The following is a 144,179-nucleotide window of genomic DNA, read 5'->3' on the forward strand; positions in this document are numbered from 1 at the left end:
ATGGGTGCTGTGCTTCTTTAAAATGGGCAGCTACATGGTTTCTTAGGTCTCCATTTCTAATGTTGCTCCGATGTCTGGATATTTCAGTGTTCAGTGCTCTAGACTTTTTCCTACATAAGTCCACACAGGAATTTTAAAAGGTAAATGATATTTTTGGTGGAGAGTGTAATTGTCCCTTTGATTTTCCTAGTCTTCCTTGTCATTGGATGTATAAGTTTTACATTGATAAGTAAAATTACATCATGTACATGACCCATAGATATAGTTTCCTGGTGAAGGGTCTAAAAATGTACCACTTCTGGATGGACTCAGATCAGACTTTTGTTCACATTTGTCTGAAGTTTGGTGGACATTTTTACACTACTTGAGGAGGCTCCTTGAACCCATTTTGTAGTGTGTGCACTGCAGGCTTTATCTCTTGTCTCACTTTCTATGTTCACTGCAGTAGCCTTGCACCAGTGATGTGTGTATACCAATACCTTTTAGGTTAAGTGTCTTGTCCAAGGACAGAACATCAACACAGCATTCATCTGAAGGAGCTGGAATTGCACCGTCAACCTTTGGATCAGTGGACAAACACTCCATCAACTGAGCTACTGTCGTCCATAGCCTTATAAGACAAAAACAAACAAAAACACTATGACACCAAAACAAAGCTCAGTAGGAAGATTCAAACTTATAAAATAAAAGTATAAAAGACATCGACCACACAATTCATGCTGATGTCACGGAAGGAAAGTGTGTCTTAAAGGGCCTGTACTCAATTTCTTTTCTATGTATCTGAGCAAATTTTTCTTGCCTCAGTACAGATATATTGTATAAGCTGCTCTTGAGATCAAAATATGTCCACTATGTACCGCCTGTATCTAATGCTAAAGTGTTTTATTGTTCGAGTATCAGGTGTATCAGCACGGTTATGATGCTAGTTATTGTTAGCACAATCCGCTGGATAATTAGAAGACATTAAGTAAGTGAGGAATAACTTTGGACCACTGCAATCCATTTAAAACTAACAACATTTTAAGTCAGTAAAATCAGCTACAGCACCTTTAAGACTATGGGAGAGGGACTGGGATGCTGGAATTTATGTTATTGTTGTTTCTCCTTGCATTTCTGTGAGCCAGATAAGGTCATATGCAAATTAGCTTCACAATAATGGTGCATACCTTCAGTGTCCAGACTGTTGTGCCCTCTGCTGTGGATCCTGTACAAAGGAGAAGGCCATCAAAAAATAATGAAGAGACTCACAAATCTCCCTGTCTCATTTGTGTACCTGTTTTTGTGAGCGGTGCAACTAACCAGGTTACCCCCACGCACAACCACAGCGGGGTGGTCCCTCCTGCTGTGAGATTGACTGGGGCAAATAGTGTCAGATACTGGAGTCATTACCAGAATATGGGTTGTACATGTTTCCTATATTGATATGTTGCAGCTGAGGGTGTGAAGCTAACTGAAAGTGCTACTCCGTTACAAGCTCTGCTACTCTAGTTAGGCTTAATCTGGGTTTTGTTTTAACACAATATGACCATAAAGAGCTGACTTGACTCTCAAGACCAAGGGCGTAGGTTTGGTCTCAGCTTTGGTGGGGACATTATCACCTAACCCTCCCGTCCCATATGTTTAATGAATTCTTTCCGAAAACACACAGAGTCTGGGCAGGTCCAAAATAAGTGAGAGGTGGTTTCATTTTACAGTTCGCAAAATGTACAGTTTGTGTCCATTGTGATTCTTTACTGGATAACAGCGATGTAGAAGTTTGTAGCAGATTTACATTTTTTTGTTGGTGATGAGATATTTCTGATGTAATGTCCATACATTTTTCCATGGAATATTGTCACCACAGTCCGGCTGCTAACAGTGCACGAGAAGGGCTCGATTTGGAAGGTGCACTTGTGGTGATAGTCGCTCTTTTTCCACGGCGACTCATTATAAGGCAAGTTTAACTGAAGATGAAGCCAAGTAAGTTCCTTTTGAAACGTTTTTCATAGTTTGGTGCGCAGCGTCTTCAATCACGCCTGCTCAAGCCACCATCTTCAGATCCTGGCCTTGTCCTGCCGCTTCTCCATTCCATGCTCCTGGCACCACTAATGACATCACTCTGTTGCAGCCAATGAAACAGCGGCATGAGTAACCTTGTCGTCATATCACTGAATACGTCTCAGAAAGTCTAATAAACAAAATGTGAACTAAAATGTGTTAAAATAAGACTATTGAGTTTGGAAAAATACTGGAATACATTCATATTTTTGTTTATTAAAATAAAATGGAAAATATTGGTAGGGACTAGTTTGTCTTTCCCAAATGTTGGTTGTGACATGTCCCCACCGTGCCAATGCAAAACTACGTCCTTACTCAAGACTCTCACACATAAAATTACAATCACAAGTCACTCTCTCCTTTATGTCGACAATCAAACATCTAAACAGGACTATACACACTCATATTGATCACAGACTCCTGAAAATGTGTTTAAATCCATTTTGTATTTTTGTTTGCAGACTATAATTAAGGTAAGTGCTGCACATTCAGCCAGTAGAGATAAATGTGGAACACTCCCAGAGTTATGTCACTGCAAAGTATAACAAATACCCCTCTTACTTCCCTCTGCTCTATCACGATGATGGTTCATGTAGGTGTTTTCACTATTACTCAACAATAGAAGTGAGGGCATTGACGTGGAGATAACTGCTCTTCCTATTGTGTAGCTCAGAGGAGGATTTGATTGCCTGCAGTATTGTGTTTCATTAAACTGGGGAAGTTCTTTGTGTAAATGTTCCCTTGAAAGTGTCTGCTGTTATGACAGGTTAGACTACTCATTTCACAAGAATGGTTTTTTTTTTTCTTTTTTTTTTTCTGATTTTATTTCCTGGTTAGACACGCAGATATGATATAAAGGTAGTTACCTAGCAACCATTATGTCAACAATGGCCAAAACATGTTCAAATGATTAGACTAATACAAAATGAAATAAACTGAAACACCTTTATTTTGTTTTATTTTGTTAAAGGTGCACTGTGTAATTTCTAAGGTGGAGGGTCCGCTACTTGCTTGTTCTCATGGAAATGTTATTCCTTCGCCTGGAATGTTCCACCTTAGGGCATTAAATATATCTCACTTGCCTTTGTTCAACTACAGGTGTTTTATAGCTCAAATATATCTTAAAAGCATGATTATTTTACCATGTGCAGGCTTGCTTCTCCATAGATCTGACCAGTTAACCTGCCTCTGTTGCTGATTCCCAAGTTTATTTATGTACTGTGGAATAATCAAGGCAAATGGAAGTTGGAAGTTTTCTTGTTGGTGACAAAGGAAGGCTAGAGGTCCTATTCCATTTTTTAACTCAGCTACTGTCTACTAATTTACACTTTACTTTTCAATGTTTTAATACTTTTCAACTTTTTAATCTGTCTAAAACTGTTATACATATTTACCACAGTTATAAACCCACCAAACCTAATCAGAAAAACACAAAAAACCTGCCACATGCATACACTGAAAAACTGTCTGCTGCCTGAAATAGCCACACACAGGGTTGGACTATTGTGTGGAATAGATAGACCAGCCACCAGTCTCTCTTTACTCTGCACCAGGACCCCCCAGTCCGCTTTGGAAACTGAGCCAGCTCCTCCTTGTTGTCTTGTGTTGGCAGATCGAGAAATACTGGTGCCAAATTAAACAGGTCTCCATCTCCTTTCAGTCCAATTAAAGGCCCACAGCAGCAAACACACAGCCAGCGCCAGAAGTCTTTTGTTGAAAATACCTTGTCAGCTAATATGGAAACAAGCGCCATTTAGTGTGAGGAGAGAAACAGAGGAAACAGAGAGTGGAGGTTTAGGTTTGTTTCTAAATTCTGTGCTGCTGAGTTCATATTTCCACACACAATATGTTTCCATGCTTTGCAGGGACATTAACTTTACTGTACTTGCATTTCCTGGAGTGAGTGGCATCATGAATTTAAAAGGGAAAGTCCAGAATTTTGGACATAGAACCTCATTTATGGGAATAATGTTTGAAATAAAACTAAATTTGCATCACATGAATTGTTGCATGTTGAGGGACTATTTTAACCGGCAGCAGTGGAATTTTACTTTGCCGGTAAGATAGGTGCTAGATGATATCAGTCCACCACTGCCAAGCTTTCTATCAGGAAGTGCAACTTGCCTCACCCTTTCTCTAAGGGAGCGTCCAGCCACCCTGCGGATGAAACTCATTATGTCCGCTTGTATCCGTGATCTCGTCCTTTGGGTCATTCCATAGGTGAGGGTGGGAACGTAGACTGACCATACGACCATACTGACCATATGAGATAGGGTGAGGAGCTCAGTCACACGGGAGGAGCTCGGAGTAGAGCCGCTGCTACTCCATGTTGAGAAGAGCCAGCTGAGGTGGCTCGGACATCTGTTCCGGTTGGCTCCTGAACGCCTTCCTCGGGAGGTGTTCCGGGCACGTCCCACCGGGAGGAGGCCCCGGGGCAGACCTAAGACACGTGGGAGGGACTATGTCTCTCGGCTGGCCTGGGAATGTCTTGTGATCCCCCTGGAAGTGCTGGAGGAAGTGTGTGTGGAGAGGGAAGTCTGAGAGGCCCTTCTAAGACTGCTGCCCCCGCGACCCGACCCTGGATAAGATGAAGAAAATGGAATAGAATGGAATGGAGTGCCACTCACTGCTGCACAAATCCTTCAAATGCAAGGTTGATTTTACTTCTAAAATGATTCTATCCACACAGACATTTACATCAACAGTCTGGCGTAATAATAGATTTGCTTCGGGTGCTTTGTGGAGTGGGTAAGACTGTTTTTAGTGGCAGGCTAACTATGACCATTGACATGCACTAGCCTAGCACCAGCAACCTCTGCAAATACAAGGACTGGATGGAATATTTATAAAAGTGTCTCCACATGTCTCCAACACGCTGGCTAACAAGGAAATGAGGTCCTATGTCCAAAATTCCAGACTGTCCCTTTAGAAGTTCTGTACCTAATTTTTACTGTCTTTAAAAAGTGGCAAAAAAGAGAGTTAAAGGTATTCTGCACATGCTTTTCACAATTCTCTGAGACCAGAGAGGAGTTTTGCTGTGATAATAAAACTAACAACAACTAGCATGTTAACTCACTCTTCCTGATTATCAAACAATAAAATGCTTTCTAATTAGATTTATTACACAGCAGACTTATGTTGACTTAAGCTTATACAATACATCTGTACTGGGGAAAGAGAAGTTTTGCTCAGATACATGAGAAAAAACAGCTACATGGCCTTTAACATCTAAAATTATGTTTATTAAAATGTTAAAGAATAAATAATTGTTTTGCTTCTCAAAAGTGAGGCTGCAAAGTGTCACCATGAACATGCTAAAAACAACCACTCATATCAAATGAAAACAACTTTTTATTATTCTATCCAGTTCAAAAATGAACGTAGAAAGTAGAGATATCTGCCCTTAAATGTGCTGAAGTAAAAGTAAAATGTATTCACTTCAAAATGTACTTTAAGAACAGATAGCTAAAATATTTACTTGAGTACAGTACATTTACATTTGTCTTGTTACTTTCCACCGCAGCATCTTTAAACTCATAAAGTATGACGTTCGAGTCAAAAACAAACTTAAATTCCCCTTGTCTCACTGAGGGACATCTGCCTGGGAGACATGTTGGAAATGTCATCTTCAAAAGTGTACACATTTTTCATCTCAGAGAGGAGAGCGAACAGATGCAGAGGAAATGAGCACACTTTTTCAGACTGTTTAGCTTGTTGCATTTTTGTTGTATGTGTGTATGTGTGTGTGTGTGTGTGTGTGTGTGTGTGTGTGTGTGTTTTGTAGGGCTCTTTGTTTGGGAGCTTTGGGGAAATTTGTCTTTGTTCTTTCAGACGAAGATCTTTTTCACTCATATGTCATAGTGGCAGACAGATTAGCTTTTGCAGCAGGTGTTGTTTATCACTGTCTATTGTCTCAGAATTGGTGAAAAAAAACACTTGGACTCATATTTTTTATTTTATTTTCTTATTATTATTTTGACACTGCATTATGCCATTCATTCACTCCTCATTTACACTTTACACAACAGTCACATAATAAACTGGTGTGGTGTATCTTGCCCAACGACCCAAAGACATTATGCTCTGGCTTCGAACAAGCAGCTGGAAATTCTTTGTGAAATGTTCCCTTGAATGTGCTGCTTATATTTTGAAAAATTAACTTGAAAAATTGAGCCTTTAACATGTTATAACCGCGGTCCCTCATCATTAGCCTACTCAAAATGATGCAATGATTCTTATGTTTGAGGAATTTTGTATTGTTCTGTTTTTTTAAGCTTCCTAACTGCTCAGAATATTTAGTTTTTCACCTGCCCCCTATCTCCGCCCACATCTCTGGTCTTGTTTGAATAATTAAAGACTCGTAGTGACACATGAAGGGTCAAGACAACCTTTACCATTGTAATCACAAGAATACATTTAAGTCTTCAAACTTTAAATCAGTGGTCCACAACCTTTTTTGTGCCACAAACTGGTTTTATATCACGTGGCATGGTTAAGTCCTGGCTAAATCTTATTCTAGTCCTGTTTTAGACCTGTTTTTAGATTCTGGTTTAGTGGCACGGCCCGCGACATACGGGAAGAGGGACAGTCCGTGTGACCTAAGCGGGGACAGTCTGCTCGATTTACCGGAGGAGTGGGACGGGGGGGCTGATGGTCCACGCGATAATCTGCACGAGGAGGGACGGTCCATGTGGTGTATGATAAGGGGGGCACGGTCTGCGTGATGTATGGGAGGGGGGATGGTCCGCTCGACTTACAGGAGGAGGGATGGTCCGTGCGGCGTATGCGGGGTGGCGGTCGGACGATCCATGCGGAGTACAGGAGGGAGGGGATGGTCCACGCGGTGTATGGGGGGGGCAGTCGGACGAGCCACGCGGTGTATAGAGGGGGGAGGTTGGATGATCTACGCAGTGTATGGGAGGAGGGGGCTGGTCCACGCGCCGTATGGGGGGGGTTGCACTTTCACAGCCCAGTACCAAATGACCCACGGCCCGGGGGCTAGGGACCCCTGCTTTAAATCACTTGGACAGTAGCATGCTGTTCTGTATCCCTTTTATATCCCCTGCAGCATGTTGAAATATTTGTGAACCTTGTTTTACGATTCTTCCATTAATTAATCACAATGTGGTTTATTTATTTTGGCTCATGCTGGCAAACTCAGTGAAATAAATAAATCAATAAATAATGAATAGTTTTTTGGGAACAGATTTTTTCTTTTTAAAAAAAAAATAAACTAGAGATATTGAAATGAAAGATAACAACATATTTGAAATACAAATGTGCTGAATACCTGAAAGCTATTTGCCCACAATATTTTAACCTGGTTCAACAAACTGAACCTTTCATAGTTTCAAGGCCAGAATTTTTCAAAATTTTTCCCCGTCGCATCATTTCATTGAGTTATTGTGTTTCAAGCATATTTCTCTAAATGACTGTCCCCCACATGTCTAGACTTGCATAAATGGGTGTTAATGATGTTGTATGGAGTGAGTTGGTTGGCAGACTAGAGCATCTTCTTCAATGTCCACGTAATCCTGCCTGCCTGTCATTAAAGGTCCTATATTATGCAAAACTGATTACTGAGAGCCTTTAGTCATGTTATAATATTTTCAGCTCCTCAAAAACATACCTGGAGTTATGTTTTGTTTCATTCACACATGTCTGAGTAACACGTTGTCATTAGTCTGTCTACATCTGAGAGCTCAAAATGCTCTTTTCCACCTTGTGATGTCATGCAGTGGCAGTTTTCAGGTTAACAGCTACCTTTTGCATTTGTTCAGTAGAGACTGTCAATTCCAGGTCTGAAATCATCCAAATGATTCTAGTGAAGATGTATGGAGTAGGGCTGCAAACCGCAAAATGAATCACCACGGTACTAAGAGGCCCACAGTGGTGCATGTTGGGCCTCCGCCATCGCCGCACGTGACCAACATGAGAGCTGGAGAGATGGCAGCGGCACATGTTTCAAAGCCAAACCACTTTTGAAACCACACCCAAGAGAGTTTGAGCATACAACGAACTCATACGCTATCACCAGGAGGATCCCATCGACTCCAGTGCAGACCCACTTGCACGGTGGCTAGACAACCAAGGTAGATTTCCTCTCCAAAGTCGCCTACAAATACATGTGCATCTGCGCAATAAGAGTTTTCAGTGCCGCTGGAAATATTGTAACTCCACTCCAATCATCTTTCAAAACTCAAAATGTAAATATGCTCGTTTTTCTCACACGCAACAAGGACACTGGGGGGTAGGAGAGGTGGGGGGTATCACCGCAGGAAAAATTCCCTAACCCAGCCCTAGTATGGAGTTTAACTACACAGTGGAGCACCTCCTGTAATGCCACATGACATAACAAGGTGGAACAGAGTGTTTTCAGAATTCAGCCTAAATATGCAAGGTCTCCGTGTTAAAAATGTGTGAATAAAAGAGAACACAACTCCAGATATGTTTTATGATGAGGTAACCACATTATGACATAGGTAAGAAAATAGCATAATATGGGCCCTTTAAGAGAGCCTTACAAATCACTGGTAAAAGCTGATCTTCAAAATAACCCCATAAAAACTAATTAGACATAATAATAAAATGGGTTACCGTGTTCAGCATGGTGGAAACATATTCTATTGTGCACATGGATTTTAAAGGGTCCATAATTACGCCATTTTCTGATCTGTTATAATGTTTCCTCATCAAAAATATTCCTGAAGTTGTGTTTTGTTTCATTCACACATGTTTAACACACAAACCCTGCATATTTAGACTGAGTTCTTCTCTCAAATGGAAATCTCGTGATGTCAGGAAGTGCTTCACTGTGTTTTGTAACTCCATACACCGTCACTACAATCATTTGGATGATTTCTTCCCCCATAAGTCTGGACGTATATAAATGGTTCTTAATGATGTTGTATGTAGTGAGTCAGTTGGCAGATAGAGCCTCTTCTGTCTTTTGTATCCGCAGTAGAAATGTTCACGTAATCCTGCATTAGTCGTAAACTTTTATCACCGCTGAAAAACAACAGCTATAAATATGTCCTTGCGTTGAGTGATGGCCTCCCTGTGTGGGACTCATAGTAAAAAAAAATATCACGTAATAAACTTTAATGTCGTTTCAATTCTTTGTTCTGACTTTGTGATGAACAGTTTTCATTTCAAATGCAATAAGTGAAAGTTGTCCATAAAAAATATCTAACAACTGCTGTTATATGCCAATTAAATCAAATGCGCTTTTAAAAACACGAGCGTTCAAATCCACACAGGCTTACAAATGCCAGAAGGATTAAAGTGCTTTTTGTGCAGGCGCGAAGAAAATGTTAATTAAATTGTTTTGAAATATTTTGATTTGAAACATTTATTTAATTTAAAATACTAATTAAATCTGAAAAATAATTCTGAAAGTTTTTAATGGCTGTAAAAATGCAAGTGGTCAAATCTTTGGAGAGCAATCAAGTTAAACTGAGCCCAGAAAAGTATTTTATATTATTATGAAACAAAAAGGCTGAGTGTAAATCATTTAAATATTGAACTTCATGTACCAGATTTTTTTCCATGTGTTTAAACAAATTTAGTACAGATATATTGTGTTTGAAGGTTTTAATGTCAAAATTATTTCACTGTGTTCTGTATTCATCTGATCCTCTATAACGCGCTTTATTGTTCGATAATCAAGCCGTGCACATAAGCATGCTAGTTGTTATGAGCTTTTTCGTGACAGCAACTGGTCTGGCCCCTGAAAGTTGTGGAAAACACTTATAAACTCATTACAGTGAATGATTATAATCAGAGGTGGGACCAAGTCTTTGTTTTGCAAGTCTCAAGTAAGTCTCAAGTCTTTGACCTCAAGTCAGAGTCAAGACCCAAGTCAAATATAGGCAAGTCCAAGTCGAGTCCCGAGTCACTGACCCATAAGTCCAAGTCAAGTCCAAGTCAAGTCCAAGTTGTCTGCTTTGAGCTTCAAGTCATTTCAAGTCATTTTTAAGATAAACTGTTCTTAAAAAAAATCATAATATATTTATATACGAGTAATTATAGAGTATATAAGAGTTGTATAAATTAATTTAGTAAATTTTTCCTTTTTAAATGTCTTGACAAGATCTTAGTGTGAATCATTATGGTCAGAATAGAAAGAATTCAGATTTAAAAGTGCTTCTCAAGTCTTCTCAAGTCCGAGACAAGTCCCAAGTCACTGACCTTTAAGTCCAAGTCGAGTCCCAAATCTTAGTCCATTTTATCAAGTCAAGTCTCAAGTCCTAAAAATAGTGACTCAAGTCTGACTCGAGTCCAAGTCACAACTTGCATGTCCCCACCTCTGATTACGATGTTCAGAGTGCATGAAGTAAGTGAGGAAAAACTGCACTGCGCTGTCACTGCAAACCGTTTAAATTTAACTCTGTTTTTCGCTTTTTAAGAATCAGGTACAGCACCTTTAAATATTGAAATTTAGCTTGACTTGAGTACTAATAAGAAAACCAAATATATAAAAAAAAATCTAAGGCCAAATTAAGACCAACACTGAGCAAAATTAAATCAGCAGGTTTTCTTTTAACCAACTGAACACATCCATGCCACATTTTCACCTGATCTATTTAACCATCTTGCAGAATGACATGATTAATGATAATGATTTTCTTGTCACTCTCATAAAAGTTAAAATTCAACAAATTTTCATCATCTTTGTTTCACGATGGCATGTTAGTGTTCAATAAAGCTGTCATTTTAACATTTATTTGCCACCGACAGAGCTATTCCAGGACTGTTTTTGACACTTTGAGAATAACAAAATAACTCTGCATTTTCATCATAATACTTGGCAGTGCACACACAGCAGGTTAAAGTTGCTGCACGGTGTCTAACCACAAGCCCTATTGTGTTATCACCTTAATCAAGACAAATGCATTTTTAATGACTGCTCTTAGCTCAAAGCTGCAAAAGCATCAAATTATGCTAACTAAGTGAAAAATGCTAATGGCCTGGCTGCATCTTTGAGTTAGAGGCAAGAGCCAAACTACAGATTTGAATTGAGTTTTCCCAACAGTGAAATATTTAACCTGCATTAGTACACTGTTTATGTAATTAACTTTTAAAATAGGATTGGCCAAAGACATTATAAAGCACTTCACAGGTGGCTGTAGCTTGTTTGGTGAGAGGAACACGCCAGCACTACTTCAGTAATGGCTGCTCTCATTGGCTGCATGTATCTCCTCTCTCTCCTTCTTCTTCTTCTCCTGAGGCACCAATTTACCTGAGCTGCACCTGCGGAGAGCCCTGCAAAAACCAGACACCATTTTAGACAGGGCCAAAAGAGCTACTGGAAATCTGTACGAGAGGTTACACTTTAAATGTATGGTTCATGTTTTGTAATCATTATTTTTTACTCGGATATATCTGGGCTACTAAATGAACAAACAGTGTATTAAGAATTGATTAAGGCTTAGTAATTACTTAAAGTGTTTTTTCTGTGTAATAATAATAATACATTTTATCTGAGACAACTTTCAAGACACTCAAGCTCACCATGCAACAATTCAAAATACAAAAAACAGTAGAGAAAACAGTAAAGAGTAAAGGAATAAGTTTGTCTTAACAAGTGAGTTTTTAGCAGAGATTTAAACTGGTCTGTGGTGGCTACGTGAGCAGGTGGGGTGTGGAGAAGGTCTTGGGGAGAGGAGCGGAGCTGTCGAGAAGCAGTGAAGGGTCTGAGGAGGTCACAGAGGTAGACCGGAGCAAGGTTATGAAGAGCTTTGTACGTGAGCAGGAGAGTTTTAACGTGAATTCAGGGAGGCAATGGAGATGGTGAAGGACTGGGGTGGTGTGAGCTATAGATGGGTTTGGTATCTACATTTGTTTATTAAAGGGACAATGCATATTAAAAGACAAGATAATTCAAAAAAACAAAACATGAAAACAGGATTGTAGCCAAAGCTAAGATTCAGGTTATGATTTGTGTGGATGAAGTTGAGCACAATTCGTTTTACCTCAGTACTGATATATTGCATAGGGAATAAAAGGTAGGAGTGAGTTTTGAAGACATTTAAATAAATACATTAACTCCTAATTCTAACTCGACTGAAAATAAATCTGACTCTTCATAAACCATTTGTTCATTTTAAGTCTGTGTCTCTGCTTTATTAAGGCTAATTAAAGGGACAGTCCAGAATTTTGGACATAGGACCTCATTTCCTAGTTTGCTAGTTAGAGTGTTGGAGACATGTGGAGACACTTTCTTTAAATATTCCATCCAGCCCTTGTATTTACAGAGGTCGCTGGTGCTAGGCTAGTGCATGTCAATGGCCATAGTTATCCTGCCACTAAAAACAGTCTTACTCACTCCACAAAGCACCCGAAGCAAATCTATTATTACGCCAGACTGTCCACGTGAATGTCTGTGTTGATAGAATAATTTTAGAAGTAAAACAAACCTTGCATTTGAAGGATTTGTCTGAGCAGCAGCGAGTTGTACTTCCTGATAGAAATCTTGGCAGCGGCGGACTGATATGACCTAGCGCCTGTCTTACCGGCAAAGTAAACTTCCGCTGCTGCTGAGAAAATAGTCCCTCAACATGTGACGATTCATGCGACGCAAGGTTAGTTGTATTTCAAACATTACAGTATTCTATCAACACAGACATTCACATCGACAGTCTGGCATAATAATAGATTTGCTTCGGGTGGTTTGTGGCGTGGGTAAGTTTTTAGTGGCAGGATAACTATGGCCATTGACATGCACTAACCTAGCACCAGCGACCTCTGCAAATACAAGGACTGGATGGAATATTTAAAAAAGTGTCTCCACACGTCTCCAGCACTCTGGCTCACTAAGAAATGAGACCCTATGTCCAAAAATTCTGCACTGCCCTTTAAGGTGTAGTTATTAAAAAGTGGTAAAGAGACTACTGCCAGAATATCCATAAATTCAAGTTGTTATACAAACATATGGTCTGGTCACAGTATATAGAGAGTGGGTCATAATATTAGAACAATAATTTTTTCTTAGTGCTGGTTTATGTTTGTTGTTTCCTTATCATTGCTGCTATGTACCGTCGATTACATTGTCCCGTATCCTTAACCTTACCATTGTTGGTTTGCTTATATTATTCTACCAAGCTACAACAGTGACTCTTTGTCCGCACTTGTAAGCAGTTTATATTGTTTAATGCAAAATGTCTGAAAATGCAAAAGATAGCTCATTGTGTTAGATTAGAAGAGCGGGGGTGGGATTAAATAAGTTTTCTTCTTCCCACTCCTTTTTAGGACAAATTTTTTGTTGTGGTTATTTTCATTTCTATTATGATTTCACTTATGTTACATGTTCCATTGTATAAGAATGTAAATCTTTACTTGCCCAAAATAAATGCAATAAATACAACAAATACAATAAATACAATACTGTGTAGACGACTGATCACTGTAGACCACATTGCCTATTGTGATGAAAGCCAGTGGTATTCATGGTGTACTTCATTGTTTACATTGATTGTTTACTGCACAATAAGCCTGTATTATAAAGATGCTGGTGTGAGGGTCGGGCGTATATTGCCTGTATTGTAATGACATCGCCAATGCATTGTTACAGAGCCTTAAATGAGAAAACAGTTAAACTCCCAGTGGGCCAGAATCCACATTGTATTAGTCATTGATGGATGACACACACTGAAAAATCCCATTGTTCCTGAACGTTACACAAATTAGCTGAGCGCGTAACCTGCTCCCTGCTTATGTCACCATTCACTCACACAGAGATTAACGGCTAATATCGTCTGTTTGAAGAAGAGAGTCTTAAGTAGCTCCCAATTTTATGAGAGTTTAAATACTTTGACTTTCACGGGCTGAGTTTTGAATCTATGTCTTTGGTTTTGATCTGCGCAGAGTACAGTGTGTGTCCCAGGGCTTTCTTTCCTCATAATTTCAAGGACACTCTGAACATGTCTGTGATGTTGTTTTGTGAAAATTGAGTCTTAAAAAGGTTCGCCTAAATCCAAGAAATAAAAGGATTTTCGAATTGCGACGAGTAAAAACATGGGAATACAGATTTTGAAAGGAAAGTTTAAATTCCTTGCAGTAACATCCCATTATAACCAAGCTCAACAAATGTAGGTTAACAAGTGGGCCCAGGTGATTAGACGGTTTACCTGTTGTGGAAAAAGGAGATAAGTGACAGAAGAAGAGAAAGGGCGTGACCCCAGTGTATGGGATATTAGGATGGGTTCAAGGGTTAGAGGTCAATACAGAGGGGTTAATGAGGGCAGGCAGTGATACAATACTGTGGGTTTAATGTAAATTACTACAAGGGTCAGAAGTAGATTACATAACTATATGCATAAGACTTTCTCTGTATGAAAGAAAGCAGTGAGATGTAAAATATGCACACGAATTCCAAGACACAAACACAAACATGAGTTCTCCATCCTGTTGATTTTTGGAATTTATGCTTTTGTTTTTATACCTGCATATTTCTAAATGTGTGTTTATATTTTTTTCCTTTAAGGCCACCATACTTCTTCTCTTGAGCCCATATTACTCTATTTTGATCTGTGTTATAATGTTTCCTCTTCATTAACATACTTGGAGTTGTGTTTTATAGGGGTGTGCAAAAATATTTATATATCGTATGGTTTAATGTGATGATACAATATCGATATCGTGGGCTGCTGTATCGACATATCACCAAGTGTATTTTTTTGGGATATTTTACTAAATTATTTTGTTACAGTGCTATCGTTTTGAGGAAGGAAACTCTTTTATGAGACACATTTCATGTTTTGATGATTAAAATGGGTGTTTTTTATATTAATTTTACACAAGAAGCTGTTTAACAAAGACTTATAGTATCACAGCCATGATTTGGCCTTTATTTTTTTATTGAACCATATTGATTCGTTTTGAAATATGTGCACTGTATCGAGATATGTATCGTATTGTGGCGTGTGTATCGAGATATGTATCGTATCAGTAATTTCTTAATGATACCCAGCCCTAGTGTTTTGTTTCATTCACACATGTTTAACACAGAAAACCTGCATATTTAGGATGACTTCTTCTCTCAAACTGAAAACCTGTTCCACCTTGTGATGTCATGTGGTAAAACAGGAAGTGCTCCAATGAGTTTTTAAACTCCATTCACCTTATCTACAATAATTTGGATAATTTCAGCCCTGAAATGTGTGTCCAATTTCCAGTAATCAAAAGGCAAAAGATAGCTGTTAAATTGAAAACTACTGCTTCATGACATCACAAGTTGGAACACAGCATTTTGAGCTTTAGAGATTTAGACAGACTAATAATCCAAAACATGTGTGATAGGGCCTTTAAGGAATACTACTTCATGACTGCTGCTTTGGACCTCTCAAATGCGGATCTGTATCTCTGAAGAAAACAAATTAATTTCATGCCTGGTTGATTACTGATCAAACACAATTTCGTGAACAGAAAATGAAGCAGAAAAAACCCGCCTTGAGAATATTTGCTGCCCTTTGACCTTTGGAACGACCACAATCACAGCTATGTCTCACCAACAATAATGAGCAATTATAGGAGCTGGTAATTGTAGGAAGGAGGAGAGAGATGGATGACTGGTTGGCCTGCCTGTCATTAAGAGATCCTCAAAAATCACTGGTAAAAGCTGTTGAAAATAATCCTCAAAATAACCTCACGTAAACTAATTAGACACACTCCACAAGCATTAATAATATCAAAGTGAGTTACAGTGCTCAGCATGGTGGAAACATATTCTATTGTGCACAAGGATTTTAAAGAGCGTATATTACCCTATTTTCTGATCTAATTATAATGTTGTTTCCTAATCAAAAACATACCTGGAGTTGTGTTTTGTTCCATCCACACATTTCATTCACACTCTGTTCCACCTTGTGATGTCATGTGGTAACAGAGGAAGTGCTCCACTGTGTTTTTAAATCTTCAGTATAATCATTTGGATGATTTCTATTCTGGAATTGCCAATCTCTACTGAACTTAACGTAGCTATTAATTTGAAAACTACCATTACATGATATCACAAGGCGAAACTGAGCATTTTGAGCATTGGAGATGACAGAGTAATAAACAAAGATTACTCAAACATGTGTGAATAAAACAAAACACAACTCCAGGTATGTTTTTGATGAGGTAACAGCATTATAAGATAACTTAAAGCTCACAAGAATTCATTTTGTATAATATAGAACCTAAAATATATTGATTTGTGAATTCTTGTTCTTGTCATAACATCAGAAACTGAAACTACTTTCCTGATTTCTTTCATGATCATGCAGTGGCCTCATTTGCACACACAGAGCTGACCTTAAGTCTGATAGAAGTACTGGACTCATGTGTGAATGACAAGTCCACATATAACAAAACCAGACTTTCCAACAATAACAAGACACGCAATTATCTCCCTTACAGACCAATCAGACACAGTGTGCCCCAGTGAAGGCGACTGTAATCAATCTGTGATGCTGCTGGTAATGAGAGACATATTTCTGTGAGAGTGGAATAATCAGCCACAGGACCAGGGTCAGCAGGTCCCTCTACAAGGAAAGAGCCACAAACACGCGTCTGTATGCAGCTCAGTCACGTTGACATCCTCAAATCCAAAACATTTTACTTGTGCACTGTGAGTCAATGTGCAATGTGTTCACTTTATTCACTATGTTAATTTTAGATTTACAAATGGGATGTGCACAACAGTTTTATAGAAATACTGTGAATGGCACTTTGAGGTTCCACCACATGCTTGCTGCCATCACCTGCTTGTCTCCACGGAGATAGTTTAATGGCATACTGCTGAACATTCCAGGTAACACAACATCTGCACGAAGATAAGCTGATGAAAAAATCTCTATTGAAGTTCCATAGTGCTAGCCTGATTCATCAGCCGGTTTCACTTCATGGAAACCATCTGACCTCACAGCATTAGGATTAATTTGCTCAATGGTAGGTGCGTATTTTGTTTTATTTAACCAACTGCTGCTATTTGGTAGTGACGTATGTAATGCACCAAATCCCATAAGAAGAAGCACAATAATGTCTTTCCCCTTGATAAAATTCACCAAACATTCTCTTTGTTCTAGCTTTAAATTCTCGATCTTGGGAATCGTTGCCAACACAGAATGTACGACTTCGTCTACATCCATCTCGATCGCTTTGTTTACTGTTGTATTGTACCACAAAAGGGATCTAGACAGGTGCTTGAGTTTGACATCATGGCTTCACAGCTCTTCGCTTCCAGGGTTCTTGCAAACAGTTTAGTGCACAGGTGTCAAACATAAGGCCCGGGTGCCAGATCCGGCCCCCCAAGACCTTTAATGTGGCAATTGGGTGATTTTCTACTAAAATATTTTAATTATATTTTCTATTAAAATATTGGTAATTTTCTGCTGTGCTTAGCATAGCAGCGTCTCCAGTGTCTCTGTACGTGGCCCCTCCCACCAGAGCAGCACAAATGAAGACTTGTCTCTTTCCAAACGCTCTTAAAGGACGATCGTTTTGACTGTTGACCGTGACACCCTCATCAACAAAATGTCCAAAATGAGAAAAGTGGAGCCGAGTGCAGGATTTTCCAAGAAAAAATGACTTATTCCTATTTGCATACAAGTTCATGTTAAAACATTGTGTTGAAATTAAATTTTTCTTAAAGTTTCAGATTGTTCATAATATTATAATATTATAATAAGAAAGAGTTCATCAATTAAAAAAGATGTCTGTAATAGATTTGCGTTTCTCTGCACAAATATTTGAACTTATTGTTATTTTTGGGGTTTATATGCCATGAGTTTTCTGATCCGGCCCCTTTGGGATCAAAGTAGGTTGGATACGGCCCCCGGACCAAAATGAGTCTGACACCCCTGGTTTAGTGTATTCCCATTCCTGACCTAGTCGCTGGAGAGAAATGAAATTGAGTGGTGGCACTAGGTGGCACCAGCCTGGCTAACACAGTGCACCTTTATGTCAAATATATTTTTGTATCCAACTATCTTGCCACCTATCTGGTTTCAAATGAAATAAAGAAGTGGATTGTGATCTCCCAAAGGATGCACACTGAAGACAGTATAGATGCTTAAATCCGTTCAACTGGCCCGTCTTGATGTGGAGGAGCAGCAACTCTATTCCAAGCTCCTCTTACTCCAAGTTTTATGAAAGAGCACCCAACTACTGCAACCTGTCCAACTGTTCATGACACAAAACTTCATGTGCAACTACAGGCTTTTTAAAACATACTACTGTATTTATTTGAATGCTTTTTGTCTCCCTTGTAGCACCTCTCCCTAAACAGTCTGAAGGTCACTAAGTGCTGGTGGATTGTTTTGAAGGGGTCTAATACATTCTGTCATAATTACTAGGATTAATAAATGGACTAAATTTCCAACTACAGCTAACATTATGGTGCAAAAAGCTCAGCTTTTAAGGCAAGCTGGAGGGGAAAACAGTTGTAAAATTATTCACCGGAATACATTAGAGAGATGTGTTGATAAAATCAGTGCTGTGGCGCTCTCATTATTCAGCCCACTACTGCCTTTTGAAGTGTGTTTCTCACTGCATGGACCAGGCCACTGCAGCTAATGCACTGAGTAATTATAAGAATAGACTATATACAGTATGTACAATGGGATTTTACATGCTTTTGTTAAATGGTAGTCTTATTGAGATGTAAATTTTCCACATCTTTAAGCAAATATGCAAATGATTAGAGTTATGGTGCTGTCAGCATTTTCATTATATGTGAATAAATTATCAGATTTTTTATTTTTTTTTTCCCCTCACTAATGACCAATAATATCACATACTCTGCTAAAAGAAGTTGACGACAGAGACAACAGCAGTCATCTCAGCTCATCCTTTCTGTTAATACCCTCACCTGCCACAGCCCGGATCAGTTACAAAAACATTGACTGCATATGTATATTAAGTGTGTATTGTGAAAGTTGAAGACATACATTTCTCTTTGCAGGCTTTGCGATTTCATAAATATAACAATTTATATGCAGACAAACTTGAACTGAATTATGAACTAAAATTACACAAATTAATTACATATTAAGTGTCGCATTCTACTATGTATTTATTTATCCAACTGAACCACATTTAACAATATCTTACACTTAGAATACTTTTAGTGAAGAATTCTGCTTTCTAGTTGTTTTTTTATTTTGTTTTTTAATATTATCATTTATGCCTGCGTTAAGGTTGCCAGGAATGCTCCACACTATGGCATTAAAACTTATCTATAAAATATTTATTCACTTACATGCGTTTTTACTGCTCAACAGTCTTGTTTCTTCAGATCTGACCCATAACTTGACCAGGTGGCTTTGTTGTCTCCATGGAGATAGAAAAGTTAAACACTGTGGAACATTCAGGCAAAGCGATAAAATACTTATTACGAAGACAAGCAGGTAGTGGACCCACCAGAAAAGTTCCTTTAATGAAGGAGACCAATCTAAATATGATTGATTACAGAGCTGTATGTGTAGGTGTACTTTAGCACTGAGTGCTTGTGTGGGAGCTTAACTTGCTTCTCTGTGGTTTTCTTGTTTTTCATTTAAATCCTATTTGTAATTTTATTGATCGCGGCACTCTCATTATTCACCCAAATGGAATTGCATTATTTAATGTTTCTCATAATAATCTATTGCCTGCTTGTTATTTAAGCCCCGCGGTGTCTTGCAGGGGGAGATAATGGAGCCTGTTTTCTTTGGCTGTTGTATTTCAGATCAGGCTGCAGCCAATCGCACGTAATTAGAAATGAATGGAATTTTACGTCCTAACTTAAAAGCCCCAACTTTTATGACACCAATTAGAGAAATAAATTGGGGTCTAAGTGGAAAAGTAAGACCAAAGAAAGCGCTGAAGTCTGGAAAGTGAACCACAAAACATGCTAAATAATACATCCAATCCATTACTATGCGTCGGCTTTTATGAGAGAAAATTCAATATCTGTTTTGTAGACTTTCTTAGCTTTGAAATGGTAATTGTTGTATCAAAACTTAGAACTCATCTTTTCTTTTGGTTTTAAAGAGTTGACAAATCAAAAAGATACTTCACAGTGTACAGTTTGATAATGGTTTGATAATGATTTACTTTTTTAATCCAAGTTTGTAACTCTTTATAAAATTCACTGTGTTAGTAATTCCTAACTGGTTTGTCAAGACTGTAGAAGTTGGCATCACATTTGGCAGAGCTGGTAATGGAAAGATCCTATATTACTCAAATTTGACTGTGGATAAGCTTGAAGCCATGTCAAAATGTTGTTACCTCATCAAAACATATAGACATTCATTATTATTAGCAACACAGTGAAGCACTTCCTGGATTACCACATGACATCTCAAGGCAGAACAGTGTTTTCCATTTGAGAAAAAAAATTTTTCTGTTAAACTTGTGTGATTAAAGTAAAACACAAAACTTTTACGCTTGTTTTTAATTAGGAAACAACATTATAACATAGATCAGAAAATAGCAATAGGCTTAATAATTGTACCCTTGGGCAACTCCAGAAGTATAGTTTGTAACCGTTTGAGGAGTAATGCATCAATCCAAATGAAAATCTTATTTGAAAACATTTGAAAAGTACTGTTGCTTATTTTCGGGCTTTTCAATAAGCCAGTGCATAGTTTGAAACAGGTAACATTTAGTGACAGTAATGGGAAGAATACTTTGAAAATGTATTTAGTTAAAGAATACTGAAAACCTAAATCAAGAGTACTGTATTCTGATTCTGAATATTTTTACATTTAGTTGTTTTTAAACTATAGTGTAAAAACATGACATTATAATTACAGCTTTGTTTGTGCTGCACTGTTTGTTTTGCATTCATTTATTTACAAATTAATTTAAATTACTTAGAGATGAAAAATCACACATGCACTCACCTCAATGTCATGTATTCTTTTTAATTTAGTAAAGTAACTGTATTCTGAATACCACCAAATTTGTATTCTGGTACAGTTACCCAAAATTAGTATTGAGAATATGTATTTTTGGGACATGTTGTTATGGTTCATGTTTTGTAGTCGTTGTTTTTTTTTTTTTTTTTTGTGTATCTTTTTCCTGTAGTATTGTATGCCCTTGCTGTTATTGTGACATTTGTCCTGTCTGCTTCTAGTTTTGAGTTTTACTTCCTGCTTGTTGACTGTTTGCTCTGCCCTAACATGTTACAAGTGTATCTGTGTGCATGTATTCTCCTCTGCTCTTTGTTGGTTTGTTGTTTTTGTCAGTATCAGGTCTGTTGTAGTTTATATTTTTACATTTTGGTATTTGGTTTCTTCTGATTTTTGGTTCTGTTACATTAAACTGTAGTGCAGTCCTGCATTTTGGGTCCTCTCCTGTTCTTCATGTCACGTGTATTTGTGTATTATTTCTCAACTTTCTTCACTGAAAGCCATACTTGCACATAACATTTGGACATTTTTGCATAAACTCCAACAATTACTGATCTATTGAAAACCGTACATAGACACGGAATATATTTCACAATACGACATTGACACTGCAAAACTAACTCTCCTCTGAAATGTTTGGAGGTCATCCAAGTGTTCAGATGACCTCAGTGACCCCTGGTTTACGACCTGCCACACCACGGAGCGGACACAAAGGCCAGCGCTAAGAGACATAAATCCATATTAGGCAGTGTGCGGTGGATAATTGGACTATCCTTTACAATTTATTACAGGGAGGTTACATTTTGAAGTTGGCAGCTGCTACATGGCCAGGATAAATTGCTTTTTCATTGGACATTTGTTAACAAGGGCACACTATTATCCCAATATGTACCGCCATACTTGCTTGCTAGCTCAGTTTTCCCAGTACATATAATCAATTCCACGGAACCTGACACATCTCAGAGTGTTGACAGATAGAGTTTGTAGGTACATTGCTAGCTGGTGTCTGTCTTGTTTTTTATGGTTGGTGGAATAATTGTCATGCATTGGGAGCAGAGGAGCATGGCGACCTCAGATATACAGCATTCTCGCCATAGACCAAAGCCATATATAGTGAAGTGAATGGGGTCCTGACAGAGCCACATCCATTTGTCTTGGAGCAGCTCAAGTCAAGCCTGTCGTATGATCAGTGGCCTTTCTGTCACTCTCACCCCTTAACCCTGATGTTTCAGTGCTATGCTTTTTCATTTTAACTTTGCACCACTTACACACATATAACAGAAAGCTTTGTTTGTCTTGGGCTTTTAATTGAAGTGAAATTGGCTAACTGGTATAAAAAAAAAACAACTTGATTTTCTAGAGCTTAAGAATAGACAGCAGCTCAGTTGGTGTGTTGAGTGTTTGTCCACTGATCCGAAAGTTGGCGGTTCAAATCGAATCCGGCTCGACATAAACATCATTGGTTGAACGGCCAGATCCACTGACCCACAGGATGACGGTGAGATTCCAGCCGCCACAGATGAATGCTGTTGTTGTGTCCTCGGGAAAGGCACTTAACCCACCTCTCCCCCAGTGTCTGCTTACACTTGTGTTGAATGAGTAGTTCTTTCATGTAAAACAATTTGTGTGCCTTGAAGGTGGAAGTAGTATTGAGGATTTGCGTGTGATCTGCCAGTCATGTGACTTAATGTTTTGGCGGCCATGCTGGAGGTCAGGTTTGGGGTTGATCCAGAAGGTGTTATTCAGTTACTACAGTATAATCATGGCTACTTCAAACAGCGCAAATTACATAAAACTGTGCAAAATTTCCAGCTCATTAGATCAGCTGTCATTAGAAAGATGTAATGCTAAAGTCATTCTCCTGGGCTGTGGAACAGATCCCTATCTAATTCCAACAGGCCACTTTGTCAGTCTACTCAACACTCGCTCTGTGCCCAACCTCCAATATCCAGATATTTATAACTTCTTATTTCATTCTACATCGTCCTACACCAACCAAGAACTGAGAAGTTACAAGGGGTTAGAGGCTTATAAATATTTTGTAGTGTGTAGTGTACTGTTTCTGTAAGTAGAATGGGGGTCAAAATCAGAACAGTACCTACCCCAGGTGGTGGAAATTGAGGGGGAGATTCGATGCGACAGTGAGGACCGCACAGCGTGTCCTTCTTATTTCATCGTGCACAAATACTACACATTGGTCCAGATCGTTTGACAAAAGAGTGCAAAAGAGTAGCAAAAGAAAGATAACTCTTGATAGATCTTGATTGCAGATGACGGTACTGATCTATTGTTTGACATCTGAGGGACCAACATGACTTTTACTTCATTTGGAGCAGTGCGCAACTTTTCTGGTGGTTGCTTGTAACAATGGAGATGCTAATGCTTTGCCTGTAATGTTCCACGGAATCACACTGGACTTTTCTATCAAGCATGTTTTCAATACAGATGTTTTTATCACTCAAAAATACCCTGAAAAACATGTGTTCTTGCAGTAAGAGCCTCTTCACATCTCTGACCCTAACCTAACCTTTTTGCCGCACCTGTTTGTCTCCATGGGGATAAGTAGTTTCATGCCATACTGTGAAACATTCTGCACAAAGCAAAAACATCTCCATGGAAACAGATTGATAGGTAGACCCTTCACCAGAAAAGTTACAGAGTGCACTTTTGAGTACAAATGCACTTCCTCCACTGGTCCACATAGCCATGCCTTGTGAACATTATTAGACTGTAATTTCATTGAGGTATGATTATATCTGGCATGTCTCTGGCTCTTAAGGGCTCTTGGTCGTTTCACCTCATGTACTAAAAGCTCTGAGTGGTCCTGGTCGCTCTGCTCTCCAAAACACTCGATGTCACACGCACACTCTAAGTAGATATTAGCATAAAACCAAACATAGATTTCTGGGTCAAGTAACCATAGGAAATAAAAAGCAGTCACATATTCCCTGGAATGGTTCTTTATGTAAAAAGTACTTTATGTAACTTTTTCTGGTGGGGGGTCTATCACCTTCCTGACTCCATGAAGGTGTTGTTGCTTTGCCTGGTATGTTTCACAGAGATTTAACTTCAAAATTTGTATAGGTGAATTTACAGGTGTTTTTATTGCTCGAAAATAGAGCAAATACAGCATTCTTACTGTAAATGTAGAGTCCTCTCCACTGATCTCGCCTGTAACTTGGCCTTTTGGCATCATGTGCTTGTCAGAAACATTTTAGCTGATCAGAAATAATGCACAAAAAACACTCCCTTCAATATTTAACAACAACAAAAAAAGGCAAAAAAAGAAAGAAAGATAAAAATAAAATAAAACCCTAACAGATCTAACACAAAATTCTCACATCAGTTCCGTCCAAAATGTCCAAGAAAGGCATCCACACATCTGAGCAAAAATGATAGTTTACCCCTGTAGTCTCTGGTCAGATTGATGGTGCAGTACAATACTATGAAATGTTCTGTGGAAAACAATAGTTGGTTCTGATCCTCCACCAGAAAGGTTACATAGTGCACCTTTAACTTTTGATCTGTGCAATTGTTTTAATTGCAGCTGCAGTATTACTCACACAAGTGTCTCTCTTTCTTCTATTCTCATCTTGAGTTGAGACGCACATGAAAGTCAGAGGATCAAAATCAATCAAAAAGCAATTTTGCCTTGATGTAATATTTGGTATTAGCTGAGGTGAAGAGGCACATTCACGCATACACCACACAACATCTGCACCATGGAAATCTAATATGATGCCTGAGATGCCTCCAGCGCCACATCTTGATTTTCTATGCTCAGCTATACACACAAGATATTGAAAAAAAATTATAGAAAAAAAAAGCAACAATAAAAGTGATAGTTGATAAGAAAGGTATAGGATCACAAACAAAGTCTCTGTAGCACTTTCATCTCAAACTTAAAATGGTCTCCACGAAATATAGCTTAAAAGATTATGCATACTCTGGTCCGTTTCCTTTTAACTCTTGACTCTTGGTTGACTTTTTTGACCCCTGGATCTACGGAACAGGTACCCCCTTCTGCGATTAAACCTCTTAAGTATTCTGATCTTTCTGACTGAAGAGGACCCCCCGATGAGACACCGAGTGACCCCAAAACGCCCCCATACCCTTTGGCTAAGACTTGACACTGACAGTCAACAAAGTGGAAGAGGAACAAATTGAAGTTGACATGTCAAATCACTTCAAAGTCGCCTCAGACAGATGTGTGCGTCCTATTTAAGTGGCTGTAGCTACATTTTACAGATGTATTGTAAAGGCTGGTCTTGGGGTCAAAATGAAATCACTGTCTGCATATAATTATAGTCTTTTATCCTTTGCAAATATGGAAGTGTGCTGTTAGCATGCTAGTTTTTTAAGCTTTACCAAAAGACATATATTATGCAATTTTCTGATCTGTTATCATGTTGTTTTCTCATCAAAAACATATTTGGAGTTGTGTTTCATTCAAGCATGTTTAACAAACAACCGTGCATATTTATATTTAATTTATTCTCTCAAATTTAAAACACTCTGTTACACCTTGTGATGTCATGTGGTAATACGGGAAATGCTCCACTGTGTTTTTAAAGTCCTTACACCTACTCTAGTATCATTTGGACAGTCACAACCCTGGAATTGCCAATCTCTACAGAACTATGACAGCACAAGGTGGAACAGAGCATTTTGAGCTTTGGAGATGCAGCCTGACTTATAGTAAAGGGTTACTAAAATATGTGTGAATGAAACGAAACTCAACTCCAGGTATGTTTTTGAGGAGGTAACAACATTATAAAGTGACTTGAAGCTTGCAAGAGTCAATTTTATGTAATATAGGACATTTAAGTTCAGGTACCGCACCTTTTAATATAAGTTTTTGTAGGATTTCTAGTCATGTATTCATAATTCACTTCGAAATATCATAATTATCATATATCACTATATCCTTATACAGCTATAAAAATACACAATATGGTCTACTTAAAGTTAAACTCATTTTGCCCGATAGATCTGAAAAATGCTTGTTGCTTTGTTTTGGTTTAAATTTTCCAGACACAATAATCTGAACTCTTACAATTTAATTTGTGACAACATAGATCTTGCTTAAAAGCCCAAAGGTATTTTCTGCTCAAAATATCACTGCTGTTTCTATCCAATTTCTCACTCATTCATGCACCCAATAACTTGATTATTTTGACCATCAACAAGGTTTTGAAAGAAATCTGCAGCTTTTAAGATACAGTACTTTGTGAGCATAAGTTGACAGTAAAAAGATAAAATGGCCCAAAATACATGTTTTGCAGCTCTGCCCTGTTCTTAAATTGATGTGGTAGCTCTACTAAGTCTTTCTTAAGTTATTTTTTACTCTCAGCACTTCTTATTTTCAGCAGAGCCCTGGAGTGAACACAAAAAGCCGCATTTTGTATATTTTTCTTCGTTCTCAGCACGATACACAATCTCCACGTGTTTGACAGGGGCTTTTTGTCATGTCGAGAGCACAACTTCTCCCAGACCAAATCAAACCAAATGATCTGGCCTGTTTTTGTGGACACAGCAAAAGAGTGAGGAGAAAGTAATGGCTTGCTCCACTCCACACATATTGCTACACACATCATTACATGGGGCTATTTCAGTGACAGATCTCAGCTTAGTGCTCCTCTGTCATCACCACTCATTTTACTGGGTTGCTATGACGACTGCTGCACGAGACCAGACTGGAGATGGAGGTAAAATAAACAATATAAATAAACTCAGCCCGCCAAATCTTGCTATTTTTATATGTGCAAGATTTGAGATAAATATATTAAATTCAGAAAAAAAAATATACCCAGATATCCTCTCTCCTGAAGAGGATGGGTTCACACTCTGGAAGTGTATAGTGCATAACTGTTGGTTTATGAATATATTGAATGTGATTGTAATTTGGAGGGGTAGTATTGAAAAAAACAACAAAAAAACAACAAAAAAAAAAACAAAACACTGAAAATCGGCTACAAAATGAATACTAATGTTGAAAATAGATACTTATTTGAGCAGGTATTGAAACAGTTACATTCACAGAACAGAAGTGAACCTTTCCTGAATAGCTTTAGAATGATTTTGAGCTGTATTAAGCTGTACTGAGCTGTACAGTCTAGTATATGCCCTTATGACCTCTACAGAACCTACCTGGACTACTGAAGGATTACACAGATTTAAGGCCACATGATAATATATAAGAAAGTACTATGTAATGTTCAAAATGACATTCTATTGTCTAAAGACAGAGTTTTTTTTTTTTTAAATTAAACAGTATTGAGTCAAGTTTATTTTTAATATCGAACCCGAGTTTGAAACACTAGGGGGTAGTACATTCTTTTTTCTGCCTTCTCTTTTTGTTACCAGATTAGTTTAAGTTCTTATTGTGATCAACTCACAATAAGAATTTGATAAATAAATACATAGATGATTAGATCAATAATACCGCAACATTCCAAGCAAGCAATAACATCCAGCAGGTGGCAAAATCCCCATCAGAAAAGTTGCACAATGCACCTTTAAAAAAGCACAGTTTAATGATAGTTTCTTTGATTCTTAATTGAAATGCATATTTGACCTCGCCAGACAAATTATGCTATTATAATGCATTAGCAGAAAATCAAACTTTTACTTTTACTCCCCAAACTGACATGAATACTTTTACTAAAGCAGAGTAGTGACAGAGCACAGTGAGAGTGGAAGTCTGTGGCCATCAAACGCTCCGGACAGCATTATGACTTTGACCACTGCAATGTCCCAATAAAAAGTTGCTCTCTGACCCTGTGTGCTGCTCCTTCTTCCAAGGCGACTATAAAAAAAATAAAATGCTTCGATATTAGACCATAAACAATATACAAGGCTGGTGTTTCAGAAAACAAGACATTTTAAACGATGCACATAAACACACAGCTCTGTCCTTGTCAAATGTTAAGACTTTTTTTTTTTTTCTTGGCCTCTCCATAATAAGCAAGTCAAGATATAGAGCTTATGCTGCTTAATTAACAATATACCAATGTTTCATATTTTTCTTGAATTTCTAAAATAAACATTTGATTATTACATATTGAAACCCACTGATAAAATACAATCCAAGTGTAAACCACACTGGTAATGTATGAAAATTTCACAATTGGAAATTGTAATTAAGAAAGAGACAATACTTCTTTAAAATTAATAAACAACTTTCAAATACAATAAATCAATCATCTAACTTTGGTAATTTAATATTGAGGTAAATTGTCTTTTCCCCCCTTTTGTTTCTTTTATGTTGTCTGTAACATCAAGGGCCAAAGTTTGCTTGCTAAGCCACTTTTTCTTATACAGGCGTCATGGGAACTGTAAGGGGCCAAGACTGGGATCAGGTGGGTTCCCACAACACAGGCCATCAATCCATCATATTTATTTGTAACAGTATAAAATGCTACACATTCTGAACTTTACACAGGCTGTATTTGTGTATTTGTGTAAGCACCATGATGATTGTTGACCTCATTTGTGCTACCAAAAGTACCGTAGAATGGATAAGTAATACACAATGTCATCCATTTATCTTTTGTTTGCTTTTCAACTAAAACTAAACATCAGTACACAACTGACTGCATTGAAAATGGTAAGTCAGATAATACTGCATATTTTCACAACAGCCCATTGCTAATACCTCAAAGCCTGTGAGGTCCTCTGTGATTACAGGACTCAAACGACTAAATGACTGTATTTTGGTGGAGCTGAAATCCCCCACTGACCCTGTATAGATCTGGGCAGTATAGATCTGAGTGGCCCACGATTCACCAAATTACTGTATATTCTACATTGTGCTCTATATTGAGTTTATTGACTGTTAGCACCAAATGCTGCCGGTCCCCTGCCACTGCCTCAGCCACAAAGGGCCTATAGTCAATACAGTGTTTATTTACAACACAGACTTAGACCCCTGGTGCCGTTAAGCCCTTGTACTGTAACAGACATGAAGAGACAAGAGGGATGTGTGTCTTCAAGGCAGGAAAACGACTATAAGGGGAATATGTGCAGCGATGTTACCATAAAATATTATGTGTTAAATTTGAATTTGCTTTAAATGTTGTTTATAACTTTCTGGATCGCACATACCAGCGATGATGCAGTTATGGTATTTGCCTTATTAATAGTGTGTGTACAATAGCTGTAGCCTACATACTTGGCAAATATAAACAAATACTCAAAGATATCAAGGCCATTCTTTTTGTCTTGTGTATGCTCTTCCTAAAACAAAACAAAACAAAAATCAGACACATTAATCTCATCATCCATCTATTCTTCTGTACAAACTGCTCAAAAATTGGATTCTGAGAGTGTGTGAGAACCAAAAAAAACCAAACAAAAAAACAAAAACATAATTGCAATATCTTTTTTTGTTGTCTAATATCTTTATTTGCTTTTATGCTGAATGAACTGAATGAAGCCTAACGACAAGACTTCATGAAGAATTTGGCCACGCTCTCAAAGAATCGTCTCAATCTATTCCTCTTCTTCCATGGGCCATTGCTTACTGGGTGTCTGCTGGGGGTGTCAACAGTGGGGCTCTTATCCGCAACACTGGAGATCTCAGATTTGCACTCTCTACTTCACAAATAGTTTCCTTTTTACTGAAGACCGCAGGTTCAATTAGGTCATCTAAATTTGGTCCAAAAATGTCTTGGATAATATCTGGCTCACAAATTTTGAGTTTGATTGTGGTCTCCATTTGTGAGTCTCTGGGCTCTGGTCCTAGATCTCCGGAATCAAGACCTCTGTCTTGACTATCTGAACTTCAGTTTCTGGAATTCCATCCATTGTGTCTTGAATCTGGACCTTCATCTCTAGAATCAGGACTTCAGTCTCTGGAATCTAGACCTCGGTCCCGTCCCATCATCACCAGAAACTTTGTATCAGGAATGTGGACTTCAGTCTCTGGAATGTTGACTTTGATCTCTGAAATCTGGACCTTAGTCTCTGAAATCCCATCCATCGTATCTTGAGTCTGGATTTTGGTACCTAGAGAGGCAGAGGCACTCTGATTTGTGGTGTATTTATTGACCAGGATAATATCTGCTTCACAAATTTCAAATCCGATTGTGCTCTCTTTTAGTGACTCTGGATTCTGATCATCCATCTCTGGAATCTCGACTTTGGTTTCTATATTTTGGATCAAGATCTCTTGGTCTCAGCTGATGAATGGAGTTCGCGGGTTCTTCACAACAGGTCTCATTTGGCCTGAATACCACAGTTTCATTGAAGTCATTTACTCCAAAAGTAATCATGATCATTTCTGCTTCACAAATTTCTGTCTTGATGATGACCTGTGTTTCTGACACAGACTCTCTCTTCATTACGCTGAGAGTCCCGAGTTGGAGTGTTCCCATCCTGTTGTTCACTGGTCACCTCATCAGTCTTCTCTGGTAGTCTCATTTGACATGACATGTAAAGCACCACTGTTGTCCTTCTGGGCCTCTCCCTTTTCCTGGGCTAGTTCAGGATTTGACTCTGGTGTAGTCAGTGTAGACAGCATCTCTGAAGCCAGCAGCGTTAAGTCCTCTTGGTCCGACTGGCAGTTTTCGACATCCTGGAACTCAGAGGCTTTAGTTGGATCGTTTTATTTATCCTTGGCTGGATGCGTTTTAGGGACAGTTACATCCTCTAGAACCGGCAGAGCTCCAGGAGGTTTCATCTCTTCAAACTGAGTTTGACAGGCATGCTGTCATTTCAAAAGCAGGTTGCAGCACCTCCAGCATTTTGGCAGCAGCATTCTTCTGTAGAGGTTTCCCACACTGACCCGCATAGTGAACAGCCAACCCCAAGGCAAACGACTGGACTCCAAAGGTTGTCCTAAATATATTTGATCCTATGTGCCTGCACCAGCTCTGACAGGTAGGAGCAGGAATCCGTGCTGTTTTTGAACATGTTTACCCGTCCCTGTTCATCCTTGGGACAGGGCATGTGTTCCAGGAGTGCAATGCTATTGGCTTTCTTTTGCTGAGATTTAGCCTGATGGTTTTGAGGCAGAGGCAAGTTCTTCAGAGGCTGCAGGACCTGCATAGCCGCCATTTCTCTGTCCTCCTTTTTCTTGTGACTGCGACCCCAGGCATTGAGGTGAACCTGTATTTTCATGAGAATGCTCAGTTTGTTCTTCCTTGCAAGCTCATACAACTTGATGTGGTCATCCTTGTACGTATCCATTGTGGCAGCGAAGTTGTTGTATAGTTGTTTTCTTCACAAAGCAGACTATACTGTAGAGCTATAGAGTTTATTCAGTACATTACAGCGCTTGTGGATAAGTGTTTCCACTTCAAAAAACAGAGCAGAAATGAAGTAGAACTGCTTGCAATGCGTAACTATTCACAGTATAGAATTTCAGAGGTATTAAAGGGCTGTTTGTAAATAAACAACAACAAACACCATTCCATGAAACACTAAGTATGTCGGCCTGTTGTTACCATTAAGTATATAACATGTTTACATAATGATATTTATATGGTATATATGGCTGTATATATGGAACATTTGGCTAGCCAATGTTGCCCAAAGTTACGTCAATTCGAACACACCTTAACACACAAATGAATGGTGAAGTTAATCCCCATATTAAAGTATATAAAATGTTTATTTCATGATAATTATTCCATTTATCTGGTCTGCTTACCAGTAGCATGTAAAAGAGGAGGTTTAGTGGTCAGTAGGGGACATATTTACTAAGCCAGTTCCTTTTAGCTGAAGAAAAGTGTGTCTAGGCTCGCTTAACTTGACAATTCATTCCAGTCAACTTAGCTTCCCATTCTTCTATTGCATTAAGACCGCACTGACAAAATCATACCAATTGCCTCAAGTTGGACACCTTTGAACACTAAAGATGCCTCATGTCAGTCTCTTGAAGCCTAGACGGGCGTCCCCCATAGACTTTGCATATAAACCTAACGCCCTTGTCGATGGCTATTACTGTTGAGTCTACTGACAAAATAGAGAGACTTCAGAGCTTAACTTCGGATAAAAGGTTACATAACTGAAGGTGAAAAGCTTGTTATATTGAGGTCTACTTACACCTCAAACCACCACAAATTACCCCAGATCAATCAACAACCAAAGAACAAAAATATATAGTGTCCAATTACATCCAGAGACAAGATTTAAGTGTCTTTGTCATTACGACTATGTAGCATTGTTCTGCCCATTAGCACCCCTGTAGTGGGCCATAAAACACCCTTTTTGAAGTGCAACCTCCAGATGGACCCTTTGTCTACGTCCCAACCACACCTTATGTTGACAGATTTATACAAGCGTCCATACTCCTCAGACATAAGCACCAGACAATGGACAGTTCTTTATCTGTGTGACGGGCCATATAGCTTCTCCCCTGCCCCAAATCAGGATTATACAGGAGGGGGTCAGAGTTGGCAGGACCCTGGAAGGAAGTCACCCGGTACGTGACATCACAGCACCCACCCTGAGCTCAGTGGGGTGTGACTTATCTGCTGTTCCCCAATCACAGCACCCCTTCACTTGCACTGCTTGGTCAGAATGTTGGGACAGATTAAGGGCACATTAATTCACAACAGGGAAGGTTTTAAAAAGACAAACCGCTGATAAAATCGAAAGGAATTGGCCAAGCGGACTTTGCATGCAAATAATAAAAGGAAAATCTGTGAACCTGAAAAATGTGGTACATTTTTCTGTGACAGTGAGGTCTTTTTCTTTTCTTTTTAAAAATAAATTAGATTCTTTATGGGAATAATACAAATTACAATATGGGCTTTTTTTGTTTGAAAATCCTGTTGAAAATTTTATATAATGTATTGTATTTTTAGAATTACTATTAGAACTTTTTTTTTTCCTTTACATTAGCCCAACATACCTTAATGGCAATTTGTCAAAACCAAGATTACAGTTACCATACATGAAGTAAGTTGTAGAAAAAGTAGAAATAGGTATGTGATGTCTTCGATTGACAGGTCTCATTTTATAAACTCTTACTACCGTTCATTGTCTATGCTGCATTAAGCCAGCTTCAACTACCATTTGACTCTGAGGCAAAAAGGGAATACTATGATAGGTTAAATTCCCCCAAGTCTTCTCCCAGTGGATCTTAATATTTTATAAAGCAAAACTTCTTGAATTTGCATTGGTAAGCATTCCTCCAACTATGCCAAAATATGCCAAATCGAAAAACAGATCAGAAATAAATACAGGAAATGTTTGATGATGAAAAGATAAACTATGCGAAGATTGCCCTTAAAGAAAGAAGCAAATAAATCAGGCTACCCTGGGCATTTTCTCAAATAAACACTACAGGAAATATATTGTCTTGATTTTTTTAATCAGTTAAACAAGTTGGAGATATTAAAATCAACGAAATTGCAAGCATATGTTACACAGTGCTTCCCATAAATCTTGTTCAGAGTATGGTGGCACAATTATTTTTATTGGCATAACTTAATCTTATTCAGTTTGTGGTGTATATGTTACTGTCTTGATTTTTAAGCACTAATTTTTGACCAGTGTAGTCGCTTTTATAAGTCTATAATAATACAATGACAACAAAGCCTAATTTTGTCATGCCAACATAGTCCAGGCTGTTTTTAGACTAGGGGAGAATTTTAGAGACTGAGGGACCACCATAGTCTCCTGTATTAATGGGAATAAAATTGAATTTATTTTTTATACAACAAACACCGTGAAATTGCTCATTTAATTACTGTGAAACTGCTGTTACTATGAGTAACTCTGTAATTGCTAAGTGATTTGGTTATAGAGGGCCTGTACCAGACTTTGTATTGTAAGCAACTGCTGAGGTCAAAATGTGTCTGCTGGGTGCTATCTGAATCTAGTTAGAAACCATTTTATTGTCCGATAATCAGGAAGTGTGTGGTTAACATGCCAATTGTTAGCTTTATCGTGGGCAAAACTCCTCTCAGGTCTTTGAGAGTTGTAACAAAAAAAGCTTATAAACACATTGTGGTGACTAATTAAAATGATCAAAATACATAAGATTGGGCCATTGTCAGCCCAATAGTCCGACAGCCCATTCGTTCGACCATACACAGTAGAGATGCATGGATGACTTGTAACGTGCTGAGGATAAACTGATCTTAAATATGGATGGATAATAAGTGTAGATGGAATTCTTGTTTGTTTAGAGACACACCGGAGCGTGGAGCCACAAACACCAGAACAAGAAAATCTACGCTGTGTCATTAGCGGATTATAAATATATACACACCACAGTCGCCAAGCCGATCGCCAGGACTCCGCCAGGACTGAACCAGGACTGAACTTACACCATCATGCCACAACCACCAAGCCGATCGCCAGGACTCCACCAGGACTAAACCAGGACTAAACCAGGACTAAACTAGAACTGAATTTACACCGTGTCATTAGTGGATTATAAATATATACACGCCTCAACCGCCGAGCCGATCGCCAGGACTCCACAAGGACTAAACCAGGACTCCACCAGGACTGAACTTACACCGTGTCATGTGTGTATCTGACAAGGCATAGACTTTCCTGTTCTGGTGTTTGTGGCTCTAAACCAGGGGTGTCAAACTCATTTTAGTCCCGGGGCCGTATCCAACCTACTTTGATCCCAAAGGGGCCGGATCAGAAAACTCATGGCATGTATACTCCGAAAATAGCAATAAGTTCAAATATTCGTGCAGAGAAACGCAAATGTATCACAGAAATCTTTTTTAATTGATGAGCTCTTTCTTTTACAAAATATTATAATATTATGAACAACCTGAAACTTTAAGAAAAACATACTGTTTTAACATTAACTTGTATGCAAATAGGAATAAGTCAATTTTTCTTGGAAAATCCTGCACTCTGCATCCACTTTTCTCATTTTTGACATTTTGCTGATGAGGGTGTCATGGTCAACAGTCAAAGCGATCATTGTTTAAGAGCATTTGAAAAGAGGCATGTCTTCACTTGTGCCTACTCTGGTGGGAGGTGGCCATGCACAAAGGCACTGCTATGCTAAGCGGCACAGAAAATTACCAATATTTAAAAAAATCAGTTGAGGGCCGGATCTGGCCCCAGGGCCGTATGTTTGACACCCCTGCTCTAAACTAACAAGAATTCCACCCACACTCCGAATTTATGAACCGTTTAGCATCAGCACATTACAAGTCATTCCTCATCTCTACTGTGTATGGTCGGACCAATAAGCTGACCCAGTAGTGATGTGGACAAATTGGTTTAAGTGTGGGAACAAGTAAGCTAAAACGTGGGAACGAATTACATATTGTGGGAACGAAATAGTAATTTCAGGCCATGATTTAATATCTTTATTCGCGCATGTCATCAGGCGGGCTTCCGAGAAAAGCCAAAATCTAGACAGAACATTAAACCCCGAATGACACAGTTCAGATATAAGTTTCACATCTTTACCACTATTTCCTATCAGGTTTACGTCAATGTGCGATACTCCTGTGGTGTATCTTCACAGCATGAGGCCAGTGCTCTGTGAAGCATGGCAGCTCTCCTCATCCCCAAAGCCATAGAGATGATGAGCCTCTGTGCCCGGATCTGAAGTTGGGGTTAAGTCTGTGCCTGCAGTGGTGAGAGTGTGTTTGAGAGAGACAGAGACAGAGGGAGAGTGACTGGCCTCCTGCCCTCTGTAATCCACTTAAGCACCTGCACAATGAGGAAACAGCTGGCCTGATCCTCCTTTGGCCAAATGGTGAGCACAGCTTTTGGAAAAGAGAAACACAATAAATTTTGCAGAACTGAGCATGAGTGGGCAAGAGTTTTGAAGTAGAAATGGCACATGAAATCGATTTGCGCTTTCATGAGAACAAAATTCACCTGCAGGAATGAAGTGACTTATACCATAAAAAAATGAAATGAAAACATGTTGAACCTTAATCAAATCCTGTAATGGAGAGTAATTCTCAACATAAGCACTTTGTAATAACCTTGTAATTATTATCTTGCAAAAATATGTATTGGTTAGTGTATTCATAAGCCTTAACACAAAAATAGAGCAAAATAGTTTAAAACAGCAGTTCTCAAATGAGCTCCTTCAGATGGAAAGCAGATTCTTCGCTATTTTTCAAGTGACCACTCATAAGTGAATTTTTATTTTTGTCCTTCTTTGGATTAGTCCTGCTCTAAATGGAACAGACCTGGTTTAGACCTGATCTGATAGCACTTAGAAGGCCAAATATTTTCTTAATGGGGGTACTTGGAATGAAAAGTTTGAGAACTGATATAAAAGACTTGGATCATTTAGTATTACTGAGGCAAAGAGCATTCGGCAATTCCTGTACTTTAAGCAATTGCAATACAGTGTCCAAGGACTAGGGATGTAACAATAACTGAAATATTGTGATATCGTATCGTCAAAATTCTCACAGCAATATCGTGGACCATCACAATATATCGAATTACAAGTCTCTTTGCTAAAATTAAGAGTTGTGGTGCAGCAATAGCTAAAAAAAAGACAGAGGGAACTACAGTACATAGACCATGATCCTTTGCTCCAGTTCAGTGTAGACTAGAGACCGGCACACCTGCGGGACCCGACGCAAAACACATTTTGAAAGCTTATTGCGGGCATGGGCGGAAGCGGGATTGCACAGTGCTGGAGCGGGCGGGCAGGATGATAAACTGCAGTCCCGTAAACTAAATGTGAGTATAAAGTAAAAGATACAAATGGCTATCATGCATAATTTGTGCTGGATATTTGATTTGGCATTAATAAAAACAGCCTAAATTTGCATATGTGGTCTAATCTCATGCACATTTTAGACAATTCCTTTCCACTTCTTTGTGTTTGATAGAGCTTACGAAAGGGAACGTCCCCATCCTGTGGGACTTGTGGGTGGGAGCGAGACAAAATATTGCAGATGCGTGCGGGAGCAGGACTGAAAATTACAATTCTTTGTGGGAGCGGGCGGGAGCGGGACTGAAAATTCTGTCCCCCGCAGACCTCTAGTGTAGACTACATAAAGAAATAATTGTTCTAAGAATTTTAAAATCTCAGTTCTTTGGAATAAGTGTTGTCAAGGCATTTTAAGAGGAAAATCAAATGAACAGTTTTGTTTGCCTCCACAAAATATTGCAATAAATATCGTACCGTGAGATGTATATGATTAAAATATTGTACCGAGAGATTTGGATATTGTCACATCCCTAATTGTGAGCCCCCCCACCATATCGTGAGCTTTCCCACAATATCGCAATAAATATTGTACCGTGAGGTTCATACCGTGACGATATCGTATCGTGAGACTTGGATATTGTCACACCCCTATCAGGGACCCATCCAGATCTTTTACTTTGTTTATGATCAGGAGTTCAGTCTCCTACGCTTTTCCTATTCTGTCATGGACCGAGATTTTTGTATAATATTACACACCTTCTAAACATTTCTGTGTACTTGTCATACTGCATTAGGGGGGCAGTACTTTTCACCTTCTGTCCATGCCGGTTACTGTTGTCCCAGTCTCTCCCTGGGGCGCAGCTCGTGACAGTTCTCCTGGCCCCTGTGCTCCATCCATCCTCATGGTTCAATACTGGCACAGATGTGGGAGAAAGTTTAAGAGGCCCACTTGTGCCATTAGTCCAGGGAGCAGCGGGGGGACCCTTCTCTAATCAGTTTTATGGGAGCTGTGTATTGGGTTAACACAACAGGGTCAGGACCAAAGCCCGGTGGTCCTTGCCCGGTTTAAACGCGTGTGTGTGTTGGGTTGTCACCCCGAGGCCATGTGACTGAAATGTGTCTCTTCCTTTTTGTGGCGTTTATTGGCAAAACATTTGTTGGAAAGTGTGCGACTCAGCTGTGACACAGATTAACTGGTGATTGGACAACCGTATGGGGTTAATGTAATGGGGCCACCGACACTGTTTTAACCCAATTCTGAAAATTCGCTGGGGCAAATAAAGTTATTTAGGGCAAAAACAGAATTAGAAAGTGTTTATACGTGCTTATTGGTGGTCATGCATTTTGATTTTATCTGTAATTATGAAAGTTGTTAACAGATATAACACATCATTCACTACCAATATTTTCTTTTTCAATATTGCCAACATTTTTATTCATCTTTGCCATGGACTGTACATCTAAAAATGGACATAGCTAACCCGCTAGCTGCCATGTTCCAAATAGGAAGTGTTCATGGGGGCTCTTCTAGCTCCATCGACTCTGGCTCAAATTAAATTTACTTTGGAAAATTGTCACTTTTCTCTCTGTAACTGCTGCAGTAAGCCTCGTCATTTTGGTCTTAAAATGTTAATATTAAATGATCTACATGATCCTGGTGATTTTATTTCACTATTTTATACATGAATAAATTCCAGTTCCTAATATGGACCTGGCTCCAAATTTGACTGCTAGCATTGTGAGCTTCATTAGACTGGAGCCGAACACACTTCCTTATTGCACTTCTGTATATAATCTATAGTCTTTAAATGTAGTTACATCTATCCACTAATAAATGCACTTTTAATCAGCATTTTGCAGTTGTCCTTGAAAATGACAGCCTGATTCCTCAGCCGGTTTCACTTCATGGAAACCGTCTGACCTCACAGCATTAGAATTTAGAAATACTTTTTTATTTAACCAATCACTGCTATTTGGTCATGACATGGGCTAACGGGGCTTACTTGTATATTACACTTTTCCCAAATCCCATAGGAAGAAAGGCAATAATGTCTTTCCCCTTAATAAAATTCACCGAACATTCTCTTTGTTCCAACTTTAAATCCTCGATCTCGGGAATTGTTGTCAACACAGAATGTATGGCTTCGTCTACATCCATCTTGACCCGCTTTGTTTACTGTTGTGCTGTACCACAAAAAGGGACCCAGACAAGCACTTCACAACTCTTCGCTGATTGGCCGGTGCGTGGTCTACAACTTTCGGGGTTCTTGCAAACCGTCTAGTGTATTCCTATTCCTGACCTAGTCGCTGGAGAGAAATGAAACTGAGCAGAGGCAATAGGTGGCACCAGCCTAGCTAGCAAATGATGTCTGGTAAAAAAAAAAAAAAGAAAGAAGTCCTGGCTACAGAGAGGACCCCATTGTCTATGTTTTTAGTGTTAGGGGAAAATGAAGCACCTGGAAGAAACGTACACACAAACACAAGGAGAACATGCAAACTCCACTCATAAAGGCTGCACCCAACTCAGATAATAGACCTTTTAACTATGAGGCTAAATTGCCATTGCCATGTCCCCACGCTTCCTGTTAGAAAAATCTAATGAAAAATCAACTGTAAGTGAATCAGCATTCCCTATAATAGGCTATATCTTAGGCTTATGTCTGCTGTAACCATAGTAACAGGATTTGTACACGGTTAACGTTTTATGAGCTCTCATTGTTTTACTGATAATCCCCCAATCCCATTAACTTAAAATGATTCTGGTTTGTGTAAACATGTTGTAAACAAGGACAGGTGCAAATTGAAATGAGAGTAGCTCGGGGCAGAGGTGGCGTGACCCTGAGCGACCCCTGTGCGGAGGTCAGCTGGTCAGACGCCACGCCGACTGCATCTTATCAAGTGAAGCCTTGTCATGGTCTCATATTCCCCCTGGTCATACTGTGTGATGGTGGCGAGTTTCAGCTTGTATTGAATGGTTAGCTCGAGCAAGTATCAAGAACATAGCCCCCCAGGTGACTGTTTGGCAATGGGCAAAAAGAAAGTGCCGCAATCTGTTTTTGTAAATGTCTTTTTTTCAGTGGAGCACGGAGAAAACGTGTTAAAAGGCTGATTCAACACTGATTACTAGCTATAATGACCGCTTTGGAGCCTTTGATGTTGGATTCTGAATGGGTTTCTCGTCTCGTGGTGAGTGCATTTTCATTTGAAGAACTGTTCAAAAAGGCCACAGCAGCGGTGGAAACCATAAAGTGCACAGTTTCCACAACAACTTACTTACATTAATGAATACATTAAGCTTGGTATTATTCAGCGTGGAACTGCATTTCTACATCTTTCTTTTGTAATGTCTTCTGTAAAGTTGAAAAAAGTTGTGCTTCAAAACAAAAAAACAATACAATTATCTATATACCTTTACCTCTATTATGCTATTTTTTAATCTATGTTATAATTTTCTTAACTTATCAAAAATTCACACATGTTTAAAATAAAAACCCTGCATATTTAGACTTCTTAAGTTCTTCTCTCTAACAGAAAGCACTCCGTTCCACCTTGTGATGTCATTTGGTAATACAGGAAGTGCCCCACTGTGTTTTTAAACTCCATACACCTTCACTAGAGTAATTTTGGATGACTTTAGCTCTGGAATTGCCCATTTCAGCTGACCTAAAGGTAAAAAGTTGGCCAGTAATTTGAAAACTACCACTACAAGACATCTCAAAGTAGAACAGATCATTTTGAGCTTTGGAGATGACAATGACACTGACAAATAAAAATGGCAATGGCAAATAAAATACCCCATATGAAACAGTTACAGTTAAAAGTTAGTGCATCTTTAATATCATACTGAAAATTGTTGTCTGTGTTTTGTTGAATAACCCTGAATGTAGGTCACATTGCAAAAAAAAAAAAAAAAAAAAAGAAGAAAAAGAAAAAAATATGAATAATATTTTCTAGTCCTAATAAAATGCAGTAATTCAAGGGATTTCTTCACACGCGCCACTTGTTTGTGCCATTTGAAATGTCTAATTTGGTAGTTTTATTTTGCTCTTTTGTACCATTATGAACGCTGGATCTGAAGGTTGGCCTCCTGTGAAGTAATTAGACAGTAATGAATAGTTACAATGTAATTACTGTGACAAAAATGAGAGGAAAAAAAAAAAAAGGACGCTGCTTTTCAATTACCATCACACGCTCTCATTTCCCCTCGGCCTTTAGCTCAGGCTGTAATTGTATTTTCACTCAGATGAATAGTACAGTGTGTTAAATTATGTATGGACCATAGTGTGATATACATAGGGAGAATATGGCTGCCCCCCAGGCTCTGCTCTCACCATTGACTTTGAGCTGCAATAGATCGGGGAACTCCGCTGTTTTGTTTTATTGATCCATCCTTTCTCTCTCTGAAGGTTGTTAGAGGACAACTTTTATCACATCAGCCCAACAGGTGGTGCCTTCAAAGCCTGCGCGGAAGTAAATTGGAGTAATATTGACCCGAGAATTACCTCATAGGAGTCCCATTATTTTAGATCTATACAAATGGTAATGTTTTGACAACCGACCATTTTGTGAATTAAACAAGAAAGATATTATAAAAGGTGCAATATTACACAAAATTTACTCTCATGAGCTTTAAGTTCTGCTAGAAAATTGTTACCTCATCAAAAGGTTCTTAGGAGGAAACTTACCATAGTGGGCATGATAAAGAAAAATAAACCTAAGCTGCCTGCTGAAATCTCACAGGTGAAAGGCAGGGCTTCACTTTCCTCAAGATATACTTTTACAGACACCACCAGTGTTGTCTTCTGTTGTCCAAAGAAAATACTGAGTGTGGTACTTTTGTCTACTCTTCAAAAAGATGCAGCCGTGTCATCAGGAAAGCCCACAGTTATCCTTGACTATAACAAAAACAAAGGCGGATTGGACAACCTGGACAAGCTGACTGTCACCTGTACTTGCCAGCGAATGACCAGAAGATGGCCATGGTTGTGTTCAACAACATGGTTGATGTGTCTGCATATAATGCATTAGTGCTGTGGACCCACATCGACCAAGGGTGGAACTCAAACAAAAAATACAAGCAGAGAATTTTTCTTGAGGACCTGGGAAATTCAGGGTGCATGCTGAGCAAAGAGAGAGGGTGTCCTGAGATCCAAAAGGCCTTAAGGCCTTGGTCAGACAACTGTGGAGCTCCCCTAGCTCCATCCACGCCACAAAGACCATCCACACCAGCATCCTCCTCAGCCAGCCGTGCCTCAACACCAGCCACAACAACCAGAGCCACAACCCCACTCAATTCACCTGACTGTAAAAGGAAGAGGTGTCAGGTTTACCCAAGTAGTAATAGCAGTTGATAATGAAGTTCAATTGTAAAAAAAAATACCTTTTTAGCCTCTTTCTCATTGTAAATATATACGGGTCGAAATCGACCCTTAACACCATAGATGTTACTATAGTTAAGAACATCAAAATGAAAAAAAATAAAACAAATTTATTTTAGAGATGTGTTCTAATAATAATCCCTCAGTAAAAGTCAAGTAACACTAAAAAACTTTTATGTAGTTAAATTATTCTCTTGAGGTTCATTTTACCATTTCCTTTGTATTGAAATAGAGGGGTATACTGACAAAAATAGGAGTTGAAGCCCCCACCAAAGACATTAAAACCAACATTTTCATGGAAAAGGAAGCCTAACAAGGTAACCAAGAGATGAGAAACAAATTTGATGATAGATAATTACTTTAAGTGTATTTCACAGCTGATTTAGAACACGGGTCAAAACTGACCCATTAACACAATAGATGGTGATGGAAAGCAAACACAGGAGGAAGGTAAACAGAGATAGACAAATCCAGGGCAAATCATCAAAATGATTAGAGAGATTATTGAGAGAATAACTCATCTTTAATAGGATTTGCATGATTTGTGTGTTAGACATGCGTTAATGAAAAAACACAACACCAGGTTTGTTTTTAAAATAGTATTATTAGAGTGTTTGCGCAAAAAATGTTTACTCAAAATCAAATAACATTAGGGTAGAAACACAGGATAACAACATATGAAGCAATCTATTTTCATAACAGTACAGTGTGTAAGAAATGAAAGAGAGCTAGGTGACGCCACCAGACCAGTTACATGTCAGATCTGCGGAGAAGCGAATCCGAAGATAATGCATGCCTTTCAAGGTTATTTTTATACATGCAAGAGAGATACATTTAATGTCATGTTTAATTAGCCCTATTCATCAGCCAGTTTCATTTCGTGGAAACAGTCTGACCTCGCAGCATTAGAATTTGTTCACCTGATGGTAGGCGGGTACTTTTTTAAATTTAACCAATCGCTGCAATTTGGTCGTGACATATGTAATGCGCCGCTAACAGGGCTAACTGGTATATTAAGCTTTTCTCAAATCCCGCAGGAAGAAGGGCAATAATGTCTTTCCCCTTAAACATTCTCTTTGTTCCTGCTTTAAATCCTCAATCTTGGAAAAACTACATTGAGCACATTTAATCAAACAGATATTCTAGTACTTATAAAGAGTTTGAGTGGTGGTGTAGGGTTTAAATTTTTTTTACCTAAATCCATTATCAGCAGAGGGATTTGACTGAAGGTTTTTGGTCATCTCATTAATAAGAGAAGCAATCTGGATATCAAAGTCATTCTAGCTGTCTAAATCTTTTACTAAAGTCTACTCAAAATATGATATATTTCATGGACTGATAAATACACAAAACATCATTGGTTATGTATAAAATTAACACTTGAAAATACTAGCAGTGTACCAACCAATTCCCCTGCTCTGCTCTGTCAGGGACGTGCTTGTACCACTTTGCCTCAGGGTATTTTTGTCTGTGAAATAGCAAGCAAACTTCAAGCTGGTAACTTATTTAACTCTAGTTTGTTGATGTTCGCAATCTGAGCCTTAAGCGCCGCTAGACTGTCTGATCATCTCCCTTATTAAGTCAAGTTTCTGTCACTGCGCTCCTGAGCTACTGCTGCTTTTGAACAAGTAGAGAAAGATTCGAACTGCAATAATTACTAACTGGCTGCATACTTTTCACTTTTATGTCTCAAAGTTTATATTTGAACTCACAAGAGCATTGATTTTGTAAAAGAAATAATATTTTTATTCCCAAGACACCTGATGTGGCCCATTACTTTCACTCAGACCCTTATATAGGACAATATGCAAATCTTAGCGTTGCCGAGTGCCTTTGAAGTGCAACTCTTTCAATCTGCTGCAAGCTATTTTTGGTTAACCTTTGACGGACAGACCATATGCTTTTTGGACTTTCCTGTGAAGAAATGCCGATGTCTACTTCTCTACAAAGTTAACTCAATTTCTAAGAATGTACTGCAGAGAATACTGTTTAGCAAAACCAATCATGAATGTACCACATGACACCATTTTTTTCCCATATTGCTATTCAAATGGTTGAATATATATGTGCTTGTGGAATTGATTGGTTCTTGCTGTATAATTCTGTATTGTCCCTTAAAGTTATATGAGCATCTTTAATTTTATATGAGAACAGACATCTGGCTATTGTCCCATTTGTAACGTGCCAACAGGGCCCAATGATGAAATGAAATGAGAAGTAGTAGAGATGATGAAATGCTCCTAATGTGGACAGTAAAATGGATAGAAGGCCATTATAAATGACTATGATGATGTCACTATCCGTAAGGGCGTTCATACAGCATATATATATAGTCCATATATAGAAATGACTATAGCTAAATGTATGAAAAGAAGACCTACATAGCTATAATTATTATATGATATAGAATGCTATATGCCCTTAATGTTACTTTGTAGTGGCAGTGATACAGTTATGTTCATGTTAATAAGTTAAAAACAGTAAAAAGGTTGGTAATAAATATTAATAAATATAAATTTAAATAAGCCTTAAAAACAAGAGTTAAAAGTTTATTACGTTTATTTTATATCAGTATCCATCACATATACTGCTTAGATCAATATATATCGCGCGCCATATTTCGCGCTCCTTCTCTTAGCATAAACTTGTGCATGAAGGAAGCATGAGAAATCACTCAAGTGGTCTTTTGTTTTCATGAGAGTTATCAAATTTTTGTGTTTGCTGTATATTGTTCAAGCGATTGTTATGTTATATTAGCTAAGATTTCTGTGTTTTTATATTAATAAGAAGCTACAATGTATGTCCACAAGGCTTATGAGACATAAAACTGGATTGCATACTTGTGCATGAAGGAAGCAGTGAGAAATATATCATCAGCACAACGCAACATACCCCTATACGTACAACACGTGGATCATTATGTTATAATATATTTTAATTTATAATGGGAGCTGACATTGTCGCAAACGTCATCACACCCAAAGCCAAGGAGCTGCCCCCCCCCTATGGATATTTATTTTCTTTTTTACCAAAATGAGTATGCAATGCTGCTGAATCCTATATCACTCATTAAGAATCGGAGAATGAAGTACAGAGCAGTGGGTGTTTGCCAGAGGCAGTGAAAACAGGGGTTGATCGGTAATAGCGCGTCTTGAAAATAGCGATTAAACATTGTTGAAACATGCACACATCATTCCATATACAACTTCAGGTCAGTAAATGTAGAGGGGAAACAACTCTAACATGGTTAAAGCTCTAACAAAACAAATGTGCATGAGAGGTCTGCTTGAAAATGGATATTTAAAGATGTAGTATGTAACTTTTCTGGTGGCGGATCTGCTTACTGCATGGAGATGTTATTGCTTTATCTGTACCACTATATGACAAACATAATCTTGCTTTGGCGTTATATAATTGTAAAAAATCTTGAAAAACATGCATTGTTTCTATAAGCAGAATCACCAGATCTGACCTGTAACTTGGTCTGGTGGTGTCATCTTTCTGTGTGGAGTTAGATAGTAGTATAGTTTAATACCATACTGTGGAACATGCAATAACATCTCCATGGAAAGAAGAAGTTAGCAGACCCCCACCAGAAAAGTTACACATTGCACCTTTGAGAATAGCATGGTCTACACACGAATGGCATTTAGCATAGAATTACACAGAATTACAAAGAAACCAAACAAAGAATATGAAATATAATGATGATGTATTGGGTTGTATGGAGTAATAGTGTGTGTTTGGTGGTGGATGGAGAAGGCTGAGAGGGTGTTCTCTGCCTCAGTCTGCCCCAGGGCGCCATTGAATATGGAGGTATCTCACCAGCATCACCACAAAGACTCTTACACAAGTGCACTGTATATGAAACAATAAATGCACCAAACTGCCTGGGGAACTGGGTTTAGCTACGAAGCAATATCAAAACATAGCAAGACAAAATTATGCACCTAATAGATATAACTACCACACATACTGTTTACATTATTACTCGTTTATTTGGACAGTGCATGATAATGAACATAGATGATATACATGATGTGAACAAGATGGATTTGGGCAATTTTCTATCCGTTCTCCACAGATGTAGTCATGAACACTCTCATTCATTAACTGCTGTATTTCAGTACTGTAGGTAAGGTGGGTGAAGTGTCTTGCCTAAGGAAATAACGACTACAGCACCTGTATTCCCAACAGTCTCACATCCAGTATTCAGAGATATAAGACCGGACATTCTCAAAGTGGTAAGCCCATAAATTATTTTTCATTAAAAACTAATTCATGCTTACATTATTTAAGATTACAGGCACATCTGGACGTCAAACTCCTAAACTGGACCATGGACGGCTGTACTGATTACAGGGTCTTGAAAATGTGTTGTATAAATCCATTTTGTATTTGTAGTATCTTAAAACGTTTACAAAACATAACCACTGAGAAGATATTCTAAAGCCATCAACCCCACAGCAGTGAATGAATGATCTCACACACTCATAGGTCCCTCATAGGTCTCCATGACGGAGATGACCTCATGGCAGGAGTGGCAGTGATCAGTGTGAAAGGGTTAAATGTTATCAGGGCTGGATCTGGATGTGCTCTGATGCCCTTGACTGCAGTTCTGTGCACCTCGTACATGTGTGATGGACGATAAGAGGATGACACCGCTCAGTTTCCCCCTATACTCTCTGACAACTGGAGCATGCCTTTCCTGGGACCCAACACGTCATTCATTTATTTTTCATTGATTCATTTGTCTTCTATCATCCCATCACACCACCACTGTATGAGACTGTCACGGCTTTTTGTCCATGAGTCAAATGAGGTGCACCTACATCTTCATAGTGGGAAACGTATGAGGGACATAATATTTCAACATTAAAGAGGGTGTTTTATGCAAAATTGGGTTTTGGGTGCTTTCTACCATGTTGTCATGTTGTTCCCTGATCAAAAACTTGCCTGAAGGGGTTTTCTATGCCATCCATGCATGTCTGATTAATATTGCAATCTCTTCCAGGCACTACTCAAACCTTCCTTATGTTTAACTGTATAAGCCTGTCCAATATTCAGCTCACAAGTCTATACTTAACCCATGCTCCTGCACAGGAATGTGAAAAAATATACAAAAACACAAAAAAATACAACTTCACACACCTGATGAGATGTCCTGTAGTTTTATTAGCGGGAAGCACACTGATTGTGTTGTGGTAGAGCTCTCTGATAGGGGTCATATCTTGTGTCAAAAACAAAACTTGTTAAACAACCTTGTTTTTGGGGAATAGTATTTTAAAAGGTAACATGATTAACTAAATGTGTTATGTGTCAGCAATTAATACCCCAAAGAAGTATTTTACATGTATGTATGTATGTATATTAATAGAGATTAATAGGGACTACCTTAGCTGAAGACTTTTACCCTTTTTAACGTTTTACCTTACCTATAAAACAAAACCACAGCTTTAAAATAAATAAATAATAATTAATCCCAGAAAGTTTTATACCATACAGCAGGACTTCCTAGCCAGGCTAGCACCACCTAGTGCCTCCCCTGAATTTCATTTCTCTCCAGCGACTAGGTCGGAAATCAGAATACACTAGCAAAAACCCTGGAAATTGTAGACCACGCAAACGCCAGTCAGCAAAGAGCTGTGAAGCCATGACATCAGACTCAAGCGCCTGTCTGGGTCCCTTTTGTGGTACAACACAGCAGTAAACAAAGCAGTCGAGATGGATCCAGACAAAACAAGACATTCTGTGTTGGCAACGATTCCCGAAATCGAGGATTTAAAGCAGGAACAAAGAGAATGCTTGGTGAATTTTATCAAGGGGAAAGACGTTATTGCCCTTCTTCCTACGGGATTTTGGAATAGCTTAATATACCAGTTAGCCATCTTAGTGAGGCATTACATACGTCAGGACCAAATAGCAGCAATTGGTTAAATAAAAAAGTACCCGCCTACCGTCGAGCGAACGAATCCTAACGCTGTGAGGTCAGACGGTTTCCACGAAGTGAAACCGCCTGAATACTCAGGCTAGGAAATTCCAGGATATTGTGGACATTACTGTACATTGCATATATGATCAATTTCCCTTAGGCCTATTTTACAAACAATCTTGACTTTGACAGACTGTTATGTCCTGTTCAAATTAATCAGCCACAATAAATAGCCTTATGTGTAACCACCAATCATATTAATTTATTACAGTGTGTTTTTACCATTAGATCCCAGTCCATTCATCTTAAAGTATCTTCTTGTCTACTGTCACTTTCTCTCCTTCCGTCACTCTCTCACCCCTGTGGAAAGGGGCGGGCGAGTTGGAAGCTAATCTGAAGCCAATCAATATCAGTCTGTGGCTCTTCCTGTGTCAGCTCTGTCCAGTGCCCTTGTCTAACTGGACTCACAGAGAGAGGCATCTGCTCCGTCGCTATCGCACTTTGACTGTAAATCTATGGAAAGCCTCTAAATACAGGCCCTGAACACTGTTGTGTGTGCAAGAGGCTATCTGCTCCAATCTAAATGAGATTGATGGCCATGCTGAATCCAGTTGTCAAATGCAATCACAGCCACATTATCTCTTCTATTGAAATGTAAGGGCAGAGATGCAGACAAACAAAAAGGGAGTGACAGGGAGAAAGAAAGATAGTGAGGAGGGAGAGACAGAGAGGCAGAGCCCAATTGCACTGCCTTTTTCAGCTCAGCTTGTCACTGAAATAAAAAAACAGACCTACTCATATTTTTTTCAGAGACATTCATCAGTCACAATTACCCCATTTCTTGTGTTTGGATGTTTGTTTCATTCTTTTAAGAGGGTACACTCCAACACAGTTTTTCTGAAATTGTGGTATGAAGACTAGTAGAATACAGTGAGGTGGGGGCAGAAAGAGATATGCTTTTAATTTACTTCAAACCATAAATTAAGGGTGTATGCAGAGTTATACATAGACCACACCAAAACTAGGACTCATTTCAGAACTACTCCTGAATACTGATAGCCAGGCTGGCGCCACTTAGTGCCTCCACTCAATTTCATTACTCTCCAGCAACTAGGTCAAAAATCAAAATACACTAGATGGTTTGCAAGAACCCCGGAAGTGTGAGTCCGGGCATCAGCCAATCAGCGAAGAGCCATACATTCTGTGTTGGCAATGATTCCTGAGATTGAGGATTTAAAGCCAGAACAAAGAGAATGTTTGGTGAATTTTATCAAGGGGAAAGACATTAGTGCCCTTTTTCCTACGTTATTTGAGAAAAGCTTAATATACCAATTTGCCCAGTTAGCGGCGCATTACCTTGGTCACGACCAAATAGCAGCAATTGGTTAAATTTAAAAAAGTACCCGCCTACCATCAAGCGAACAAATTCTAATGCTGCAGGTCAGACGGTTTCCACAAAGTGAAACTGGGTGATGAATCAGGCTAGTAGAGTGACTAAAACAGGACCAAACCAGGTCTTCCATCTGGACTAAACTGGGCTCACACCCTTAGTTAAACATCCAAATGATTCAGAATAAACTCGTGGATGAATCCTATGGGCTGATTCCTGATTTAAAATCTAGTGCAGTTACTTTCTCAGATAAAAATGTTTGATTTTGTTCATAATGTACACACAGTTATTTCTGCATATAAAGAAGGACACCAGTACAATTACATGGTTTGACTTATGAGCCTAATTGCAATTGTGGATTTGTCTCACATTTTTAGGTTTATACTCTTGACCTTGTACTTTTGAAGAATTATTGTCAGAGGAGAAGGCATCATAAAACAAATTAAATGTGATATTTAGTGAAAATTAAGCACCACAATCTCATCACCCAACCTCCTCTCAGCTGTAGGAGAAATGCACTGACTCCCAAGACCCTCAATGAGCCCATGATAGAGCTAGTCTCCTCCCCCTCTTCCCCTCCCTTCTCCTCTTCCTCCAGCCGACCAATCAGCTCTCTGTGTATGCATGAGCTGTAGTACGGGGCAGGAGCGTGTGTAGGCAGCCTGCCACTAGAGGAGGTGTGTACCAAAAGTGCATGGTTTTAACAGCGTGCGCTCACACTGAGAGGAGAGAGGAGCCAGAGGAGAGGAGCAATGATGAACTATACTAGCACCACCATTTAGCCAAAGTCTGCAAAGTTCAAAGGGCATCGCCGAGGATACACTGATGAGGAGGAAGGACACAGGAAAGAGCCAAGGAAGCGGAGATAGAGTGTGTTTTGCCTAAGGGGGGAAGCCTCCACACATATATACAGACCTATCTCCCAACGCACACACGGTCATCCGGCACGCCGTCGGAGCGGTTTCCCTGACAACTAGAATGGGCTGCAATTTGTGCACCTTGCAGAAACGAGAGGAGCACTACAAACTGCTGTATGAGATCGCTCAGGTAAGTGACATCTTATTGTGTTATGGTAAATATACTTCAAATACTACTACTGCTTCATATGTGGATTTTGGCAAGATGTCAATAATTAGTAAAAGCATGACAATACATAAGCATGAGAACTTGCAGAAAACGTTAATAATTCAAGTCTTTATGGCAATGCTGAAGAAGATTAAGTTGGTTGAAGGTTGTATTTTAAGCACAACCTACTATTGTTGTGTCCTTGGGCAAGACACGTGACTCAGATTGTTTTATCCTTTCACAACAAAAAAGCTTTTAACTTTCAACTATTGGAGAGGTGGTAATATGTAAACATGACGACTGAGAAATTGTACATAATGTAAAATTACTTTTAAATAGCAACAACAAAAAAAAGGTGAAGTTGCTTGCTGGTTGTAGTTCCGCTCTGACCATTTTGTTGTTGTGTTTTTGGGCAAGACATGTGACCCACATTGCATTATCCATTCACAACAGGGATATCTGAAGAAAAAAAGCGTGCCCATTCACCAACTATTAGACTGGTGGCAATATGTAAACATAATTACTTACAGAGATGGTTAATAATTAAAGTCTTTAGGGCAATAATAAAGAAAAAGTTGAAGTTGAAGGTTGTATTTCTGCTCTGACCATACTATTGTTGTGTCACACATGGTTTATCCATTCACAACAGGGATATCTGTAGTAAACTCTTGCCAATTCACCAACTAATTAAACTGCTGGAAATATCTTCAGTAATAAATATATTTAATTTCTAAATCAATTAAAAAGTACCAGTTGTACACAGTATTGGCGATTGCTTTACTCTTGCCTGTAATACTAGTAACCAATCCGCTGCTTAATACAACACAAAAAATATCAAAGTGTTATGGGGGGACAGGTTGCAGCTGGGAGACGAATCGGGGTCAGAAAACGTTCAAAATTGAGTTACTTCCAAGGCGCTCAGACATGTATGAAGCTCTGTGCCATCAAAGTGAGTGGAGCTAGTTATTTCTTGTGCGAATTCTCTCCTCTCCATCGCCTGGTTGCTCCGAGGGGAATCGCGTTCACCACTATCTCTCCAGACTGTCACTGTCTCCAAGCAATACGGTTCAAACAGCGCTCTGCCAATGTGCTCTGCTGTTAGCCCCTTTCACTTGTTTGTAAGGAGGAGACTTGTTTTTCCATTTTTCACCGATTTGAAGACAATAGATTTCTTTCTATGACAGGAATGAGACAGAAATGAATGCAGCTTTGAATGACATTACTATGGACTGAAGATATTCAAAATTATTCAGTTTATAGGGTGAATTTTTATGGCAAAAATAATAAAACTAATGGCCCCAATGATAAGTTAAAGGTCCTATATTACACAAAGTTGATTCTTGTAAGCTTTTAGCCATGTTTTAATGTTGTTAGCTCATCAAAAATATACCTGGAGTTGGGTTTTGGTTCATTCACACGTTTGAGTAACCTTATTATTAGTCTACATCTCCAAGGCTCAAAATGCTTTGTTCCACCTTGTGATGTTATGAAGTAGTAGATTTCAAGTTAACTGCAATTATTCAGTAATGACTGGCAATTCCAGGGCTGAAATAATCTGAATAATTCTAATGAAGGTGTGGATCTTAAAAACAACCTGTAATACCAGATGACATCACAAGGTTGAACAGAGTTTGAGAAAAATAACTCCTAAATATGTAGGGTTTGCGTGTTAAACCTGTGTGAATGAAAAAAAACAACCAAAAAAATAAAAAATAAAATAAAAATCACACATACACACACACACACACAACTCCGAGTATGTTTTTGATGAGGAAACATAACAGATCAGAAAACAGAATGAGCCTTTAAGTGAACAGATAACTTGTAATAATGCATTGCTTTTGGTTGTCGATTTCATAAAATGCAAAAAGTGTCAGTTTATGTCCCGCTCTCCCTGTAATTATGCTTTGGAGCCTGATATATGTGAACCAAAATCAATTATTGATCAGTTTTATGGTTTTACGAGAAGCGAGGTGCTAATGGCTGTAAGCACGTGCAGTGGCTTGACTTTGTTGTGGCGTACAGTAGCGAGGGAAACCTGGCTGTGTAGCAGCAACTCATTCATGATTTAGTATCTTACAATGTTACAAGCTTCTCAATAATTTCTCAAATGCCCAATCATACCCTCACAGTGTTCAACAAAGTAACATTAAAGGTCCTATATTATGGAAATTTGTGAGTTTTAAGCCATGTTAGAATGTTGTTACCTCATAGAAAGCATACCCAGAGTTGTGTTTTGTTTCATTCACACATGTTTGACACTTGCTGTCTACATCTCAAAAGCTCAAACTTTTCGTTTCCACTTTATGATGTCATGAAATGGTAATTTTCAAGTTAACAGCTATCTTTTACATTTTTGTTGAAACAGTAGAGATTCCAGGTCTGAAATTATCCATATGGTCCCAGTGCAGGTGTATGGAGTTTAAAAACACAGTAACACATAACTTTGTGTGTTTGCTATATTTGTGAGCAGAACACAGCCTAAGTGTGTGTTTAAATACAAGTCTGTGTGAATGAAACAAATCACAGCTCTGGGTTCATAAGTTTTTGATGATGAAACCAAATTATAACATAGATCAGAAAATAGTGTAATATAGCCCCTTTAACTTTATAGGTAAGCTGTTTAAAGTTGCATTTGTAACTTTTCTGATGGAGGACCTGTTATCTTTGTTTTCATGGTGATTTTATTGTTTTGTTTTCTGAAATGTTCCATGGTATGGCATTAAATATACCTATCTCGCCTTTAATCAATTTAGATGTTGTAAAAGTACCTCAAAAACATGCATTCTTATGTGCAGAATTACCTCTCCACATATTTGATCTGTAACTCAGCCTTGCAGCATCCCCTAATTGTCATCATGGAGATAAAGAAGTTTAATGCCACACTTCTGAACATTCCAGGCAGACCCATAAAAGTTACATGGTTCACCCTTTAATGGGCATTATAATGATATACCTTTAATGTTGTATTTAATGGTGTTGATTGGGACCCCTTGTTATCTTTAAGATGTAAAGAATACTTGATGTCCTGCAGGTAGAAAGATGTGGAGTTTAAATGAACATTAGTTACAGCATCGCGGGTTCAAAGCTTATGACGGACTATAGATTTTAATGAGCTGATGCCTGTATTGTCTGCCCACTGGAGAGCAGAGAAGGGGAATTAGCCCTGTCAGTTCAAGGAAACCCAAAGAGGAGGGGGAACACTGCTGGATAAAACAAAGACAGGAACGAAGTACAGTGTGGTTGGAGACAGAGTAGTTTAATATTAAAGGTCCTATATTACGCAAAATTCTTGTGTGTGAGTCTTGTGAGTTTTAAGCTGTTGCGTTTTTCATTCACACTTGTTTGAGTAATCCTTTATTATTAGTCTGTCTTCATCTCCAAAGCCTGAAATGCTCTGTTCCACCTTGTGATGTTCAATTTAACAGCTACCTTTTACCTTTTGTTAAGAAGAGATGATCAATTTCAGCCCTGAAATCGTTCAAATGATTCTAGTGAAGGTGTATGAAGTTTAAAAACACAGTGGAGCACTTCCTGTATTACTACATGACCTCATAAGATGGAGCAGAGTGTTTTTTTTTTTTTTTGTTTGTTTGAGAGAAGAACCACCTCTCAAACATCTTCTGGTACTTTCTCACTTGTCTTAGTTTGGCTCTGATTTGAGATTTAGTCCCATGACTTGACTTACATGGTTTGGGTCTTAGTCAAGTGCAGAATATGTAAAAGTCAAGACTATAGACCTCTGCTAAGACACTATGGGTAAATGTTTTATGTAGTGTAGCGAGAATATCCTGTACTGACCACTGATTTGTAAACAACAGATTACATACAAGACTTTCATTCAGGACTAATAAGCAGACATACGCTGTTTCTAAAGATGTTAAAGTGTGTGCATCTCCTAGACTCTCAAAATGCCCATATGGTTTCCTCCTTTCCTGCTCGCTCTGTAGGTGTCCTCTGCAGTGGCATATGTCCAAGAAAACAGTCTCCTATGTGTGTGTGTGTGTGTGCCTGTATGCATGTGTGTGTGTGTCTGCGTGTGTTTGTGCTCCAGTTACCGCTAAATGCTCTGTGGTGTCTATGTGACAGTCAGGAAACACCAACCGAGCTCATTGGCAGAGCTAAAAAAAGTGACAAAGAATGAAAGGGAAGTGCACACCAGGCAGTAAGTGTGTCAGTGTGACTCTGTCCCCAAACTTGAGGCTAAAACTGTACAAAATAACCCCGCTATCTCTTTCCTGTTTTTAAACTCTAGCTAACAGGGATAACCCAGGGTACATTTAAATGACTTAAATCAAGAATTGTATTATTGATTTAAATATGTTATGACTACTTAATGTCTTATGTGACCACAATTATTTCAACTTGTTTGTCTCCATGTAGATGTTTTTCCTTTTCCATTAAATGTTATACAGTATGGCACTTATATGTATAATAATTTGCATTCAATTGCTGTTTCTTTTTACTGCTCAAAAGGACCTTGAAATGTCTCACCTCTCCATATAGATCTGGCATATAAATAGGCCTGTTGGCATCATCTGCTTGACTTGATAGATATGTTTAATCCCCATGAGTGGCAGATTCTGGGCAAAGCAAAAGCATCTCTCTGGAAACAAGCAGAACTTTCACCAAAAAAAGTTGCATATTGCCCCTTTGTTTCATCACATTTCTGACTGGTTTTTCAATCTAATTTAGTGAAAAATGAAAGGCAATGCATTTTAATTACCAGAAACATAATTTAAATCAGTCAAACAAACTAACATTATTAAGCAAACACATGGTAGTAAACTCAACTTTTTTTGCAGTGCACTTTCCCATTAGTTTGTCTCTTTCTTTCTGTGGTCTTCGTTTGCAGTCTGGTCTCATTCATTCTGCTTGGCACAGACTCAACACAGTACATGTGACTGTACTCTTGTATTCCAGCAGTGCCACACAATGGGATGCCACCTGCTCATTATACCAGCTCAGAGTGGGTTTACCATAGATACATGTTAGTCAGTGCAGGTGCACAGTGACAAGGCAACGCTTTATGAACCTTGTAACACTCCCATTTGGCAAAAGCTTCGTTTGGTTATTTCACACCTGTTTGGTAACTGTCAAAATATTGTTTGTTGAGCTTTTATCAGTGGTGGAAGAAGTACTCAGTTTTTGGTACTTAAAAAGTAAAAGTACAGATATTGGAGGCAAAAAAATACTCAAGGAAAATATCACATAAACAAATCTACTTAAGTAAAAGTATTAAAGCACCTGTTTAAAAATGTACTTAAAGAGTAAAAAGTAAAAGTATTTTGTGCTTATTTTGATGTCTAATAAAGCTTCAAATGTAGTCACTTTATCTGAAGTTTGTTTAACAGAAAAAAAAAAAAAGATAGTTCATTTTTCTGTAGCTGTTTTTATTTGCATTTGCATTTTTGTTTGCTCAAACTATGAACATGTTAAAATTAAACCCTCAGCTGGTCTCAAACTATAATAAAAATACAAAGTAGGAAAAAACGTAAAAGTAGTACTACTTTTTGAGTGCCTCAGTTTTTTCCTATTTTGTATTTGAGACTGGTCTTTACACTGAAGAGCACCAAAAGGACAATTCTGCACAATTTTTGCATATCCAAGTAGCACTCCTGCCCCCAAAGTTTTGTATAATAAAAATACTTTTCCTTTTCCTTTTGAATAATGTAGTGGAGTAGAAAGTATAGATACCTGGTCTCAAATAAGAAAAGTAATAAGTATTCAGTTTAAAATGTACTTAAGTAAAGTACAGATACCTAAAATGTATACATAAGTACTTTGTTAGCTTCCATCACTCACTTTATGAAGATTTGAGGGCAGTATATAATATTAAAATAGCAATGGTGATATTTAATCACCATAAGACCTCTTTTGAATCTATCTATTTTTCACTTCTGGGGTCACTGCACTGAATCATCTGTCTCTATATTTAGTAATTTGCATGATAATAGCATATTGATTTTATGTAGCAACTGCTTTCCTTCAGTCCTGTAAATATAACAAGCCTGGGGATAATACAAAGCAATGCAAGTTTTTTTTTTTTTTTTGCTAACAAGCTATTCCTATATATAAAATAATTACATGATACACATATGTTATTATACCAGAACTAATCATAGTCATTCCATAGATGTTCACAGCTGCTGACATTTCATTCTTATAACCAATACATGCATAAAAGTAATATATGCGTTCTTTAGAAATCAACGGTCTTTGATTTTGCGGTAGTCAACATTTTCCAAAATTGTCCAATCTTATTTTAAGCTGCCTCTTCTTGGAGCACACTTTTGTTGACGTTAATGGCTTTAAACTGCCATGTGGCCAAAATGGATCTCAGCTATTTTGCAGATTGCTGTTGTAATGATATCCCTCCCCCCAAACGAACACTGTTGTATTCAGCATCTTTTGGGGTGTTTTGTGAATGTAGTCGAGCATAACAAGGTCCATTTGCAGTTATATTTTGCCTGCAGCGGTGCTCGGTGTTTCCCCTCACTGTGGTCTACTCCGGGCCTATCTCATCTCTGTAGCCTGCTCCAGCTGCCCTGAGATTTATGGCTCTCGTCAGACCATTTTACATTCAACGTTTCATTTGTGCAACTGTGTGTGTGTGTGCGTTTGGTCATGTGTATGTGTCTCTGTGTGTGGTCATGTGTGTGCGACCGCAGGGCTACACTCTGGACCCACAAACGTGATCTGTTCTTGTATTTCGCTCGTGGCACTGTTAAATTGTCCCCTTTGCCTCTGGCCTTCATACTATCAGAGAACCTACATAGTTGTAATGAAGTCAGCACTATATCTAACAATACATGGGTAATAAATTATCCACTTCCATTCGCATTTTGTCAATTTCTAAACCAATTTAAAAAACGTATGGAATATATTCTCCATAGTTTAACATATTATATTCTTAAGTAATTATAATTTGCAATTCCAGAAACACAAGTGGAATGATCCTATCCTTAAAGATCCTACATTAAGCTTTTAGCCATGTTAGAATGTTATATCTTATTAGGTTCTTTTTTCAGACCAAGAGTTTGTTTTCATACCTGACAGTTTCGACTGCTCACTAGTGCTCTTCCTCAGAGTAATCACATGATGTTTCTGTGACATGTCCATTCAGGTGATTTAAACAGGTTTGGGCGCTGTCTTCCAACCGGTGGAGGCAGGATGACCACTCTGAGGAAGAGCGCTAGTGACCAGTCGAAACTGTCAGGTATAAAAACAAACTCTTGGTCTGAAAAAAGAACCTAATAACATAAATTATCAGAAGACCAAATGAACCTCACTGGACTATGTTAAAATGTTGTTACCTCATCAAAAAACATGCCCTTTATGATAATTATGATTAGTCTGCCTCCATTGCCAAAGCTCAAAATGCTCTGTTCCACCTTGTGCTGCCATGAAGCTGTAGATTTCAAGCTACCTTTTACCTTTAAGTGTAATAGAGATTGGCAATTCCAGGGCTGAAATTCTCCAAATGATTCTAGTGAAGGTATATGGTGTAAAAACACAGTGGAGCACTTCATTCACAAAGTCAACAGCAAAACACAACAACTGACCATTCAAAAGATGTAATATTTTGTTTTGAGCTGTTAATTGCCAAGACACTGGCAACTTTTAATCATTTTGAAACCCGTGAATTTAAGCTTTTGTTTGGCTTAGTGTGTTAATTTTACTACACCTGTTTTCCATGTTTCTGTATTCGTACCAGTCGCTGCTGACTTGATCAACTGTCATTGCTTTTTTGTTTTGTTTTGTTTTAATCTACTTTGACCAATTTGATTTTGAGCACTTATTCCACAATGAATACACTGTTTGGGCTCTGTGTTGTTTACTTTGCTGTACCTGTTTTCCATTAGACCAGCTCCCCCCTCCTCCTCTGTGTGTCCATGTGCACCGGAGACAGCTGCAGTGCCACATGTCCTGCCTGTTGGACAGCATGAAAGGGGCGAGACAGCGCTCCCTCCATCACGCCGCCCCCTAGTGTCCGGCTGGTGTCACGCAGAGCAGGGGGCTGTGGTCAGACCCTCACAGCCGTCACCTCCATATGTCCAGAACAGGCCTCAGACGTCATCGACTGCTGTCAAGTCAGAGCACAAAGGGTGTTTTTACAGTTTTACATGAAGGGACCGGGATATGTTACAGCCAAGGTACAAAAATATAAAAATGTATTACACCTGGAAATGAGAAATGTTGAGCCACATTCAGACAGTACAGTGTAATCAGATTTGTTTATTTCAGTGACTCATATGAAACAAAGGAGTCATCTATAATTTTGAACTACATCAAGTTAGCTCACTTCAACATAACATAATGCTTTGTTCAATAATTCCACAGAAATACTCAATGCTCAGTTTTGACATATACCGACCATGTGTGTCCCTGATTGGCTCGTCCAACTGTCAATCACATCCTCTGAACTATGAGATGCAACCAGTGACCAGACTAACCCTGTGTTCGATTATTCTTCCGAATTGGTTTTCCGAGGAAGTTGCCTAGCACCACGCGTAACACACCCCTTTTCTTGGGACAGTGCGATTCGGTTGTCAGTGGCGGGAAAAAGTAGACCGAGCAAGGATTCCAAGTCAGAATCCAAGATGGCTCCGCCCACTGTGACGTGTAAATATGAACTGTTTTCATTGTGTTTGGACACTTTGAAATTGTCATTTAAATCACCAATCACTCATGTTACTGCAATACCTTACCACATCTGTATCACTGCCTATGGGTGAAGTAGTTGGTGTTGTGTCAAACGTCAAATCCGAGGTCCAAGTGAGAGTCAGAAGATAATGGAATGCAGGGTTACAGCTTCGTAAAGTACTGGAGAAGTTTGTATTTTGGATCCCAGGTGAACATCAGGCAATAGAAGACATAAATTTGCCAAAAGTCACATGAAATAAGCAAGTGAATAATTGTCCCTGAGCATAAAACCCAGTGGACAAAATAAAAACCTTGAGGAGAATGACAGTTTATATATGTATGCATGTATGTATGTATTTATTTAGATCACCACCAGATACTCTTTCAGGATAAGGCTGGAGGATGCAGGAGCCACAATATTTGATGTTAATTATTCATAATAAATGATAATACAATTTAATTATATAGTAGTGTTTTTCAGGACTCTCATAGACACTTCACAAAAACAAATATTAAAACAGTCATAAGAGCAATAGAGACAAATAATACAGTGAAGATAAACACGGTGAATCTTAATTATTTTTAGAATTCACGTGTACACTCTCATATATTGTTTCAGAGGCGGATTATTCTAGCTGGAGTTAATTATATTGAGTCATATGCACCAAATGGTGAGCACCCACTTTGTTCTCAAACTGTGATGCATGAACCACAAGTGCTCAGGTTAGAAGCAGTAATTATTAATGTAGTCCTATTTTAAGCTTGGTTTAACCCTAAAATAGACCTGTTATTGTCCTTTTATATGTTCTAGGTCTGGTGGTACTTGATGTAAAAATTTTAGAACCACTGTGCTACATCATACAAAACCATCTGAGCATAACTCCTCCTTATCCATAAATTCTTCCATAGATTTGTATCCCACCTACACAGAAATGAAAACCACCATCGCCCTGTCAATTCAAGAGCTGAAAATAGAAAAAAAATCTATATGACAGCACACAATAATGATAAAGTCTATTGAGTGTTAGAGTTGTAGATCATGCCAAAGGTGTCAGCGCCTGTCTGGTCAGATGTAGATAGCTCTTGTGAATGATGAGACGGGACGAAGGGACAGAGGTGGACACTTCACTATCCACTTACCTGCTACTGTTTTTCTGATGGGGTTTTCAGATCTGCAGTGGCATTGATTGCAGTGACCTTTTCGATTTCTTCTTGTAATTGTGGAGATGGGAGTTGTTTGTCTGTCTGTGTGGGTCACTGGTTTTGACATTTACACCTGTGAGAGTAATCCCACTTGAAGTCTTGTTCTTGTACAGAAAATACTTTTGGCTTGTCTGGTTTTGTCAGTTATAGTTACTCAAAACAAGAGTGTGGTTGTGGAGGAAATTAACATGGGTTGTATGTTTCGCACTATATTTGGCTTTTTGTGAATATGATGAAAAGTGATTTGTGCATTATTAGCCTAATAAATCTTTATTCAATTGGACTGGACTAAACCAAGAAACAAACTAAAATAACTGGAATAGCATGACTAAAAAGCATCATGGACATACAGAACTAAACTAGAAAAGTATTGTATAATAAAAATGAATGATTCAGACTTAGTTCATACTCTAACCCTAATGTCTAACTCTAACTCCTTAATTAAAGGTGCACTGCATAACATTTCTAGTGGAGGGTCCTCTATGTGCTTGTCTCCATGGAAATATTATTGCTTTGTCTAGAAAGTTCCACAGTATAGATTAAATCTGTATCTATCACAAGAGAAACAAGCAGGTTACATCACTACACTACATTACAGTTCAGATCTGTGGAAAGTCGCCCCTATTCACAAAAGGAATTACTGTATTTTTGAGCAATAGAGACACCTGTAATGAATAAATGCTAAATGGACAGATGGATAGATTTAATGTCATGCCAGAGGTTGGGACTTGTAAGTCGTGACTTGGACTCGAGTCAGACTTGAGTCACTATTTTTAGGACTTGACACTTGACTTGAAAAAACAGACAAAGACTTGGGACTTGAGTTGGACTTGAAGGTCAGTTACTTGACTCAGACTGAGACCTGTGACTTGAGAAGACTTGATGCTTAGACTAGTTGACAAATTAACTGTTATTAAGCACTCTTAAATCTTAATTTCTTCCATTATGACTGTAATAATTCACACTTTTGTCAAGGCACTTAAAAAGGAAAAATTTACATTTCTACAACTTTTATAGAAATATTCATATATACATATACCATGATTTTTTAAGTACAGTTTAGTTTAAAAATTATATAAACTACAAAAATCTATATGTTTGGTACTTTGGTTTAAAGACTTGAAATGACTTGAAGCTCAAAGCAGACGACTTGGACTTGATTGGACTCGTGGGCCAGTGACTCGAGACTTGACTTGGACTTGCCTGTCTTTGACTTGGGACTTGACTCGGACTTGAGGTCAAAGACTTGAGACTTATTTGAGACTTGCAAAACAATGACTTGGTCCCACCTCTGTGTCATACCATGGAACATTCCAGGGAAAACAATAACATCCCCATGGAGACAAGTAGGTAGCGGACCCTCCACCAGAAAAGTTGCACAGTGCACATCTAAGTAGTTACTCAACGTGAATCATTCTTCATAAACAATTTCTTCATAATGAATTAAGTCTTAGTTCATGCTTTATTAAGGCTAAGTAAGGTTTGACAATCTGTGCACTTTGAGAATAATTTTTGTAGTCATTGAATTCCTACATTAATTTGTTTTCTACATGTTTCTGTAAAAATGTAAAACAGAGCATTACAGGTAAAATAATCACCCTTTTAGCGCTGGCTTGGCAGAACAATAAACTTAGGTAATGGCAGTGCTCTAAAATGTTAATGTAGCATTATGGAAATGAAGTGTAGAGCACAGATCATGTGGCGTCGTCCATCACAGTTTTAGAGGCTGGCTGAGCGCAGCAGGGTGGTAATACACAAGATTTACAGGTGCATATGCTCCGTGCACCATCGCTACGGCAACTGTCCCCTGGTCCACCGCCAGGAGTTTAACCAGGACGTGAGGGATGGTCCAGAAAAAGCTTAAAGACCGGGGAAAGAGTTGCCATGTATTTCATTTTTATTTTGCAGCTGCTGTGGTGGAAAACTTTGCGGCATTTATTATTAACAGACAAATCTGATTAGTTCTGATATATGTATTGATTTATTGGATGTTTTAGTGTGTTGTTTACCTTGCCATATCTGTTTTCTACTTGAGTCTCCTCATTTTGACTGTGTACACTGTTATGTTACATTTATTATTAATAGATGAATCAGATAAGTTGCCATTTATTTATTTATATTTAGGGTGCATTCAGACTTAGTTCTGGGTTTAGTCTTGGTTTGAGTTCAGTAAAAATCTTGGTCTAGACTAGAGTTTAGTTCCAGTTTGTTACTACTTTTTTATGATTTGTGTTCAACTAAAGTCTTACTATTTCTACACTTTATTGTCTCTGTAGTGAAATTTGTCCTCTGCATTTGACCCAGCCTTCAATACTAGGGCCTGTCCGAAGATCCTGTCAAATCTTGAACTAGGCTTGGTCAGGACTATTTTATAGCTGGAAGACTTCATTCACACACAACACAGCTCTTCTGATTGACCGCCTATCTATCTCAACCAAACCTGCTTTTACAAAACCGTGTGTATGGGAGGATGACAATATCAGGGCGGGGAGAGGTATGAAGTGAAGGGGGGTGACGCAGCTCTACAGTCTAGTGTTTTTTTGCACCAGCAGCCAACAATACCCCCTGCACTGGCTCTGATAAGCCCAGGATGAAAGCTCTTTGGTGGGGAGACTGACACTCCCTCCACCCCTGAGACAAGAGCCCCTCACGCTGCCTGTTTGCTCACACTGTGTACCTCCATGTCCCACACAAAACATTCAAGCGCTTTATGGCTTGTTGTGATTTTTTACTGCTGTGTAAAAATGCCACTCAGGTCTACACACGCACCCAACAAGAGCAGTTATCAGTTGTTATCGGTCCTATGTCGATTAGCATACTCTACAATGTGCCAAGTGCCCTGGTCCAGATGATAGGAAGCTGGAGAGAGGACATGGAGGAATGAAGAGATAGATAAGCGACAATGTAAAGATGGTAGAGGTGGGAAGAGATACAATTTCCGCAAGACGAGACAAAAGGGGGGTGTAACTCGCTGACCCTTAACTTTTTTTTTTGTCCAATCCAAATGTAAAAACATGGAAACTACATCTCGTAAGCTCATTATCCTCATTGTCTTGTGAGATCTTGTCCCGTCCTTAAAAGATAGTAATTGTAATGTGAAATATAAAAATACACACAACTGCAGTCTATGTAATGCGTGTGGTAGCCTTGAATAGAATGTAAGCCACTTCTGTATTTGTAATGGTCAGTTCTTATCTAAAAGTCAGTAGTTAATGTTTTGTTAAGCTATCAGAAGCTTGTTACAACATGTAGTGCTGGTAATTAGGCATCAGGCTGAGGTGTAAACTACCCCATAAATACTGGCCTCGCTCAACTTGTTCTTTACCTTCGACCTAATGTGAGTGAACACAGTTTCGTATATTTTGTCGTAATATAATTGTATGAAACTTGATGTAATTATTTTACATCAAGTTTCTTTGTTAAGTCAACAGAGGCATGAAATAAAATACAGGGATGTAACGATCTCCAAATCTCACAGAATGACATTATCAGGATATGCCTCTCATGGTAGGATAGTTATTGTGAAATTTTGAAGAGGTTAACATACCTGTACATATGCTCATTTTTATTTTTAAATAACTTGACTTCAGTGTGAATCATTACTGTCATCATCCAAAGAAATAAGATTTAAAAGTGCTTAATAACAGTTATTTTATTATGTAGTAAAGCAGTGGTCTCCAACTTTTTCCCTCCAGTGAGCTCCTTTACAAAACAAAAACGCAAGAGAGCTACTCATTTTTGCAGCCGCAAGAAAGTGAGATGATAAGAAAGAGTTAAAATGTCTATAAAACATAAACCATTGTCCATTTATTAGTGCACAAAGATGGGCTTCAAAATCATACATTTATAATGGTAACAGGCATTTAATTAACCAAATTTTTGTTATTCAGCACAATGGTATAATTCCAAAATCCCCTGGCGAGCTACTTGGAATGGAGTGGAGAGCGACTGGTAGCTACTAAGCTGTTGGAGACCCCTGTAGTAAAGTAAGTAAAGGATCATAGTGCAGTTCCCTCTTTTTTAATACTTTTCAGAGAAAACCTTGCAATTCGATATATTGTGATGGACCAGAATAATATTGTGAGAGTTCTGACGATACGATATCACAATATTTTGGTTCTTGTTTCATGCCTAATAAAATGGACAGCAATTGTTCTGTTAGAGATGCAAAATTAGATTATCAAGTATGATAAAAAGCTGTTTAAAAAAAGGCCACAGAAACAGATAAGGAGGGGAACTTGTACTCCTCCAGAAAATGATATAAAGTGATATTTATGCACTTTTGGGGATATTCTTAGAGATGCACATATACAGCTTTTTCAGTTATGATACTGATACTATGGCTTTAAGTAGCTACTGATATCCATTATTAACCTATACCAGTGTAGGAATTGAATTTTTTTTCTTTCAAATAGTTAACTACTTGAAATTGATCCTGTGGTGATATTTATCCTGCAAGTAACTACAGAATACTAACAGCCTTGTATGAATCTGTTCAAACATAAATGCTCAAACATTATGAGGCATTCTGGGCCTATATCAGCCAGCAAATAGTCTCATTACATCCAACTGAATCGGTATCATGGCTCATTTAAGACTGACCATAGATTGATAATGCCTCCGGATAGCAGCCAAAGCAATCTTGTTTTCAAAAACGTTGTCCAGATGACCTTTAAAACCTTTGCCTGCATTGCTCCTGGACAAATGAGGGATTAGTTTGATTAGCTATTAATGTAGACATATTACCCCTAATTAAACAAAAAAAAAGAAAGATTAATTTGGATAAGCCATCTTCTTCCGATCATTTTGTCTTTACAAACAAGGTATGGCAGCTTTCAAATAACAAATTGGACTGAAAACAAACACGGTCATTAATTTCCCATTAACCACTCTCCTTAATCCCGGTATTCTCTTGGTATTTTTAGCCCCTGTCCTTACCTCACATTTTCCAAAACACAGAAATTACCCTTCCTCCTCCTCCACCTCATCCTCGTGCTCATGCTCACACCACTATCAGTCACAGACACTGTTTCAAGTCCGTTCCACTTCACTGGTCGTGTCTGTCTCTTGTGTTTGTTACTGTCTGCCTGCCCCTCTCATTAATACACTCTGGCCTAACCTTTTACTCCATACTGCCCTGGATGTGAAGTCTGGGTGTCAATCAATGCAATGCAGTGGAGAGTGGGGTTGTATTGTTTTGTCTGTTGAATAGGTACCAGGGATGTTATACTTTTGAAGCCAGTCTCACACAGTAGTTCTTTTTACACAGTGTTCAAGATTAGTTGTACTTTGTCTTCAGTTATTCTAAAAATCCACTTTTTGATGATCTGATTTCTTTTGTGAATGTAAACTCATACCAAAAATCTGATTTAATTATTGAAATATTCTAGCTGATTTGATCAGCTTGGTCATGTAAATATACAACTAATATTATAATTTTTGAAGCCAGCCTCACCATAATACACAGTGAGAGTGCATGCTGGCTTTGCTTTGTGGAGTTACACAGATGTTACAAGCAGCCATCTGTGCCTGTTATGGATATGTGTGTGTGTGTTTACTACTGCAATAAAGCATCATATGGAGAAACAGCAGAGAAAAATGGTTTCCCTACACTCAAAAGTAGATATAGGCCTATTTTATTATAAATTTAAGAACTGGTCTTTTTGAAGTATTAGTATTTTAAAGCTGATATTATTCAAAAAGCAATTGTTAACACCATACTACTACTGTGTTAGAATACAACTACTATCACTAAAGATAACGTGATTTCAGTGGTAGTCATCTGGACAACATTGTTCAAATCCAGATGTTTCGTTGTTTGCTATTCGGAACATTATCAATTTGAAGTCTGAGAATCCAGAATTGATTCTGACTCAAAAGATCAGTTTGCCTTATTTACCTGCTATACGCTTTGGGTTGCTCTGTTCTATGTTTCTGCCAGTTTTTCCCACACAGCCACCAACATCCTATTTAGAGCTTATATAATACCACTGATACAACAACTACTACTACTACTGCCACTCCCTGCAACTACTAATACTACTGCTGCTGCTGCTACTGCTTGATATAATACTCCTGACACAACTGTTATTCCTACTACTGCTGCTGCTGTTGCTACTACTGCTCCTAGTACTGCTACTACTACTACTACAGCTAGTACCAAAACTATTACCAGTTCTACATCTACTGCTGGAACAACTGATACTACAATATATGTGACATTACTACCACTACCACTACTACTACCACTACTTGCTTGATACAATACCACCGATGCAACTGCAACTACAACAACAACTATTACAACAACAACTACAACTGCTACAACAACTACAACAACAACAACTTCAACAACTACTACAACAACTACAACTACTTCAACTACTACAACTATTACTACTATACCAAAACTATTACCAGTTCTACATCTACTGCTGGAACTACTGATACTATACTATACATGTGACATTACTACTACTACTACTACTACTACTACTGCTATTGCCTGATACAATACCACTGATACAACTGCTGCTACTACTACTATTACTGCTACTATTACAACTACAAATAGTACCAAAACTACTACCAGCTACTTTTATCCCTCGAACTACTATTACAATACATGTGACATTTCATCACACACTAAGTTTGTAAAAATGTACTGGTGTGACTGGAGACGCTGGAGAGTTTTGCTCATCTGCCCTGGGGTAAACGCAGCTTCCTCCTTATAATGAATGATGTACCACATTGTAAATCGACATACACAGTACACAGTTCACAGTATATGTATTGCAGTAAAAGTCGGTGAGAGTGTACACAGAACGTGCAATCGCTTCTTACCCTCTGGTTATAAAAGTACTAACATACCTCATTACCATATTTCTCTTTTGGCAGAGAAGATGCAATCCTCATCCGAGACCAAATGTCAATCTTACCACATAAAAACAGCCATTCCCTTTGTTCTGCTGCCAAAACTTCTCTTTTATGTCGCCGATTTTGGAGATTTTTTGTAACTTTTCATGGCAACGAGCTGCTCTATATTGCAAGCATCATGTTTTATTGTCAGACATCTGGGCCCACAGTTTGTAGTCCCAGCTAAATAATACATAATGCGTTGATGAAAAACGCTGGCTTGAATGCCTCTCTTTGCAAAGCTCCATTCAAATTCTCCAAGTGCCAAGTGCGCGTCGCATAGATCCACGGGGTGCATTTTGGGTCCAGGTGGTCTGAAGGGAGATTGGGTTACCATTGGGGTATGGGTGTCACCTTCCCACTTAACCAACTTGGCTTGAGGAGTCATTACAGGGCCCATTCGGAGACCATAGGCGAGTCTAGTTACAGATAGAGTAACAGCAAGCCATCTGCATAGTGAGGGAGGGGTGCTGGTGATCACATTTAGTGCACAATGTAACTATATAAGCCATGTGCTGATATGGGAAAAGCCCTCAGGATGTAGAGTGCCTGGTGTACGCTGGAGAAATTGTTGATGTCTTTGCGGGGTAGTTTCATCTCATTTGGGGCATGTGGGAGGCAAGAAAAATGTGTGCGCTGAAAATGAAGATTCAGCAGCAAACAATGAGAACAATGGAGGGAGCGATTCTCTTTTGAAACACAGAAAGTACCAGACCAATAATAAATGGGTCTTGAAAAAAAATCTTTAAATAGGCTTTATTGAAATGTTAGACTGTCTGAGTAGTCCAAATTATTTATTAAGTTTTAATAATTATAGTTGTTAAACATTACTGATAATTTAATTCACAGCTTATCAATACGACCAATGATTTTATAAGTCCATATGGCAAATTTCCTTTTTATTGGTTTGCAAATCGTGCAGTAATAAAAAACACTGTGTTCTGACCATATTGTGTGTTCATATTCTACCTCAAATTTAGGTGGTTTTGGGTGTTTAACACATGTTACAGTTAGGGTTAGGTAGGGGAAGTTGTTTTCTGCATTTGACCCATCCTTCACTGCTGTTGGGGCAATTTGTCAGGAGCAGCACCTTCATCTCTAAAGCCCTAGTTTTGAGCATTTGCCAGTCCTGGTTTATGAAATCTTGGCTTAAAGTGTGTAGTCATGGTTTAGTTTTAGGTTATCTTTGGTGTCCAAGGAGAAATCCTGGTTTAGTTCAAGGTCTTGAGCTCAGCTTTGTCAGGACTACCTTAGCTGGAGAACTGGACCTATTATACATGTTTTGGGCTGATGGGGGAAATCAGAGTGCCAGGCTAGCGCCACCTAGTGCCTCCACTCAATTTCATTTCTCTCCAGCAACTAGGTCAAGAATCAGAATACACTAGACAGTTTGCAAGAACCCTGGAAGTTGTGGACTGTGCACCGGCCAATCAGCTGTGAGCTGTGAAGCCATGATGTCAAACTCAAGCACCCGTCTGGGTCCGTTTTGTGGTACAGCACAACAGTAAACAAAGCGGTCGAGATGGATGTAGATGAAGCCATATATTCTGCTTCGGCAACGATTCCCGAGATCGAGGATTTAAAGCCGGAACAAAGAGAATGTTTGGTAAATTTTATCTAGAGCAAAGACGTTATTGCCCTTCTTCCTATGGGATTTGGCGCATTACATCATGACAAAATAGCAACGATTGGTTAAATAAAAAAAGTACCCACTTACTGTTGAGCGAATGAATCCTAATGCTACTCGGTCAGACTATTTCCACGAAGTGAAACCAGCTGATGAATCAGGCTAGATACATAAGTGCCCAGAGGAAACCTCATCTATACTGATATCTTACTAACTGAATGAGTTTCTTAACATTTTAAGATTACATCATTGCATTACATCACCCTTTCATAACGCCAATCATATGTTAAAAAGTCTCCCAGTCAAAAAAACTGAATCTACTCCAGCTATGTCTCTTTTCATTACTACCACATTCAGAGGTTACAAAATTACACACAAATTTGACTCGTGACCCATTTTCAGTCATAATGCCGTGATTAGGGAAGTCAATCAGTCTACAATTACCAGAGCACAGAAAGTGTTGAAGTGTGACTGAGAATCCATTGATGGAGGATGTGATTAAATATTCAGCCCCTTGTTCTGTAGCTGCTTCCTCCTCCTCAGATGGTGAATACATCTTGATTGAGGTTGGATTGTGGCACACTGGCAGTGGCACATCGCTCACTTCAATAACAAGTTGGGTATTTTTCAGCACAACAAGAACCCTTCTATCTCTCTTAGAGTCAGTGGAGTATGAAGTCATCTTTCGCATTCTCTACAGGGTGAAGGGAGGGAGGGAGAGAGGCTGCTGTTGTGAATGATGTTAATAGGTGAGGTGTTTTAAATGAGCGTAAACATGTTTCTAATTTAAAATGGTTAGAGGTTTGGAGCAAGAGTCTTCACAGTCCTGTAATCAAGAACTAGCTATTAGTCATATCTTCTTCAGATCAGAGCAATGGTTCTCAAAGAGTGGTATATGCACCTTTAATGGTCTATAGGGGGTATAGTGGGTGTGGTACGCGGGCATACGCCATCCACCCACTTCTGCCGATGTGAGATTAAAAATATATATATAAATATAAAATAGCTACAACTTAAATGTCAAACAGGAGCTACTGGCAATGATGAAAACGATCTGCATAGACTCATGATATCTCCAGTACTGTCCTCTAGTGACCTGCGACATGAAGGATCAGGACAGAACCAGGACTAAAACAGGTCTAAACCAGGCCTAAACCAGAACTAAAACAGGACTGAGTGTAGGGACGGGCCCGGTGGTGTGCCTGCGTAGACCACAGGTGAAAGGGCAGGGACAGAGCTCCACGCCCCACGGAGCTAAGTGCACCCATTGCCTGATCGCGCTTTGCAGACACTCTGCTCTGCGGAGTCGAAGATTAGTCCTGGTTTAGTCCTGAGTTAGACCTGGTTAAGACCTGGTTTAGACCTGGTTCATTCTTGGTTTAGTCCTGGTTTAGACCTGGTTTAATTCTGGTTCAGTCCCGGTTTAGTCCTTCTGGTTCAGTGACGAATCACGTACCCCCACTTAAAAAAAACAAACTGTACACCACTGCTATGGACACTCTTTGGTGGTATGCAGGATTCAATGTTTAGTTCTGATCTAGTCTTAGCTCAAGTTAAGCCCTAGCATTTGTCAATCCTGGTTTATGAAATCTGGAGTTAAATCCTGTAGTCCTGGTTTAGGTTATCTTTTTCAAGGCGTCCAAGGTGAAATCCTGGTTTAGTTCTTGTTTTTTTTTTAGTTCTGATTTAGTTTTTTGCAAATACTTGGGTCTTAAAGCTTCAATAAACAGACATAAACATCATTGGTTGAGCGGAGGCTGGAGGTGTGATTCCAGCTCCCACAGATGAATACTGTCACTATGTCCTTGGGCAAGACACTTAACCCACCTTGCCCCTAGTGTCTGTGTACACTGGTGTATGAATGTGTGTGTGAATGGGTAAGTGGTTCCTTAATGTAAAGCGCTTGAGTTCCTTGAAGGTGGAAAATGCTATAAATAAAAATGTGACCATGACCGTGGGTTAGAAACTGTTTACTGCACTAAAAAGGCTTTTGCTTTAACTTGAAGCAGTTCATGTACATTCTGAACATGTATATTTTATCATCGTTAGTAAAATGTTCTCAAACTTTTGCATAATTTGTTAATCATGCATGAAAACTCACACTTCACCTTCAACCAGGGGAATATGTGTTTCCCAGTTGGACTCGAGCCAGTGGGGATAGCTTACCCTTTTAGCTCTGAATTTGTTTTGAATAATAGCCCTCTCATTTATGCCCACTGCAGATTTGCACGCTAATTTGTGTCCCCATATAAAACTATTCCACAAACACTATTCAGAAAGCCTTAAGCTCAGAGAGAGAGAGAGATGCTATGCTAATTTACCAGTGATTTATTCAGTCAGCATTTATCAAGTCCCCAATGACCTCTGTGGCTTCCTCTATACCAACGTTGTCCACTGGGGGTCACTTGTTCAATTAAGTGAAAGTGCAGAAGGAGCAGATGGGGGAAAACCAAATACACCATACTCCTCATAAAAATACAGTGTTAAAATCAGCACATTCAAACAGACATTAGCGGCGTCCATTTTGGCTCTTATTTCCAAAACAGCTGGGATCGTAGCATGTAGCTGGACAAATGAAAGTGAATGAGGCATTTTGGACTCTGGTCATTTTGGGGGTATTACAGTAATTTGAAAGCATTTAGAACTATAATAACCAGCTAATGGTGATGACCAAACATGTCAACATTAGTTCACTGAGTTTCTGCCAGTTTCATCAATGGAAAATACAAGCGCTACATGTGTTCAAAACCATTATAATTTTTGGACTGGGCTGTCTGATTTACTCATAGCCATTTCAGTTCTCCCTCAGGATTCCCATAGACTATTGTTAACCTTGTTCAGTTGTATCTCTCTACAACATTTATAGACAGAAGTAATTGGCTATTCAACACATTTTGCAGTGATTTGTATCTTAACATAAAATGATCTGATTACAATAGATCCCTATAAAGTTGTATTTTACCACATAGTAATAAAAACATGGTCATTAATCCCTGGAGCAATAAAAGTCTGCATATTTGTGGAGGACTTTAAACAAAAACTAGTAACTGTGGAATGGGGCGTGCAAACAGAGAAATGTTGGCGGTTTGATCCCTATTTATTGTGCTTTTTCCCTTGGGCAAGACACTGGCCAACCCTGTGTCAAAGGTTTGTCATGCAGAAGTATATGAGAGGGTTTTTGAGTGTTGTCAAGAGCTTTTGGAGAAATATAATACTTGGAGTTGTGTTTTGTTTCATTAATACAAAAATCGAAATCTGAAATCTGAAACTGAAAACTGTTCAGCCCTGTGATGCCATGTGGTAAGTTAGGAAGTGCTCCACTGTGTTTTTAAACTCCATACACCTTAACTAAAATCATTTGGATAATTGCATCCCTGGAATTGCCAATTATTACTGAACAAAATATAAAACGTAGCCGTTAACCTGAAAACTACCACTACATGTGTGAGTGAAACAAAACACAACTCCAGGTATGTTTTTAACATGACTTAAAGCTCATCAGAGTAAAATTTGTATAACATAGGCATGAATTCAGCTGTTCAAATGCGTTGTAAAATGTGTTTGAAAACTATTATATATTAACTTTTTGCTATATCCTATTATAGCACATCACGTCTTACCATACATTCACTTCTAAAAGCTTTTATTAAATATTCAGTAGATTTCCAGTGAATTTATTGTTGAAATAAATAGTTTCAAAGTGCCCATATTCCGCCGCTTTACTGAAGAGAAACACTCTAACCTCTCTGTGAACTCTGTCGCTTGGATGACTTATGCAGGTCTAATCTGTGACCCCCCCAGAGTCTAATTCAAACCAGTTTAAATGCGTGTCAAGGGGCCGGAGGAAGGGCCCTTCACTGATGTTGGGCCCTGTGCGCTGCTGTGGTTTTAATGGCATATGAGAGATTAACTGCAATCTAATGACAACAGGGAGGACACACAGCAACAATAGAGGAGGGCTGTAGTGTTGGATATGTGGATTAGTCAAGGCAAGATCAGTATTAAGACTTGAACAGGAAATATACAGAAAATGCAGATTGATTATATTTGTTGTTATAAGAATGTAGGACTGATCAGTGCTTCATTTTGATAAAGAAATGTTTTAAAGGATTTCATGGTGCCACCGTAAGACAGATGAAAAAGATACACATATACATAATTATACACCAGTGTTTGAACTTTCACCTATTTTAGTGGAGTCCAAATCTTTTGAATCCACTCACTTCAAGACACTGGCTCTGTTTTATAGACCGTATATATGAGTGAACATAGCTAGCCCGCGTGTGCCAAATAGGAAGTGCGCCAATAGGCTCTTCCGGCTCCTTCTGACCCTGGCTCTAATTGACTCACATTTGGATCTTGTCGCCCCTCTCTCTATAACTGCTGCAGTGAGCCTCGTCATTTTGGTCTTAAAATGTTCGTATTAACCTGCTCTACATGATCCTGATTTTCCTATTCATAACAGAGCCTGGCTTCAGACTCTCTCTTGTAACCATTAGCACCATGAGCCTCATTTGAGTGGCACTGAACGCTATGGGTTACGTCACACTCTCTTACTCCACTTCTTTTATACAGTCTATGTTCTTTTTATATGTATTTATATGACAGTAGCCATTTTGAGAACTCATGTTTTCTACAAACGAATCACGGAGAGAAATGGCCAAGGCTCAGACTTCTTTAAAATGGTCCCACCTGAGTTGGAGGAGAATCATTTCACTACAATAATAATAATTGAAAAACTAACCAATAGCATGACCGAAACCATGGCAGGAGAATGGACTAAGAATATTTTGTTTAATGGTAATACATGAGGTGGATAACAATATGAAAATCTGCATATTTATCCTGGCTTCATCTAAATACATGCTGTCCTTGTGTCCTTGAGCAACACACTTCAGCCATTATCTTTGTATTAATAAAGTTTGAGGCTGTATGTGCAGACTGGCTGCCACACTTCGGTTACTTTACCCCAGGGCAGATGTGACTAACTCTATCAAGTATGTGAGTTGAAATTTTCAGCTGCATTTTCTAACTTTTCCGATGGGGAGGACCTGCTTGTCTCTGTGCTTTACTTGGAATGTTCCACAGTATGGCATTAAACATCTCTATCAATAATCATCATTAATGGTGTTTCTCAAAAATACATTACTGTGAGTGAGGTAGCCCCTGCACAGATCAGACCGGTAACACAGCCTGGGGACGTCACCTGCTTGTCTCCATGGTGAAGTTTAATGCCATATTGCGGAACATTTTAGGCAAAGCAAAAACATCTCCGTGAAGACAAGCAGGTGATGAACCCTCCACCATAATTGTTACACTGAAGACATTTGAAAAAGCACAAAAGAAGTGTACTACAAAAATAATTTTAGCTCTGTATGTGCCTCAATTGAAAACATCTCCCTCAAACTAACATCCTTTTGCACATATTCCAGCCCCACTCCTGTAACCAGACATATTGTGACATCTTCGGTATTGATTTGTCAGTATGAGAATTCTTCCTCCAGCGCACCCATCACCAACAAACAGCTAATTCCCCAAGGCCCCCTCCCTGTGTGACAAAGAAAAGGCTAATTTATGCATTGGCAACACGGCGAGGCAGGAAAAGGCGCTGGATGCTAGCTCGTGGATCATGCTAATTGTGATGTGGTTGCTGGGATATTGGAGGAAATGAATGCGCTGTTGATGTAGTTTGTCATAACCCATGCCACCAGGACACGCAGCCTATTAGTTAAACATAGACACATGAGCAGGGCCTGATGTATGAGCCCACCCAGCACACAGCATTATTCACTTATGACACAAAATGAAGGAAACTGCCAGACGTCCGGGCAGTAAATAAGAGCGTGAAATAAATTAGCTACTTCTGAGGCATGCCTTTTGTTATTGTGGCTGTGATAACCCTTGAGGATTCCATATATTAGCCAAACAACCAGCTGTGCTTAATAAACAGCTACATTTACTATAGCGCAAGAAATTATATTTCTCAGCCTGGTTTCCAGATGCCATTTTCCTACTCTTCTCAATGTGATTCAAGTAACCAAAAGTGACCAAACGTTCATGGTCACATTATTAAATTATTTGAACATTTGCTTTTTCATATTGCAAAGGGTAGCTATTTTGAGGATTTGTACATAACATTTAAAAACAATAGTATATTTAGACTAAGTTTACACATAGCCAGGTATGTTGAGAAACGAATATTTCCCTCCCTCCATTTTCCAAAACAACATCATGCACACAGCATAGTTTTCAAAAAAGTTTCCGTTTACATCAATCCGCATAAATACACCATCGAACACATCATAACTACACCAAGCCTCTGGGCGGCACCTGGATTAGATTCAAATCTGTAGCATTTATTTCATTACAATTCTAAGTATTACTCAAAAATACCTTAAAAAACCTCCATTACAGAGCAGGCTCGAAGTGGCAGAATTGCTGACCTCCGAGCCTCATTTGTCTCTGGTCATGGATATGATACATCAGCTGTGTGTACAAATGCAAACACATGAAAAGCGTTTGCAACAGAAGAAATGCGACTGCTGCTCTGAATGCTTTCATGATCATCATTGTAGCAAAAGGAAAACATTGGTCACACTTTTGGAGCATCAGCTGCCTACAATTCCGTTTATCTCATTTTACACACAAACGTGAAATCATAGTTTTCCAGGATCTTCACTCTAGCTGGAGTTTTTAGAAATATTTGTTTTAGAGACAAAACTGCCGTTTGCGTGTAAAAGATGGGTACAAATGAAGGGAAATGTCTCAGTTTTTAAAAATACCTGTGTACGCATAAACAGGGCCATAGTTATTTACCCTTTATTTCTTTTTATACTTTTTACATTTTATACATATACAGATGGCATCAAATATATGAAGTAAGAAGTATGGAATTACAGAGCAAAGAAAATTGCTCTATAATTCCATATTTCTTATTTCATATATTTGATGCCATCTGTATATGTATAAAATGTAAATAAAAAGAATAATAAGAAAAGAAATAACTATAAATAAAAAATTAGAGGTGTTTTTGCCAGGTAGTGTACACAGATGGTAGGTGGGGAAAAATAATGGTGAACTTGTTCAGAGGAGCAAATAATTGTAATGACTTGAAATACAGTTTAGCTAAAGAAAGAAAAGATTTTAAATCTGAAATCAAAGAAAAGACTGCATAAGACGATGACTTGCTTAACCATTGCAACTTAAATATTAAAGCTATGGTTTCTGCGCTATCAGACCAGTGGAGCAAAACATGTTTTGTTCTAAGCCAGCCATGTTTTCCTGTATAACCAGAATAACAAATCTGTATGTTAAAAAACTAAAAGTTTGAGCAATGCGTTTCTGTGTTTTCCACTTATGAGAACACTGCAGTCATAATTATCATATGATCAAAAGAACATGCTACAGCTCACGCAAAGTTAGATGTCGATGCTGTAGTAGTTGGACATATCTGTATTCATGAAGCCTAATTGAAAGGAAGGCAGTGCTGCGTTTGGACAAAGAATCTCTGGGAAATGAGATGGTTAATACATCCGCTCACTGACAATAACCTTTGATTTCTCTTCACTCACATGCTCCCAAGGCATGCTGGGATTGACAGTCACAGTCACCAAGCTCTGATGTATGCTATGAGGGTCGACGCAGCATTCACTGTTGTTTGGTTATTAATACATTATATATTCAAGCATCCACTGAAATGAAAAGACGATGTAAAATAACACAAAAGACAGCAGTGCCCAGACAATAAAGAACGAATAACAGCTTTATGCTATTTCTGATACAGTCATAGATAAAACATATTAGACTGACACCAACACGCATTTAAACAAGAAATGTGTTTACAAATCAGATATTGTAATTTTGAGCTGATGTGCTAAACAAAGAGAAAAATTAGTGCCAATCAAATCACTTCAGTAAGATATTCCTTCCTTGTATCCTCCACTTTTCAAACTGATATGACAGACAACTCATAATTATAATTCAATGTCAAGTCCCTCTGGGAAAGCCTGTCTCTTTACACATATGACAAGACACTCTCCGAGGCCAAAGGGCAAAAATATTGAATTTAAATGGATTGGAGCTGTTTATACAATGGTAGACTGTGATAGGTCATTTGAATGTTTTTCAAGTGTCACCATCAGTCTCTTTGTGTTATAAAGCTGTCCAAATTCAAAAAGGAAGTAATGAGCTATATTGAGTTCCATAAATTCCCTTCACAAATGTATTTTAAGGTTCTGTGCTACACTAAATTGATTCTTGTGAGGTTTTAGCCGTGGAAGAATGTTGCTACCTCATCAAAAACATACCTAGAGTTGTGTTTTGTTTCATTCACACATGCTTGAGTAACCCTTTATTGTGAGTCTGTTTACATCTCAGCTGAAAATGCTCTGTTCCATGTCATGTAGTGGTAGTTTGCAAGTTCACACCTACCTTTTACTTTTTGTTCAGTAGAGATTGACAATTCCAGGGCTGGGGGAAATCATCCGAATGATTCTAGTGAAGGTGTATGGAGTTTAAAAATGTTGTGCAGCAATTCCCTGTTTTCTGTTTGGAAGAAGAACTCAGCCTGTGTGAATGAAACCAAACATAACACCAAGTATGTCATGAGGAAACAACATTATAACATGGAAGTAAAAAATTAGCCCCTTTAAAATATGTATTCTTTTGCCAATGCCAATTTTGTCTTATGATTTCACTTGTTATGCCTCTTCCAAAATAAGCTTTAATGTTACTATCCATAAGCATTTGTTGAAGGATAATCTGTTATAACTCTAAAGGAACATACGACATAATCATCTCTTAAATACACCTCATGGAAGGACACAGTACAATGAATATAGCCTAACACATCAAGGAAAAATGATGGCTTAAGAAAAGAGGAAAAAATCTGGTGACATTGAGGCTGAAATCACTGCTCTCCTCTTCAAAACCGTTGTGTTCTTACATTTCTGCTTTGAAGCTGGATTCGAGAACACTTCCTGCTAAAACCGAATCTAATCTACACAGCGCAGATACGGACTCTTAAATTGACCCATGTTAGTGTAGCGTCCATCTCAGTAGAAAATATTTAATCCATGTTTTGCTGTTTTGTCTCACTGGTGCACAGCTAATTGCTTGTTTTTTGCCAATTTGTTCCTGGCACAACATTGTGAAGGACATCATTGGAGGCGGTACAGGACGCAGATGCATTCACTGGCATGGTGAGTACCAAGATTGGAGCGCTCGTTTTCAGAGAGCAGCAAGTGACCTTTGAAAACAGACCAAAACAAGCAACCCCAGAAAACCGAAAATGATCCCAAAAAAAGAAGCAACTACTAGTATATGTTTTGGGTCACTGCTGAACAAGTGCTACTGCGATGGGCAAATTTCACTTTAAAGCACATCTATTATGCAAAATAGGTTGTCTAGAGTTTTCTCCCTCGAAGTTGTTTTTGGAGTGATTCATGCATGTTTTTTATCACTTATTTTTTAAGATGCATTTTTGCTAATCAATCCCTGTTTTCACTGAAATACACCCACTGGTCTGTACTTACTTCATTCTCCAGTTTAATATTCCTGTAATTTTCTGGTCTAACTGTGAGAAGGCTAACAATGCCACAAGCCTATAGATCCTTTTTGGCCTCCATCTCTGTGAAGAATGTTCCTGAAGTATGGTTTTAACTCTCTATTTCAATCATAAAAGTTACATAATGCACCAATAACAGGATACATTTCATCATTATTATTATTTTTTTTTTATGATAAAAGACTAAAAATCACTCATAATGACAAAAGAGTGCATGTCTCTCAGCAGAAAAAACACAACCTTGCAAGTGACTTTCCAAAAATAAAAGCCCAAAGTCGCTATAAAGAAGCAGACTTGGCAACTCTGCAAATTATATTTATTTCAGAGCTGTATAATATATGTCAACAAACCTCTAGCATGCCAATATCTTTCCACCACACACAATTGTCCCTCATGCGAACACCTCCTGATTTGCATTTTGGTTAACACTCTAATTGCCTCTCATTAAATACCTTGTCACTTTGATTAATTGGAGCGATACTGAAATGTAAAACAGCAGCATTACGATGCACAGTGAACAGCGGCTGTTTGGGAAAGAGCCAAAAGGCCAGAAAAATGCATCACAAAACTGAATCTAAATGTGTGTTTTCAGTCGAGTCAGGAGCTTCAAAAATGAAAAGTGATGAAAATAGTGTATCTAGTTTTCTCTGTCATTGACCCAGTTTGAGGAAGTGATTGAGTGTGTAATGTTGACCTTGATAACTTTGCAAGAAACATCCATCTATTTAAGTATTAGATAAAAAGTCCAGAAATAGCTTATACAGTACTTCTGCTTCCCTCATCTCCATAAAATCTTTATTTTTGCGCTGAGTAAACATACTATTGGTAAAATGGCTAGTGTCCTCATAAGTCACTGCCATGGCAACGTAATGGCCATATAAAAAGTCAAGTCAAATATAGTGAAGATGTCGTAATGAATTTATCACTATCACACTGGCACTGCAATTTTCAAATCATAAAGGTTGTAATTATTTAAAATATGCAATAAAGTACTCCATGACTATTAAGGCACTGAAGGCACTGTACATCAAGGAACCACTCACCCATTCACACACACATTCATACCTCAGTGTATGGAGACACTGGGGACGATTTGGGCTAAGTGTCTTGCCCAAAGACACAATGACAACATTCATCTATGGGAACTAGAATCGCACTGCCAGCTTGTGGGTCATTGAATCTGGCCGCTCTACCAACTGAGCTACTGTTACTGAATGTCTCTACCTTCTCCGTACCCAGCTAAAGCTATCCTGTCAAATATAAAATACAGACAAAAAACACAAAAGTTTATAAATTAGTCTTCTACAATTTTATCTTTGAACAGAATCTTACCATTATGACATACATCACATATCAAATACTCATCAGAAAAATTGCATTTTTTCCCAAATCGTGCAGCTCTGTGACCCAACATACTCAATAGTAGCGTCTGGGATCTAACTCTCTTCAAAGCAAAAGTTCAATTGACCAAGCAGATGTACTATTGTCATAATGTACTTTTTTTACACCGCACCATCCACTCCTACTAATGTGCCTCAGACCAAATAGAAGTTGAACTCAGAAAATCCCTGCGTAATTGAAAGCATCCATGTGGAGTGAATGATATAATGACAGAAAATGGGTTCAAATGGTATAAATTATCACCTTTTCCATCACCTTCATCTCACTCCTGGTCTGAATAGTGGACAGTGCCAAATCGCATGTATTTTCCCCTATTAGCTGCCTATAATGCACCCACCAGGAGCACAGAGCCTCAGCTGCTGAATGTGAGTGGGTGGGTGGAGTGGGCAAGTCTTACTCAGCTAAAAATAGGTTAAAATGATCCAACATCACACTAGTAATTTACGGCACAGAAGTCCTTTTAGGCAGGTTTCAAATGGGTGTAATTGGACCTAATAGAGGGATATAATTCATTCAAGTGATCAGAATCCAACACAAAAACAGCAGGTGTAGGTGTCTAAAATAAGCATCAAAGACTGCAAATAGTTTGTACTTTTTGTTATTTTGTTTGTTAATGATAGGTGACCAATGTGCTCCTTCATTTCATATGCTTCACTGAAAAAAAAAAAAAGTTATCTGACTTGAGACTTGAATAGCAGCCAAGGGCATAGGTTTGCATAGGGACGGTGGGGACACGTCACAACCAATATTTGTGGAAGACAAAATAGTCCCTACCAAAATTTGTCATTTTATTGTAATAAAGAAAAATATAAATTTATTCCAATACTTTTCTAAACTCAGTAGTATTAATTTTACACATTTTAGTTCACATTTTGTTTATTAGACGTTCTGAGATGTGTTCAGTGATATGACAGCAGGGTTACCCCTGTCGCTATTTCATTGGCTGCAACAGAGTGATGTCCTTGGTGGAGCCAGGAGCCTAAACTGGGGGAGCAGAAGGACAGGGCCAGCACCCGAAGATGGCGGATTGAGCAGGCGTGAGTGAAGACGCTGCACACGAAACTTTGAAAAACTTTTCAAAAGGAACTTACTTGGCTTCATCTTCAATTAAACTTGACTTATAATGAGCCATCGTGGAAAAAGCACAACTATCACCACATGTGCACCTCCCAAATGGGGCCCTACTTGTGCACTGTTAGCAGCTGAACTCTACTGACAATATTCCATGGAAAAATGTATTACTATTACTTCACAAATATCTCATCAAAAACAAGCAAAGGGAAATCTGCCACAAACTTCTACATCGCTGTAAAGACTCCGGTAAAGAATCATCTTAGAAGAACAATGGACACAAACTGTACATTTTGCAAGATGTTATACCTCCACCATCTTCATCTTTAATGTCTGACTGTTTATTTGGTAGTGGAGAGAGACAACAGACTGTATAAAGAAGTGGAGTGTGTAGTCACCCATCGGGTTTGGCTCCAGCCAAATGAAGCTCAACGAGGATCGGAGTTATGGGACAAATTTGGAGCCATATTTCATATTTGGAATTCCAACTGCAAGTATCATAGCAACCAAAGAGCCAATCTGGAGCAAGGCTGTTGAAGGTAATGCCCTTAGCAATGCTATCCATCAATCCTGTTGCCAACACCAACGCTACTGATAGCAACCTTGGCAAAAGAAGGCGCTTTATCTGTTAGCATTCATATCTTTATTTATTTATAAATAGGAAATAAAAGCATCAGGATCATTTAGAGCTGGAGTTGTATTTTTGTTTCATTCACACAAACCCATATTCAGGCTGAATTCATCTCTCAATCAATGTGCTTCATACACCTTCACTAGAATCATTTGGATAATTTCAGCCCTGGAATTGCCAATGTCTACTGAACAAGAAGTAAAAGGTAGCTGTTAACTTTAAATCTACCACCTCATGACATCACAGGGTGTAACAGAGCACTACTCAAACATATGTGTTTAAACAAAACACAACTCTAGGTATGTTTCTGTTTTGATGGGGTAACAATATTATATCATGGCTTAAAGCTCACAAAAGTCAATTCTGCATAATATAGTACCTTCAATTTATATGCACAAATATGATTGAGGTATATTCCATCTCATTTTTGGCTCAGGTCAAAAGGATCCAGTTGACTGAACATGGCCTACCAGTTGCGTCTCCTCAAATTTATGCATCCATCTTCCACAGCACAGCCTGATATTGCACGTTCCACTTTTATTATTGAAATGAGACAGGAATGGCATCCTCCGAGCAGGAACGGAGAAGCGAAATGAGATTTGTAGAGATTATTTTAAGGCGCCACCTGAGCTACTTCACTCACAATAGAGTTTTTTATGAATGGTATATAAACAATTCCACCTTAAATTGCATTGACCAACATCAGGATATGAAGGATGGGGAAAACAGACATTGGTGCATCTCATTTTGATTGAAAGGAAGGAGGTCTTAAATTGGCTTATTGTTCAGTCTGCCATTGTCAGCGCAGTAGGCAAACACTTTATACAAACGGATTCCATTGTATTGCTATTTCAAGTGGGCAGGGAGCTGATGTAATGTGTGTTTTCCCGTCCATTTGTACAAAATAACACTGTATCTGTCAGATTTAGCGGTGAGGTTGAGTGCTTTCTGTCATGCTTTTATCTCTTTATATACGGCTAACACACACATAAGATAACGTACACACACACTCTCATAAACACACACACATATATACACTTATCTTCTCGTGGCTTTTCTTATCTCTCTTGTTGGGATCAAATGGAAACCACATTTGGCCATCTTGCCTGCAACACCAGATAAATCGTGCACAAAATCTCTTAAAGGTGCACTGCGCAACTTTTCTGATGGACGGTCCTCGCCCGCTACCTGCTTGTCTCCATGGAGATGTTATCGCATTGTCTGAAATGTTCCAAGGTATGACATTAAACATATCCATCTAGCAAATATTCATAATGTGTGTTTCTATTGCTCGAAAATACTGTAATTCTTTCTGTGAACAGGGCAAATCCACAGATCTGACGAGTAATGTAGTGTAGTGATGTAACCTGCTTGTCTCCTACGTGATAGATTTAATCAATACTGTGGAACATTCCAGACAAAACAATAACGTTTCCATGGAGATAAGCAGGTGGCGGTCCCTCCACTAGAAATTTTGCACAGTGCACCTTTAAATCTATAGATAAAGACTTGTATTTCCAGCTTGTTCAATAGAGTAAAATAGTGATCAGATGTAACACTGAAACATTTACATAATTATGCAAAAGGTTACTATAGGTTACAACTTTGAGCAATCTATAAAGCCTAGATCAGCATATTTCTTATATCCATAGGTTGTTTGTGTGTTTCAGTTTCCCTCTTTCAGTTCAGTGTTTGATGCAATTGCCTGAAGTTGTTTTGGTGCAGTAAATATGAACAACATATTGCTTCTAGCCTAAACATTTATGCTAATATCAACCATTAACGCCATTTGCCCACTTTTATGTGTAAGTATAGTTAACTATTAAAAGGAAACATAGCTCCTTTGCCATTTTTGGTTTGTTTTTAATCTGAATCTGAATCTGGATTGCCCTAAACTTTCAGTAGTAAATTTAAGCCAGAATATGTCATTTTTAGGCGAAAACAGACTAAAATAAAAGCATGTTTTTGCACTGATGAAGACCATCTTGCTGGTCGAAACGTGCTGGCGTCCCTTCATGTAATAAAGGACTTTTAATATATTCAGTCAGAGTGCCTCGGGTTTGTACCTTGCCCACTTTAAAAAAAATTTCAATAAGGCTAATTTTCTGTTAAAATGACAAATTTAACCCTCGTAGAGCACCGGTACGGCAATTTTTTACTTTTTTATGACCCAGTGAAGCACTCTACCTCTTTTCTTCATCTAAAAGCATGTTTTTTGTTATTTTATTGCACTGAAAAATGTGCATCCTTACTCTGATTAGGCCTGCCTCTCCATAAACCTGGCTCTTATTTGGCCTGGGAGAGGGCCACCTTCACCTTCACAGGCTACAATCTTGCACAGTTTGGCAAATCGATTTCTGTTTTCGTAGACTCACACAGCAGGATACTGTACCTTTAAACATAAATATTTCTACACAGAACCATTAATTTTAAAGTCACATACCACTATAGGATACAATAAGAAAAAAAAAAGGAATTCCCACTGGTTTGCTCAAATAAAGGTTGAAAACATCCTCCCACAAGAAAAACAAAGACATAGTTAATAGCTGCTTTTTACTGTGTGGCATTTCCACTGCAGTTATGGATCAATGTTGTGGTCCCACTGTATACACCTCACTTTGAACTCCGACCTCTGAGGCGTATAGTACCAGGACAGACAGGAAGACATGCTTTTCAAGGCCCTTGGGAACTGTTTTATTGGCACCGCTAACCTTTAACTTGAGCTGTATATGAATGCTGCACTGTATTGTTGGTTCATTATAGCTCTCCCCAGGGACCCCAGTCATTTCTATAGGATATTTATAGTGGTCTTACAGGGCTCGGTGGATGATGTAATGACTCGATATTGTCTGGATGTCAGGTCAGCCACACTTGAGTAATGAGGGAGAAACTTGTAATCAAAATAGAATTAAAGCTTAAAGGGTTCACATTAAAGGCCCTGCTATTTTCTGATCTGTGTTCATGTTTTCATCAAAAACATACCTGGAATTGTGTTTTGTTTCATTCACACAAGGTTTAACACACAAATCCTGCATATTTAGCGTTCTTCTCTCAAACAGAAAACACTCCACCTTGTGATGTCATACGGTAATGTAGGAAATGCTCAATTGTGCTTTTAAACTCCATTACACCTTCACTAGAATCATTTATCTCATTTCAGAATTGCCCGTCTCTACTGAACTAAAGATAAAAGTAAGCAAAATACCTCTTCATGACATCACAAGGTGGAACAGAGCTTTGGAGATGTAGACAGAGAAATAATGCAGGATTACTCAAGCATTTGTGAATAAAACAAAACACAACTCCAGGTATGTTTTTGATAGCAACAGTTGGCCAGGCAAATAATTATTCATAGGCTTCAGCTTCCTATCTACAAGCGCCATTTTGAGGACTTTTGAAGCTATAATATAATGTTTTTAATTGTAAATTGCAGCTGCCACTGTGTTTATTTCATCTATCTCTCAAACCCTATGTTTTTTTCTCAGCCCTGCACAAAGGAATACTGTCTAATCCTATATTTAAGTACTCCCAATCCAGGGAGATCTTGAAATCCAGGGAAGTGTACTGGTATTTTTCACAGTGGTTGCAGTCGACCGAATTAGACTGTTTATTTTCATCCAAATAGTGGTCATTACTCTTCCTAAGCACCGACGTCTTCCAGCCTATTTCATCTGTTGTCTTCTCTTTATCATCTCATTTGTGGTTCAATTAAGTGCGAGGATTTGAGAATGCAGTGTATATGATGTACCAAATGTGTGAAAAAGGCGAAGGCGCCACATAAAATCTGCTCGTTCTGATCCATTATCCACAGTCTTTGACACATCTGGTGGACATTAATCAGCTCCCAGTTAGCTCATCAGCGGGCCTATACTGAACAGTGGAACAGCAGGTAAACTCAGGGGCAGGTGCGTCACTCTAACACCAGACAAATGCCTCCATCTGTGGCTCATTACAACTTAAACATGTTGTGGAACTTCCTCCATACTTTGTTAGACATGCCCTCATGATTAAATTAATTTGTTAAATCAAGTGATGAGATTATAAAATATGTTTTATGGGGTCTATTAAATAATTAGATTTAAAACTAAATGAACAGAGGCTATGAATAATGCAATATAATAATGGAAATCTACAAAATGCATAAGAATCATTTTGATAGTTAAAGGGCGCATATTACGCTATATTCTGATCTATGTTATAATGTCATAATCAAAAACATACCTGGAGTTGTGTTTTGTTGCATTCACACATGGTTAACACACAGAGTCTGCATATTTAGGCTGAGTTCTTCTCAAGCAGTCAACAGTCTGTTTCACCTTGTGATCTCATGTGGTAATGTAGAAAGTGTTCCACTGTGTTTCAGGTTACGTTTACATGATAACAGTATGAACAGAAGATGCAAAAGTGGCGTTGCATCTTCACTTTTTATTCCGCGTTTAGACAAGTGTTTTCAGGAGGAAATCTGCGTACATACAGTGACACAAAAGTGTGTGGAATTTAATTGGGTATGTATGCTAGGCGGCTAGGTGGTGACACTAGGTGGTGACGTATGTGACGTACACACTTATGCGACGTGAGCAGATCTGACCAGAGTTTTGTGTCTTAGGCAGTGTAGACGGAAACGCTACGGCGGAGCATATTGAACTTTTCCACTCTGGAGGGTGGTTTCAGATTTTGGTGTTTTTAAGGCCCAAAAACACAGTCACCATCTAAACGAAAGGCCCTTCCGGTAAAATATTTTGTCATTTTTATCTGCAAGCCTTCTCATGTAAACAGGTCCTTAGTTTGAGTTTGGAATTTCCAGTCTACTAAACAAAAGATTAAAGTAGAATAGGTGTTAACTTGAAAATTACCACTACATGACATGACATCACAAGGTGGAACAGAGCATTTTCAGCTTTGGAAATGCAGCCTGACTAATAATGCAGGATTACTCAAACATGTGTCAATGAAAAAACAAAACAAAACACAAGTTCAGGTATGTTTTTAACGAGGTATCAACATTCTAACATGGCTTAAAGCTCACAAGGACAAAGACAACTTATTACTTTATTACTTTGTTTTAATAATAATATTTAAAAAAAGCTCTCAAGAGTCAATTATGTGCAATATAGGACCTTTAAGGTGCATGTAAGTAGGAATCAGCTATTAAGTGATCAAATTTGGATGCATGGTTATCAACATGCAGAAATAATAAGCCATTAACATTGGTTCTGAACCTGGATAAAAGGTGTGTAACAGCTAAATACCACCAATAACAGGAATGGAAACACTGGTTGATTAATTGATATTTGTACAATATATCTCAGAATATGTTAAAATAATCACCAAAGTGAAACCGAGACTCCTTATAGAATGAAGAATTGTGTGTGTAGTACAAGATATAACTAGTCTGAGATAGTAGCTAAATTTTAGATCTATTCTTGCAGCCACCCCCTAACACAATCACTCATTTAAATTAGAAACTCTCTAAGGTCTGTAGATACAGGCTTTTTGACTAATCCACAGAAATGTCCTGCTTCCACAATTTAAGTCTTTGACAAACACTCCTGACACTTTAAGACTCCCCAAAATCAATAGAAACAATCAATGGGGAGATGTGACAGAGTGAAAATTAGCCTGAGAGCTGAGCCAGGCGCTGGAGCACAGTAATTGGTTTGAGTGGAGTGTCACTGTGGAGCCTGGGCACAAGTCTCGTCTCTGTGGCTTTAAATTGGCAGCTGTCTTGTGACTTCAGGAACACCTCATTTCCACTGGTCCCTTTGGGTAAAATCTGGTCCGAACTCACAAATCCGAGATGCACTGCTCTCAAAAACTCGACATTCCCCGAGGAGAGGGAGCCGGCATCTGCTCCTCATCTAACTATGACAGTGGAGTAATGATTCTTTGTTCAACAACGCTAATGGTTTTGTCAGGACTACAATGTAAACATGGCTCTAGGTAGGAATGATCTATGTAAATGATGGCCAATTACATCAAATACAAATCTGTGCATATATTCTGTTGCTATACTTTCAGATCAGATTTTAAAAAGTGAACTATGTCACTTTTCTCAAACACAAACATCATTGGTTGAGTGATTCGATCCACTGACTCACAGGTTGGTGGTGCAATTCCAGCTCCCACAGATGATGCTATTGTTGTGTCCTTGGGCAAGACACTTAACTCACCTAATCCAAACCCAGTGTATGTGTATACTGGTGAATAAATTAATTTAATGAATTGAAGGTGAATAAGCACTATATAAAAATGTCAATTACTGTATATATATTTAAAAAGACAATGCATGGACACAAGATAGTGGCATCTCAAAAGCTACGTAATAGACCTTTATTAGCATATGTATGACAGTAGCTTCTTGGTAGGCCTTTCGAAGCAAATATTTTTTAAGTAATTTAAGTTCACAGTACAAAGCTTAACCACTAAAAATGAAGAACCAGAGGTACCATCAACATAAACACTGAACCTATATTGTTACTATGAAGACTATTTGGACCTCTTTAAAATTTTGCTTTTAAAGTGTAGTAAAACTGTGTTTCTAATGTGCACTTTCTAAGAAGAGTAACATCACAAATGCCCTTTTTAATAATGGCGTGCAGTTGCTTTATTTGGATCCTCTCGGCAGCACAGACAGGTGTGACAGTGAAACAGGTTGTTAGCAAAAGAGCACTCGTGTCTGTCAGATAGTGCTGCTCTAAATGAGGCTCTTACACACTGGGAGATATAAATGTGCAAGGTCTTTCTTCAGCTTCTCTTTTCTATTTGTAGAGAGAGAGCGGCTTTTCTAACAATTCAACTTCAAGGTTTTCCAGAGTGGAGACTGGTTTATTTGAGTTTGCTCCCCACAAGAGAGAAACACTGAAGTAAAAATAAATGTCAATGGATTTGTTCTCAGAATGTTGCTTGAACAAGAATATTATGATCATCAAACTATGAATAATTGTGGTTTCCAAACTATGGAAAAATCACAAGAAATGTTAACTGTGCTTGCGTCTGTTTCATATTTTTTACATCAAAGCTTTGGACTGGTCATCAAAAGCCTCAAAGGAGACGTGACTGGGAGTTTCAGAACTATTGCTTTGTGCAAACCATAAACCTGGTACTTTAATGATGTGTCCTTGGGCAAGACACTGTAATCTGCTTACCTGTATGAATGTTTCTATGGTGAATTAAGGGTCTTTGTTGATTTGAGTTGATGGTCATGTTCAGCCCTCGCTATATGAGCTGAATATAACTAGACAGACAACTAAACTTCTTCTTGACATCAAGACTGTGAAGATGTTACCTCGTTGTTCAAGGGTTTATTGAGTGGGAAGAAAAGGTGAAACTGAAAAAGATGTGGAAAATACATCACAATGTGCACCTTTAACATGTACACAACAAGGAATGCAAAATGGATGCAGCATGTCCCAATCACAAATTGACTGTATATCGCTACGACACAACATTTTTTAGCTTTTTATAATATTTGTTACTACAAATGAAAGGCACCGTGTTGTCACATGAAACCAAACATACAATTGTACCCTAAAAACCCCCTTCCACCTTCACATGAACCAAAATGGCTACAGAGCAATTCAACATGGTAGCAACAACAATACGGCATAATTAATTTGGAGCTCCCCTTTCCAACCCAATACTCTTCGATTTTCCATCAAATAATCATATACTAATTAAGATATTATATCAAATAAACAGTACATACCCACAATGCTACCAAAGGCTTAAAATCTATGTAGATGTGTCTGGATTAACATGGATGAAAACAACACCCCTCAGAACCATGCTTTTCCTGAACTTCCTGATTTTAGTGTCACATGACTTATTGATACAACTATTCCTTTCTTAAAGGAGTGACAACACAAGAAACAAAATAGTAATTAGAGGTCTCAAGTGAAAAAAATCTAAAACAACACAAGTAGCCCTAGTGTTATGCTGCTCAGGTTTTTTGATTCAACCACCTTTATTTATGTAAGCTTTGGACAAAAACTCATAAGACCTCGCTTCTGACCCTGTGTCTAGATCAACCCAAATACTTTTTACAATACTCTTAAAGTGTCTATTGTAAATATAAATTAAAGTTTTGCACATATCAAGAAGCAATTTGCCAAGAAAAGTTGAAAATATGTGTTGAAAATTACAAGAAAATTACATTATGGAGAATTCTATCCAAACATTTGGCACAATTTACAAGCAGACACATTTTTTTTCTCATATTATAAACATGAATTCAACAAAATAAAGGTGTTTTCTTAAATTTATCAGCTAATTATTTGTGTGTACATTAGAGGAGTTTTGATATAGGTAACAGTTATGGATTTTCCAAGTGTGATGTCATGATTTAACCAGTAAGAAAAATGTTAAACCTAAAAAATTGTCAGATTGGGAAAACGAATTTGGATGTTTTACTACAAATCTTAACTGTTAACTGTTTTAGTGAAATGAGTAGTCCAACCTGTCATAGGCAGTTAAACAGTCTTAGTAACAGTATCTCTTCTTGCAGGTGAATGGCCGTGACTTTTCCAAGGTTGACCATGAGGGGGCGGTGGTGGAGGCCCTCAGGAGAGACCCCATCGTCGTGCAGGTTTTGCGACGCCCCCCGTCCCACTCCTCTGTCCCGCTGTCCCGCTCAGGCTCCCCTCCGGACGTGTGCGTGGTGGACCGCTGCACGCAGACTGACATCACCTTTGAACACATCATGGCTCTGGCCAAACTGAGACCTGCCACCCCACCTGTCCCCGACATCTGTCCGTTCCTGCTGTCTGACAGGTGAGGGCAGAGGCGTGCTTTAAACCTGCATGGCAATTTGCACTCATTATGCATGTCTTTGATTCAAGGTTATCTTTTATATAGATTTTTTTCACTATACAGTTCTGCCAAGACAAGGTTAGCAGAGCAGTATCTAAGTCCTAAACTTAAAGGTGCACTGTGTAATATGTCTGCTGGAGGGTCTGTCACCTAGCCTAATTTATCGGCCAGTTTCACTTTGTGAAAATGGTCTGACCTCGCAACATTAGGATTCATTCGCTCGACGGCAAGTACTTTTGTAATTTAAGCAATCGCTGCTATTTGGTCATGATGTATGTAATGTGCCACTAATGGGGCTAACTGGTATATTAACCTTTTCCCAAAACTGTAGGAAGAAGGGCAATAATGTCTTTCCCCTTGATAAAATTCACCAAACACTTTCTTCGATCTCGGGAATCTTTGCCAACATACATGGCATGTACAGCTCTTCGCTGATTGACTGTTTCCAAGGTTCTTGCAAACCGTCTAGTGTATTCCAATTGCTGACCTAGTCGGTGGAGAGAAATTAAATTGAGAGGAGGCACTAGGTGGCGCCAGCCTGACTAGAAAAGTTACACAGTGCAATTTAAAACTAAAATATGTGTACTTAAATTTAACCCTTAATCTAATGAATGAATGAGTGAACTAAAACATTGTCAGAAATAAACACTGCAAGTGGCTGTAGTGTGGCACAGTTGAGTTGGGAAAAATTTGAACTTCTATATTGCTGTTTCAGATTGTTTGAGGGTTTTGACACTGTTTTGTGAATTTACCTTTTAATCATACATGGAATCAATGGTAATCTGGTTTAATCTCTCATGTGGGAGTATGACATAATAATAATAATAGCGCCTAACAAATTGGTATAGTTGTTAAGTAAATTATAAAGCAAGATATATACTGAACTGGTGTGAATACAACACAAGATGATGAAATTACATTATTGAACATAGTATAAGTACAAATTTGGATGTTCTTCATCAATAATTATTGTAGTAATACTAAAACCACCACTAAAGACTTATATTCTCTAATCTTATGATAAAGGAACTACCTGACAACTTGCTCAATTAAAACTGTAAAACTGTAGAAATAAAACTAATGCAATACAGTTAATAAGCTAAACTTTTGTTTACATTTGCATATATAGATTTTGGAAATGTATAGTAAATAAGAGTATGCTAGTTGTTTTCCCAATCCAAATTTAATCAAGTTCTATCAATTTCTATCTGAACCGGAGGCTTCCTTTGGGCTAGTGCACTAGTCTTTTAGATTCCCATTGTGTTGTAGCATGTCCTCAGACGTCATTATGCAGTGCCAAAGTGGTATGCAGTAATTGCTCTTGCGTTCTACATCCATTTACTGTAATGGGAGTTTTTGCTGGCCGATTAAAAGCCAATGGTCTGATGGAGCAGGCATTCTGGCGCTAGTTCCATTGTACAGCTATTTATAGGCCTTTGTTAGCCAGCACATGAAATCAATTAGTCTTACAAAGCTACCAGTTTAGAGATTATAGAGAGACACTTATAGCGTGGGATGATTTATTAAGGTAATGCTGTGTATCGGAGTGCATATATTTCAATTGGGGAAGTTTTGTTTCAAAGTTAAAGTGGTGTTAATATACATTCTAATTATTTCTTTCTGTATTTTTCATCTTTAGCTGCCATTCAATCCACACAATGGAGCACGAGTTTTATGAATGTCCCGAATACATCTCCAGTACACCAGGGGATGGAGACCGGACAGAAGAATACATATATGAGGTACGTGGCAAGTGTAATTGTTAATTTATCTAGTCTTACGTAAACGTTTGTCATCTCGGTTTCAGTTTAAATTAATAAATATATGAAGGTAAAATTGGTAGTGTAGTATTGGTTCACAGTGGCATTGCACTTAGGCATTGTGCTTTTGAGAAATACATTTGGTGCAACTGGGAATACATGAATGTATCAGTGTTTAAAGATTATGTTAAATCGACTGTTCTGAGTTTTTAAAGATCAAAGTTGTATTTGGAGTGATTTGCGCATGTTTGAGCAATTATTAATCCCTGATTTTCAAGACGCCATTTTGCTGATTAACCCCTTTCTCTGGCACTGACATACATTTTGTATGAACAGATTCTACAGTGTTGCGTAGTCTCTCTAGCTTGATGAGCACTTATCCATCAGAGGTGCTAACAATGTCACAGTTCTTTGTTGTGATGATGTCTAAGGTGACATCAGCCCCCACTGGGAGCTCAAGTTTTCTAATGCAGGGGTCAGCAGATTTTTTGTTAAATTGTGCTTTAAAATGTCAAAATTATAATATAATGACCCCGGGCCACTGGTGTCATAAATTATAATCATATAGCAGACACAAACACAATATATCGTATTTAAGATGCCTTCTTCCATTATACCTACAATAAATGAAACAGTTGTGGATTAGTGCTGGGGTAGCGTAGCCAGGCTTGCCACCTAGTCCCTCCACTCAATTTCATTTCTCTAAAGGGACTAAGTCAGGAATCGGAATACACTAGACGGTTTGCAAGATCCTCAGAAGTTGTAGACTGTGCACCGACCAATCGGTAAAGAGCTGTGAAGCCATGATGTCAAACTCAAGGTCCTGTCTGGGACCCTTTTGTGGTACAGCACAACAGTAAACAAAGCGGTCGAGATGGATGTAGATGAAGCCATGCATTCTGTGTTGGCAACGATTCCCAATATCGAGGATTTAAAGCAGGATTTGGTGCATTACATATGTCACGACCAAATAGCAGCAATAAAAATAAAAAAAGTACCCGCCTTCCATCGAATGAATGAAGTGAAACCGGCTGATGAATCAGGCTAGGGGTACCTAACTACTTCTTGTAAATGAGTTAATTTATTTTTTCACTCATCAGTTATACACTAAACACAGTACTATGTGAGAAACCCAGAGTACAGCACACTGCATCTAATTGTGAAACATTGTGATCATTTGTAGACCAGAAAGAACTGTGTGCTTTACTATATCATTCTTTTGTGAGTTTGTGTTGGACATACTATAGATCCAAAACTCCATACATGTGAATATAATATAATATAATATAATATAATATAATATATATATAACTAAATTATATATATAATATAAATACATATAATATAACTATGTGTCAAAGTGTTTGTGGAAGCTGGCCATGAGTTACTTACTTTCTCCTTGGCTTGTATTACATTTTCATTAAAAATGTCTAGTATCTGTATTATTAGTAATTCATAATGGGTTTAAGGATAGGCTTTATATTGAATGTATGGTACTGAGAAGTGCTAGTGGAAGTGGAAAAACACAAGAGAAACATTTGTGAGTGATTGCACTATTCTTTAGAAAGCTAGTGGGGCATGGCTTGGTATATTTGGGCTTTGGTACATTTTTTCCACTCTATTCAGAATCTCTCCTTCGGGATAATCCAAGGCCAGTTTGATAGATGGTACTCAGGAGTCCTTCACCAACAATACTATTCCCTATCTACACAATACAAGAGAATTGGCTGAGCTCTTTAGAAAGTGGGCTGCATGTCTCTGTCTGTTGTTCCAGTGCACCGCAGAGACCCTGGGTTTAATAAAGACAACCACTTTTGTAAAATACTATCAAAAGAACATACAACTTGGGAAGGGTTTTGTATAGAATTGTGGCTAAGTTTCAAGTTTCATTCTTGTCAGTCTATTCAAACTTTTTAGTAGTTAGTAGTGTGGATATACTTGAGTAGATTTATACATTCATTGGGAATTCAAGAACAATGGCAAACAAAAGAAGCATGTTTGTGGCCAGCTACACAATAATATTCTCAGGGAAATGTGCAGGAGGTGGGGGACAGGAGGGTCCTGACTAAGATCACCTCTATGCTGGGCCATGAGTCTCACCCCCTGCAGGACGCTCTGTCTGCTCTGGAGAGCAGCTTCAGTGACAGACTGATTCACCCTCGCTGTGTGAAGGAGAGGTTTCGCAGGTCTTTCCTTCCTGCTGCTGTCAGACTTTACAACAAACACTGTTAACACTGAACATGTGCCAGTCAATTATATCCATGTGAAATTATTTTAAGTCTATTTTTAAATTATTTTTAAGCTATTATTTATTATCTGTGTTACCTTTTCCTGCTGTTCTGAAATTGCGCGTTGCAACACAGGAATTTCCCCACTGTGGGACTAATAAAGGCATATCTTATCTTATCTTATGTATAAGAGGCTCAAGTGGATTTAGCTGTGAAGATAAAGCAGCCTTTGAGAGCTACTATATAAACAGATAATAAGGCAAAAATAATAAGATATATAAAATAAGATGTTATTTTTCACTCTGTATCACCTTAAAGGGCCCATATTACTGATCATTTCTGATTTCTGTGTTACAGTGTTGTTTCCTCATCACAAACATCCCTGGAGTTGTGTTTTGTTTCATTCACACATGTTTAACACATAAATTCTGCATATTTAGGCTTTTAATTCTTCTCTCAAACAAAAAAAAAACACTCTGTTCTACCTTGTGATGTCATGTGATAATACAGGAAGTGCACCACTGTGTTTTTAAACTCCATAAACCCAGTCATTTGGATAATTTCACCTCTGGAATTGCGAATCTCTACTGAACAAAAGATAAAACATAGCTGTTCATTTGAAAACTACCCATTCATAACATCAAAATATGGAACCATAGACTGTATAAAAAAGTGGACCAAGCAAGTATGATGTCACCCATAGCGTTCACCAACACTCAAATGAAGCTTGTGATGCTAACGGCCAGGCTCTATATTATGAATAGGATTTTTTGACTGACTATAATAGGGGAAAAAAACTCTAGGATCATGTAGATTTTAAGACCAAATGACAGGGCTCACTGCAGCAGTCACAGAGAGAGGGGTGACAACATTCTAATGTAAATTCAGGCTTGAACTGGTAATCTGTACTACCAGGAAAATGCCCGGTGGGCTGTTCCACCTCAGACCACAGTGCGGTAATCTGAGGGGCCCCATGACCATTTATATAAAGTCTATGGGTGGAACTGAGCATTTTGAGCTATGGCTATGTAGACAGATTAAAAATAAAGGGTTACTCAAACATGTGTGAATGAAACAAAACACAACTCCAGGTATGTTTTTGATGAGGTTACATTATTATAACATGGCTTAAAGCTCACAAGGATATATTTTGTGTAACATATAACTTTTAAGACAAAAGCCAGTCAGTAATGGTAATTTAAATGCGTAAAAGAAATAACATATTCACAGACCAGCAAAGATGATTAGCAAAAAGTTTTTGGGTTGGATTTCTCTGTCCAAAGGCATGCATGTTTAGATAAATAATAAAGCCAGTTCAGCAGTATACACAACATTTTATAGGCCAGTAATACTGAATGTTGATGGGTACAGCTAAAATGAATGTTGTTAAATTAATAGTTTTGCTTTTTGTCATATGGTGAGATCTAGGTATGATAATAGAAATGATCAAAACATGTTCATTTACTTTTTGAACATTTCTTATGAAAATACCATGTAATCAATAGGGAAATTGGGTTCTTGCCATGTGTAAACTGTATAATTATCAACAGCTTATCAACTACAGCTCTGATGCTCTAACATAAACTCTCAAATCTGCTGTTAATGTTCTTTTTTCTCAAGGCTTTCAGATATTTGTATATGCTAACTACTAGTACACAAACACATTTTATTCCTTATGTGTCAGTCTGTGTCTTGACACATGCATCAAGGTGACACAGTGGACCTCGGGGTCATTTTTAGTGACAGTAATGGACAGCGTATGCTACAGTTGGTGATCTCCTGTGGTTTAATAGGCACTTCCTGGTTCACTGGGCCGCGTTGCGAGTCATTAGGATGCCTCTGTTGCCAGCTGTGGTCCGCTGAACTAAACCGGTCTAAAATGAAAAAAGTCCCTGGCGTATCAAAGAGGTGGATGTGTGTCTTGTATGAGTTGTAATAGCAGTACTATATGAGAACAAAGTCATGGTCCCTACCCCCACCTGGCAACCCTGCACCCTTACCTCTGCCTATCCGAGTGTAACATCAATGCTTTTCTTCAAGGATGAAACGGAATAAGGCTGCTATTCACGGGAACATTAATTTTGACTGACAGGATGTGCGCTCGTATTATAACTGCCATGTCAAACCTGTCACAAACATCACAGCTGCAAATTATAGAATGGACTTTAAAGGTAAATGTTATCAAATGTTTTCAGTTGGATTGATTGACGCTTCTTTTATGAATTGACATGAGATTGAAATGGATCGATAATAATGATCAACTGGAAGATTGTATAGATATAGATTTTTTCTTTCAAAATCGTAACAATGAAAATTCTATATGAAAACTTTAACAATAAAACATAGATTTTCTCACCTTTTATCATTTTGTGCAGAAGACGCTAGGATAAATTGTAGTTTCTAATTGGAGATTGACTGGCAACAATTCATACTCACAAATTTGTATTGACCATTCACCCATAGAAATGTCCAGTGCGTTGACATTTTATTTTAAATGTAATTGATTTTGCCATAGAAAACTGTTTTGCCAATATTTCTGCACCTATATTGCAACTCCAATCCCACATGTGTCTTCAGTGGGAACAAGCTTGCATTGTTCAAATAGAGATCTTTTCCAGACACTCAAAGTGCTGTATAGTGCATTATTTATTCACTCAGTACTCATTGGTGGTAAGTTATTATTGTAGCCACAGCGGCCCTGGAGTAAACTGACAAAAACAAGGCTACCAATCTGCACCATCAGCCCTTCCAACCACCACCTAACGCTCATACTGTACATCATATTAATGGACAGCAAGGTGAGTGAAGTGTCTCGCCAAAGAACACAACAACAAATTCTCAAGTATGGCCATTTGAGAGAACCAAAAAATAAATACAGTTACAAAATACATACATAAAAATAGCATTGCTGGTTTTTAGATGGCATCACAATGCTCTTTTGGCCAATAATATGGTCAATAATATTTAATACAGATGGAAGCAGCTAAATAGCCAGGCTGGCTAGGTCAGACTAGACTGACCTAGTCTCCAGCGACTAGGTCAGGAATCGGAATACACTAGACGGTTTGCAAGAACCCCAGAAGCTGTAGACTTCCCTTCTGGGTCCCTTTTATGGTACAGCACAACAGTAAACAAAGCGGTCAAGATGGATGTAGACGAAGTCATTGTCTTCTTATGTATTTCAACTTCTTGGGTTCTTTTTAAAGACCATACAGTAAAGTGTATTTATCTTGTTGAAATGTTTCGGCTGCTAGCTGCAAGCCATCTTCAGAACTGTTCTTCAGAACTGTTCTGAAGATGGTTCCCGAAGCATGTCAGCAAGGTAAATACACTTTACTGTATTGTCTTTAAAAAAGAACCTATGAAGTTGAAGCCATACATTCTGTGTTGGCAATGATTCCCGAGATCAAGGATTTTCACTCTTTGCTTTGTTTACTGTTATGCCGGCAATTACTTGGACAGCACTGAGCGTTCCAGCGCATTATATACATCACAACCAAATAGCAGTGATTGGTTAAATAAAAAACTACCTGTCTACCGTTGAGCAAATGAATCCTAATGTTGCAAGGTCAAACGGTTTCCACAAAGTGAAACCAGCTGATGAATCAGGTTAGCAGCTAAAAATAATATTGTTAAAATGTTTCTTTTGTTGTAATACAGTGAGTTCTTGGGTCTAGTCACTAATGTAAACGATCAGGTTTAACATCTGTCTGTTTACCTTATGGATATTTGAATGGATATATATAAGTACAATGTCAAAAATACAAAAATATAAATACTGGCTCTTGTCCCTCATCTGAGAGTATCCCCATTATCACATTTATCACATAAAATCTGAAAACCATCAATTGCTAAAGTTTTCTATATAACTGTGACTGTATTCTTTAATTTATTCTCTCTGTTGCCCACCTGTAATGTACTTACCAGCTTTACGCTTAATGGTCATAATCTTATTTCATTCCTTGCAAAAGGTTTCCATGACATTCACAGAACAAAGCCTGAGTCCTGTTCCTTACGAGACTATATTCCCTTCATGCGCTCATTTGTGTGAAAAATGTTAAACAACCAACAATGAATGCACAGCAGCGGTCCATTTCAAGGACTATTTGCGTGAAAAACTGACAGCTGAAAGGACCTCATCATGGCCAATGTGGAGACAATGAGCCAGCGAACATTAGCTTTAGCATCAATTTGTTTTGGAACCTACCTCATTACAATGCTAGCAACAGATGTTCAATGTTCAATGAAAGGTGGAACAGCTCCCATTTTCAATACATTCTCATACAGTGTGCACTTAAATCGGTCAACGTACTCTAAATAATGAGACCGCTTTGTTGTAATGCATACTAAAATCTATTAAAGGATTTTGACATGGTTCTATTGGTATATCATTTAACGCCCACTGTGCCAAATTATGACCCAATTATAAGTAAATGGAGGCTCTCTACAGTGGCACTGCATCTGGAAATCATTAGGATTCACATTATCATCATCAGACAGAGCCAAAATTAAGCTGCAGCTCCAAACAATCAGGATATTAACATGGAGGAAGAGTTTCTGATGGAGGGTCCAGAAACCTGTCTATCTCCATGGATATGTCATTGCTTTCCCTGGAATACTCCATGGTATGACATAAACATTAGCCACGCTGGTGCCACCTAGTGCCACCTCTCAATTTCATTTCTCTCCAGCGACTAGATCAGGAATCAGAATACACTAGACGGTTTGCAAGAATCCCGGAAGTTGTAGACTGCGCACCAGCCAATCAGCAAAGAGCTGTGAAGCCATGACATCAAACTCATGCTCCTGTCTGGGTCCTTTTGTGATACAGCACAACAGGAAACAACACGGTCGAGATGGATGTAGACGAAGCCATACATTGTGTTGGCAACAATTCCAGAGATCGAGGATTTAAAGCCAGAACAAAGAGAATGGTGAATTTTATAAGACATTAATGCCCTTCTTCCTATAAATAAACCTATAAAAACAGGCATTCTGACACTGACCTGGACTCGCTCTTCCACAGACTTCACCTGTAACTTGGTCTGGTTTTGTCTCTACGATGACAGAAAGATTTAATACTACACAGTGGAACATTCCAGACAAAGCATTAAAGGGACAGTTTGGAATTTGGACACATTTCCTAGTGAGCCAGAGTGTTGGAGACGTGTGGAGATACTTTTTTAAAATTTTCCATCCAGTCCTTGTATTTGTAGAGGTCGCTGATGCTAGGCTAGTGCATCTCAATGTCTGTGTCAATAAAATAATCTTAGAAGTAAAACCAATGTTGCATTTGAAGGATTTATGTCTGAGCAGCAGCGAGTTGTACTTCCTGATAGAAAGTGTGGCAACGTGGATTGATATATGAGAAAATAGTCCCTCAACATGCAACGATTTATGAGATGCAAAGTTAGTTTTATTTCAGACATTATTCTATCAACACAGACATTTATGTCATTAGTCTGGTGTAATAATAGATTTGCTTCGGGTGTTTTGTGGAGTGGGTAAGACTGTTTTTAACGGCAGGCTAACTATGGCCATTGACATGCATTGGCCTAGCACCAGTGACCTCTGCAAATACAAGGACTGGATGGAATATTTATAAATTTCTCCACATGTCTCCAACACTCTGGCTCACTAGGAAATGAGGCCCTATGTCCAAAATTCTGAATTGTCCCTTTAACATCTCCATGGAGAAAAACATTTGACGGACCATTCACCAGAAAATTTACATAATACACTGTTAATAGTAAAACGAGTAGTCTAACCATGTCATAGGCACTTTAATCCATACACTATGCAAAAACCTGGTAACTGAGATTAACAAAACAATATTATGGACCACAGCTTTGAAGGTCAGGGTTGTCTGCGCATGGGGTTGAAATGCCATAGAAATTAATTACTTCCCCTGTCAGTCTCTACTATCAGGTCTACCCCATGGAAAGGCAGGTTGGGCTGGGTCCCCCCCTTCCCTCCCAACTTCACAGCAATGAAATGAATTTAACTGCATGGGGTTAATAAGGATTACCACACAGTAGAGTTATCTTAGTGTGATTACATTAGTACACAGCGGAGATGAAAAGGAAGCAGCAGTGGTGGTGGTGGGATCAGGCTAAATTTGAAGGCATTTCCTATGGGAGGGGGGAGGGGGTGTTGAGGAAAAGGTTGGGTTCACGTGACAGAGTTTAAAGAGGAGCAGAGGAGCTGGTGAGGATTCCATAGTGCAGTTTGCCTTTTTAATTGTCAATGTGAAGATTGTTTGACCTGGTTCATGGTTAATATCTCCGCAATTACTGAGTCTATCCGCATGAGACCAAAACTGGCACCAAACTCAATGTCTGCTGCCATAAAGCGCTCCAAAAAGATGTGTTATTAGTCAGTTACAAAGAATGGCTGTTGGCAGATGAAACTAGAGCATAAGACACATGATTAAAAATGTATTTAAAGGTGGACTGTGTAACTTTTTGGTTGGGAGTCTGTTTCTATGGATATACTGTACTGTGTACTGTGGTCCAGGCTTTTTTTTTGTTTTGTTGATTGCTGAAACTTTATTTAAAAATAAAAAAAAAAGCTTTTGGACATCTGCCATCTGAGTGTGCGATTCATTTTTTCACTTATATCTTGCTGCTCCTTGCATTTGCACCTCTACAAGAATTTTGGTGTGCATTTTCTGTTTCTTTTGTTTCTATGGATATGTCACTACTCTGTCTGGAATGTTCCGCAGTGTGACATTAAACAGCTCTACCTTACATTTATTCAACTACAGGTGGTTTCACTGCTCAGAAATACCTAGAAAAACAGGCATTCTGACAGTGAGCGGGATTGCCTCTCCACTGATCTGACTTGTAGCTTGGTCTGGTTTGGTCTCCATGGAGATAGTAAGGTTTAATAGCATACTGTGAAACATTCCAGACAAAGCAATAACATCTTCATGAGGAAAAGCATTTTATTACACAATGCACCTTTAAAAAGACCAAAAATATTATTCAGGTTTTTTTTTTTTCTTTTTAAATGCCATTTGTACATAATTGAAGAGCACCTCATTTTTAGGTTCTGCATTTTCCCAGAAGCACCCTCAAGTATTGTTTTTATTCAAACACAGTGAATTCCCCACAGAGCTATATTGGCCCTCTTATTTCTCAGACCAATTATTTTTATTGCCGTGAGCCTGCATAAGACCAAAATAGTTGGACTGTCATCGCTATATTTAACACGTTTCTAACTTGATATTTACAGAGCACGAAATTGTCATAACAGAAGCTTAATTCGCTTGAAAACTAAACTAAATGTAGAAATGTTTTGTTTGTGTTGACCAGGAGGTGGAGCTGTGTCGGCAGAACAGTCTGGAGAAGCTGGGGCTGACGCTGTGCTACCGGACTGATGACGAAGAGGACATGGCCATTTACGTGAGCCAGGTAATGTTAACTAAAATCTGTATACACACTCTTCATGGTGACTTACCTGCTTTATTTGGACAAAACCTTTATTATTAGATCTATGTAACTATGTAACTTTTCTGATCTGTTCCTGATTTTATAGTGTTGTTTCTTCATCACAAACATACCTTGTACTTTGTTTCATTCGCACATGTTTAACACACAAACCCTGAAAACACAGAGCTATAGACAAACTAATAATAAAGAGTTACTCAAACATGTATGAATGAAACAAAACTCAACTCCGGCTATGCTTTTGCTGAGGTAATAGCACTCTAATCTAAGCTCACAAGGGGCAATTTTAAGGACCTTTGGATAGATTTTAGGTTTAGACAACTAGAGACTATAGTTAAGGTTAAGATTAGACTCCAAGAAATAAATGCAAGTCAATGTAATGCCCCAAAAGCATGGAAACCCAACAAACATTAACTTAAAGGCGCACTATGTAACTTTTCTGTTGGAGTGTCCACCATTTACTTGTCTCCATGGAGATATTGTTGCCTTCCTTCAACTTAACTGTATTGCATTTATTTACAGGTGGTTTTATTGCTCAAAAATATAATTTATATTGTGAGTGGATTCACTTCCACAGATGATCCATACCTAGGCTTGACGGTGCTACCTGCGTGTTACTGTGGAGATACATAAAGTTCAAAGTTCAAAGTTAGCTTTATTGTCAATTTCTTCACATGTACCAGACATACAAAGGAATCAAAATGACATTTCTCTCTATCCCATGACATACAGACATGACAAATATCATCTCTAACCACTACAGTAACCATAGATAAATAAATAAAGCAAAAAACTAGTGTACAGTACAGTGCATTTCAAGTCAGATCAAGTATTAGCAGCAATAATAAAAACAGCAGATGGTATAGTGCAGAGCAGAGGCAGCTCACTGTGCAACATTTTAGGCAAAGCAATAACATCTCCTTGGAGACAAGCAGAAAAGTTACATTGTTTGTCTTTAATTAACTACAAAATAATAGGTCTAAATGATTACTTGAATGAAGGATTATGATAAATACTGCATCAATTTGAGGTTGAAGCCCAGTCATGTGCATCAGTAGCTTATTAAAAGATAAAATAAAATCCTATTTGAATATCATTTTTGCAAACAGACACTGATTAAAGAAGCAAGAAAGAAAACATTTACTCATTCAAAACAAATTTATCAGGCCAAAAATGAAGTCAAGTCTGAAATGCGATCCCGTTCCTCCTCTAACATGTTTTAATTGAAGCCTTTAATTAGCTCTGAGCAGCCACCATTGCGTTCACCATATGGCAAATGACACTTTCTCAGTGTACGATATCAGGCCTGAATACCAAACACTCAAAACGGAGCAGGAAGAGGCACTTTACACATTTGATTTGACTTGGAATGAACAGTCTCTCGTGTGAAGCCGCTAATGAGGAACAATGACAGAGATTTTCAAGGCACTTCCTAGAGAATGAATGGTATACTCCAGTTGTAAGTTCAAAAGCGTTACAGGCAAGTGGCAGAGGTAATGTGAATGGGGCTTTTTACTATAGGCAGTTACTGAAAATTGGGAGAGTTTTACATCCTTTATGCTGCTTTTATGTTTAAAAAGGTTCCCTACATAAAAATATAGTATGTCTTTGAAATTGCAAATAGCATATTCAGTGCAGTGAAAATTGTATTTTAAAACTGGCATAATTGCTTATTTTGTCCATATTTTTGTCCCTACCATGGATAAATGGAGATTGTGTCAGACTGAGGGCACTGCAAAAAAAAAAGGAAAATTATTCCGAGTATTAGATGTTTTGCAACTTTGGATGGTGGAGGGTTCAACATCTTATCTCCATGCATTTTCCGCAGTATTACACAATATTAAACTCTATCTCTATGGCACCAGACCAAGTTACAGGTCAGATCTCTGGAGAGACAAACCTGCTCACGGCAAGAATGCATGTTTTTTCAATGTATTTTTGTGCAATTAAAAGACAACAAATAATACAAATGAGAGATAAATAAGTTAATTACTGTACTTGGAACATTTCCAGCAAAGCAGTAACGACTCTATGGAGATGAGCAAGTAGTTTCTACCAAAAAAGTGTGTACCTTTAACAATATGTTTTATATTATCAACATAAACCTCATATTAGCTGTCATTCTACTTCTGAGTCTTAATATTAAAAGTGCATTGTGTAGCTTTTCTGGAGGAGGGTCCATCAAATGCTTTTCTCCATGGAGATGTTATTGTTTTGTCTGAAATATTTCACAGTATGGCATTAAACCTTTCTATCATCATGAAGACAAAACCAGACCAAGTTACAAGTCAGATCTCTGGAAAGGCAACACTGCTCACAGCCAGAATGCTTGTTTTTCTAAGTATTTTTGAGCAATAAAACCACCTGTAAATGAATGCAAGTAAGGTAGAGCTGCAACTGATAAGTTACACCGTGCACCTTTAAAACAAAGCATAAAACATCAACTCCTCGCACCTGACAACTCTCGAACAAATTACCAAAACAGTCGCTCACTGTCAAACGCGTCTATTTTTGTACGTGGGATAGAAATGCTAATTCCTCATTATTATGCATGTGTACAGTACAGCAGGGTTTGTAGACTCCTTTGCTTTTCATTTTTCAACAATACATTTTGATTTCTGCCCTCTGTAGCTTCCTAGTTTGATCTTCTTAGCAAAAATAACAAAGACAAAGAAATTATAGATGAGCTTTAGCAGTGTGCAATTCCACTGGGGTGCATATGAGATTTTGATTCCTCCAACTAGAATTCACGTTTCTTGAGCTATAAACAAATGTGCACTGCATTTCTGGAACTGGCCTGGTTTTTGTTGCTTCCTCTTCTTCTTCTCTCTTCAACTTAACTTCAAAATCTACAAACCATGACAAACCGCAGTCTCTCGCCTACATACGAACTAGATATTCGCAAAGCTTCCTGATACAAAACATCACATAAGAGAAAACAAAGTGGCAAAAGAAGAAACAGAATTTATAATGACGGATTTGTTTCATATTTCCGTGCAGGTGGAGCCGCACAGTCTCGCTGCCAAAGACGGACGAATCAAAGAGGGAGATCGGATTGTACAGGTAAGCATCTCCTTTATGCAGTTTGTGGTTGTTTTTTTTTTTTGTTTTTTTTTTTTTTTTTGTCTGTAAGTGAAATTTATGGCTGGATTCTTTTTCAAGGTTATTTATAAAACAGCTGAAAAATGCTGTTACATTTTATTATATTTACTGTTATGTTTTTTATACAGTTGTATTTTTTGTTCATCTATAGTTCATTGTGAGATGGCTTTTCTTCACTTGCCCTAAAATACTTGATGGTTGCCAAAACAACTTTTTGTGTAACTTTCTGGAAGTGGCACGGCACCTACATGATTCCACAGAAATATATAAGTTAAAACCATGCTTCAGATAATCCTTCATGGAGATAAATAGGTTTTATTCCATATTCTGGAAAATTATAGCTGAAGGAACGATATTCTCATGGAAACAAGCAGGTGGAGGCCAGGCAGGAGTCAGTTTTATGGAGATGCGAGCCTGTTTACTGTAGGACACATGTTTTTCAGTGCTTAAAATGCAACCAAAATGACAAAGATATACATCATGCTTTTATTTGTGTGTATTTTTTGTTGAGAAACATACATTGAAAACAAAATATAGCAGCACAGCAGGATGCAACACTGTCAAGAACAACCACATACTGGTAAGAACATAATATATGAGCATTAGTATGTGATCTTGAGCCTTTTAAGAAATATCTACAATGTGTTCTAGGGGTGGGATATGAGACACGAGATTGGGTCCAAGTGAACGAGACAAGATGAGATTTTGACTTTATTTATAATAGATAACTTGTGTGGATATTGGCCTCACTATTTTTAATTTACTTAATTTGGTATTTTTTAGGTCTTTGTAGCACCACTTTTTCGGAACTACAGCTTCTAAAGAAATGTAAATCGCCAGCACTTAGCCATTTTTTGTCCAATTCAAAATCCAAACACAGGAATACAAATCTCACAAGATTGTTTTTCTCATGTACGCACAATCTTCTGACAATTTTTTCTCACAAGATCTTGTGAAGGGTGAAGGGTGAAGGGAATTTTTTTCTTTATGGAGATGTCATTGTTTTGTCTGGAATGTTTCAAGTTACAGGTCAGATCTGTGGAGAGGCAACCCACTCACAGTCAGAATGTTTGTTTTTCTAGCTATTTTTGAGCTGAAAAAAACACATGTAATTGAATAAATGTAAGGTAGCGCTGTTTAATGTCATACTGTGGAACATTCCAGGTAGAGCAATGACATATCCGTAGAAACAAGCAGGTGATGGACCCTCCACCAGAACAGTTACACAATGCACCTTTAATTCATTCTCAGGCCTGCATCAAAATCCTAAATGCAATTTGGATGCTGTACAAAACCTCTTTATCAACCTTTCTGCTAACCGTGCATTTCTGGTTAATAAGTCCAGGGAAATCAATGATAAATACCGAGGCATTAGGCAGTTTGACACAGCTCCAACATCTCAACCCTGAACGCGATACCATTACCCCAGTGTAGTCTGAGCTATAGTCTGAGAGCGGGGCCAGCTATAGCACTGCCCCTATTATCTGCTCCTGACAGCCCCATTACTCCAGAGAGGAAAAGATGAACGCCACCTGTCCAACAACACTTAATTGTGTGTCTGGATGGAGGAGTAGATTCTCATCAAGTTTGACTCTGCAATAGTGGAGCAATACGCCCACTCGCACTCAGCCAGATGTCATGGTACAATGCAGGCAGAGGATGGAGAGGAGGAGAGAAGGAGAGAGAGAACAGTACAGGGCTAATGGTAAGAGCGGTGTTTATGTGGTTCTTGGAAAATGTAGAGAAACGTCTGCTCAAGTTTGACAAATTATGATGAATTTTTGATTAAATGTTTTAAAAGTGTCTGCAAAGTATTCAGAAGTTACTAAATTACTGCTTTCAGCTAAATAGAATTTTCAGTGTTATAGGTTGATGCTCGGATAGATGCAATTAAAGTGTTTTTAGGAAAATGTTGAGAAATTATCGCTCAGGTTTGACAGATGTGCTAGAAGTTCTGAATAACAACATCTCCATGGAGACAAGCCGATAGTGGACCCTTTGCCAGAAAATTTACATCGTGCCCCTTTATGTGCTTTGATTCTGTTGTTCTGTTGATTCTGCATCTTTCTGTTTTTCAGTCATGTTTGTTTTAATACAGGGGTGTGAAACTCAAATTCACAGAGGGACAAAATTAAAAACTAGGACTAAGTCGTGGGCCAAACTAAGTATTTATTTTTCTGTTTTCGCTTCTTTTGAGATACGTAATGTTATCTTATTAAAATAAATGTTTAATAATAGTTTTGCTTAAACAATGAATTCAGAACAAGCATCATATAAAATAATAACAAAATTTTAAATGAATAATGTCTCTATAGCTGATCTGTAGCTTTTAAACTGTTTTGTTTTTTTACACAAGCCAACAACCAGTCAAAAATAACAACTTGCATCAGTGAAAATCCAAGCTTTAGTAGATGCTAATGAGTGTCAACAGGAGTGGTGGGAGCTCTTAGCAGACTGACGGGCCAGTGCCAACGATTTGCAAAGCATTCTGGGATTCGTAGTATTAGCAGTGCATGCCTCACGCAGCAGCCGGCAGGCCAGCTCTAATACGTATTTGATATGATCTCCTCGGGCCAGATATAATTATATCGTGGGCCTGAGTCTGACGTGTCTGTTTTAATGCGTACAGACCATGGCTTATCTGATTGGTTTATCTACCTGTCAATCACGCCAAAATGAACTGGCAAAGATGAAGCCAGATATATCTTAGTATAGGCTTGCCAGGTAACAACATTTTACTCTTGAGGACACAAAGTAGAGCTATATTATTAGATACACAGAGTATTTAAGTGTATTTGTTTGGAGGATAAGCTCCTTGAGATTTCTCGCCATCTCGTTTTCAAGGAGGTCCTCAAAATGACAACAACAAAAAAGACAGATACAAAGCAAACAGTAGGACACAAAAATTCGAAATAAAACAGGAAAAAAAAACACAGCCACAAACATGCACTCACACTTAAACACAGAATAAGTAGTAATGTACGAACAAAAACTAATACAGAATTCAAATATAGTCACAAAAATAAGATAGTCAAAAACAATTACATGGGTTTGAAAATAAAAGGTTTTAAATTAATTTGAGTGGCAATGTGGTTAAAGTGTTGTACCAAAGAACAGTAGTTATGAGATATGAGATATTTCATTGTTTGATTTTTCTAACTTTCTTTTAGTTGAACAATTTTGTGAAGCCCTGCGTAGAGATCTTTTTGTTTTACAAAAATTATTTGAATTGAAAACACAGTAGAATTGAAGACTCCCAGGAACTATTTTTATACAGTAATGGTAATATTTCGTAGCTTGCAGAAACAGTCAGATAAGCACAATTTGAAAACACATATCGGGCACACTCAAACTGCTAAAGTGTCTTTTTTTTAATATATCTTCCATTGTTATTTTCAACAGATCAACGGCTGTGAAGTCCATGACAGGGAAAAGGCAGTGGCTCTATTGTCAAGTGAAGACACAAGAAGTGTCATCTTACTAGTGACAAGGCCAGAGCTGCAGGTAAGCCCACTCAAAAACACCTGTCTGCACCTGTCACGTCAAATAAAAACAGACACCTGCCATCTTCAACGTTCCGTCTTTATGGCAACACGAGAAGCTGAACACAACATAAAAACACGCCACAATGATGTGACAGACAGATGTTGTGCTTTCAGTTGGAGGAGGAGGTGTGGCTGGATGACGACCAACAAGAGCTGGTGGAGTTAAAGATGGAAATCCTGGAGCAGAGGAGAAAACACAAAGAACAAAAGTTTGACAGAAGAAAAGAGGTGAGGAGCAGGGAGCTGTCAACAATGTATGTGAGAGGAGATAGGAAATGGAAGACAAGGGAATAGACACAAACCAATATAGAAGATGGGTGAGAAGATGTCAGCTATTTTGACAGGAGCATCGCAGTGTTTTGTTAATGGAGAAGTACAGCAAGCTTGGGGGAAAATGAAAGAGAAATACCAGAGTCAATGTACCATAACATTGCAAATAAAGTGGGACAAACACTGAATCAACTTTTCACTACTAAGCTGTGTATATGGTGTTTTAATAGCCTTCTCTATACAGTTCTTATTCAATTTTTTGCCATTTTAGTCCAAAGTAGGTTAAATTACAGTTGTGTCATCTAAATCGCGACTCTCAGGTGGGTCGCAAGAGATTTTTTTGGGGTTGCCTTGTCATAATGTCATGTAGGTCTACAATATACATATACGTACATCTCTACATACCCCCCCACTCCTCACTTTTTCGGCAGCACCGTCTTGCCTAAACAATTTTCTGTGGGAAACACTTACTACAGTTTCTCCACCATATTTTTCGGACTACAAGGCACACTTAAAATCCCTTAATTTTCTGAAAAATTGGTAGTGCGCTTTATAATCCGGTGCGCCTTATGTATTAATTCTGGTTGTGCTTACTGATCGCGAACTGATTTTCACATATATTCTACTAAGTTATGTTCTTTAGTCCAACAGAAGCTGACCACATCAGGGCACAAGGAGCGAGCACAAATGTGCGCAAAGCTGCATTAAACACATTATTACTCAATCTGTTGTTCAGTCCTCCTCGTAGGAAATAGAAAAGGCTCAAATCTCAAGTGCCGTCCGTTTGTTTCGCTCAATGCGCCTTACAATCCGGTGAGCCTTATGTATGAAAATAGATGAAAGAATTCAACATTATTGATATTGCGCCTCATATTCTGGTGTGCCTTATAGCTAGAAAAATACGGTAATACTAATTGTTCAAAGAGAAACAATCACTCAGTCAACAATAAAATATCCTCATTAATGTTCAATAATAGTCACAAATTTATTTTGTGATTTAAAAATAATGTCTACTGACTTGAGTGGTGAAGGTTTATGACTTTTAAAATATGGGTCCCCAGAAAAACAAAAAAAATTGGGAAACGCTAGTCTAAATCAATCAAAAAAGTGTGCTGCCATCTATGGTTAAACCCTGTCACTGCATTATGAGAGACTTACAATACCAGACGCCTTCTTTCTCATGACAGACACATTCCTGCAGGGGCGTTTGAAGCACAAGTTGGTCCAGACCCTGCCTCCCTACCCTCTCACTAGATAGATATATAAACACTTTATTGATCTCCAAAAAGGGGAACAATAAATCATCTATCTTTCTAGTGTTTCTAGTGACTCTTCCCTTTAGTCTTCCAGACCCCACCCCCACCTCCCCCAATGTTCCGTTTAGGCCTCCAGACCCCCCTCCTCCAAGCACTGCCCAGTTTATCAGGTTATTGTGCTCTGCCTGTGAGTGGAGTTTAGGTGTTTAGTCCCACTTTAATGCTTAATTGGTTGATTAGGGAACTGCAAAGTAAGTGTTGCAGTGGTATTGATATTGAACTGTGTCTTTAAAGTATTGACTGGGACTATTTACCTTAATGTAGCTAAACAGTACAGTAATGTGACAGTATGTGCTTGTGTTTTCTTAGCTTCAACTTGAGGAGGGGATGACCACAGACACAGCCACCTGCTCATCCAACAACCAGGACAGCGGGTTCGGGCATGGCACGGACAGCCCCGATCACCAGCCTCTTTTGTCCAGAATACAGAAGAAAAGTCCTGCTCAGTGTTTACGAGAACGATGGCTGGCTGATCATCCGCACAATAAACCTCCAAAGACGCAAACGAAAACACAAGACAATGGTAACAGCCCGATGCTAGGTTTGGAAAATCGCTTTCAGCAACTTTTAGAGCTGAAATGCCAGATTCGTAACGGTGTGGAGTGCGGGGTGTACTCAATAAGACACAGCATCGAATGTAGTTTGACGGAACAGAGCGCTGGCGATGAAGATGGCGTGAACAGTGGAGAGAGTGAAGGAGGAGTGGAGCATGAGCTACGGATGCTAAACGAAGAGCTAAGAAGTATTGAGTTGGAGTGTCAAAGTATAATGCAAGCACACCAGCTACGCCAGTCCAGCCAACCTACACAAACTGCATCTCCAGGTCGAAGAAGCCCCAAAGACGGACTCCAGCGCCACGGGAGACTGGCTGACATCCACGAACATCCTGAAAGATCAGATAACGAGAGGAAAAAGGACAGTTCCAGTGCCTACAATACAGCGGACAGTGCGAGATCAACGCCTTTAGGAATAGAGAAATCACCTGAGCATTCCTTACAGAGACAGATCAGCCTCACTAACCAGAAAAACCTCAGTTCATCAACATCGTCAAGCCCCATTCCCATCCCCAAATTCCACGGAACGCCCAGTCGGAGTAAACCAGCAGATCCAGGAATGGTTATATCTAGCAGTCCGGACCAGAGCAACCCGTCCAGATCTGAGTCAGACCCAGCGTTACCTGCGGATGACGAGAGGTGTGAGAAGAAAGGGAGGAGGGAGAGGAGGGGGCTGCCTTACCCATCAGCATATCAAACTAGTCCCTACCACTGTCAAGGAGGATCCAGACAGCTGCAGGTGGGTGGGCTTACTGACCACAACAGAATGACAAAAATCCATATTTGACCTCACCAAGTCACTGATTCAGGTTAGCTAGTGTGGAAAACGGCTTAGTGGGTAGCAGTACATTTAGCCAGATGATAATTTGCTTATTTATCAGCATTTGTAAATTATGCCTTGATCGTAGTTTTTGTCTATGGCTTCCCTTAAATGTCCAATATTATGCAAAATTGACTTTAAACCATGTTATAATATTGTTATCTCTTCAAAAACATACCTAGAGTTGTGTTTTGTTTCATTCACACATGTCTGAGTAATCCGGCATTAGTGTGTCTGCATCTCCAAAGCTCAAAATGCTCTGTTCCACCTTGTGTTGTCATGCTGTTAGTTTTCAAGTTAACATCTAGCTTTTACCTTTAGTTCAGTAGAGATGGGCAATTCCAGACCTGAAATTATCCAAATGATTCTACTGAGGGTTCTGAAAGCACTTCCTGTATTACCACATGCCATCACAAGAGAGAAGAAAGGGTATCTCTGTTGCAGCTATAACATTAAGACTCGGTGTACATCCTCAACCTTGTTTTTTTTACTTTACTGTTTTGTACCATTTTGTTTTTGTTTAATAAAAAAAAAAAAATAAGTGTGACAGAAGAACTCAGTATTCTGGATTTGTGTGTTAAACATGTGCAAATGAAACAAAACACAACTTCTGGTATGTTTTTTGAAGAGAAAACAACATTATAACATAAATCAGGTAATTTCTCTCCAGCGACTAGGTCAGGAATCGGAAGACACTAGATGGTTTGCAAGAACCCCAGAAGTGTGAGTTCGGGCACCAGCCAATGTGTTGGCAGCTATTCCCGAGATCGAGGATTTAAAGCCGCAACAAAGAGAATGTTTGATGAATTTTATCAAGGGAAAAGATGTTATTGCCCTTCTTCCTACAGGATTTGGGAAAAGCCTAATATACCAGTTAGCCCCATTAGCGGCGCCTTATACGCATCACAACCAAACAGCAGCAATTGGTTAAATAAAATCCTAATGCTGCGAGATCAGATGGTTTCCACGAAGTGAAACTGGCTGATGAATCAGGCTAGTGGACCTCTAAGAAATCACAATAATTAAAAGATTGATAGCAAATTGTTTACAATGACAGCACAGTAGTCAAAGGTCTTTCATCTGTTATTAGACTTTCTTAATGAGGATACACTTTGAGACAGCTTGTGTAGTGTGCATAAGTTGTAACAATTATGTTGTTTAAACTGACCCATGCCCCACTTATTTACAATTTACACATTGTTTCTGTGTGCGTGTGTTTTGTTTGTTTCCTTTTGTCGATTTTGTTGGTGTTAATGTACAGACAACCATCATGGCAAACACAGCAGCTGCAGAAAACTCAACTAAAATGCATTTCTAAATATGCGTTAGATAGTCAGTGTCCCTCTTTTCATTACAGAGCTACATGCAGCTGCTCCAACAGCATTCCTCCCTGGAGTACTCCCAGAGCCAGCTGAGTCTGCTGAGTCTGTGCAGAGAGCCGGGGCACCGTGGGGGGCGCCCTGGGGAACCCCGCCTGGAGTGGAAGGTCAAAGTTCGAGCCGACGGAACACGCTACGTTGCCCGAAGACCTGCCCGCGACCGCATACTGAGGGAGAGGGCGCTACGGATCAGAGAGGAGAGGAGCGGAGGCATGACCACTGATGACGACGCCATGAGTGAAATGAAGATGGGAAGATACTGGAGCAAAGAGGAACGAAAGCAGCATTTGGCGCGAGCGAGGGAGCAGAGGAAGAGGAGGGAGTTCATGCAGAAGAGTCGGCTTGAGTGTCTGAGAGAGGGGCCGGGGAGCAGTGCAGAAGCCAAAAACCAGGTCAATATCTTGGAGCTGAGCCACAAGAAGATGCTGAAGAAAAGAAACAAAAAGATCTTGGATAACTGGATGACTATTCAGGAGCTGATGAGTCACGGAGCCAGAGTGCAGGAGGACTCTAAAGTACATAATGCCTTCCTCTCAGTCACCACAGTGTAGCCTCTGTGCCCCCAAACCCTTCAAACAACCTTTCAAAATAACAGACTTCAGCCGCCACTGCGAATGTGTACTACTTAAAAGTGAACTATGTAGCTTTTCTGGTGGAGGGTCTGCTACCTGCTTGTCTCCATGGTACGGTGGCCGGCAAGTTTAAAACATTTCACAACACAAATTAACAAGTCTGAAAACAAAATTACATTTAAAATACACATTCACATCTTGAAAATAAATTCCAAGTTTCATAAAACACATTTGCAAATGAGCAAACAAATTTACAAAACAAGAAACATTTGTACAAATGCCGCTGCAGCAAAAACACAAATACAAACCCCTGAAACAAATTAACAAGAAAGTTCTTGACTGAAAGAAAATGTCCTAAAAAGCGGAAATGACGAATGACCATAACACTGGTTTTGCCCAGTAGTTCACTAATGCTAGTCATTGTTCGCCTTTAAGCTTTCATCTTTCTTACCTTAATAGTTGTGGATAAATTCTTCATGGGCAGAATATCTTCTTTATCGGCCTTGTTGGATGGAGATTTGGTGATGGGGCAGATTTATGAAGGAAAATATGCCAGACATTTCCATATATTTTCCCATAGAAAAGCATTAACTGAAGTTACGTTTATCCTACATTGTGGCACTTCCTGCCTTGTGCTGGGTTTGTATTTGTGTTTTTGCCACATGTAAATTTGTCTCGCCACTTGTACAAGTGTTTCATGTTTTGTAAATTTGTTTGCACATTGGCAAATGTGCTTTATGAAACTTGGAATTTGTTTTCAAGATGTAAATGTGTATTTTAAATGTAATTTTGTTTTCAGGCTTGTTAATGTGTGTTTTGAAATGTAAAAGTGTTTTGCACTTGCCGGTCACTATACCATGGAGATTTTATAATTATAATTTTTTCTTCTTTTTCTCTTCTTTTTTAAGTGCTTTTCTAACACCCAAGGTCACTTTACAGGGCATAAACACAATAAAAACAACATTAATACAATGATCTATAAAAGTGGGTTTTGAGATGGGACTTGAAAACTTGAGATCATTTGCCTGAGCTTGTGTTGTTGCTTTTCCAGGAAAGTTCCACAGTATGGTGTTAGATGTATCTATTCTGCATGTATTCAAATACATGTGTTTTTATTTCTCAAAAATACCTTGAAAAATATGCATTCTTACTGTGAGCTGTGTTGCCTCTTCACAGATCTGATCTAAAATTTGGCCTAGTGTCTGCTTGTCTCCAGGGAGTTAAGTTTAATGCCATACTGCGGATTATTCCAGGCAAAGCAATGACATCTACTGTACATGGAAATGAGCAGATGGCATGCAGTCCACCAGAAAAGTTCCACAGTGCACCTTTAATATTAGACCTCAGCTTTGTACACTGTGGAATGACTTTTCTAATTCACTGCTTTTGGACACTTTTGTAGCATGTTGGTTCAAACGAATGCAATTCAAAAACCAACACAGTTATGTATGTGTGTATTGTGTCAGCATTTACTCCATCATACAGTTTGTTGTATTTGTTTCATTGAGATGAAGCAGCTTTTCTTGCCTCGTTCAATGTGGCACTTTTTATAATGGGGAAAAATACAATATTTTTCACTCTTTGTACTTACAGTGATGTTTTGTAAGGGCTTTTTTACTCTGATTGTGAATCTTCTGGAAATATCTGAGTGTACCGTTTTATTTAATTTAAACAAATGTATGTCTTTGGTGATTTTAACTCATCAAACTCTCTTAAACTTAGTAGCACTGATTATACAAATGCATACCCAAATGATCATTCTAGGCTGGGTTTACAAGTTTCTTGCCATATTTAAAATTCTATCTCTGTAACACTTGAATTTATGTTATGCTCTTTCTAAATGTCCAATGTCTTGTTTATATTATAATGTTAAATACATCTGTGTTCATAAAGCTCATTTTTATTTATTGTAAATTAAATCCTTTCTTGTTAACTTTACTGAAAATCCAGGCACTGTTTAAATGTGTAATATAATTGCTGCTTTTTCTCCATAAAGACATTGAAGAGGCCTTGTCTTCAGCATTTGTCACTGGTGAAATTTGTTTAAAAAATAAACAATGATTTCATATATTACAAGCAATGGTGTAGTTTGGTCTGTTTATTAAGGATATGAAATCGGATTAGGATTACATAGATAAAGGTTTACACTAATTACAATTTATTAAAATTAATTAAAATAATCATTGCTAATTAATTCTAATACAAAAATAGCAATGCAAATATCAAATATGAGCTAGTAATGGTTAAGGACAAATAAGGACATTAACCTATTCTGTCTGTTTAGCCATAAAGATGCACTATGTAACTTTTCTGAAGGCCAGCCTGCAGTATTATTTATTTTTCTTTACTGTATTTTGGACATAATAAAAGATTATTCAAACGTGTGAATGAAACAAAACACAACTTTGTGTATGCCTTTCATGAGGTAAAAAAAAATTAAAAATCCCATTGCTTAAAGCTCACAAGAGTCAATTTTGCGTAATATAGAACAATCTGTGTATATCATTCGTTCATTTGTTTTTCAATATAAAACCAAAAATAAAATAACGAAAAAAACTACTATTTTCTTCATTATTTGTCTCCAAAATCAAAATGAAAAAAAGGATAACGATTTGTTTTTTCAGTTTTCGATTTTGTGTTTAAATTAATAATGGACAAAATGGATAACAGCCCTTGCCTGTTTTTGTGACTTAAACTGCGATGCTGGACTTTTGCACTGCATACAGACTGAACCAGGACTAAAACAAAACTAAACCAGGTCCAGGATCAGACTGGAACTAAATGGGAACTGAAATCAGGACATAGACTGGGACCAGGCCAGGACTGAGACCAGGACTGAGCCCAGACCACCGGGACCAGACCGGGACTGACCGGGACTGAGATCAGGACTGAGGCTGGTACCAGACCAGGACCAGACCGGGACTGAAACCAGGACCAGACCAGGACTGAGACCAGGACTGAGACTGTGATCAGACCAGGACTGAAAACAGTTTAGTCCTGGTTTAGCCCTGTTTTAGTCCTGTTTCAGTCCTGGTTCAGTCCATATGCAGTGCAAAAGTCCGGCATTACTGTTTAAGTCATGGAAACGGGAAAAGGCCATTATCCATTTTTTCCATTATTCATTTAAATACAAAATCGAAAAGTGAAAAAAACGAATCATTACCTGTTTTTCCATTTTGGTTTTGGAGACAAATAATGAAGAAAATAGTTATTATTTTTGGTTTTTATATTGAAAAATGAATGAATGAATGATACACGGATTTAGAACCTTTAATGTTAATGAACCTCCTTGAACCGTCACCTTATCGTGGTGGAGGGGTTTGAGTGCCCGAATGATCCCGGGAGCTATGTTGTCGGGGCTTCATGCCCCTGGTAGGGTCACCCAAGGCAAACAGGTCCGGGGGGACGGGTCAGACGAAGAACGGTTCAGAAGCCCCTGAGTGATGAGTGTACGAGCAAGGCCAGTTACGTCGCCCGGATTGGCGTCACCGGGGCCTCACCCTGGAGCCAGGCCTGGGGTGGGTGCTCGCCAGCGAGCGCCTGGTGGCCGAGCCTCCCCCCACGGGGCTCGGCCGGGCTCAGCCCGAAGGAGCGACGTGGGGCCGTCCTCACGTGGGCCCACCACCCGCAGGAGGAGCCATATGGGGCCGGTGCAGAGAGATCTGGGCAGCAGTCGACGGCGGGGGCCTCAGCGACCGGATCTCCGGACATGGAGACTAGCTCTGGGGACATGGAATGTCACCTCGCTGGAATGTCACAAGCCTGAGCTTGTGCGGGAGGTTGAGCGTTACCGACTAGATATAGTCGGCCTCACCTCCACGCACAGTTTGGGCTCTGGAACCCAACTCCTTGAGAGGGGCTGGACTCTCCATTTCTCTGGCGTTGGTCACGGGGAGCGGCGGCGGGCTGGTGTGGGCCTGCTCATTGCCCCACAGCTCAGTCGCTGTGTGTTGGAGTTCACCCCGGTGAATGAGAGGGTCGCGTCCCTGCGCCTTCGGGTCGGGGACAGGTCTCTCACTGTGGTGTCGGCCTACGGGCCGAACAGCAGTGCTGAGTACCCGGCCTTCTTGGAGTCCTTGGGAGGGGTACTAGACAGTGCACCGACCGGGGACTCCGTTGTTCTCCTGGGGGACTTCAACGCCCACGTGGGCAACGACAGTGACACTTGGAGAGGGGTGATTGGGAGGAACGGCCTCCCCGATCTGAACCCGAGTGGTGTTTTGTTATTGGACTTCTGTGCTAGTCACAGTTTGTCCATAACAAACACCATGTTCGAGCACAAGGGTGCCCATAAGTGCACGTGGCACCAGGACACCCTAGGCCGGAGGTCGATGATCGACTTTGTCGTCGTGTCATCTGATCTCCGGCCGCGTGTCTTGGACACTCGGGTGAAGAGAGGGGCTGAGCTGTCAACTGATCACCACCTGGTTGTGAGTTGGGTTCGCTGGCGGAGGAGGAAGCCGGAAAGACCTGGCAGGCCCAAGCGTGTAGTGAGGGTCTGTTGGGAACGTCTGGCGGAGCCCTCTGTCAGAGGGACCTTCAACTCGCACCTCCGGGAGGACTTCTCCCGGATTCCGGGGGAGGCTGGAGATATGGAGTCCGAGTGGGCTTCATTCTCGGCCTCTATTGTCAATGCAGCTGTTCGGAGCTGTGGGCGTAAGGTCTGTGGTGCCTGTCGCGGCGGCAACCCCAGAACCCGGTGGTGGACACCGGAAGTAAGGGATGCTGTCAAGCTGAAGAAGGAGTCCTATCGGGCCTTGCTGGCTCGGGGGACTCCTGAGGCAGCTGACAGGTACCGGCGGGCCAAGCGTGCTGCAGCCCGTGTGGTCGCGGAGGCAAAAACTCGGAGCTGGGAGGAGTTCGGGGAGGCCATGGAGAAGGACTATCGGACGGCCTCAAAGAGATTCTGGCAAACCGTCCGGCGCCTCAGGAGGGGAAAGCAGTTCTTCACCAACACTGTTTACAGTGCGGGGGGAGTGCTGTTGACCTCGACTGGGGACGTTGTCCGGCGGTGGAAGGAATACTTTGAGGATCTCCTCAATCCCACCGTCACGTCCTCCGAGGAGGAGGCCGAGGCTGGGGACTCGGAGGCGGACTCATCCATCACCCTGGCCGAAGTCACTGAGGTGGTTGGCAAGCTCCTTGGTGGCAAGGCTCCGGGGTTGGATGAGATCCGTCCTGAGTACCTGAAGTCTCTGGATGTTGTGGGGCTGTCTTGGCTGACACGCCTCTTCAACATCGCGTGGCGGTTGGGGACAGTACCTCTGGACTGGCAAACCGGGGTGGTGGTCCCTCTGTATAAGAAGGGGGACCGGAGGGTGTGTTCCAACTATAGGGGGATCACACTTCTCAGCCTTCCCGGTAAGGTCTATGCCAGGGTACTGGAGAGGAGAATCCGGCCGATAGTCGAACCTCGGATTCAGGAGGAGCAGTGTGGTTTTCGTCCTGGCCGTGGAACACTGGACCAGCTCTACACTCTCCATAGGGTGCTCGAGGGTTCATGGGAGTTTGCCCAACCAGTCCACATGTGTTTTGTGGATCTGGAGAAGGCATTCGACCGTGTCCCTCGTGGTGTCCTGTGGGGGGTGCTCTGGGAGTATGGGGTCCGGGGCCCTTTGCTAAGGGCTGTCCGGTCCCTGTATGACCGGAGCAGGAGCTGTGTTCGCATTGCCGGCAGTAAGTCAGACCTGTTCCCGGTGCATGTTGGACTCCGCCAGGGCTGCCCTTTGTCACCGGTTCTGTTCATTGTATTTATGTACAGAATTTCTGGTATTTGAGACTGGTCCCTACACTGAAGAGCACCAAAAGGACAATTCAGCACATTTTTGTATATCCAAGCAGCACTCCTGCATCCCAAAGCTTTGTGAAGTAAAAGTTTGTTTGATAGAGTTTTACTGTAAACTGGTTCACATAAATCTAGTTGACACACAGTATTCACTAGTGGCATAAATTACTATTATATGGTACACTGTCGTCACCATAGGGAAATTTGTCCTCAGCGTTTGACCCATCTTTTAAAGCTGCTGGGGCAACCTGTCAGAAGCAATGACCGCAATACAGCACCTGGGCCTATCTTGGTCTACCTTGATCAGGACTTTAGTTAGAGGATAGAGCGTGTACGTGCATGTTAAAGGTTGATGGGTGAAACTTGAGTATAGTTTTGCTTTACATCCATGCATTAGGGAGACGCTGGGTGGGCCTCCTCTTCCCTTGTCAATCTGCGTAGACTCACAGCTCATTGAACTGAAGAATTAATGAGAGATTTCAGAGTAGCACTGCTGTCACTAAGGCCTTTATGCATGACATTAACATCCTCCTTTGCTTACAGCTTCTCCCATCCAGCCCCATGTGAGTGACACAAGTGGTTTGTATAGCAGGCCTTAATTTGCTGTAGTCAATCATGCTGTTATAAATGATTAATCCCAGTGTGTGTAAAAGTAATTGAATGCTGAGTCGTTGATACCAGCAGGAGTTTATATGCTACATTATAATCTATAGGTTCTTATAGTCTTTAGGGATATGAATGAAATTTAGTATTGAGTTTTTTTCAAGGTTAAAGGTATCTAACGCTTCCAAATTTAAGAGTCTCCATGGAGATGTTATTGCTTTGCCCGGACCGTTCAACAGAATGGCATTAAATTAATCAATTATCGTTGAAACAAGCAGGGGGCGCCACCACAAAAAGTTACAGGTAAGATCTGTAACAGTAAGAATACATGTTTTTTAGTGTATTTTTGATCAATGTAAATAAAGAATAAATGTAAGAAGGATGATTTTAATGGCATATTGTAGGACACTGTTTCCCAAAGACGGGGTTGCGGCCCTCAGGTGGGTCGCAAGAGATTTTTTTGGGTCGCCTTGTCACGATCTGCATGTAGGTCTAGAATATACAGTTCTGACACATGTTGAAATGTTAAGACATGTTTCGTATAATTTCTAATCTTTCTGTAATTATTTTATTGACTATTTTGTTCCAGTATTGCTGGTTTAATTGAATGTTGAAAAGATAAAATAATTTTTGCTACATTTAATGTCCAAATAGGCAACTTCTGGATCCTTTTATTGCTGGTTCAATTACTGTTTTTTCATTGTTTAAAACTTGAGTAATACGAATTGTTCAGAGAGACACGTTCACCCAGTCAACAATAAAATATCCTAATGAATGTTTAATAATGGTCAAATCCACCTTTATTTTATGACTTACGAATAATGTCCATTGACTTGGGTCACAAAGGTTTGTGACTTGTAAAATATGGGTCCCCAGAAAAAAAAAGTTTGGGAAACACTGCTGTGGAACATTCCAGGCAAAGCAATTACATCTCCATGGAGACTAACAGGTGGAGGACCCTCCACTGAAAAAGTGATCTAGCGTACCTTTAAATTAGATATCTTCTAGTAAAATAAGCAAATCAAGCAAGTGTAGTAGAGATCTGTAGAGAGGTCTGAAATCGTCCAAATGATAGCGAAAGTGTGCAGAGTTTAAATACACAGTGGATCACTTCCTGTATTATCATGTGACATCACAAGGTGGAAGAGAGTGTTTTCTGTTTGAGAGAGGAACTCAACCTAAATATGCACAGTTGTGTGTTAAACATGTGTGAATCTAACAAAACAACATTATACCAGATAAGAAATTGGCATAATATAGGCCCTTTAAATATAGTTGGGTGTAAACGGTGGCATCAAGGAGAGTAACACATGGCCACAGGGGAAATGGGACTTCCTCATTAAAATACAGTGAGAGATTGCCTCTTTGTTCAGTCAGTCATTAGTGTTTACAGTCGAGTAAGATTAATGAACACAAATAACTGCTGTTTATTCTTTTAAATTCTCAGTTATTGTCACAGCTTGAGAGACACCAAACATGCAAATACGAAAATACATCTCTTGATTCTACTTTCTATTTTCCAGTGTTGACGGCAAAATGCTCAGGGTTTTTAGATCATAACATATCTTTGAAACATTTGGTAAAACAGAGTCAAAGACGGCAATGACAGTGAATGCTGCATAATTATCGTCACCATATCTATACTAAATACATGAATAAATGCAAATCATTACATTCATGACATGATAGTGGGACAGTTTATACTTTTACACTATAATATTGCTGCCAATCATACCCTGTTATATCATATTCACAGCCCATCGTGGTGTGTTGCCTTGAATCGTAAATGTATTAAATGAGAGTCTTGTGTGAAATGAATAATATTTAATGGTCCCACTCTGCTGCCCTTGAGTAAGACGATAATCTTGGCAGCTTACTGAAATACATAAACACAAAATACACAAATCAGTTCACTTGTGTTTGTGTTAATGTTGATTCTTTCACTTCATGGCTAGAAAGTTGTCCTGGACTATGTTGAGGATACAGTGCAGTATTCTTGGTGTATGGGCGTTTTATTTATTTGTTCTAATATTCTCCAAAGAAATAAAAGGGTATCTTGAAGGAAATTATGTAAAATCATCACTTAAACAAATAACATTTTTATATAATTCAAATTTTGAGATGTTCTATTTAAAATGGAAAAGGCGAGATAAAATATATAAGATCAACATTTCATTTTTTGAGTGGAGATGTAATAAATGGACAGAAACCAACCTTGACCATTCAGCACATAGTATCCCAACTGGCCTTTTTTAAACGATAACTTCATATGACAATTAGTTTGACCCCAGGCGATCCATCAGAGTTACTTTTGCCAACATCACGTCCAGGACTTCTGTCTTATTATGGACAAAATGGACTGATTACAGCAGTTGAATGTGTGACAATTTTCCATTCATTAAACCTCCATTCATGGCTCCAATTATGTGTTAATGACTCATCTAGACTGGTAATTAACTTTTGTTATATTTTTCACTTCCTATTCAGCAAATTGACAGCAGACAACTGGAAAAAACAATCTCAGGAGGGTTTATAATTGATGGTTTAATACATGTGACCTTGGAGTTCTCAACACAAAAAGCAAAACATTATCTTCAGCAAACTGTAACTATATTGAGATTGATTTTAACACAATATAATACATCTCGAGACAAAGGAAAATAGCCAGAGATAGGACCTGAATGGAAATGAGCTGTCCTGCTGATGTAAGTCTCTTCATGCATTCATAATATTGTGGTGTATTGTTACTGGAGGACTACAGATAGAAATTAGATCCATGAATCTGACAGATAAAGACATTGTGATTAGACACAGCACCTCATTGGCCTATTACGATCATTTCGAGACTCATCATTCAATAAACAATATATTTTGGGGCTCAGTATTTATAGTGTACAATTTCTATGTAAAAAAATTTAGTATTTTAATTTTAATACTTAGATTAGATAGATTTGACCTGTAGAGGGTTGAATAAATTCATTCAGCTATTTAACTGTTGCAGCTCAGGCCTTTTAATGGTACTATATATTTAGAAATGGTTTTATTTGGATTATATTGCATTTTCTTTGTGTCAGTGGCATAAAATAGTTTCAGTATAATTGTTTATCACAATATCTCTACAGCAATATGTTGTGCTTGAAAATGTGTTATTGTGACAGGCCTAGTACCTCAGACACCTCTCCATAGATCTGACCTTTAACTTGACCAGAGATGCCACATTCTTGTCACAACTGAGATTTCAGGGAAAGCAATAACATTTCTATGGAGACAAGCAGGTGACAGACTCTCCATCAGAAAAATACTTCTCATTCATTACGTCTTCAGTCTGAGGTTGTGTTACGAAAATCACAGTGACATTTATGTTTCCTTTCAGCTCCTCCAGATGAGACTGGGTTTGTTCCACCGTCAAAGTTGGCCTCAGATGCTCTTTGAGATTACTATCAATATTTTCATCACTGACCAATCCTTGAATGTGCTCCATATAGTTTATGAGATGTGTGCTATTGAAAATAAGCTCATTTGCTGAAGTTAATTTCTCGATACAATGAATGTGGTGCACTGGGCTTTGTTATGTGCCACAAGGGTCTAGGGGTTGGCACGGCAACTAGAAAATGATGTAAAAAGAAACTGGGCATGAAACAAAAACTGGAAGGGTGTTCAAAATAAGTAATATTTATTACAAAAAGTACTAGAAAAGTGTACAAAAATCAAATAAAGTTAAATAACACAAAAATAAGAAACTAAGGTTCCCACTGGTCACTTTTCTGGTGGCACCTTCCTGATTTTATACTCCCAGCTGATCAAGCGGGCCAGGTGAGGCTGATCAGCTCGGCAGGTCTGAAGAGAGTGGAGGCAAGGCCAAACAAGAGAACTAGGACATCGTCTGTCACAGGCTATCATAAGTATTAACTGGGTCTCTCACATTGTTTAAAATATAAAAGTCCATAATGGACTTTTGTGAGCTTTAAGCCCTGTTAGAATGCTGTTACCTCCACAAAAACATACCTGAAGTTGTGTTTTGTTACATTCACACATTACGTAACCCTTTATTATTATTTTGTCTACATGTCCCAAGCTCAAAATGCTCTGTTCCACCTTGTGATGTCATCAAGTGGTAGTTTTCAAATTAACAACTACTGTTTACCTGTTGTTTAGTAGAAAGAAGAAATTCCAGAGCTGAAATGATCCAAATGATTCGAGTGAAGGTGTATTGAGTTTAAAAGTACAGTGGAGCACTTCAGGTATTACCACATGACATCACAAGGTGGACACAAGGAGTGTTTTCTGTTTGACATAATAAATCAGCCTAAATATGCAAAGTCTCTGTGTTAAACATGTGTGGATTAAACAAAACACCACTCCAGGCATGTTTGTGATAAGGAAACAACATTATAATATTGATCAGAAAATAGCTTGATATGGGTCCTTTAAAATGAGAAGTAAACACAGACACTGCAAGAAGTTAGGTTGTGCCAGGCTACTTCATTTGGGGGTGGGGACACAATATATTTTTTGGAGTCTGAAATTTATGTTTTTTTTTTTTTTAAATATTGTTAGAAACACAGGCCTATAGGTCCTAAGTCCCCATTATCTTTTCCCCAGTTGCCATGCTCCCACCTTTTGTCACATAGAAACAGTGATCTTTACACCAGCGAATCATCTTCTCCACTCCGAGCTGTAGAAGACAGGAGCTGTACAGGGCGCCAGTGCAGTGGTGGAGGGCTTCAACTCAAACCTAATGAGGGGTATAAAATATTCAGCGACACAGCCCGATGCAGATTTAACACTCGAGATAATTGGAACAGAATATGTACAAAAGTGGTGTGGTGGCGGGGGACAAAGAGGCTCCCAGGGTTTTTCTGTAAAGAGAGGGTTGAGGATGAATGGGAGAGCTCAGGGCTGAAGAGGGCCACTCCTAGTGTTTGTGCAGCAGTGAAGCTAAAGCTGGTTCTATTGTTTGATATTAGCAGCCGATATGAGGGCATTAGGGTTTTTGAAATTCATGTCATGAGAAGCAAAAATTGACTTATCTTATGCCTTTTTTCTAGGTTTTTGAAATTTCTTTGGACCTTTTAGTGGCAACATGAGGAGTGGAGCATTTTGAAAAGGCTTATTCACCAGCACAGCTATTTGCAACAAGCTTTTTGTTGATTTGAAGGTGCTGAAATAATTTGTGTTATACCATGGACAGTAAGAATTCCATCGCAAAATGTACACTTGTTAGCTTTAAGCCAGGTTTAATGTTATGTTTTACTTCATTCACACATGTCTGAGTAACCCTTTATTATTACTCTGTTTGTGGATCAATTTGGATTTTTTTGTGAAATACGATTTTTTGTGAGGTTGTTCATATTTCCAATTAAATGTGACTTGTATGTGATCTTCAGTGTGAACTTTAAATGCCCCAAAAGTATCCTGCATGCGTATTGGAGGACACGACGACATCACACACAGCGAGCGTGCTCAGAAGTCGCCTAAACATGGATGCAGCTTTGAGCACCTGGAGGTTTTAAAGTTGCTGTCGTACTGGAGAACATGTACAGCTTGTACAGTTGAGAAGAAGAAGGACAAGGTTTTAGGCCATGGCATTTTGTGGGGCAGTGGCAGCAAAGTTTGTAGAAAGGAACATGTGGGTGCAGAGTCGCAGCCAAGAGCGGTGGGATTACCATGTGCTTCGCTGCTTTACTGATACGGAGTTCAGACTGAAGTCACATGTCAAAAGATCGGATATGTATTGGTATTAGGACCACATATCCAAGTGACCTGGGTCGCATTTGAAAAAATCTGATCTATGTCATTCAGTCTGACATTAAAAGATCAGATACAGGTCGCATAAGAGAGAAAAAATCTGATTTGGGTCACAGCAGTCTGACTGTAACCTGTGTCTCCAAAGCACAAAATGATCTGTTCCATCATGTGAAGTCATGAAGAGGTGGTTTTCAAGTTAACAGCTAGTAACTAGTAAGGTGTATGGAGTGTAAAAACACAGTGGAGCACTTCCTGTATTACTACATAACATCACAACGTGGAACAGAGTGTTTTCTCTTTAAGAGAAGAACACCGCCTAAATATCCAGGGTTTGTGTGTTAAATATGTGTGAATAAAACAAACAGGTATGTTTTTCATGAGGAAAGAACATTATAACATGGATCAGAAAGTAACGTAATATGGGCCCATGAAACTTGAGGGGGGGGCACCACTTCACTGCGTATTGTGATGTTCCTAGAATACACATTATACATTAACATGCGTTAAAACTGTATAACACACAGTTTCAGGGCTACACTGCTGGACCATGACTTGCCAATCACAGAATACACCACATACAATCACAAAGACAGAATATGGTTCTATAAGTTTTTGTTAAAGTGTCACAACACACTAAATCAACCTTTCTGCCACTAAACTATCTATCATTTTTGGCAATGTTGACTCAAACTAAATTAATTTGTAGCTTTAAAAAAACAGTCTAAATCTGATTGTGTGCTGCCTCTAGTGGCCACTGCAATTTTAAGTACTACATGACATCACACAGGACTGCCCTGATTAATGTTTCCAATCAGAAACACATGGCTGCACTGGTGGAGGCTGAAGGGCAGATACCTGTTATACCAATCAGACCTTACCTGCTACCTAATATATCCAGACCCTGTCCCTTCTTTCACCTCACTCTTTTCTTTAGCCCTCCAAGTATTTCCAAGTTTAGCAGCTCTATTTTAAATGTGGTTGTCAGCAGCTGGGTTTAGGTATTTTGTCACACTTTAAGTCTTCTAAAAGCATATATATAGTCTTGGTTGGGCAGCCGGGCAGCCATCTTGCGGCACCATTTCACAGTAGCGAGCCAACAAATTAAATTTATGGGAACATGATTAAAAGCTCTAAAAGTTGATTTTTTTTGCCTAAAATGTGTCTTAAACAAAATAACATCCAACACACCAGGTCTCTCTAACAAAAAAAAAAAAACTGTGCGTAGCTTGTCACAGATTGCTTTGACAAAGGGGATAGAGTTCACATGAGTTTTTTTTCCTTCTGTGACAGTAGCAAGGGTTGCAGTAGGTTTCATTATGTGGTGACACTGGTTCACACACACACACACACACACACACACACACACACACTCACACACACACACTGGTCCTGTCTCTGGTGAGGGCTTTGATTAGTCAGTGTGGGTCTCCTGTATTGATCCAGCTCACTGCTCTGATCGGGCTCAGTTATTACAGGGCTGCCTCATGTGCTGGTGAGCTCAGCGGGTAAAGTCATGGGATTACCAGTGCTGTCAGCTCCGGGGAACCCAACCTCACTCTGAAGAAAAGGATTTTGTTGCAGAATTGTCTGTTGTGGAAAAAATAGAATGCAATACAATATAAGAAATAGGCTGTGCGGTGTAGAAGGAAAAACAACGTGAAGCTTGTGCTGGCTGCTTGACTTGAGGCACCAACATTATTACTTCTTTCTTGACCTATACTGTACATCTCAACTGGTAGTGAGTGGAGAGGTTGTAAAAGATATTATATGATATATTAAATGATGATATTATATTATAACCGTAGACTGAAATTGGAAGAGAATGTTAGAGACATTCAGCAAATGCCCACAACAGCCTCATAGATGTAATGTCTTAATCCACCACCGGGAAGCAGTAAATTTTTTGAGTGGAAAGGGGGTTTGATTTAGCCTGATTCGTTTCACTTCATGGAAACTGTCTGACCTCGCAGCATTAGGATTTGTTTGCTTGACGGTACTTTTTTAATTTAACCAATCACTGCTATTTGGTTGTGACGTACGTAATGTGCCAAATCCCGTAGGAAGAAGGCAATAAATGTCTTTCCCCTCAAGAAAATTCACCAAACATTCTCTTTGTTCCGACTTTAAATCCTCAATCTTGGGAATCGTTGCCAACACAGAATGTATGTCTTTGTCTACATCCATCTCGATTTACTGTTGTGCTGTACCACAAAAGGAACCGAGACAACTTCCGGGGTACTTGCAAACCATCTAGTGTATTCTGATTCCTGACCTAGTCGCTGGAAGAGAAATGAAATTGAGCGGAGGCACTAGGTGGTGCACCTGGCTAGGTTTGATTCCCCCAGAGAAAAACAAACAAAACAAAACAAGGCAAGTAGGTTCTGAACCCCTTAATGAAGAAACTAGAAAGGCATCGACCAGGTTAATAAGCAAAACAATTAGATATATTTTTAGCAAATTCTTTGTAAGTATGTCCATGTAAAATGTCTCATAATTGGACCAGTGCTTTCATCGATTACTACTCTACAGACAACCTTGATGTTTGTATAGTTTATTAGAGATTTAATTTCACTCTTCAAAAGCACCCACATTTTTTTTATAACAAGCAATGACTATTTCAGCTTTTTGAATCAGATATTGGCAATCAGATTCCCATCCCGTCTCATTACTGGATGTGGAAGTGTGCACCAACTTACTTACTCTACAATAACTGCTGCTTAGTGGTCTGCGGGGGACAGGGCCTAGCCAAGAGTCATTAGCTCTGATGAAAGCACATTGATTTCTGTGGACAAGAGGATTTGTAGAGTAAAAGTGTCTCCATGCGATGAGCTTAAATATGTGCAGAGTCGCTCCTCTGTTTCTGATGAAAGCTTCACAGATGGTGCTCGGGGCTTGGAGGTCCCCGTGACAAATTAACACAGAAAAGGGACTACTCAGGACAATGGATCAGGACTTGAAGAAAGAGCTACAGAGATGTTAAGTGTTATACCAAGAGTGGCTTATTGGAGCATTATTTTGGAAATCAGATCTTTTGGTAGATGAAAGGAGTGGGCAACAGTAGCTCAGTGAGTAGAGTGTTTGTCCATTCATCTAAAGGTTGATGGTTCAAATCCCACTCTTGACACACACTTCATTAGTCGTCCACCCACCACCCAAAGACATCAGTACTCTATAATCTAACTATACTGGTTTGAGTCCAGTCAGGAATAAAACAGGAACAATATTACTTGTAAAAATAATAATACAATGAGTACTAGTACTATGTGACTACCACTACACTTTAGTTTATTTATTTAATAAGACAGGGACAGTGCACAATATACATTAACCTTAACAGTAGACATGCATTGTACCAGGTTGTAGCGCCAGAGCTAATTTCCCGTCCCTGGCCAGGTTGATGTTATAGTTCATAAAATCAAACATACAAAGAAAATACTTTTATAATGTCGAGAGCAACATAACAATTCTGTATCCTCATTCACACCTAGTTCTCTCAGCACCTTAAAAACATCATTCTTATCAAAATCATCATTCAATTCATTCACTCCAGAAAATCACACTCTCTCCACACTCCTCAGGCCACATTATGGGTACAGGTTTGGTCCCATTCACACTCCACACTTATTTTTTTTTTTCTAAAACCCTTGGCTTATTTAGTACAGACATACATACATTAGGGGTGTAACGATACATCTCACGGTAAATTTATTGCAACATTTTGTCGAGATAAAAAAAAAAAATGTTAACATGCAAATTTTTGCCTCTTAAAATGTCATGAGACATAATCCAAGACTTAATCCAAAGAACTAAGATTTAAAAGTGCTTAGAACGATTATTTCTTGTAGTCTACACTGAAATGGACCAAAGGATCATGGTCTATGTAATTCCCTCTGTCTTTTTTTTAGCTATTGCTGCACCATAACTCTTAATGTAGGCAAAGAGGCTTGTAATTTGATATACTGTGATGGTCCATGATATTACTGTGAGAACTCTGATGATACAATATCACGATATTTAGGTTATAGTTACAGCCCTAACATACATACAATGTTGGGAAATTAAATATATATCTAAAAGTTTGCCATTATCAACAGCGTTCTGTGTAACAAACTTAAGAACTAGAGTGTCCATCAAAAATGTGCACTAATCAGAAATTCCAAACGTATTTCCCACATTTCTGACTGACCTTTCCTGCATCTCATTCCTTCTTCAATGTTTTTCTTATTATCAAATGGGAACCGGTCCATTAAAGATGAAATCAATACAAGATTCACATGGACGCAAAGGAAAAGACAAGAAATGGGCAAATATCAATAAATTCAGGCTTTCCACTGACAGCATGACAAAGAGCGGTGAGCACCACAATCAATGGGGCTAATTAACTGTTTTACACAGCCCAGCTCCTTAAATATCAGCTAAACAAACAGTCGATGAAGACAAACTCACTGGCTACAAACTACATGTCAGACTGTAATTTCATGGAGCTCTCAAACCTAAATCTGGTTCGATTCGGTGGATACAACAGGGAGATCTGTCATGTAAGTCATCAGCAGCCACATGCATCATTGGTGATTACTGGAGGTGTGGTTGTGATCAGATGCATAATATTTCCATAAGCAGTGAAGTGATGAAGTGATAGTTGTAGGTGAGCTAGATATATTACATCCTGTACAGAGTCAATATTAGATTTGTGTATTTTTCTTACTCTTACATAAGATTGATTGCAGGATTCTTGGATCTATCTCCAGATCTTGAGCTAGTTTTGGTCAGGATTATCTTTGCTGGAGAATTTTACCTATTGTGTATGTTTTGGGTTGATATTGCATACTTAATCTGGGAAACTGTGTAAATAAATAAATAAATACATAAATAAATAAATAAATAAATAAAAATAATAATAAAAAGTAATGCATAGAATATACATTTAAATAAAATAATAGGAGGAGGAAACTTACCCAGACATAGGGAAAAACATGCAAACACTGCACAGAAAGGCCCAGGAATTTAACCCAGAACCATCTTGCCGTGAGACAAGACTTTGGAGCCAGTTCCATATTAGGAATAGGAATTTATTTACAAAGTAGCAAAATAAAACCACCAGCATCATGTAGAGAATGCTAAATCGAATATTTTAAAACCAAAATGCCAAAGCTCAGTGCAGCAGTTACAGAGGGAGGGGTGACAATTTCCCAATGTAAAGTCAATTGGAACAGAGTGAATGGAGCCGGAAGTACCTCCGTGTTCACTTTCTGTTTGAAACCACACCAAAACATTTTCTTGGTTGTGCACCATATTTCATAAATCAGGTATACTGCCTCCTACCATGATTCATCAGCTGGTTCTAATGGGGCTAACTGGTATATTAAGCTTTTCCCAAATCCCAAAGGAAGAAGGGCAATAACGTCTTTCCCCTTGATAAAATTCACCAAACATTCTCTTTGTTCCGGCTTTAAATCCTCCATCTCGAGAATCGTTGCCAACACAGAATGTATGGCTTCATCTACATCAGTCTCGACCGCTTTGTTTACTGTTGTGCTGTATCACAAAAGGGACCCAGACAGGCACTTGAGTTTGACGTCAGGGCTTCACAGCTCTTCGTTGATTGGCTGGTGCATGGTTTACAACTTCCAGGGTTCTTGCAAATCATCTAGCGTATTCCAATTCCTGAACTAGTCGCTGGAGAGAAATGAAATTGACTACTGTACACCAAATTATCATTGTGTATATTTTCCCAATATATGTTATATTATTGCACATTCTTTTCCATTTCTGCTCTGGATGATTAAACAGAAGAACTAATTGAGCAATGACAGAAATACATACCCACCAAAGAGCTGTTTCTCCTTGAAGATGTTCACCTCCTAACTGTCTTTTATATTTCTACCTATATTTCGACCCTCTCCCCCTCTTCTTCCTTCTCTTCTTCCTCAGCTGGTTACCTGGACTAACACATCGGAAGCTACCCCTCAGGGCTCACTATAATCGCATAATCCATCCATTCACCGGATAGAGCATCTTAAACCCCCCTCTCTTTACCTGCACCCTCTTTTCCTCTGGGCGTCAGGGCTGCTAATAAGAAATAAGCTACAGTGAGGCCAGCGCTCAGAATCCCCCCCACCCTCCATCATCGCTGATAGGAAAAGGGCGATGGGAGGAGAGCCGTGGGGGAGAGAACCAGACATGGCCATTAACAGCAGACCACCACATAGACTGAAAAAATAAACTAGCTGACAAATGTTTTCGAGGCATTTTCAACATGTGCTATCTCTTGGGCATGCTGTGCGGTTTCCAGGTCCAAAGCATAGAACACATTGTCATTTATATGTCAGTAAACAATAGAATTCAAATACAGTCATGTCAGTCAAGAGTGTTGAAAGCATCGGACATTTTGCTTTATTCAAGTGGCTGTGTCAATTCCGGTAAGTAACTGAGGCTAAGGCAATTTCCACTGTTATTGTTGCCTTGGGGGTCAGAAAGAACAATTGAGTCCAACTTGTAATTAAATCATACTTGTAATTTTTGTATGCAGTGGGAATATTTGGGTAATAGAATTTTATTTTTAGCCGTAAACTTTTAAATACATCGTAAGCCTACCTGATTTTTACTGTCTTAAAATAGCTGATAGCTAATGGAGGTCAATTAAATACAATCAATCAGTTAAAATACTGTCCCTCTAATAGTATTTAACTTGTTTATGTTGTTGTAAGGCGACCTTAAGTGTCCAGAAAGTCCCCTAATAAATAAAATGCATTATTATTATTATTATTATTATTAAAAACATGAAAACTGAATTTGTTCATTAAACAATCAGCAGCCATCCAAAGTTATCGCTTGTGCATAATTCTTAAACCTCATTTTCACTACTTTCAGAGACTATACATAGTTTTGCCGTCATGGTAAATCTAACACCAAATAGCATGCTAACAGTGCACCAGGCCTTACTTTTTGATTTGCGGCTGATAAAACTCTTGTATTTATGACAGCACAATCCAGCAGTGAGCTCCTTGTACAAATCTGTAGGGTACTGGGGCAAGACCATTTTTTTATTTTATTACATGGATTTCTTTTATTTATTTTATTAGCAATCTAACACGTTTTCCCTACCATTCAAGGGACTGTGTCAATTCCAAGACATAACATATCTAAGGGTACAATTTCTACTGTGTTATTGTTGCCTTAGGATTACAACACTTGTAAGGGGAGGGCTATTTGGGAGTATAAGATGATTATTTCTTAGTGGTAAACTTTTAAGTGATGAAATTCCAAACTCTTGACAACTATTACACAGAAAGCTAAAAAGTATGAGCTTAATCAGACTTAGGTACAATTGTCTAGCCTGATTCATCAGCTGGTTTCACTGTAACCGTCTGACCTCGCAGCATTAGGATTCATTCGCCTGATGGTAGGCGGGTACTTTTTTTATTTACCCAATCACGGCTATTTGGTTGAGACGTATGTAAAAACGCTGGAACGCTCAGTGGTGTCCAAGTAATTGCCGGCTTCACAGCTCTTTGCTGACTGGCCAGTAAGTGGTCTACAACTTCTAGGATTTTTGCCAACCATCTAGTGTATTCTGATTCCTGACCTAGTCAGAGAAATGAAATTGAGCGGAGGCACTAGGTGGGGCCAGCCTAGCCAATAGTTGTCATGGTCATGGAGTTAAGTTCTTCAAAATAACAAACTTTACATTTTATAGTTACAGTGGATTTTTTCACCATCGTCATGCCCCCGTGTTACAATCAGATACTGTACTGCTATTAGTAGTACCAAGAAATGTTAAATCACTACACCTAGCTGGTCACCTTTTATTGTTTTTCATTAGTAGAGTCAAGAAAGGCTTAAAGGCTTAATTATTCTTTAATATCTGTACAGTCATTTAACCTTTACAGACACAAACACATTAACCCTCTCATTGTTTGAACAGGCTCTAGGGAAACGACCCTGAGCTCAGACCAATTAATACAGTGAGGGCAAGGGAGGGAGAGAAAGAGAGAGAGAAGGGGGGGTTTCATATTCAGGATTTATTTAATTAGTGGGCCAATTAGGAAGATAATACGCAACAGAATTTGATTATTGCTATTTAAAAGGATCGTGTTTTTTTACTTATTGGATAATTTTGTTTCCTTTGTGTGGTAAAGTCTGGCAATTTTTAGGTTTTCCTGCTCTAATATTCTGTTATTTCTTCACTTACAGACAGCTGATTAATGGAATTAAAAGTTTTCCTATATTACCTGGTTTGGACTTCATGAAGATAGAAAGGTTTAATACCATAGTGTGAAACATTCTGGACAAAGCAATAAAATCTCCATGAAGAAAAGCATTTGATGGACTCTCCACCAGAAAGGTTGAACAATGCACTTTTAATGTTTGTAACTGCATCTAAAAAAATATTTTTACCATGGAAATACTCAACACCTTGTGATCTTACTGAATTAATGATGCCCTCAAAATCTAAAAATATGTGTGAAAATTAAGCTCAGGATTTGTCTTCAGCTCTGGTTGTATGATACAAAGGCCTCCCCTCAAAGCGTTTAGAGGGGAATCCCCACAGACAGAGAGAGATCTGGTCTATATCAGGAGATACTGCAGGGCACAGAAGAGAGCGCAAATGAGACTCCAGTGCACCTCGAAGGATGGGGAAAAAATCTGCTAAAAAATACTGATAGGGAAAATGCCCTGCCAGCTCTGTCTTTGTTAGCTGGTCTTTACATCATCAGAAGTTGTACTCTCCCTGGCTTGAATGGACAATACTATTATGTTTTAAATGTTCATCTATTGATGCTTCCAAGGACTGAGCTGGCAGTGTCTTTGGTACAGCAGTCAGTGCAAATCCATTTCATTCCAATGTTGCTCAACATCAAACTGAACCCAGCTACAGTATTTTTGTACATTACTGAAGGATTAGTCTACCATGACTTTCCCTTTTTCCAAGCATTTCATTTGTTGTTGTGTCTGTTAACAGTAAAATTATGACAGTTTTTAGTTTTGTAGTAGTAAAGACACATGCCTTCTCATATGGTCTAAACATTGTGATAAGAATATTGTGTTTTACAGAAAATTGCGTATGTAACCCAAAGCTTACCCCTTATGCCGCGGCAGGCTAAGACACGAGGTAAAACAGATGGTAACTGTACTGTAACAGTAGACATATGCATACTAGCACTTATTTTAAAGCTGCTGCAATCCGTAGCCATGTACTGATTACTTCTATGTGCAAATCTTTCCTGTTTAAATACGGTCAACAGAAAGTTGCTCCCTGAAAACCCACGTATGGCTCCTACACAGAGCATTGTGTTTTACAAATTCTACTGAAAGTTCAGCAAATAAAACATTTTCTTTTTAAAGAAGTTTAATGATGTATAATAGATAATCTCGTGGATCTCGTGCTGACTACAGAGCTAAATATTTTTTTAAAGCTCTTTCAAAGTTGAATACACTTTTCTAAAACAAAATTTTGGTTCTTTATCACATAATTTAGGCTTCAAACTACAAGTATTGGTGATAACAAGAGTAGACACAGATATTTGTGGTTTAAACTCTATGTCATGTTTTACTTTATAATGCTCATAACTCAGTGTGATGGTATTCCAAATATATCTTTTTTATAAGACCATGGAGCAGAATATGTTACAAAATACCTTTATATTTTCAAAGTTTCCTTCCCACGATTCCTTTTGTTTTGTCTCATCACCTCTTGCATGTTTCCTAATGACAGGAGCTCTTACAGTACCAACGTGAACACCTCGTACACAAGTCCCCACCCTTTTCTGCATGATACGCACTCTCATGTGGGGCATCTGTCAAAATAGCCCCATCCCTAAGTGTTACCAGACACTTCTATCCAAGGACAAATCAATTAGAGCAGAGAGAGAGAGAGACAGGCAGATGGCGGTGAAGGGCGGCACGATGCCTCAGGTGAGAGGAAGCGTGTGGCAGCGGCACCTGTCAAGTGAAATCCTCGTCACAACCCCACCCCCCCCAAAAAACCCCACCACCACCAAACCCCCCGTCACACTGCGCACACGACTGATTCAGACGCACAAAGACCCGCACTCGCAGACTCGTATACGGCAACATGCAAAACCAACGCACACAGGAAGAGGAGACTGAATATTTCATATATTATCAAACTGAATTACAGATTAGAGCTCCCGCTGAATAACCCGAGGTGATAAGGAGGTTGTTGGGATGGGGGTAAAAGCTGTAGGTTAGAATTTTTAAAAATATATAAAAAGTAATCTTACACTAAATGCATTTGAAGGTTTTGATGGTTCTTGCTCAAAGATAGGCCAGAGGAGAGGTTGTTTTATCGTGTAAGTCAAGGTTGGACAATATATTATAAACCATAAAAAGAAGTCTAGTATGTTTTTTACCTCATCAGTCCTTCTGTTTCCTGTAAGTTCCACAACCATACTACTGGTGCTAAATGGGGCAGCAGTGGATCTAGAGCATGCTGTGGTTGTGTCATTAGGCAAGACACTTCACCGACCTTGCCTAATAGGAATCTGCATGAGTGAGTGAGTATCTGTGGTGGTCAGAGGGGTCGAAGGAATAGACTGGCTGCTTACGTTTGTCTAGGGCAGCTGTGACTACAATATTATTATTATTACAGTGTTAGCTTTATAGAATATATAATGCAATGTAAAGCCCTTCTGGTATCTTAAAAGGTGCTATGTAAATCCAAGGCTTAGTCATGTTGTTCGTAATATTGTTATTGCCCTGTCTTCCCTCTCAAAGGCCTGGAGTTGTACATATAAGGCTACGTTTATGTGATGACGGTCTGAACAGAAGATGAAAAAGTGCAGAGGTGAAATAAAAAGTCTTCACTTTTTATTTCACCTCTAGATGAGCGTTTTCGGGAGGAAATCTGCGTGCATACAATGACACAAAAGTGTGTCGAATTCGATTGAGTATGCATGCCAGGCAGCTAGGTGTATGTATGTGACATAAATGCGTACGCAACGTGAGCTGATCTGACCAGAGTTTTGCGTCTTGGGCAGTGTAGACGGAAATGCTACGGCGGAGCGTATTCAGCTTTTCCACTCTGGAGGGTGGTTTCAGATTTTTGTGTTTTTAAGTCCCCAAAGCACCGTCATCGTATAAACAAAAGGCACTTCCGATAAAATATTTTGTCGTTTTTACCCACAAATGTTCTTGTGTAAAAGGGCCCTCAGTTTTCAAAGATCATATCATCATATAATTTTGTGATTGAAGTCTGTCTACACACTCTCTGGCATGAATTCATCAACCCTTGTTTTTACATTGGTATTTACACTATGCAACTTTTTGGTTGAGGGTCTGTCACCTGCTTGTCTCTATGGATATGTCATTGCTTTGCCTGAATGTTCCACAGTATGACATTAAACAGCTCTACCTTACATTTATTAAACTACAGGTGGTTTTGTACCTCAAAAATACCAAGAAAAACAGGCATTCAGACTGTGAGCGGGGTTGCCTCTCCACAGATTTGACCTAGAAAGGTTTAACACCATACTGTGAAACATTCCAGACAAAGCAATAAAATCTCCATAGAGAAAAGCATTTGACGGACCCTCCACCAGAAAAGTTACACAGTGCACATTAAGACTATTTTATACAGAAACACAAAGAATTTGAATATAGAATTATGTGAGGGTTTGGGAGCAAAAAAGATTATGATGAGAAATTTTCGCTGCACAGCTGATCTTCTCGCTGATATACTTGCAAACCCACAATACATCAAAGAAGCTTAATGGGCGATTTCCCTGTCTCTTATTCCTGTACCTGAGATAAGCTAAGTGAATTGGGATCTGCTTATCTGTAACCAAGGCGACTGCCTGGTTTGTTAATAATCAAGGTTCGAAGGGAAGACCAGAATAAAGGGGCATCCATTTTATAAAGCTTGGAAAGAGGCAATAGAGAAACTACAGCAGAGGCAATGCACATCAGTGATAAAGGACCATTGTTCAGCTGATTCAGTATTCATTTAACTAGACAAAGACAGGAGGGTGCAGTACAGTGGCCAGTATTTAAATAGACAAAGAATATACTGTAAAGATATGAACTAGATTGTGGATTTATCAGCTAAACTAGATTAAATTATACCAAATTAAACAAAGACACATTTCATATTTTGCAACATAAGCGAATTTCTTTACAGTTTTGTCAAAAGTGATGATTAGCAGCACATAAAACAAACACATGCATATTCTTCTTATTCTGGGTGCTAAATTGTGCTATAGCAAATGTACCCATTGACCTGCGTGTTCAGCATATTCAAGGATGCTATACTCGCTGACATGTTATAAAGAAGAGAATTCTGTTTTCTACTGACCCGAGGTGCACAGTAATTTATCTTTTTGATGAAATAACAGCATTCATCGGTCTGCTTTATGCCTGGTATAGAGTTTGCGGCACACTCAAGCTCGGGTGGTCTCTGATTATAAAAAATTTAGCTACAAGTTTGGGAACTAAAATGCTATATTGAGAAATGATACTTTGCAGTGACACATGCCGGCGGTGTTCTACATTCATCTCTGTTGGGGGAATGTTCAGCAGTTACCATAGGCTACGTTCAGACAGCAGGGCTTAAAGGTTGTATGGAGGATTTTTTTTTTGTTTCAAATTGTCAGTGATAGCATTATAAACGTGCAGTAGCCTTGTAATTATGATGACCAAAAAAAAGAGAATAAAAATTCATCAACTCTGGACGTGGTGGGGCTAAACATTTGCCAATAGATAACAACACTGCCTCGTTATCTGTTAGCTGACAGGCTGTCAATCAAACTCCCTACGTTTCTAGCGTAACTGACTTGCCTGCGCGCTGCCATTACGTGGTTTACGTACGCCTGTCACGCAGTCCACAGACGCAAGACGCACAGACGCTGTTTACTCCACCAACGCAACAGTTCTTAGCGGCTTTTTTTGACCTATATCTTCCTCGCAGTTAGCACAAAGTTTGTTGCAATGGCAGACAAGAATCCAGGAGCAGTTAGCCGCAAAAGAAAGTCCGTTTTTGAGATTGCTGAAAGAAGAAAACAAGGGGAAAAGCAGCGAAACCAAACTAAGGTGATTCTTGTAGATTCATTCCAGTGATGGCGCGACTGAAGCAGACGCAGGGTCTAAAGACTGACGCACTGGTCGCCAAATTACTCCTGGACAGGTCACTTCTGCTTATTATAAAAAGAGCTAGACAAACGTTTTTCAGGACACGAAAGCGATATCCTATGTCTGAAAATGTAATTTTCAAGGCAAAGAAAGACTCCGCTTGCTGCTGCGTGTTGTAGCTAGTTCATTCGCACTGAATCTCCGCGCAACCTCTCTGCTGCCCCTTACTGCTCCTGTCCCCCTGCCCATTCCGCTCTTCCCCCTGCTCCTCACTTCTCCGGGCACGGAATCTCCGTGCACCGCTCCCCTCTCCTCTCTCCTCTCTCCTCTCCCTGCTCCACTCTTCTCCCTGCTCCTCACTTCTCGTCGCGCGCACGAAATGTCCGCACGACCCGCTCCCCCCGCTCCTCACTTCTCCGCCTTGCACTAACCAACACTGTAGTTAGTTGTTTACAAGTCATGTGCAGCGCACCGACTGTAAACAAACCTGTTTCTGGCGTAAGGAGGAGGCGGGAGGAGGCGTTTCTACGTAGGGAGCTGTAGGGGAGGGGGGTGGTTTCACGCATGCGCAACATTTGAAAACATTTGAAAAAAGCATCAAAACGTATTTTTTCACAAGGCAATAAACTATTTGAGTGCACTGACAATATCACTAGCTAGTGTAGCAACTTCATGTTAACCCTAGAGCCACGTCTTACGCGCACAGACAGCGACGTTTTCTGCATTCAGGCTGCATGTATCTGCAGTGTTGCCAAACAGTAGACCGTATATATGAATGGACAATGTGCTAAACAAAGAATCTGTCCATATATTAGCCACATTGTTTTATTAGCCGCAGGGTTCAAAGTGTGAGAAAAAAGTAGATGCTTATAGTCCGGAAATTACGGTACCATGGTGACACAATGCAAACACAGACAAAACAGAAAAGTATCAATAGAATATCATAGCTATTACTGTTGATGCTTTTAAGGACAGGTTAGCAGGTAATCCTTGATTGCATTTGTTATTTCCTCCACTGTTTATGTACAGTATATTTTAAAAAAAATCATTCAGTTCAATGTATTTTCATATCACAATGCTATCACCTCACAGACAGACAGGACAGAGGTCTCAGAAAATTGTGGATTTAGTTAAAGGGAAAGAGTTCGAAAATCAACCCATGAAACTATCGTCCATCAATAAAAGAAAAGCAGATGGATGTCCCAGGGCATCTTTTGTCCTTAGACCCGCTTTCTCCACAAGGAAAAAAAACAACTAATAAAAACATTGGGGAAAAGAGAAACCTTGAGGAGAACCACACTGAATCAAATCATGTTAATGTGTACAGCAGAGTTTCCCAACCAGGGGGATAAGGGAAAGATTTCAGATTGAAAAGAAGGTTGGAATTGAATGGTATTTGAGTGTAAAATATTATATTCTTTATAGTACCCTTTGTATCCTTAAGAATGTTTCTATTGGATACATTTTATTTAAACTAAAAATATAATAGTTAGAATTTGCATTGTACTAGTAAACAAATCTATACTATTACTGAAGAAACACACTGTCAACATGAATAAGTGGTACTCAGAGTTAAAACGGTACCAGAGAAAAAAATTGAGAAACACTTGTCTATAAAATGTAGGTGGAGTTTGGGTTAAGGGGGTCATTGCCAATACCAATACAAATATTTACTTTTTAAAAAATGTTTTAATATTTTAAATATGTCAGTAAAACAGAACTTTTGTGTGAAATAAATATGAATCCTAGTCTGAACCAGTACTAAACCAGGACTAAACCAGGACTGAACCAGGACTAAAACAGGACTGAACCAGGTCTAAACTAGGTCTAAACCGGGACCAATCTTGGACTTGAGAGAGAGAACCCCGAGACTGTGGAGCAGTGTGTCTGCAAAGTGCGATCAGGTGATGGCTGCGCTCCGCTCCGTGAGACGTGGAGCTCTGCGCTTGTCCTTTCTCCCACAGTCACCCGAGGGTCTACATGGGCGCATCTCCGGGCCCACCCGACACTCAGTCCTGGTTCAGTCCTGGTTCACTCCTTGTTCAGTCCTGGTCCCTCATGTCGCAGGTCACTATAGGAGAGTACTGCAGATATCATGAGCCTATGCAGGTTGTTTTCACCATTGCCAGCAGCTCCAGTTTGACATTTAAGTTGTAGCTATTTTATATTTGTTATTATTTGTATCTCACACCAGGAGAAGAGGGTGGACGGCGTACCCCTGCGTACCATGGCCACTACACCCCTCATAATGTGTGATGTGCTGTGTAGTTTGACTTCATGGGAGGCTTATGAACAGTGTTGTATGTGTAATAGCATTATAACTATTCTGTGTAATGCCACAGAATAGTTATAATGCACAGTGGTGTTGACAGTAAAGAGATCATTTCATTGTGAAGGGCAAGGCATTTTCTTATTGTGCACATGGCAATACGCACTATAAATCTTGAATCTAATGCATTAAAATGTTTGCTCCCCCCAGCGCAAAAGTCAAACTCCGCTTATGCCATAAAAGTATGATTATTATTTAACTTACTTGATCTATATGCAAAAATATAATGTATTACATATATCTGTACTGTGTGCACTTTAATTTTCTATATTTTAAAAATTGAGCATTTATACATTTATCACATGTCTTCACTCATTTCTTCACTGATCTTTGTTTTGACACTTTTCCAGCACAAACAGCATAATTTCTGTGTTTATACCAGATTAATGAAGGATTTGGACTATGGTGTTTTCTTTACCCTACAGCTTTTGAGTTCTGATGACAAGCCTGCAATCCTCTAATCACGCTGATAGACTGCTAGCTGCCAAAAACATCCTAATGCCGGCTAATTGAGATTCATGACTTCAAATACCAATCAGATAAAGTGATTAAGTCTTTGCTTGTCCAGATCTTAAAATGGAAGCTTCCTCCTCTGATGGCCCTCGTCTCATCTTTTTATTATTCCTCTTTGTTTGGGAGGTCTGTTGTTCCCTGGAGAGTGAGGTGTTACTGCAATTAGAAAATATTATTATTCACAGCAGCAAGTAACGTTAACATAAACACTGTATATGTCCAGTGTCATCTGATTTGAAGGTGGTTTGATCTGTGCAATCTGTGCATTTTAAGCTTATGTTGTTAAACTAAAGGTAAGACAGCTATTTCCCATTCAATATTAGATGTTGTTGTATCTCATGGAAAGGCATTATAAACATGGCAAAACAAGAAGGCAAAAAATGTGGATTATTATATTATAGTGACATTTTTGACATACATAAACATTTTACATTCTTTTGTGTTATTCCAACTGATAAGATGTGGTCAAATGTAATAATTTTATCATAAATGTGTATAAATAAGTATAAAAGTTTTCTGTTTATCATCAATGCTTTCATTTGAGGAACCACGAGGAAGCAACTGTAGAATAAATTGTAGCAGTCGAAGAGAAGAGGCATGACGCTTGAGTTCAAATGCAGGTGAAGTTTATGTTAGCCAGGCTGGCGTCACCTAGTGCCTCTGCTCAATTTAATTTCTCTCCAGCAACTAGGTCAGGAATTTAAATACACTAGACGGTTAACAAAAACCACGGAAGTGCAAGTTTGGGCACCAGCCAATCAGCGAAGGGCCATATATTCAGTGTTGTCAACGATTCCCGAGATCGAGGATTTAAAGCCAGAACAAAGAGAATGTTTGGTGAATTTCATCAATAGCTTAATATATCAGTTTGACCCTTTAGCAGCGCATTACATACATGACTACCAAATAGCAATGATTGGTTAAATAAAAAACGCACCTGCCTATCGTCGAGCAAAGGAATTCTAACACTGCGAGGTCAGACTCTTTCTACAAAGTGAACCCAGCTGATGAATCAGGCTAAGTTTATGTACTATCAGTAATAAACTCAGCACCCAGAGACATGAGCCCTTAAGACACTGTGATAGTGTTTTCCATTGTCTAATGAAATTTAGTCAGGACATGCTTCCATTGTAGGGAGTATTATACGTCTAAGGTAACAAAGACTGAGCTGGCAGTGAGAGCCTTCAGTACAAAACAGAAATTGAATTTCTCTAACAGCACCTACCAGGGACACAATTTTATTCAATCAGAGATGACACTGGATGATAACCATATGGAAACAACCGTGTTCTTCACCAGTGGTTCAAATGGTGTTTTAAAAATTGAAGGTGAAGTTGTTATCTTAAGCAATTAATACAGGACCAGAATGTTGTACTTTGTTTTTACAGTTGGTAGCACTCTGCTGGTGAACAAGGACACCATCACTCCTAACAGTAAGTCCTTTAGCTGATTGTTTTCAGCATTGGTCACATATATCCCCATTATGTATTGAAAACATGTCAAAGGATGAAGAGCGGCCTTTTACCAAGAGGAAATGACCTTGCTCTGCACTGACCACTTAATCACCACAGACTATTGTAGAGTCTGTATCACCAATGAGCAAAATTTAAAGCTTTAATCACCGTCGGCAACATGACACGAGGACTAACAGCTGAAACAGAAGCTGGGATTTTTTTATTATGGCACTGAATCAAAAAGGAATTAACTGCTTTGCAAATACAACATATCTGTGATGAGCACTGGTGAAATTACGGTTATAGGCACCATGGAACGAACATGGATCATTTTGGCTGCCATCTGGTTTTATCAGTTTGTTAAAGGGACATCACCACAAATGTTCAATGTTACATCCAACAAGGACAAAGTTCAGCTTCAGTCTACTGTAGCCTATATCAAAACTCCCATTAATCTTAAACCATTATTATTAGCATAAATTTAATAACAGTTGGAGAAGGGCACTCTCTAGTTCATTGCTTCATTTGCATGCATTCTTACAGTGAGCAGGTTCGCGTCCCCACAGATCTGACCTGTAACATTGCCTGGTGGATAGTTGTGTACTGAATTAAATGTGTTCCATCTGATTAGAGAAAAAAATAGATTAGCTAAATTTACTTTCATAGACAATTTTTGTAAATGGGGTTTGGGGGCATACAACAGAAACGTTAGAAGAAGATGGAGAGGCTGAGTTGGCAGCTCTGGGGACAATGAACCAGGATTAAAACCTGGTTCTGTCCGTATGCAGTGCAAAAGTCCAGCTTCTCAACTGATGTTTCTTCAGCTCAATAAATAATGCCTGTGGGTCCGGTCAAGTGGTAACGGAGGGAAACGGGCAGATTTTTTACATTCAAATAGCTCTTATGCAGAAACTAGAGGGACTATTGAAATAAGTAAGGTATTAGAATGTAGGAAAGAGTTAACACTCCAACAGGGTAAAGTTAAACCTGTGATATTATTTCAAGTTGTTGACAAAAATTTTTAAAACTCACGTCGGTAACGGAGGGAATGAAATATGCAGCACTTTTTGGACAATAAATACAAACAGTGATAACTAGTGGTTCTCACTTACATATCCTTAACAAACTGGTTTGAATATTTGCTTCATGTAGTTTTCTACCATATGGTACAAGATTAGGTTGAAAAACCTCTTACTTTTTGAGTAACGAGATTTTTTATTAAGAAAGGTCATGGTAACGGAGGGAAAAGTAACGGAGGGAAAATTGTGCAAGCAAGTAGAAGGTGCATGATTTTGCATAATTTGCCAGTTTTTTTCTTCCAAATACTTTAATATTACTTCAAAATGAAAGGAAACTATTTCTATAAAATATCCCAGTCCTTCCAAGCAAATTTTTATCATTTTAAATACATTTATTTTTAATTTTTTTTTTAAATCATGTACCTTCATCAACAACTCAAAGATCAAATAACACAAGATATGATGAAATAATAATCAATTTATTT

At 38.8% G+C, this 144,179-nt stretch overlaps 1 protein-coding gene across 1 annotated transcript; it reads left to right on the forward strand.

The window, feature by feature from the left end:
• The first annotated feature begins 50,084 nt into the window (after positions 1–50,084).
• Positions 50,085–113,136, forward strand: pdzrn4 (PDZ domain containing ring finger 4). The gene is made up of 9 exons (XM_020926686.2): positions 50,085–50,275; positions 89,856–90,121; positions 91,800–91,902; positions 101,465–101,563; positions 104,600–104,662; positions 108,104–108,205; positions 108,361–108,474; positions 110,142–111,125; positions 112,564–113,136. The coding sequence occupies exons 1-9, from the start codon at positions 50,207–50,209 to the stop codon at positions 113,134–113,136; spliced, it is 2,373 nt and encodes a 790-aa protein (XP_020782345.1). The 5' UTR covers positions 50,085–50,206.
• The last annotated feature ends 31,043 nt before the right edge of the window (positions 113,137–144,179 follow it).

The sequence above is a fragment of the Boleophthalmus pectinirostris genome, unplaced genomic scaffold (assembly GCF_026225935.1).
Source record: "Boleophthalmus pectinirostris isolate CB_2022bp ecotype Guang Dong unplaced genomic scaffold, ASM2622593v1 HiC_scaffold_18, whole genome shotgun sequence".
NCBI classification, from domain to species: domain Eukaryota; kingdom Metazoa; phylum Chordata; class Actinopteri; order Gobiiformes; family Gobiidae; genus Boleophthalmus; species Boleophthalmus pectinirostris.

Bases quoted from the DNA above. Each gene is read 5' to 3' on its own strand.
- pdzrn4 (XM_020926686.2), top strand. From the start codon at position 50,207: ATGGGCTGCAATTTGTGCACCTTGCAGAAACGAGAGGAGCACTACAAA. The intron at 104,663-108,103 runs GTAAGCATCTCC...TATTTTCAACAG, and splicing joins AGGGAGATCGGATTGTACAG to ATCAACGGCTGTGAAGTCCA. The intron at 111,126-112,563 runs GTGGGTGGGCTT...TTTTCATTACAG, and splicing joins GAGGATCCAGACAGCTGCAG to AGCTACATGCAGCTGCTCCA.